Source organism: Rhinoraja longicauda, chromosome 4 (assembly GCF_053455715.1).
Source record: "Rhinoraja longicauda isolate Sanriku21f chromosome 4, sRhiLon1.1, whole genome shotgun sequence".
Classification (NCBI taxonomy): Eukaryota; Metazoa; Chordata; class Chondrichthyes; order Rajiformes; family Arhynchobatidae; genus Rhinoraja; species Rhinoraja longicauda.
In genome coordinates, this window is record NC_135956.1 from 11784582 (window position 1) to 11928760 (window position 144179).

Consider the following 144179-nt stretch of genomic DNA (forward strand, 5'->3'; position numbering starts at 1 on the left):
TCAAACAGTTCTTTATCTGGACATTTGCAATAGTGTGGCATTTAAGAAACGTTTGGATAGGCACATGGATATGTAAGGAACAGAGGGTTATGGATTATGTGCAGGCAGATAAGAGTTGGTCTTGGCATCATGTTCGGCACAGATTTAGAGTCTAAAGGGCCTGTTCCTGTGCTCTCCTGTTCAATGTTAATTACAGAATAAACATACATGCTTCAACAAGAAATGGCTGTACAGAACAGAAGGCCTACCTCGGTTTACGAATTTTCCATTATATTGAAGATTTAAATTACGTATGGCAACAGGTCTTAATTTATCCTCACCATCTTCTCCTTTGTAGAGTATGTAAATGTCATAAAAGTGATTTTTGTCAGATTTAGATAAAAGCTTGGAAACAGGAAGTGTACACTGTCCAAAGATGAAAATAGATAAACAAGAAATGGTTACAATACATAGAGATATCTTGAAGGCAAATAATTGTTACATGTGTTTCTAACACTTGCATTTCCTTAGCATCGTACAGTTTAGGACCTTGAAAAATAGTGCATAACTTAGAACACATAATCCTCAAAAATATCCGCCACCTCCCACTACTAGCCACATTTTCCCATCTCCACCCCTTTCCGCCTTCCACAGAGACCGTTCCCTCCGCAACTCCCTGGTTAACAGTATAACAGTATAACAGAACTTTATTGTCATTCGGTATAAATACCGAACGAAATTTCAGCAGTCACAAGACACAGCAAAAAAGAAAAGAACACAGGACACACGACCCCAACACAAACAGTTTAGGACCTTGAAACTCATCCCTTCCCACCCAAACCACCCCCTCCACCCTTCCCCTGCAACCGCAGAAGATGCAACACCTGTCCCTTTACCTCCTCCCTCGACTCTGTCCAGGGAGCCTGACAGTCCTTTCAGGTTAGGCAGAGGTTCACTTGCACCTCCTCCAACCTCATCTACTGTATCCGTTGTTCAAGATGTGGACTCTTATATATCAGCGAGACCAAAAGCAGACTGGGCGTTCGTTTCGTGGAACACCCTCGCTCAGCCCACCTGAACCTACCTGATCTCCCAGTTGCTGGACACTTTAATTCTCCTTCCCATTCCTACACTGACCTTTCTTTCCTTGGTCTCCTCCATTGTCAGAGTGAGGCTAAACGCAAACTGGAGGAACAGCATCTCATATTTCACTTGGGCAGCTTACAACCCAGTGAATATTGATTTCTCTCACTTCAGGTAACCCCAGCATTCTCTCTCTCTCTATCCCTCCCCCATCCAAGTCGCTCTAGCTTCTCGTTTTTACCCGACAAACAGCTAACAATGGCCAATTTCCTTTATCATCGTTACTTTTTGGCATATCTTTCATTCATTGTTCTTTATCTCTCCATATCACCGTTTATATCTCTCGTTTCCCTTATCCCTAACCAGTCTGAAGAAGGGTCTCGACTCAAAACATTCCTTCTCTTTGGAGTGCTGCCTGTCCCACTGAGTTACTTCATTTTTTTGTGTCTATCTTTAGTGCATAACTTAACATTTTTTTGTTTCAATATCTATTTCTGATTTACCCAAAGTGTTTATTCTCTTATACAATTGATCAAGTAGGTAACTTTTAAAAGGCATCACAGTTGGCATGGGCAAGATGGGCAGAAAGCGCCTGTTTCTGTGCTGTATGTTTCTATGATTCTAAGATTTAGCCTCAGTAGTGGTGAAGCAACATTGACACATTTCCAGGTCAGTTTGCCCTAAGGAGGAACACTAGGAGATGTGCCTTTTTTCCACATTTTTCAGACTTAAGGCAAGTTACAACAGTTTACTTAGTCTATCTTCCTCCTAACTCATAATGAAATGTTAGGATTATCAACCTGAAATGTTGTAACTTTTTCATGAATAATTTTTTGCTGAATAATTCAGAATTTATATGAAATATTTACATGAAATATAAAGCTGAGCTACAAAATATCCACGACTGTACAATAATTATATATAGATAATATTAATAATAATATATAAATATATCAGCCATGATCGAATGGCAGGTCAGACCCAATGAGACGAATGGCATAATTCTGCTCTTATGCCAGCCATCTGTTCTTAACACCAGCCAACTTGTGTTGTGTGATGAACAATTGAACAGTGCAAAATAAAGTGAAATAAACTTTTATTCCCACAGACCACACAGCACATTTGTCGTCAATTATCAATGAATACATATTGATCACACTCACACTTTGTTGATACGTGACTCCAAAGGTATAAGCAATATTCAGCCGAGGCAAGGTATCTGGGCACAACTGTAAAATGAATAATTAAGACATTGAGCAAATGTACTTACATGAAATAGAAGTATAATCTCATTATAAATTTTAGTTTTAGTCTATTATTACAGTGATAAGCTTTATTTTGCATGCTATCCAATCAGTTCAGGTAATATTATAGTAAATACAATCAAGTCAAATTCAAGTCCAATAGATAGAACAAAGGGGAGAATATAGAGTGCAGAACATAGTTCCCAGCATTGTAGCGCATCAATTCCATGGACAAAGTCCAATGCCCACACAGGGCAGAGATGAATCGTACAGTACCCTAGCTTATGGAAGAACCATTCAGAAAATTGATAGCAGAGGGGAAGAAACTATTCCAGAGTCTGGTGATGTGTGGTTTTAAGCTTCTGTATCTTCTGCTAGATGGGAGCAGGGAGAAGGAATGACTGGGGTGGGCGTTTTTGATTATGTTAGCTGCTTTTCCAAGGCAATGTGAAGTGCAGATGGAGTCATTGGTGGGAAGTCTGGTCTGTGTGTTGGACTGGGCTTGCATCCACAACACTATACAACTGTTTTTAATGTAGAATTCAGGAACTAGTCCAAATTTCAGAGGCCTGTACTTTGTGATGAGAAAAATGGTTGTATTATGGGTGCACACCAAAAGCTGGGATCAAATCTGACACACACTTCCGGAGTATACCATGCACTTTTAAACAGTTTGCTCTTCTGCCAATGGTGTATTGTCCTCCAATATAGTCAGTGTAAATCAGTGGAATAATGAACCACTTATGAGCTAACCACTGTGAAAACACTGAAAATATCTTGTCTTTTTGAACGACTTGCAGGCTGTGTGGGAGGAAACCGGAGCATCCGGAAAACACCCACGCAGATCACGGGGAGAATGTACAAACTCCATGCAGACAGCAGCTGTAGTCAGGATCGAACCTTGGTCTCTGGCGCTGTAAGGCAGCAACTCTACTGCTGTGCCATCGTGCTGCCAATGTGTCTTTCACCATTTCAAACAAGATGATATTGGAAATTATTTCAAACTCCTTACTTTAAAAGAAACCAAAAGCATGATTTAGGCTCAATAAATCTCATTAACTGATTCTAATATCTTCAGTCTGAAGAAGGGTCTCGACCCGAAACGTCACCCATTCCTTCTCTCCTGAGATGCTGCCTGACCTGCTGAGTTACTCCAGCATTTTGCGAAATAAATACCTTTGATTTGTACCAGCATCTGCAGTTATTTTCTTACGCTAATATCTTGACAAATCATTTTGATAGATTTTAACGGGAGATCCTTGAACAAGTAGGAACACAAGAAACTGCAGATGGTGCAATCTTGAGCAAAACACAAAGTGCTGGAGGAAATCAGTAGGTCAAGCATCATCTTAGAGGGAATGAACGGACATCGTTTTGGTTCCAGACTCTTCACACAGAATTCCTCCAGCACTGAGTTTTGATCATTAAACGTAATCAGCTTATTTTTTTGACAAATTTAGATATTTTTTGAAATTATTGATCAGAAAATTCTCAAACTATATTTTAGATAATTTTTTTAAGGAATATTACCTGCAAAGTACCTCCAGTTGCTTTTTCCCACTTAAGAAAAAAACCTTGAGCATCATATTTGGCAAGAATAAACTGTAATTCCAAATGCTGCAAACAGTAACACACAATGAAAAACAAGAAATGATATTCACAGTTTACAACATTTATTGTGTTTACGTTGAAATGTAATAAACCTTAACACTTTGCCACGAATCACGTTTCAGTGCCCGGTGCGGCTCGGCCGCGGGGCCTTCCATCCCCTTGCGGGGGCTGTGCGTGTCGGTCGCCTCGGTAGGGGTCGAGCTGCCTGTCCGTGGGCGCGGGGGGAAGAGAGTGGAGGAGAGTGGAAGTTTTGTTGCCTTCCATCACAGTGAGGGGGTGTTTGGAGTCACTGTGATGGATGTTTGTGTTGGGGCGTGTGTCCTGTGTTCTTTTCTTTTTTGCTGTGTCTTGTGACTGCTGAAATTTTGTTCGGTATTTATACCGAATGACAATAAAGTTCTGTTATGTTAAAATAAGCAGCATAGATCACTGATTAAAACAGCTTATTTATGATCACTTCTCACTATCTATCGGTTCCAATGCCGAGAGTCGTTAGATCCAGCATTGAAAGTCTCCTGTCAAGCACTGTTCAAAGGAACTTGGAAAGACTTATCTTTATTAGACTCGACACCACAGGCATGGGTGTGAGCACGAATAAAACAAGGAAGCACAGCAGTCGGGGGATGTTCAGATGCTGCTGAAACACAAAGATTTTATCCTCCATACCCTCCCCAGCATACCAACAGCAAATGATTTCAATTAGTTGAGAACAAACTTGAAGAGCTTAGAGCAAGGCTGCTGTTTAGAAGGGAGATCATGGACTGCTATTTTCTTTCTTTCATTGAAACATGGCTCTCCCTGACTCACCTGCTATACCCCGACACTTTCTTCTCCCCATTGTATAGACCGTACATAATCCTCAGGCAAGGGGAAAGGCAGTGGTGTCTGCTCTATAATCAAAGTTTCGTAGTACACTAAAGTACAACTCAATTCTGCTCCCCAGATCTGGATTATCTGTTTATAAAATGCTGTCACTTTTATCAACTAGGTAATTCACCTCTACCATTTTGTCAGCGGTCTACATAGTCTGTGGCACTGGACTAATTATACTCCAGTCATTAACTCTCTCTCTCTTGAGACAGCTAATCGCTGGTGACTTCAATCAAGCCAACAATCACTGCTGCACCACGAACAGGTACACATCACTCCATCCCTCTCCCTCATTTTGGCCAGTTTGATCATCTGTCAGTGTTGTTTCCAACAATGGGGACGGAAATGCGAGGCACCAACAAAAAGAGCAAAAAAGCAGTTGCCTGTGAAGGCTGAAGATCTAATTCAGGACCGTCTTACGTCTTCTTCTTCTTCTTTCGAATATCAACTACAACAATCAAAAGTGGCAATTGGTGCTTCAGAGTACCGTAGTTGACGCTTTGCTGCAAATTTTGCCCGTTCTGTAGAACTACCCAAGGTGGACGACGAGGACGTAGAGCAGCTCCCACCCCCGTCATAAGTTGGTGGACTGAAACATATTCAAGACCACTTCATCCAGCCAGAATGAGTATACCTTAGTCGTCACCAGTTTCATCAGGAAATGCATTGGCAACTGCGTTCTGGCAAAGATAATTAGGGTCTATCCTATTGAGAAATCATGGGTGAACAATGACATTCATTCTTTGCTTATGTCCAGATGCAAACCTTCAAGTATACGATGGCAGGGGCAGCACAGTTGTAGAGCTGCTGCCTTACAGCGTCAGAGACCCGGGATCGATCTTGATTACGGGTGCTGTCTGTACAGAGTTTGTACGTTCTCCTAGTGACATGTGATTTCTCCGGGCGCTCCCGGATTCCTCCCATACTCCAACGACGTACAGGTTGTTAGGTTAATTGGGTTTGGTAAGTTGTAAAATTGCCCCTAGTGTGTGGGATAGTGCTAGTGTATGGGGTGATCATTGGTCGGCATGGACTCGGTGGGCAGAAGGGCCTGTTTCCGCAATGTATCTCTAAAGTCTAAAGATACAAGAAGGCCAATTATGATCTCCATAAGTTTATGAGCGATGCCAAGCGAGACTTCCAAAACAAGCTGGAGGCTTGATTTATTCAAATGGGTGCCATCAACTGATTATCAATAAGGGCTGCAAACCAAAATCGGGGGGTGATCTCTAGCAACGAGGCATCTCTACTGGATGAAATTAATGTCTTTTACACCCATTTTGAGCAGGCAAAAAAGGCTCACCAAAGCAAGTCCCTCCACTGTTAATAAATTAATGTAGAGAAAGGAAAACAGATGTACTTACTTTTGAGGACTTAAAATGATAGATTGTTTGAAACGGTTCTTGATCAATAAGTCTAGATCCAAAACCATACTGAGTCTCAAAGTATAACCAGGGCAGATTTTTTCGCCTGAAAGTAAATTATCAACAAAGTTGATTTAAATAATAAGATACATAAGAATGTGAGAATAAGGAAAGAGCATGGCTCACCAGTTGAAAATGTTTTTTAATTTTAGTTTGACATCCAAAAACATGTCTATATCTAGGTTTAAACCAGCATCTGCAATTCCTTCTTACACATGTCTATGTACAGCTGAATATCTTTCTGTGGGCTTTATTGGAGCCAGTTTATCATCCATTTGCTTCAGTCTGTTCTGGAGATAAGTAATTTTATTTACAGGACAATTCTGACTTTTACAATTAATTGAGCAACTTTTGTGATTTGCTCTGTTTGCCACATTGTCTTTTAAAATGTTCTGCAACTGATGTGGATTGATAAAACAAAAATCTGTCAGCCAACTTTGATTAAAACTACTGTAAAACAAGAAATCACTGCCATCATGACAAGAATACTGATAGCAACTATTTCTATGTTGCAGCTGGTAATTCAACATTCTCCCAAAGGTGTGATGTAGGAAGGAACTGCAGATGCTGGTGTATACCAAAAATAGACACAAAGCACTGAAGTAACTCAGCTGGTCCAGGCAATATCTCAGGAGAAAAAGGACGAGTGTCGTTTTGGACCAGGACCTGATAAAGGTCTGAAGAAGGGTCCTACCCCGAAACGTCACCTATCCTTTTTCTCCAGGGATGCTGCCTGACCCGCTGAGTTACTCCCGCATTTTGTGCCATTCTTCGGTTGCACTGTGTTGTCACCTGCTTCAATATAATCAAGAAAATGCTGAGAATATCGATGGTTATTTTACAGGCTATTCCCGCAATAAGATATAAGTGAGATTTAAACAGTATATTAAGGTGTCTGCACTCAAAATGGAGGGATGTAATTTGTGATATTCCACAAGAAACTGCTTGGTCCTCAGTACTTCACTCTATTTAATGATGACATAAAGGGTAAGGGTACAGAGAAGATTTACGGGGATGTTACCAGGGCTAGAGGGTCTCAGCTATAGGGAGAGGTTGAGTATGCTGGGACTATTCCTTGGAGCGCAGGAGATGAGCGGTGACCTTATTGGGGTGTATAAAATCATGAGAGGAATAGATTGGGTAGAGTCTCTTGCCCAGAGTAGGTGAATTGAGGACATAGGTTTAAGGTGAAGAGGAAAAGATTTAATAGGAATCTGAGGGATAACTTTTTCACACAATGGGTGGTGGGTATATGGAACAAGCTGCCAGAGGAGGTAGTTGAGGCAGGGACTATCCCAACATTTAAGAAACAGTTAGACATGTACATGGATAGGACAGGTTTGGAAGGATATGGACCAAACGCGGGCAGGTGGGAATAGTGTAGCTGGGACATGTTGGCCGGTGTGGGCAAGTTGGGCCGAAGGGCCTGCTTCCACACTGTATCACTCTATGACTCTATAACTAATGCAGTAGAGAAGCAAAAATCCAAGCCGACCATTGTGAAAAAATAGCTTATGTAGCACTTTTCATAACTCCATGATGTTTCAAAGCACTGCACAGCAAATTAATTGCTTTTGACATATAGCCTCTGATGCAATGCTGGATTTCAAAAATTGCTTCAATTGACAGTATAGTATTAGTGTTGTTGGAACTACGTATTATGAAGACATTGGTAGATTAAGAAGACGACATTGTGGTAGATGGATTTCCACACAGTTACACAAACTGAATCCATTTTTGTTGCAGTTACTGAATCAAATAAATGGGTTATTATGGAACTATCAGGCAATAGATAAAAACCAGGAATAGCTGTGACCAAATAAATTTATTTATTTATTCGTGTCATCACACAGCTGTTTGCCAATAGCGAGCACATTTTAGTGCCATGTCGTTGGCCTCTGCAAGATCCTTTACACTGCATGTGTCATGCAGCATGTCACAGCTCAGGCGATTTTCCATAGACTGGAGTCCCCGTCCGCACTCGCAGTCTGCAGCATCTTCAGTGTATCCCCACTTCAGCATGTTCGATCATATGGATTGGAGTCAGATTGGAGCACTGTGACAGTCCAGTCTATCTTGGTGTGACTCTTGATCGATCTCTGACTTACAAAGCACATATCACCAAGCTTAAAGGATAAATCAGTTCCAGAAATGCTCTTCTTAGCAAGCTGAGTACCTCAAATGGGGAGCAAATTCTAAAACCATTCGATCAACAGTTCTGGCTCTCTGCTTCTCCACTGCCGAGTATGCTTTCGCAGTATGGGAGCACTCAGCTCATGCAAGGAAGATTGATCAGTGGATGCATGAAACCTACCAAGACTGACATCATCTACCTACTCTCTGGCATTGCACCTCCTGGAATCAGAAGGGCTGTAGCCAGTCAAAAGGAACACCTCAAAAGGAACGACAATTAGAGGATGAAAGACACCCCCTACAAGACCACCCATTGCTACCTCAGCATTTGAAATCACACAGAAGTTTCCTCTCTTCTGTCCATCCCCTGGACTGCAGTGCATCATCCAGAAGGCTCAAACTCTGGGAAGAGAGACTAGAGAAATCTCCAGAAGACACTCACATGGCAATCAATCCCTCTGAGAAACTCCCACCAGGTTCCGACCAAATAAATTAATGGATTCAAATTTACAGATGATTAAAATGCAGATCAAGATGAATAAAAAGATCAAACAGATGAATAGAATATTAATCTTTATAACCAAAAAGCTAGATAACAAAAAGGAATAAGCTTTGTTCGAACTATGCAAAGGACTGGTTAGACCACTGTGAGGCAATGCATTGTTTTGGAATTATATCTCTTAAGGGAAATATTGGCCTTGGCGGGCCGGTAGCACTAATTCGTCAGAATGAAATAGATCTTCATGGATTAGGCAATAAAGAAAGCTTATATAAACGCCTTATATTTCCTGAATAAAACAGACTATGGAGTGATTTTAGTGAGATGTTTAGGATTTTGAAAGGAATTCCGAGAGTGAGTCCAAAAAGTATCACAATCTTAAAGTCAACTGTAGGCTCTTTAGGAAAGAAAGGAAAGGAACAAACCAGCAGCAGAATTTCATGGCTTTTCACTTTGCTATCTGGCCCCATTAACCTGCCCCCATTCCCCGTAAGTTTAAATAATTTTCAAGCTTGGATATTCTTATTGATCCAGCTTCCAACAATGTGAGGTAGAAAGTTTAACTATTTATGATTCCTTGAGAGAAATACAACCTCATTTAAGTCTTAAATAGGCAACCCCTTAGCCTGATTCTGTACTTCCTCAATAGAGAAAATACCTTCTTAGCACATTCTACATCAAGCCATCTCACACTCTTATATATTTCTGCTTTTCTTCTTCTTATGCCTATCTACCAAGGCCATATACAGTGTCTTTTAAATTAGTATACATCTTCCTTAATAATGATTTCCACCACCTTCAATGAAAGATGTGGTGGAAATCCTCCCTTTCTTCTTTCTTGATCAGTGCTGTTACATTTTAGGCTTGCCGATGGTTGAGACCTTTCCATAATCTGTGGAATCTTGGATAATCACAATCAATCTAAACACTTTCTCTGCAGCATTTGGAACCCTGGAATGCAGCCCTTTAGATCCCTTGGACATGTCAACCTCTGGTGTCATTAGCTTTGCTTAATATTTTTCCTCATAATAGTCTTTGTTTTAAATTCCTTCCTCCATTTTGTCCCTGTCCCCTCCCCCAAATGTTTTTATCTTCTCTACTGTGACTGGGTTAGTGACACAGTGGTAGAGTTACTGCCTTACAGCACCTGACTACAGGTGCTGTCTGTATGGAGTTTGCATGTTCTCCCTGTGACCACGTGGGTTTTCTCCGGATGCTCCGATTTCCTCCCACATTCCAAACACGCGCAGGTTTGTAGATTAATTGGCTTCCGTAATTTGTTGCTGGTGTGTAAGATGGAAAACTGAGATAACATAGAACTAGTGTATAGGTGACCATTGGTGGGGCAAAGGGCCAGTTTCCAAGCTATATGATTCTATGACTCTAAATGGATCAATTTCCACAGATCTTTTTTCTCAAATGGTATACTATTTAATAGATAATTAAGAATTCATTTAAATATCTATCACTAATCATCTTTTATTATATCCTTTAATCTAGTTCCACTAGCCATTTTCATAAACTGTCTTCCTTAATTCCTTAGTAATTGACTTTATTTAAGTGTTTAATATCTAATTTGTTTCTTTCAAACCAAATGTGTAATACTATTATGATATGATTGTTGACTAAAATTTTTAAAAAGTTCCAGATGTTTGGAAATCTGAAATATAAAAAGAAAATGTTGGAAAAATACGACCAATCAGGTAGCACCTGTGGAAGGAGGAACTGGAAGCATTTTGGTTCTACGATGCTTTGTCAGAACTTGGAGAGAGAGATGCAAGTTAGTTTTATCAGTAGTGAAGATGGGGAAGGGATATGTAGAACCAAAGGGGATAGCTGTGATACATCGTCGAAATGGCTTAATGGTGGTAGTTTTCAGCTTGTTAAGCTAGTTAGTCTGTGCAGTTAATAGTAAGGCTGCAGGAACTGCCCAGCAGGCCAGACTTCTCTGAGTAGGCCAAGATAAAAGTAAGCCAACATGATATAAAAACAGAAAATCATGGCTCTTTGACTTGAAGTAATCATTCAGTTTATGCAAATACACTTCATATCATATCATCATATCATATATATACAGCCGGAAACAGGCCTTTTCGGCCCTCCAAGTCCGTGCCGCCCAGTGATCCTCGTTCATTAACACTATCCTACACCCACTAGGGACAATTTTTACATTTACCCAGCCAATTAACCTACATACCTGTACGTCTTTGGAGTGTGGGAGGAAACCGAAGACCTCGGAGAAAACCCACGCAGGTCACGGGGAGAACGTACAAACTCCTTACAGTGCAGCACCCGTAGTCAGGATCGAACCTGAGTCTCCGGCGCTGCATTCGCTGTAAAGCAGCAACTCTACCGCTGCGCTACCGTGCCGCCCTGATAGTAGGATTAACTTTATCTTATTGCTAACTGTATTGTCATAATGTGTTTACACACACCCGAATAAGTAAATTACTTGTAGACCAAGAAGTACATATTATGTTCAGCTGTGTTTCTAAAGTAAACTGTAAGTTATTTATAAATTGAGGCTTGGGTTAATGTGTCAAATTGGAATGGTTGTTGGCATTCAGAGCTGAAAGTTCACCTTTCACAATAAACTTAAAAACAGTGGAGAAACAAGGAACTGCACATGCTGGTCTACACAAAAGGGAACAAGCAGCTTCTCTGGAGAACATGGATTAGTGATGTTTCGGTAGGGACCCTTTCATTCTGACTGAGGGGGAAGAGAAAGTTGAAAGAGAGGAGAGGTAGGACAAAGCATGACAAAATAGAATACAAAATACAAAACACAGGTGAGGAGAGTTCTGATAGGGAGATGCTTGGAACAAAGGCACAGATAAAGCAGAAGATAAAAACAGTGAAGTCTGTTTTGTGAAAGACTGAAAACTGAAGGAAATATACGTCTGTTTCAAAATCTAGTTCTGGTGCACATGGTTAGGGCTAATTAATGATTGCCATGATTGAAATGTACCTGCAAGCATTTGATTCCTGCAGGTTTGGTGCAGATTAGAAGCAAAGTTTGCCAAGCAGTTTATAAGTGGGCATCACTACAGATGTGAACTGACAAACAGCAGTAGGTTTTAAGATGGGTTCAGCAGCTGAAGGAGTAGACATGCACGTTCTTAAAGATGTCACTGGTGCTCCAGCTGAGAATGTGCAAAGGAATCAAATGGTTTTGTACTTAGAAGAGGAAGGAAGTTTGGATTATAGAGGTCACATTTTTGTATTGTTTCATTAAGTAATCATTCAGTTATGTAAATACAATTCCGATAGTAGGATTAATTTTTATTGGATAACAGTAGAACCCTTACCGATTTTGACAAATGCACCACATCTTATCTGGATGCAAAACAGCTAGGTTTGGTAATTGCAAGAAATTTAAGAATTATGGACACAGTAAAGTACATCATACAAACCAGCCTCTCCCCCATTGAGATTGGATGCAAAATGCTGGCGTAACTCAGCGGGTCAGACAGCATCGCGGGAGAAAAGAAACAGGTGATGTTTCGTATCGAGACCCTTTCTTCAGACTGAGAGTAAGGGGAGAGGGAAACTAGAGGTATGAAAAGGTACAAAACAAATCAGAGCCGGCAACTGATGAAATGGTGGAACATGACGTTACAGATCGGAATCTAGTACCAGTACAAACAGAGGTAGTGGTCAGACCAAGACGTCAGAGAAGACCACCCAAGGGATATGAGGACTATGATATGTATTGACATGTGAAAATGACATGAATGCCATATCCTAAATGGTGTTGGAATGTTCAGTTTACAGTATGATGATGTGGATATCCTTTTTATTTGATAGGGGAGGGATGTCATGGCAAATGACGTCACAGTTAAGTATAGGAAAATATAGGGTATAGAGTAAAATATAGAAAATATAGAATATATAGGACAGGTTGGGTCTTTATTCTTTGGAGCGTAGAAGGTTGAGGGGGGACTTGATAGAGGTTTTTAAAATTTTGAGAGGGACGGACAGAGTTGACGTGGGTAGGCTTTTCCCTTTGAGAGTGGGGAAGATTCCAACAAGGGGACATAGCTTCAGAATTGAGGGACAAAAGTTTAGGGGTAACATGAGGGGTAACTTCTTTACTCAGAGGGTGGTGGCTGTATGGAATGGGCTTCCGGTGGAAGTTGTGGAGGCTGGCTCGATTTTATTATTTAAGAGTAAATTGGATAGGTATATGGATAGGAGGGGATTAGAGGGTTATGGTCTGAGTGCAGGTAGATGAAACTAGGTCAGGGAGAGTGGTCGGCGTGGACTGGAAGGGCCGAACGGGCCTGTTTCCGTGCTGTAGTTGTTATATGTTATATGTTATATGTTATAGGAAAAGTTAAGAAAGACCCCAGATTAACGGGACAGAAAGCTCACGAAGGGATAGGAGAGTATGACCAAGTGTAATAGGAATCGATGTCAAAGGTGAGGTGAGTAATGGATTAAAAGTATTATATATGAATGCACGAAGTATAACAAGTAAAGTGGATGAGCTTGAAGCTCAGTTAGAGATTGGTAGATATGACATTGTGGGGATTACAGAGACGTGGCTGCAGGAGGATCGGGACTGGGAACTGAATATTCAGGGTTATACGTCCTATAGAAAGATAGGCAGGTGGGCAGAGGAGATGGGGGTAGCTCTGTTGGAGATGGTTGAAATTCAGTCCCTTGTGAGGGGTGACAAAGGGACTGATGATGTAGAGTCACTGTGGATAGAATTGAGGAATCGTAAAGGTAAGAAGACACTAATGGGAGTTATCTACAGGCCCCCAAACAGTAGCCCGGATATAGGGTGTAAGTTGCAGCAGGAGTTAAAACTGGCATGTAACAAAGGGAATGCCACAGTGGTTACGGGGGATTTCAATATGCAGGTAGACTGGGAAAATCAGGTTGGTTCTGGACCCCAAAAAAGGGAGTTTGTAAAGTGCCTCCGAGATAGATTCTTAGAGCAGCTTGTACTGGAGTCTACCAGAGAGAAGGCAATTCTGGATTTAGTGTTGTCCAATGAACCAGATCTAAGAAGGGAACTCAAGGTAAAGGAACCGCTTGGAGGTAGTGACCATAATATGATTAGTTTTAATCTGCAATTTGAGAGGGAGAAGGTTAAATCAGACATGTCAGTGTTGCAGTTGAACAAAGGGGACTATGAAGGCATGATAGAGGAGCTGGCCAAGGTCGACTAGAAAAGGATCCTAGCAGGAATGACGGTGGAACAGCAATGGCAGGAATTTCTGGGCATAATCCAGAAGATGCAGGATCATTTCATTCCAAAGAGGAAGAAAAATTTTAATGGGAGTAAGAGGCAACTGTGGCTGACAAGGGAAGTTAGGGATGGAATAAAACTTAAAGAAAAGATGTACAACATAGCAAAGAGTAGTGGGAAGCCAGAGGATTGGGAAACTTTCAAAGGACAACAGAAGGCAACAAAAAAGGCCAACACGGGCTGAAAAGATGAAGTACGAGGGTAAGCTGGCCAAGAATATAAAGAAGGATAGTAAAAGCTTCTTTTACGAGAAAAAGATTAGTAAAGACAAATGTGTGTCCCTTGAAGGCAGAAACAGGTGAAATTATTATGGGTAACAAGGAAATGGCAGAAGAGTTAAACAGGTACTTTAGATCTGTCTTCACTAAGGAAGACACAAACAATCTCCCAGGTGTACGAGAGGACAGAGGATCCAGGGAGACCAGGAACTGAAAGAAATTTAGATTAGGTGAGAATTGGTATCGGGTAGACTGATGGGACTGAAGGCTGATAAATCCCCAGGGCCTGATGTTCGGCATCCCAGGGTATTCTAGGAGGTAGCTCTAGAAACCGTGGACACATTGGTGATAATTTTCCAATGTTCTATAGATTCAGGATCAGTTTCTGTGGATTGGAGGGTAGCTAATGTTATCCCACTTTTCAAGAAAGGAGCGAGAGAGAAAACGGGGTATTATAGACCCGTTAGCCTGACATCGGTGGTGAAGAAGATGTTGGAGTCAATTATTAAAGAGAAAATAACGGCGCATTTGGATAGCAATAAAAGGATTGGTCCAAAGTCAGCATGGATTTATGAAGGGGAAATCCTGCTTGACCAATCTTCTGGAAATGTTTGAGGATGTGACATGTAAAATGGGTGAAGGAGAGAGAGCCAGTGGATGTAGTGTATCTGGACGTTCAGAAAGCCTTTGATAATGTCCCACACGGGAGATTGGTGAGCAAAATTAGAACACATGGTATTGGGGGTAGGGTATTGACGGATAGAGAATCGGTTGGCAGACAGGAAGCAAAGAGTAGGAATAAATGGGTCCTTTTCAGAATGGCAGGCAGTGGAGAGTGGAGTGCCGCAAGGCTCGGTGCTGGGGCCACAACTATTTACAATATATATTAATGATTTGGATGATGGAATTAGAAGTAACACTAGCAAGTTTGCAGATGACACAAAGCAGGGTGGCAGTGTGAACTGCGAAGAGGATGTTAGGAGGTTGCAGGGTGACTTGGACAGGTTGAGTGAGTGGGCAGATGCATGACAGATATGGTATAATGCAGATAAATGTGAGGTTATCCATTTTGGTGACAAAAACAAGGAGGCAAATTATTATCTCAATGGTGTCAGATTAGGTAAAGGGGAAGTGCAACGAGACCTGGGTAACCTTGTACACCAGTCGCTGAAAGTAAGCATGCAGGTACAGCAGGCAGTGAAGAAAGCTAATGGCAAGTTGGCCTTCATAACGAGAGGATTTGAGAATAGGAGTAAAGAGGTCCTTCTGCAGATGTATAGGGCCCTGGTGAGATGGCATCTGGAATATTGTGTGCAGTTTTGGTCTCCTAATTTGAGGAAGGACATCCTTGCTATTGAGGCAGTGCAGCGTAAGTTCATGAGGTTAATCCCTGGGATGGTGGGACTGTCATATGAGAAAAGATTGGAAAGACTGGGCTTGTATCACTGGAGTTTAGAAGGATGAGAGGGGATCTTATAGAGACGTATAAAATTATAAATGGACTGGACAAGCTAAATTCAGGAAAAATGTTCCCAATGTTGGGGGAGTCCAGAACCAGGGGCCACAGTCTAAGAATAAAGGGGAGGCCATTTAAAACTGAGATGAGGAAAAACTTTTTCACCCAGAGAGTTGTGAATTTGTGGAATTCTCTGCCACAGAATTGCCACTGAAGGCCAATTCACTGAATGAATTTAATGAGAGTTAGATAGAGCTCTAGGGGCTAGTGGAATTAAGGGATATAGGGAGAAGGCAGGCACAGGTTACTGATTGTGGATGATCAGCCATGATCACAATGAATGGCGGTGCTGGCTCGAAGGGCCAAATGGCCTCTTCCTGCACCTATTTTGTATGTTTCTATGTTTTTATATGTAATGAGAAAGTAAGGTTAAAGTTAATTCTTAAAGTTAAAGACAAAGATGGAAGGTTACAGAGATATTGATTAATGATTTATTTCAACTCCACAAATGTCCATTGTGTCATGAGGATATGAAAATGCCATAGTTATTAAGGCTTGTTGAAGCAGTTTCATTCTCCTCAGACTGTTTTCCGATGTACAAGCAATAAGGCCTTTATTAAACGGACTTGTTCGATAGACTCACCACTGATCTATGAGCTGTTTTACTTTGTGTCTGTGCCGATCTGAGTAAAGTCAGATATGGGATACGGGTAAAGCACAACATTCCGTCCTACATAAACTGATAATATAAAGATAAATGATGGAGAGAAATGATTTGATATGAGATGTAAACATGCAACATGGCTCCATACCTGTGGAGATTTGTCCTACTAACTGTACTAACAATAGTAAAAATAATGGAATTTCTGACTATGAGAAAAATGCAATTTAATCAAAATATTACAACAATAACTGCTCAAAAAGGAAATTCAGATATTCTTTAAACACAACAAGTTCTTACCAAGAAGATATTGAATGGGTATTTCCTAAGCTTACTGTCTTCCTATATATTGTGTCATAAAGGGTACAAGCATCATTCGGAGTTGTTGCCACGTCTATTGAATTCATGATCATGACACACATATTCCCCACTGCCTGACAGGCGGTGAGATTTGCAGATCTCTGCAAAGAAAAATTGAACCGAAACAGTGAACCTATTCATTAAAGTGAGCATAATTAAAATATAAATTGATATTAATAATGATTGATCCTCATAAAACTGAGTAAATAGCATTTAGTTCTCTTATTATTGATTGCAGAACATTTCAAGTATTCCAAATGGCGTTTTTTTTCCTATTTCAATCATTTTTAAACTTTAAGTAAGTTGTCAAAATATCAAAATTTTCAGAATTTACTTAAAGCATATCCAGTTCAAACACTACCCTTTTAAAATAAAAGATTAATGATTTCAAATGCTAGATTAATAGGTGGCAAACAAGGAGTTTGGAATAAACAAGTCCACCTCAGAATGGCAGGAGTTGACTCGTGGGGTGCAGCAAGATTGGTGATCACAATGACCAAATGTATTATTTTCAAGTTTGCTAATGAAACAAAACTGTTAGTATGAGGAGCAAGAATACAAAGAGATTTCAAATGAATTGAGATACAGGAAACTGCAGATGCTGGAATATTAAGCAACATAAAGTGCTGGAAGAACTCAGTGGGTCAACTCTGGTCACTACAATACAGAAAGGATGTGGATGCTTGGGGAAGGGTGCAGAATTATGCTTGGATTAGGGGGTATTAGCTACAGGGAGAGGTTGGATAGACTTGTGTTCTCAGGAACGCTGGAGGTTCCTAGAGGGGACCTAAAAGTTACTGGAGGCGATACTGAGGTATAGAATCTACCAGCATTTGCAGAGGCAAGGATTGATCAAAGATAGTCAGCATGGCTTTGTGCGTGGGAAGTCATGTCTCACAAATTTGATTCTGTTTTTTTGTGGAGGTCATCAGGAGGACTGATGAGAGCAGGGCAGTGGATGTTGTCTATTTGGACTTTAGAAGGGCCTTTGACAAGATCCCACATGGTAGGTTTGTCCGGAAGGTTAGATCAAATGGATCCAGAGTGAGCGAGCCAACTGGATTTAAAATTGGGTTGGTGGAAGTAGTCAAGGTACTGGAGCTTCTGTTTTTTTGATGGCTTGCAACCAGTGATATGCCCCAAGGATTTGTGCTGGGTCCATTATTGCTTATCAGATAGCCTATATCAACAATGTGGGTGATAATGTAGTTAATGAGATTAGTAAATTTAAAAAATGGCACAAAGTGTTGGAGTAACTCAGTGGGTCAGGCAGCATCTCTGGAGAACATGGATAGGTTATGTCTCGGGTCGGGTCCCTTCCCCCTCTTTGGACATGCTAGTGTACGAGGATCGCTGGTCGGCGCAGACTCAGTGGCCGAAGGGCCTGTTTCCCCGCTGTGTCTCTAAACTAAAGTAAACCTGCTCTCTAACTATTTCCATTACAACCATTACAACCAAATCTAGGTGGATTGAGACAGAGTTGTCTTCAGAAGTGCTCAATCTTGGAGGATTTTGTATTTAAATTTCTTCTCAAAATGTTTACTGCAAACTTACCATGCATGCAATAGCTGAGGCTTTCAAATGAGTGGCAAACCAAGCCGATGAAACTTTTAAACCCTGCAAAAATGACAGAAAATAGTCTTAATAGTCTCTTGGAACATTGCCAATTCCTAAATAAATATATTTGTATAGTTTTCACCAATGCAGAAATGCTCAAGGTTATATCATATTTTTGACATTGTTCCTTATCAGATCTTACACTGATTGTGTATCCATACAGCAAAATTGTTTAAAGATTTGTAGCTATTTACTGCTACAATTGTTCACACTGAGTTTGGTTATCAGGCAACATCCTTCGTGAGTTAAAATAGAAATAAATCACAATTTTTAAACCAATTACTTCACTTATTCAGGAATGCTGTTTTTGGGATTGTCCTTTATATGAATGAATGAAATCTGCTCATTTAAAGCAGAGGTTTTTGTAGCCTCTCCTGAACCATCAATTACATTAAAAATGATAAGCAAACAAACATGAATATTCTTACAGGAGTAAAAGTGATTAGATTTAGATATTACATCGGCGAGACCAAACATAGACTGGGCGATCGTTTCGCTGAACACCTTCGCTCAGTCCGCCTGGACTGCTTGGACCCGGTTGTCAAACACTTTAATTCCCCTTCCCATTCCCGTACTCACCTTTCTGTCCAGGATAGAATTCTAGGGTCCCCCCTCATTCTTCTAAACTTTATGTGGTGACTATTGCAAGCAAAGAATTTAACTGTAACTAGTCACATGTGACAATAAAGTATTCATTCATTCATTCATTCATTTATTCTATAAATGGATAAGAATGGGTCCAGCTGGCTGAAAATAAGGAGCCATTAGAGGAGGCACATGATCCATCGGAAGGCCACCAACATAATCAAGGACTAGTCTCATCCCGATCATTCCCTCTTCTCCCCTCTCCCATCAGGCAAGAGATACGGAAGTGTGGAAATGCATCCCTCCAGAGTCAGGGACTGTTTCTTCCCAGCTGTTAGCAAGCAACTGAACCATCCCATCAGAAACTAGAGAGTGATCCTGACCTGCCATCAACCTCATTGAAGACCCTCGGACAATCTTTTATCTGACTTTACTTTGCACTTAACGTTATTCCCTTTACCTTGTATCTGCAAACTGGGGATTGTATTAATGTAAAGTCTTTTCGCTTACTGGATAGCATGCAACAAAAAAAACTTTTTACTGTACCTCAGTACAGGTGACATTAAACTAAACTATGTTAAAAAGCTCATGGGGGGGATAAAGCATAGTGGCTGCAATTGTATTGAACAGAAATTTTGTTTATATTATTATTTTTAAGAAGTTAGTCTTTGAGTCTGTAAAGATTATTCTTAGGCACCTTTAATCAAGCTTCATTGTACTCACTTGCTCATAAACAATGTCTGTGATCACCGAGGAGGTCAAGTCCTTAGGACGATGAAGAAAGCACAATCCTCCAGTCTAAAAACAAGGAAATAATCTGATACATAATTATTGTAGGTTTTCCCTCAGATTTGTTCTTCAATTACTTTATTCCAGACATTTTTATTCCCATTATAACAATATATTGCAATAGTAGCATTAATAAAATATTAATTCTTAAGAACTTTTGCGAGGCCATTGTTAATTTGATTTTGGTTTAGTTTAGAGATACAGTGTAAAAACAGGCCTGTTGGCCCACCAAGTCCACACCGACACTAGTTCTATGCTACACACCAGGGTCAATTTACAGAAGCCAATTAACCAACAAACCTGCACGTCTGTGGACTGTGGGAGGAAACCGGTGCACCCAGAGAAAACCCAGGTGTTCACAGGGAGAACGTACAAATTCCTTACAGACAGCACCTGAGGTCAGGTTGCACCCGGGTCTCTGGCGCTGTAAGGCAGCAACTCTACCGCTGTGCCACCACTGTGCCATTAATTGTGTGAGTGCACAAAACCTTTTGCTTATTATGCAGCTTTCAAATTATGTACGACATGAATATACAGATACAAAAAATAAACTGCTGGAACTGCTGGAAAATAAACTCCTGCAACCACACGAGATGTAGAATCTTCCCCTATTCCTCCTCTCACACTTTCATCCTGCGATCCCAGCAGCCCTTCCAGGTGAGACAAAGGTTCACGTGCACCTCTTCCAACCTCACCCACAGCACCTTAATCCTCCCGATGTGGCCTCCTTTAAATCAGCGAGTCCAAGCATAGACCAGGCGAACGTTTCGTTGAACACGTGCTCTGTCTGCCAAGGTCTGCTAGAGCTCCTGGTTACTAACCATTTAAAATGATTTTCCTATTCCCATTCCCAACCATTCTGTCCTTGCCCTCCTCCATTGCCAGAGGCCACACACAAACTGGAAAGAGAGCAACTCAAATGTGACTTCATATTCTATTTGAGTAGCCTACAACCCAATGGTATGAACATTAAATGTTCAAATTTCAAGCAATTCCTCCCCTACATCCACAATACTTCCCCTGTCCCACCCACGCTGGTGCATACACATTACTCCCACCACCTCCCACCACCCTGGTCACCCTGCTCCTTTCCCCTTCTTTGCTCATCTCCCATTCCCAAGGCCCAAATTTCCCTTTTATCCCCTCTTTTCCCCTCCTCCTTTTCCCCTTCCACCCGGAGCCCTTCCGCCAACTTTACATTTCACATCTAGTTTCCCATGTCTCCAAAATACAGTAGCAATTTTCTTCCATTAGTTATATTAACTCCTTAATCCACAAAATGTATGAATTAAAAATAAAAAAATGCTTGCTTACTAGAATGTTTGAATGACAATCACATGAATGTGTAGCATCAATGAATGATTCATGACATCTGATACAGCTGATGGGAAGAAAAAGTACACTCAGGTCCCCACAATCAAAATGTGGATTATAGAAATGACGGAGACCTTAAACGTGGAAAGAATCAGATTTTCCCTGTTGGACAAACAGGAATTATTCATTGGAATATGGTCTCCTTTTATTGATTACTTAAAGGGTCAGAATGGTTCAGCACAGGAACCTGACTAGCACTCGGACTAAAGAATGGATGAAATGCTATACTTTGAAATGTACGTATATATCTCGAATGAAGTTTTTGTTATTTTAATAAATTTTTCCATTCTTCTTTAACTAACTTTTTCCTTATCTTTATAATTTGTTTTTGTTTTTGTTTTTATTTTGCTTCTCTCTCTTTTCTTTCTTCACTTCATCTATTTCTTTAGTTCTATCTAGTTTTTAAAAAAAAAGGGGGCAAAAGGTATTGGAGACAATATAATAATAATTGACAATATTATCAATTTAAAAATGTATGACTGTAAAGATGTACCTATCTCCAATAAAAATTTATCTCAAAAAAAGAAAAAGTACACTCTAAATTAAATTTGTAAAATAATTTCCCACCATTCCTACATTCATCTGAACCAAATCTATTATTCATGAACCTTTCTTTTGGAGTATTGCAGAAGAACTTGGATACTAGTGAGCATGAGGTGTACTGGAAATGGAGCAGCAGAGGCTGGCAGATTGAGGACTGGCACAAAGTGCTGGAGTAACTCAGCGGGTCAGGCAGCATCTCCGGAGAAAAAGGATGGGTAATGTTTCGGTTCGGGATCCTTCTTCAGACTTCTTTTTCTGAAGAAAGGTCCCAACCCGAAACGTCACCTATCATTTTTCTCCAGAGATGCTGCCTGACCCATTGAGTTACTCCAGCACTTTGTGCCTGTCCTCAATTTGCCAGTCTCTGTTTCTCCATTTCCGTGGCAATCTGCTTTTCCGTATCTTTCTTGTTTCTCCTCTCAGGTAATTTAGTAGTGTGTGTCCTTTTCAATTCTCCAGGCAAATTGCAGGTGAACTGCAGATCAACACAACCTGTTCGCTCCCTCCGCGACCCACTACAGATTAATCTGCCATGTCTTCTGCTTCCTGTCGCTAATTCTCATCTCCACCCCAAAATAGGGCTAATTGCCGCTCCTACCCTAGCCACAGAACCAATAGGAATACTACAACCTCCTGGCTCTGGCTAAAAAGCTTCTGAATCAGGACTCAGGAAAGGAGTTACATGCTTCTTATTACAAAAATGCCTCAGTAGCTCATCCTAATGGGTACATTTGAATGTTTAGGTTATTATATCTTAATGAAAAATTAAGCTTGAACAGAAAACTATGGACGGCTGTGGAGGCCAAGTCCATGTTAAGGTGGAGATTGACAGATTCTTGATTAGGCAGAGTGTCAGGGGTTAAGGGGCAAAGGCAGGAGAATGGAGTTGATAAATCAGCCATGATTGAATGGCAGAAAATACTTGATGGGCCGAATGGCCTAATTCTGCTCCTAGAGCTTATGGAAACTCTTCTGCACTCATTTAAATATTCATTAGCATCAACCGTTGTCAGTTTACAATAGTACATAAATTAATTTTCTGTTTATAACATTCCTCACGAAGCATATTCTGATATGTCTGAAAAAGACCGCCAATATTTATAAGAAAGAAATGTTGGCAATGGATACTTACTAGTTTTCTGAAGTGTCTGGAATGGAAAAAGATGGGGCTCTAATATTGCAGGTAACGCATTTTGCTTCACGCATAGGTATTCCAGTATATGTCTTTTCCACTTTAACAAAACCAAAAACTCAAAATTAATAAATTTTCATTTCAATATACTCCTCAATGGAAATATTTTTATGTCAGATGCAAATTAATAGTTAAATCATTCACACAATACAGAATACGCAGTTCATTGATACACTACCGCTTGAATGCAACACTCAAAGATTTAAATCAATATTTTGCAGCAAATATAATGAGCCTAGAAATCCTAGAATTTATTTCAACTTTTTGCAATTGAAAATCAATTTACCCAGAGTGAACCACTACAATTATCATTTTAAAGTTGTTTCACCCTCCCTCTCTCCCCTCTCCCATCAAGCAAGAGGTACAGAAGTGTGAAAATGTATACCTCCAGATTCCAGGGCAGTTTCTTCCCAGCTGTTATCAGGCAACCATCCTATCAAGAATTAGGGTCCTCATTGTTACTATCTACCTCATTGGCGAGCCTTGGATTATCTTTAATCTAACTTTACTCAACTTTATCTCACGGTAAACCATATTCCCTTTATAGACACAAAAAGCTGGAGTAACTCAGGGGGACAGGCAGCTTCTCTGGTGAGAAGGAATGGTGACGTTTCGGGTTGAGACCTCTCTTCAGACTGGTTATGGATAAGGGAAACAAGAGATGATGTGGATAAACGATGATGTGGAGAGATAAAGAACAATGAATAAAAGATATGCAAAAAAGCAATGATGATAAAGGAAACAGGCCATTATTAGCTGTTTATAGGGTGAAAACGAAAAGCTAGTGCGACTTGGGTGGGGAGGGATAGAGAGGGAATGCCAGGACTTCGTGAAGTGAGAGAAATCAAGATTCATACCACTGGACTATAAGCTGCCCAAGCGAAATATGAGATGCTGTTCCTCCAATTTGCGTTTAGGCTCACTTGACAATGGAGGAGACCTAGGACAGAAATGTCTGTGTAAGAATGGGAAGAAAAATTAAAGTGTCCGGCAACCAGGAGATCAGGTAGGTTCAGGCGGGCTGAGTGAAGGTTTTTCCACGAAACGATCGCCCAATCTGCATTTGGTCGCGCCAATTTATAAGAGTCCACATCTTGAACAATGGATACAGTAGATGAGGTTGGAGGAGGTGCAAGTGAATCTCTGCCTAACCTGAAAGGACTGTCGGGGTCCCTGGACAGAGTCGAGGGAGAATGTATAGGGACAGGCGTTGCATCTTCTGTGGTTGCAGGGGAAGGTACCTGGGGTAGGGGTGGTTTGGGTGGGAAGGGATGAGTTAACCAGGGAGTTATCAATGCTATCATTAAGAAGGAATAATATTTTTTAGCTCATGAGAAAAGTTATCTATTAGTGATGTGAAAATGAATATAAAGATTCTTCCCCTAAAGATCTGCAAAGGTTCAAAGTTGTCTTAGTTTAGTAGAACTAAACATAAGTAAGTATATCTTCTTTGCATATTCAATGGCACGTGGTGCCTAATGTGCAACAGCAAATATTACCTATAGTGATAAATTCCTATCTATTTACTGAATGTTTTCATCATATGAATATGAAACTTGTGTTGAAGTTCAACTATTCAATAAAAAAGATACAAAGTGCTGCTCCAGTCTGCATCTCTGGACAACTTGGATGGTCAACATTTTAGGTCGAGACCCTCATTCAGAGTCTGAGTCTGAAGAAGGGTCCCGACCCGGATCGTCACCTATCCATGTTCTCCAGAGATGCAGACTGACCCTCTTTGTTTTTCCAGTACTCTAGATCTTTATTTGTAAACCAGCATATGCAGTTCCTTGTGTCGTCTATTATTCAAACTTCATTTCTGCGGCATTTTGCTAACAATTGTGGACACAGCCCAGACCATCACACAAATCAACCTCCCTTCCATTGACTCCATTTATACCTAGCTAGGCAAGGCCACCAGCTTAATCAAGGACGAGTCGCAGCCTGGCCACTCCCTCTTCTCCCTTCTCCCATCGGGCAAAAGGTATAGAAGTATGAAAACGCAAACCTCCAGGTTCAGGGACAGTTTCTTCCCAGCTGTTATCAGGCAACTGAACCATCCTACCACAACAAGAGAGCAGTCCTGAACTACTAACTACCTCATTGGAGACTTTTGGACTATCTATGATCGGACTTTATTAGCTTTATCTTGCACTAAACGCTATCCACGTTATTCCCTTTATCATGTAGCTGTACACTGTGGAAGACTCAATAGTAATCATGTATTGTCTTTCCGCTGACTGGTTAGCACACAACAAAAGCTTTTCACTGTACCTTGGTACACGTGACAATAAACTAAACTCAAACAGCTTCTTAGATAGCTTTCATTTAAAAGAGCAGCATGAATGAACATGTCCAAAACATGGATAAACATAGCATATCATACCTAGAATCTGTCCTGATGGGCACTGACATCTTCCGTTATTATCTATAATAGCACCTGAGGAACACTTAATACAGTTCCATCCATCTTGCGTAACTGCCTTGAAACAAGGAATTATAATAAAGTATGTTACACAACAATGAAAAAAACAAAAGGGTAGTTTTAAACTGGTTATGCTCTCTATCTAATTAGTTTTCTTTGCCTCTTTGAATTTCAATTTTTTTAAACTTCTTTAATATAATCATTAATCCACATGGGGTAGGTAAAACTGGACCAATAGAGCACTCACACAGAGTTTCAACTGGAATTGCAGTCAATAATTTATCTGCAAAGGGCTTGTAAATGCATTCTAATCATACAGAGCATCCAGATGATGATGTACATTGCAAGCATGTGTTACTTTGGAATTATTAATTCCACACATCAGTCTGCATCGTCTTTTAACTCGTCACACTTTAAAATTCTTTCATTCCTAGTATGTGCACATTGCTGACAGTGTATGCCTAATTGCTGTGAATCTGATGAGACAGTTAAGATCCAATCTTATTGGTTGGTCTGGAGTCACATAGAGGCCAGTCAAAGTAGCGATGGGTGGATTTTATTTTCTTGAAGGATATCAATGAACCCAGTCGGTTCATAATTTATAGGTTTAAGATGAGGAGGGAAAGATTTAATAGGAACCTGAGGGGTAACTTCTTTACACAGATGGTGGTGGGTGTATGGAATGAGTTGCTGGAGGAGTTTCATCCGAACAACATTACAAATCTCGGCGGCCGTCGATATCCGCATCGAAAGAGCGCACCGCTCGCTGACTACCAAACCGAAAGAGAGTGCGGCTCCCCCGCGAGCCATCATCGCCCGCTTCATTGACCACCAGGTGAAAGACCGCATCATACAACAAGCATGGAAACAAAAAATAACATATGAGGAACGGACCATTTACTTCAACCATGACTACACTACCGAGATACAAAAGAAGAGGAAACAAGTGCGGGATGTAATAAAAAAGTTGAAGGAGAAAAACATAAAGGCACAGTCCCCATATCCTGCAAGACTGAAGGTGTTTCTGGGAACAGAGACGAAGACATTCAATACACTGATGGAGGCTGCCCCCATGCTGAAGGACATGGGGATCCATGTGGAGGAGGACGAGTGGGAGAAACTACAGAGAGTGAGGATGGAGGGCAGCTGGACTACGGGGACAGGACAGAAGGGAAAGAGGAGACAGCCACCCATCACAGAGGCGGACATACAAGCCCTCGGTCTGTGAACTCTGAGGTTCACAGTGGTAAGGACTAAAAAAAAAAAAAAAAACAGCCTGGAACTAAGGGTAAAAAAATAATGACAATCCTGAAGTATATATAATGCGGACAATCTGAATTTATGTTTAATGTTCAAAGAATTGAAAAGGAGCTAGTTATGGGATTTAAGTAACACTTATACTGAATAATGTCAAAATTGGTTGAAGGAGCAAAGCTGGATCTCAATTTGAGCAAGGAGCAACTTAATTCTGAGAAGTTGCAGGTGCACATTGTGCTATTTCCCCAGAGAGATTGCCACACTCTCTGATGACGGGACTTTTGGGAGTCACATGTTATTTTTGTATAGTAGTTCAGAGGGAGATGTGTATTGTTTGTTTGTTTTTTCGCTGTGTATCGTTTTGCACAGTTGTTTTGATTTATAGGAGGAACCGAGTTTATGGCCTACATCTTAAAATGTCATGAATAAGTTGAACCTTGTTTCTTATAATGTGCACGGTCTAAATCACCCTATTAAGAGAAAGAAAATATTGAGTCAGTTGAAGAAACTACAATGTGCCATTGCACTAATCCAAGAAACTCACTTGAGTGAAAATGAACATAAAAAACTGAAAAGGGAATGGGTAAACCAAGTATTCCATGCTTCATATGGCAAGAAAAGGGGGGTGGCCATACTAATTAATAAATCCCTACCATTTTCTGTAGAGAAAGTGATTAAAGGTGATATGGGAAGATATATCATGGTGGTTGGCACAATAGGAGATATGAGTATTTCAATATTAAACATCTATGCCCCAAATGAAGAAAATGAAACATTCTTTAAAAACATAGCCAATATACTTACCAGTAACGGACGAGGGATGATAATTTTGGGAGGGGATTTTAATACCATACAGAATGGTAACTTAGACAGGTTGCCATCTGAGAGGGGACCAAAAACAAAAAAATCCAGAGTCCTAAATAATGTTATAAAAGAATTAGGTCTGGTTGATCCATGGAGACATAATAATCCTAAAGGAAGAGATTTTACCTTTTATTCTAACCCACATGGGAGTTATTCGAGAATAGACTTTTTTTGTGTGTCAAAACAACAGATACATACAGTCAGGGACTGCAGTATAGAATCCATAACTATAAGTGACCACGCCCCTGTCATACTATCCATTGAGCTGGGCAGGGAATCCTTCTTTAAGTACTGGAGACTTAATGTGTCAATCCTATCAGATGAAAAGGTTGTCAAAGAACTAAAACTAAACTTAAAGGAATATTTTCAAATAAATGACAATGGCGAGGTCTCACCATCGACATTATGGGAGGGAGGAAAAGCAGTCATGAGAGGGAAAATAATAGAGATAACTTCCAGATTGAAAAAAACCCGAATGGAAAGGCAAGGAAAGCTAGAAAGTAAAATCAGAGAGTTGGAGTTAGAACATAAAAGAACAAGAAACAACTCTATTCTCGTCGAATTAAAAAAAATGAGACAAGAGTTAGACGAACTTTTAACATATAAAGCAGAAGGAGCTCTTCGTTTTATAAATCAAAGATATTATGAGATGGGTAACAGAGCAAGCCGGTTACTGGCATTCCAACTGCGAAAAGCTCAAACAAATAGAATAGTTACAAAAATAAGACATCCCACTTCCAATTTTATTATGGCTAAGCCAAAAGAGATAGCAAAGGCCTTTGCAGAATATTATAAAAACTTATACAGTGACTCAGAATCTAATCTCACTGAGACCAAAACACAAGAATTTTTCAAAAAACTACATTTACCAGCATTAAAGGTAGAAGAAGCATCTGAAATGATAAAACCAATTTCGTCACAAGAAATAGCCGATACTATAAAAACCCTTAAAAGTAACAAATCCCCAGGTACAGATGGCTTCTCAGGGGAGTATTATAAATGTTTTGCAGAAGACATAACACCAGAATTATGTAAAGTTTTTAATTATGTGCTATCAACAGGAAACCGCCCAGATACTTGGTCAGAAGCCATAATTTCCGTATTACATAAGGAGGGCAAAGATCCGACTTCATGTGAGGGATATAGACCGGTCAGCTTGCTCTGTAATGATTTAAAAATATTAACAAGCATACTAGCACAGAGAATGCAACAACATATAACTAAATTAATCAAGCCAGATCAAACGGGGTTTATCCCGGGGAGACAGGGGGCTAACAATATCAGGAGAACACTAAATCTTATATCATGTGCTAAAAATAATCCCAGACCTACCATGCTGCTTAGCCTAGATGCACAAAAAGCGTTTGACCGTGTGAAATGGAACTTTTTATATCAAACATTGAAGGTTTTTGGGTTTCACTCAACGTTTATAGACTGGGTAAGAATTGTTTATAAAAATCCCAAATCACGGATCAGAATTAATGGCTGCTGCTCAGACTTCTTCTACCTCAAAAGAGGAGTCAGGCAAGGAGATTGCCTGAGCCCGCTACTGTTTGCTGCAAGTATTGAACCGTTAGCAGAGTCAATAAGACAAAATAAAAACATTAAAGGAATAAAAGATGAAGGGGGCATAGAACACAAGACGTCATTATTTGCGGACGATTTATTAACATACATAGTGGAGCCCTCCACGTCTATACCAGCTCTACTAGATAACCTAAAAGAATATGGTGAAATATCAGGATATTTGACAAATGAAGCCAAATCAATAGCAATGATGCTCTCAGGAGATTGTCCAGTGGAACTTAAAGAAAAAGTCCATTTTAAATGGACCAAAAAAGGGTTTAGATACCTTGGTATAATTATCACTTCGAATACAGCACAGCTATTTGAAGCTAATTATGGGAAACTGATATCTGAGATAAAGGATGATTTGGCTGGATGGGAGATTTTACCGTTGACTCTGGTGGGAAGAGTAGAAACAGTCAGAATGAATATATTGCCAAGACTGTTGTTTTTGTTCCAATCGTTGCCTATTATGATCTCGGGAGCTTTTCTAAAAAAACTGGATAAAATTATATCGAAATTCTTATGGCAAAGTAAAAAAGCAAGAATTAAATACAAGACGCTTCTTAGCAAAAAAGAAAAGGGAGGGTTGAACTTGCCTAATTTAAGAAATTATTATTGGGCAACGCAACTCAGAGCCTTAATCATGTGGACCACTAAAGAGAAAGATTCAATGTGGGTGGAGATGGAGCAAAACGCTTGTAAAAATTTGCCTTTAGAATCACTCCCATTTTTAAACGAGAAGGCCCTGAAGAGGCTCAGGATGGGCAACGAGTGGATTAGGGTAACAATGAAAATCTGGTCAGCAGTAAGAAAGAAGCTGAAGCTGTCAAATTCTGTAAGCAGGGCTACTAGAATAGCAAAAAACCCAGACTTTGTACCATCTACCATGGACTCAGGATTTGACAGATGGGCTGACAAAGGGCTAATATACATAGATCAAATGTTTCAGGGACAAACAATGAAAATATTCACACAACTTCAAAAAGAATTCAATTTATCTGCTCATGACTTTTACAAATTCTTACAGCTAAGAGATTACCTACAGAAACATCAGGAATGGGAGAACATCTGCAAGACTCCATCTAAATTAGAGGAAGTGTTGTGGGGGTTCTCGGAAGACAAGTCAAAAAAAGGGATTATATCAAAAATTTATGAAGCACTACAACATGAATTCAAAGAGAACAACTTACATATCAAAGAAAAATGGGAACTGGAAGCGAATATCATAATATCAGAAGAAGGGTGGGAGGAATCATTTAAAGAGGGACATAAACTAACTAAGAGCCCAACATGGAGGGAATTTGACTGGAAAGTTAAAATGCGTTACTTTTATACTCCATTCATTACATCGAAATATAGTAATACAACTGATTTATGTTGGAGGGAGTGTGGAGAAGTTGGGGACTCCACTCATATATTCTGGGATTGCCCAAAAATACAGGATTTCTGGAAGAATATTCAAAAGGAAATTAAACAGATTATGGGCATTAACTTCCCTCTGGAACCAGCACTTTACATTTTGGGTATAATTCCTGACAGTATGACAGATAAGAGTTCGAAACATTTACTGACAATCCTGCTGCTGATAGCAAAGAAGACGATAACAACTTCGTGGTTGAAACCACAGCCTCCAAGCATAATGCAATGGAGAGATAGGGTAAAAAATGTGTATATAATGGAAAAAATCACAGCAAGGTTACAGTTGACAACAGACATGTTTGATAAAAGATGGTCATTATTAATACAGGCAATGCCGGGACTCGAGTCTCTTCCGTTCTTGGGAACTTAAAGTAAGGGTATTTACATTCAATATGCATCTCCTATGTTTGTTTAGTTTGTGTTTGTATGTATGTAAAAAAAAAAAATAATAAAAATAAAGTTAAAAAAAAAAAAAACTGGTTATGCTCTCTATCTAATTATTTTTCTTTGCCTCTTTGAATTTCAATTTTTTTAAACTTCTTTAATATAATCATTAATCCACATGGGGTAGGTAAAACTGGACCAATAGAGCACTCACACAGAGTTTCAACTGGAATTGCAGTCAATAATTTATCTGCAAAGGGCTTGTAAATGCATTCTAATCATACAGAGCATCCAGATGATGATGTACATTGCAAGCATGTGTTACTTTGGAATTATTAATTCCACACATCAGTCTGCATCGTCTTTTAACTCGTCACACTTTAAAATTCTTTCATTCCTAGTACGTGCACATTGCTGACAGTGTATGCCTAATTGCTGTGAATCTGATGAGACAGTTAAGATCCAATCTTATTGGTTGGTCTGGAGTCACATAGAGGCCAGTCAAAGTAGCGATGGGTGGATTTTATTTTCTTGAAGGATATCAATGAACCCAGTCGGTTCATAATTTATAGGTTTAAGATGAGGAGGGAAAGATTTAATAGGAACCTGAGGGGTAACTTCTTTACACAGATGGTGGTGGGTGTATGGAATGAGTTGCTGGAGGAGTTAGCTCAGGTAGGTCCTATCGCAACTTTTATGAAACATTTTCTACAGGTACATGGATAGGACAGGTTTAGAGGGATACTAGACCAAGTGGATCCGTTGGGCCCAAACCTCTCCTGCGTTGGTGCAGCACCCTCTTCTCCCCTCTTCTCCCCCCCTCTCCCCCACTCCATCCCCCTTCAAACACCTTATACCCCCCCTCCCTCCCTAGGAGATAAATTTAAACTTTAAAATGTGAATAACTTTAAAAATATAACACCGATTTCAATTAAACCTTCCATTAGCACCAAACGGACGACGGTGAGTAAGGTGGGTCTAAAATTGTCGCGCTATTGTGTACAGTTTTGGCTGTGGTTCAGGACCTAACAAACGAGAGTTTTAGTATATAGATGGGCTAAACACAGGCAGGTGGGACTAGTGTAGATGGGGCATGTTAGTCGGCACGGGCCAAGGGGTCTGTTTCCACGCTGTATGACTCTATCAGTTTTGGAAGAATGAGGGGTAATCTTATTCAAACATATAAGATCATAAGGGGGCTTGACAGGGTAGATGTTGAGTTTTCACGAATGGTGGAGGCACAAGGGGACATAATTTGGAAAATTAAGAGCCAGTCATTTAAAACAGAAGTATGTTGAAATTTCCTCTCTCAGAGGGCAGTGGATTCTGGAATTCTTTGCTCTCAAAGATGATAGAAGCCAAATCATTATATATATGTGTAAGAAAAAAACTGCAGATGCTGGTGTAAATCGAAGGTAGACACAAAATGCTGGAGTATCTCAGTGGGTCAGGCAGTATCACGGGAAAGAAGGAATGGGTGATGTTTCGGGTCGAGACCCTTCTTCAGACTATATATATATATATATGGGTATTTCCTTAAATACAGCACTCAGTAATGAAACTGATCTCCAAACCTCCAGGTTATTTTCTTTTTTTTATGGAATATTCCCATTGTTTCATATCCTGTATTTTAAGTAGTATAGATCATGTATAGCAAAAATATGAAGTAAAAATAAATAAATCTGTTTTTACAAACAAAAATATCAGATATGTCCCTGTGTTTTCTTGCCTTTTTTTGTGCCATTTTTCAAGCAGGATTTCATCAAATCCTTCGGCTAATTTATACCAGAAAGATTACATTAATTTTGCAATTAAATTTATGAAGGGGAAATCCTGCTTGACTAATCTACTGGAATTTTTTGAGGATGCGACAAGTAAAATGGATGAAGGAGAGCCAGTGGATGTAGTGTATCTGGACTTTCAGAAAGCCTTTGATAAGGTCCCACACAGGAGATTGGTGAGCAAAATTAGAGCACATGGTATTGGGGGTAGGATATTGACATGGATAGAGAATTGGTTGGCAGACAGGAAACAAAGAGTAGGAATAAACGGTTCCCTGTCAGAATGGCAGGTAGTGGTGAGTGGAGTGCCGCAAGGCTCGGTGCTGGGGCTGCAACTATTTACAATATATTAATGATTTAGATGATGGAATTAAAAGTAACATTAGCAAATTTGCAGATGACACAAAGCTTGGTGGCAGTGTGAACTGCGAAGAGGATGCTAGGAGGTTGCAGGGTGACTTGGACAGGTTAAGTGAGTAGGTAGATGCATTGGTTGCAAGAACAAGGAGCAGATTATTATCTCAATGGTGGCAGATTAGGAAATAGGGAAGTGCAACGAGACCTGGGTGTCCTTGTACACCAGTCACTGAAAGTAAGCGTGCAGATACAGCAGGCAGTGAAGAAAGCTAATGGCATGTTGTCCATATCGAGAGGATTTGAGGAGTAAAAAGATCCTTCTGCAGTTGTACAGGGCCCTGGTGAAACCACATCTTAAGTATTGTGTGCAGTTTTGGTCTCCTACTTTGAGGAAGGACATCCTTGCTATTGAGGGAGTGCAGCTTAGGTTCACGAGGTTAATCCCCACGATGGCGGGTCTGTCATACGAGGAAAGATTGGAAACACTGGGCTTGTATTCACTGGAAATTAGAAGGATGAGAAGGGATCTTATAGAGACATATAAAATTATAAAAGGACTGGACAAGCTAGATGCAGGAAAAATGTTCCCAATGTTGGGGGAGTCCAGAACCAGGGGCCACGGTCTAAGAATAAAGGGGAGGCCATTTAAAACTGAGATGACGAAAAACTTTTTCACCCAGAGTTGTGAATTTGTGGAATTCTCTGCCACAGAAATATATATATATATATATATATATTCCTTTATTCGTCCCACACCGGGGAAATTTACAGTTACAGCAGCAAAGTGGATAGCAAGAGATCATTCATTATAAATAAAAGATACATAAATTGTCATCAGTTTTCTGTGTGTTCTTAGCTGTTATTGTTGACTCGTCTGCTGGGAGCAGTGTTGGTTGTGCAGTCTCACAGCAGTGGGAAGGAAGGACCTCCTATATCTCACCTTCATGCAATTGGGGTGAAGGAGTCTGTCACTGAAGGAGCTACAGTGCAGTGACAGTGTCCTGCATGGGGTGGGAGTCGTTGTCCAGCAGCGATGTTAACTTTGCCATCATCCTCCTCTCTCCCACCACCTGCACTGAGTCGACGGGGCAACCTAGGACAGAGATGGCCTTCCTGACCAGCTTGTCGAGTCTCTTCCCTTCCGCCGCTGAGATGCTGCTGCTCCAGCAGACCACTCCATAGAAAATGGCTGAAAGCAGTGGAGGCCAATTCACTGGATGAAAGAGAGTTAGATGCAGCTCTTGGTGCTAGTGGAATCAAGGGGTATAAGGAGAAGGCAGGCCCTAGACCAGCGTTTCTCAACCGGGGTTTCACCGGAACGCTAGGGTTCTGCTTGACGTCGCTAGGGGTTCCGAGAGAAATAGTGGTAAATAGGCTAATCATATGCTCTTTGGTTGGTTAATAAACTTTTGACTCGAACATTTTTCATTGCTGCATGCCTGGAAGCTGCTGGACTGCCATGTTAGAGAGCTAGATCAAATTACTGTGAGTAGCATTTCATTTTGCTCGATTGGACCACTCACTTGTAACTTCACCTAAAATTTCAATAAATCTCTCCTCAGCTCTCGCCACGGTAAATATCAACATCTGTCTGATAGTCTATCCTTCAACTTTTCATCTCTGAATAAAGTCGAAAACTTTTTCAGGCCCCAGTACAGTAGCTGCCTTGGACTTAGAACTACACTCAGCTACATTATGTTCTGGTAGGCAGTACAACTAATGATGCATTTTATTGACTTTTTGTATAACCAAGCTGTTTCTTGGCTGTATTATGAATATGCCCAATCGATATAAAATAATACGTACGTGATGTTTGGTATCCCAATGACAAAGCATAACCGTCTGTCAATATGATACATTATTCATCTATATACTAAAACACTCGTTTGTTTGTTCCTGAACTACAGCCAAAACGGTGCACGATAGCGCAACAATTTTAGGCCCACCTTACTCACCGTCGTCCCTTGGTGCTAGTGGAAGAAGTTTCATTGAAATTGGTGTTATATTTTTTTAAGTTATTCACATTTTAATGTTTAAATCTATCTCCTAGGGAGGGAGTGGAAGGGGGGAGGAGGGATAAGGTGGGTTGAGGGGGATGGAGTGGGGGGAGGGGAGGGGGGTGGAGGGGGTGTGGAGGGAGGGGGAGGGGGTATGGAGGGAGGGGGTGTGGAGGGAGGGGGAGGGGGAGATGGGAGGGCGGGGGAGAGGGGAGATGGGAGGGGGAGGAGAGGGTGCTGCACCAATGCAGGAGAGGATTGGGCCCAACGGGTCCACTTGGTCTAGTGAGTTTTATATATGGTGCCAGGCTCCATCTTGCAATCCTCCATATTTGTATTGTTTTGTGCGTTCTGTTAAAATGTTCGACAACAGCGGCAGTTCCCCCCCCCCCCCTCGGTAAATACACGTAGCAAAACATGAACGGAATAGAAATAAATATCTGACTGAGGCATTCTGATATCGTCAGGTCGGTGTAGGTTGGACGAAGCTGAAAGACCACACCATACAAATTCGAGATTTTTATTCAGTATGTTGTTCTGGCCCAGCTTCTATGACAGGGCCACCACATATATATTTGTTCTTGTAAAAAGAAAGAGATTAATAAAGATATATAATAATTTTTATGTACGGGTTCCCTGAGACATGAAAATTATTTCAAGGGTTTCGCAAAGGTAAAGAGGTTGAGAAACGCTGCCCTAGACCCTAGTCTAGGGCCGGAGGGCTTCAGAATAAAACAACATACCTTTAGAATCAAGTCAAGTCAAGTCAAATTTATTTGTCACATACACATACACGATGTGCAGTGAAATGAAAGTGGCAATGCCTGCGGGTTGTGCACAAAAAGAATTACAGTTACAGCATATAAATAAAGTTATTAAGTTACTATTAGTGTCGACAAAAATTTAGTCTCTGGGGTTATAAAAGTTGACAGTCCTGATGGCCTGTGGGAAGAAGCTCCGTCTCATCCTCTCCGTTTTCACAGCGTGACAGCGGAGGCGTTTGCCTGATCGTAGCATCTGGAACAGTCCGTTACTGGGGTGGCAGGGGTCCCTCATGATCTTGCTTGCTCTGGATCTGCACCTCCTGATGTATAGGTCCTGCAGGGGGACGAGTTTAGTTCCCATGGTGCGTTCTGCCGAATGCACTACTCTCTGCAGGGCCATCCTGTCCTGGGCAGAGCTGTTCCCAAACCAGACTGTAATGTTGCCGGACAGGATGCTCTCTACAGCCCCAGAGTAGAAGCAATGAAGGATCCTCAGAGACACTCTGAATTTCCTCAGTTGTCTAAGGTGGTAAAGGCGCTGCTTAGCCTTACCCACCAGTGCGGCAATGTGAGTTGCCCACGTCAGATCCTCTGCGATGCGGACTCCCAAGTATTTAAAATTGCTCACCCTATCCACAATAGACCCATTTATCTCCAGTGGCGTGTACGTCCTTGGATGTTTAGCCCTTCTGAAGTCCACAATCAGCTCCTTTGTTTTAGTGACATTCAAGAGGAGGCTATTGTCCTGACACCAGAGTGCCAGATCAGCCACCTCCTCCCGGTAGGCCTTCTCATCGTTGTTGGAGATCCGGCCCACCACCACAGTGTCATCAGCAAACTTGATGATGGAGTTTGAGCTGAACCTGGCCCCACAGTCATGTGTGTACAGGGAGTACAGTAGGGGGCTAAGGACGCAGCCCTGGGGGGATCCTATGTTCAGGGTGAGGGAGCTAGATGTGTGTTCCCCCATCCTGACCACTTGGGGCCTGGCAGTGAGAAAGTCCAGGACCCAGGCACACAGAGGGGTGCTAAGCCCCAGTTCCAGCAGCTTCTCAACCAGTCTGCTGGGGACTATTGTGTTGAATGCTGAACTAAAGTCAATGAACAGCATCCTCACATAGCCCCCCTGGCTGTCCAGATGAGAGAGAGCGGTGTGTAGAACCTGGGAGACCGCATCATCCGTGGACCTGTTCGGACGGTATGCGAACTGTAGTGGGTCCATGTTGCGAGGAAGGAGGGCGCAGATGTGCTTCTTGACTAGCCTCGCAAAGCATTTCATGACAACCGAGGTGAGGGCCACCGGTCGGTAGTCATTTAAACACGCTGGAGAGGCATTCTTTGGCACTGGTACAATGATGGATCTTTTGAAGCATGCAGGGACCACGGACTTTGCCAAGGAGAGGTTGAATATTGTGGTGAGCACTGGAGCAAGCTGAGTAGCACAAGACTTTAGTACTCGCCCAGATATACCATCTGGGCCTCCAGCTTTCCTCGTGTTCACACGCGTCAGAGCCCACCTCACCTCACCTCATGCTCGGACACCGAGAATGTGTGCACATCCCCGGCGGTGGATCCCCCTCCAGCCTCGCTAGCCAGCGCCCCTTCGGTGCTGGCTAGAATGGAGAAGAGGGGGAATTTATTTAGTCAGAGAATGGTGAATCTGTGGAATCATGCCACAGACAGCTGTGGAAGCCATCAATGGATATTTTTAAGACAGATTCTTGATTAGTACAGGTGTCAAAGGTTATGGGGAGAAGGCAGGAGAATGGGGGTGATTGGGAAAGATAGATCACTCGATGGGTCAAACGGCCTAATTCTGCTCCCATGACTTATGGAAGGCAGGCACGGGTTACTGATTGAGGATGATCACAATGTATAGCAGTGCTGGCTCGAAAGGCCGAATGGCCTCCTCCTGCACCTATTTTCTTACTCTATATAAGCCAAATCTGATTATGCTTATGATTTTTATCGTTTATCACCCGATTAGATGGTTTTCTGATGCCCCAAGTTTTTGCAGCACAACGTGAGTAGTTGTGTTCATTTGGTCACGTGTGAAATGTATGAATTAAAAGCAGAGTAACCGTTTTTTATATTTATTGTTTCTTTTTTTATTGTTTATATTTTGTGTTTAAGCTTTCCATTGAAATACTTAATAATGAATAGAACTTAAAATCATGAAATAAAAATCTAGTTTACTCACCTAATTTATCGATGTCTCATTCTGTAGTTTGGACTTTGAACTTTTTTCTTTTTTGTAAATGGCACCAAAATATAGCAACTTGTGCATGGGTAAGCTGTACAAAAAGAATTTCACTGTGCAGTGCATACGTGACAACAAAGAACCATTGAAGACAGCCAAAAGATGCTGGTTTCAAAGGCAAGGAAGTAAGAAAGTTTCATTAGTAAATTCCAAGCTTTGATGGGTTAAAGAATATTCACCAATGTACGGTAATCAATTATCAGGGAGTATTATTAGGCCAGAATTAAAAGAAGGCAGATATCCTTAAGGGTTCCAGGAGGTTATGAAGATAAGGAGCAAAGCGGTCGCAAATTGATTTGCAAACAAGGATAAGATTCGAAAAATAGAAGTGTTGCTTACTGGGATGCCAGTTCAGTTTAGTGAATAAACAGGAATTGTTGTGAGGAAAGTCACAAACAGAAGAGGGTTGGATCATTTTCTGTTGATGGAGGGACTGAGTAGCATTATCAAGCATTAGAAAAACAAAGACACTGATGAGTGTGTCAACAGCAGACGAGATGAGGGGGCAAAAAGATTGACATTTCGATGGAGGTAGAAATGGCCGATCTTGGTAGTGGAGCAGATGTGGTCAAATGTTCATTTCAGTCAAATTAGGGAATACAATTGCAAGCATGAATGCATATGTAAAACTAGTACAATAGATTGCAGCTCAGGTAAAATTCCAAAACAATTTACTTACTGGAAGTAATTTATGACATTTTTTACAACTGATGGAATATCTGCCTTTGTTTGGGATTAATTGGTAACCAGGTAGGCATATGCACGACATACCTAAACAAAAAGATGATAAATTATTTTTGAGCAAAACCAAAGTGCCAAGTACAAATCAAACATTCATTACAGCTGCTGGGATCCAGTTTATATCAGGTGTACTTCAATAATTCCATCCATAATTGAAGTACAGTGCACAATACAATCCAGTGTCTGTTTTAAAGTTACATATTTTCTTGATATTTTAATTTTATTATCTTGATTTTGAAGTATTGAAAGATTTAGAGGTACATGAACCAAATTGCAGGCAAATGGCAATAACCTAGAAGGGGCACCTTGGTCAGCATGGACTTGTTCGGCTGAAGGACCTGTTTTCATGCTGAAGTTCCCAGAGGGCCACCGCTTACAGAGGATAGCCACTGAGCTGGTACCCTGTGGCCGAAGGTGCAGGGGTAGCTGCCAAACTGGTCCCCCCCAGATAGGACCCGGTGGACCGTGGCCTGTAGATGGGAGCCCACCAAGCCGGCCCCTGCTCGTGGGACCCGGCAGACTGCGGCCTAGAAGGGGGAGCTCGTTGAGTCATCTCGTCCCCGAAGACTAGAAACCGGGGGGACGGATGCGACCAGTGAGGCCGGTGGGAGAGGAGAAGGAACCGGGGGGGGGGGGGGGGGGGGTCTGGTCTACTGCGCCCTCAAGGCCAGTTGCAGTAGGTGCCCCGGGGAACAAAGGTGGATGGGTGAGGAGAGGGACGTCGGTTTGCTGGTCAATCCAGGCGTCCATGGAAGGCGATGGCTGGAGGGCAGCACTCATAACTAGAGCGCAGACTGGACTTTGAGAATGGTGCCTAAACATAGCGCCCCTTGCATGCGAGGTCAATGGACTATTTCTGTACACTTGCTAATCAGGGATATGCTCGGGTATGGCAATGCTCTACTGGACTGTTTGTAAGAACTCTCTTGAGTAGTGAATTTCAAAGACTCATTACCTTTCAGGAGAAATTTCTTCTCAACTCTATCCTGAATGGCTGACTCTATATCATGAGACTATTACCCCTAGATTTTCTCAATCAAGACTGTAAGAATTATGTATGTTTCAATGCGGACACCTACACTTGTGAAAGTGCGGGTCTAATCTCTCTTCATAGGACAAACCCACCATCTCGTAAATTAACCTGCTGAACCTTCACTGCACTCTTTCTATCACATATAATTTCTAGCCTTGCCAGTGACCTTCAAAATGAACAAATTGTAATTTACCTGTTGACCTTTTCAGCCCTTTCCTTGTTATCTTCACTGGATCTAGGTTTAGCATCACCCTGATTTTTAAAAACCAAGAAAAAAAGACACAATTTGCTGGAGTAACTCAGCAGGTCAGGCAGCATCTCTGGAGAACATGGATAGGTGATGTTTCGGATCAGGACCATTCTTCATGAACCAGGGTTGTAAGCAGTAGGAAAGAACTGCAGATGCTAGTTTAAGTCGAAGTTAGACACAAAATACTGGAGTAACTCAGCGGGATAGGCAGCATTTCTGGAGAGATGGAATATGTAGTCGTTTCAGGTCGAGACCATTCTTCGGACTGATGTCAGGGGAGTGGGTGGTACAGATATAAAATGTAGTTGGAGACAGTATGGCTAGCGGGATAACTGGGAAGGGGAGGGGATGGAGAGAGAGGAAAAGCAAGGAATACTTGAAGTTAGAGAAGTCAATGTTCATAGCGCTGGGATGTAAGCTATCCAAGCAAATATGAGGTGCTGTTCCTCCAATCTGCACTGGGCCTCACTCTGACAATGGAGGAAGCCCAGGACAGAAAGGTCAGATTGGGAATGGGAGCGGGAGTTAAAGTGCTGAGCAACCGGGAGATCAGGTAGGTTTAGGCAAACTGAGCAGAGGTGTTCAGTGAAATGATCGCCGGACCTGCGCTTGGTCTTCACAATATACAGGAGTCGACACCTGGAACAACGGATACAGAGGTGTGAGTGAACCTCTTCCTCACCTGAAAAGACTGTTGGGGTCCTTGAACAGAGTCGAGGGGGGAGGTAAAGGGACAGATGTTGCATCTCCTGCGGTGGCAGGGGAAAGTACCTGGGGAGGGGGTGGTTTGGGTGGGAAGGGACGAGTTGACCAGGGAATTGTGGAGGTAACGGTCTCTACGGAAAACAGAAAGGGGTGGAGATGGGAAGATGAGGCTAGTAGTGGGATCTGGAGAACATGTACAGATGACGTTTTGGGTGAGGTCCCTTCTTCAGACTGCACGACGATTTGAAGGAAGAAATGTTGCCTATCCAGGTGTCAGAGGTCATGGGGAGGAGAAGAGGGATAGATCAGCCATGATTGTATGGCGGAGACTTGTTGGGCTGAATGGCCTAATTCTGCTCCTATCACTTATGATGTTATGCATGTTCTCCAGAGATGCTACCTGACTCACTGAGTTACTCCATCACACTGTGTATGTTAAACAGCATGTGCAATTCCTTGTCCCTGCACTTCAGTGTATATAATCATGAGAATAGATCGGGTAGACGCAGTCTCTTGCCCAGAGTAGTAATCGAGGACCAGAGGACATAGATTTAAGGTGAAGGATAAAAGATTTAATAGGAATCCGAGGGGTAACTTTTTCACACAAAGGGTGGTTTGTGTATGGAACAAGCTGCTTGAGGAGGTAGTTGAGGCAGGGACTATTAACGTTTAAGAAGCAAATAGACAGGTACATGGAAAGAACACGTTTGGAGGGATATGGGCCAAACGCAGGCATGTGGGACTTATGTACATGGGACATGTTGGTCGGTGAGGGCAAGTTGGGCTGAAGGGCCCATTTCGATGCTGTATGACTCTTCCTTCTCTCCAGAGATGCTGCCTGACCCGTTGAGTTACTCCTGCATTTTGTGTGCATCAACCTGCATCTGCAGGCTGGAGATGGGTCTCGACCAGATCGAAGCGTCACCTATTCCTTTTCTACAGAGATGCTGCCTGACCCGCTGAGTAACTCCAGCAATTTTGTGTGCCTGTCATCGGTGTAAACCAACATCTGCAGTTCCTTCTCACACTTTTCCTCCTTCTTAAACACGGGTACTTGGATAGGCCAGGTTTGGTGGGATATGGACCAAACGCGGGCAGGTGGGACTAGTGTAGCTGGGACAATGTTGGCCGGTGTGGGCAAGTTGGGCCTGTTTCCACACTATATGTATATCTCTCTCTCTCTCTCTCTCTCTCTCTGTGACCCTTTTCTGTCTCTGTTTTCTACTGCACAACCACCAACAGCTGGGCTACCTCGTGCAGGTTTTGCTCGCGTGGGTACTGGTTGCAAAAAAGGTTATTTAGATTTTTATGTGGGCAAGTTTGGTGAGATGATCCTGTTTGTCTGCAGTTTGTTCACTTCAACCCACCGTCGTCGCTGGCATGCTGGTGATGGCCGCAGGGCACGCAGATCATTTGCGAGATACTGAACCACTGCATTTTGGTGCAGTTCTCCACCGACTCGAAAGGGAGCGATAAGCCGTCTGAGGGCGAGGGCTGCTGGATCAGCGCCAGGAACAAGCAGAGGACGCGGGTCGCCGTCGCCATTCCCCTCCCCCTTCTTCTCCCTCCCTCCAACCGTCCGCAGGTCCCGGCAGCACCGCCTTCCCCGACCCCTTAGCCTCCTTTTTAAAAATCAAAAACATCATCAGTCCCATCACGTCCTCACAGCTTCTGAACCAGCGTCGACGGTAACACATGAAAAACGAGTCAAGCGATTTTTAAGTGCCGGCTGCGCTCGTTTTTTTAAAGAAAAAGACACCGTTTGCTGGAGTTGAAGCGCGGAGCTGCAGGACCTTCCCCGGGACAGAGAGGCGCCGTCGTGTCGCCAGTCGCGCTGTGAAGGCAACGAGGTACGATTTGTGCTTCATTTTCTCCCTCTTGTTTAGCTTTAACCCGTCGGATTTACTTTCCTCATGGCAGAGCCGGGTGGAATGTGAGAGTAAACGGTGGCGAGGAGGAGGGGAGGGAGGGAGGCCTCGGTAACAGCTGTTGTTGAAGGGGCCTAGGCCCTAGCGACGGCGGAGGCCGGGCCGGGCCGGTTATTTGTTGCAGCCACAATGATCGTCTCTTTGCTCGCTTGTCCGATGCCCCCAACCACTGCTTTCCACATAAACCAGTGACGGACACACCGGGCCAGGACCTTTTATTATTAAAACGTCGTCCATATGGCAGTGCGTTGTGACCAACCTCACCCACCCCCCTCCCCTTCTGATCCTTCCCCTTTACAATTGTAAGAAGCCCACTGCGTATGTCACTGTTATATGTTCCACTGTCACCTCATATCTACCTAAAAACGTATGAATTTGAGTGGAAAGATTTAAAAATAGCCCGATTGACATTTTGAGTGAAGAGGCAAATGTGAGAAGTATCAGAATCACCTGCCGCTATTTAAATAGTTGCCACGGTGGTTTCCCTTGTGGTTTGTACAACCAAATGTGAACTCTAGTTATGTTCAAAGGAAGAGAAATTAATACATTGTGTTTGGATCTTTTGCCAATTTGTTTTCTGATAACAGAAAGGAACTCAAAACAAAACTCTTGACGGGTTTTAGGGGTTATGGGGAGAAGGCAGGAGAATGGGGTTTGGAGGGAGAGATAGATCAGCCTTGATTGAATGGTGGAGTAGACTTGATGGGCCGAATAGCCTAATTCTATTCCTATCACTTATTACCTAAAAAGGGGGATGTAATCGTTTGGGAATAAATTTACTGTGCAAATTTTCAAATGTCAGTAAAGCTCTGGAAGTTCTATAAGAAAATAACTGCAGATGCTGGTACAAATCGATTTATTCACAAAATGCTGGAATAACTCAGCAAGTCAGGCAGCATCTCGGGAGAGAAGGAATGGGTGGTATTTGTTATTTGTTGCCCATTCCTTCTCTCCTGAGATGCTGCCTGACCTGAGTTACTCCAGCATTTTGTGAATCAATCAAAAAGCCCTGGAAGTTCATTCTGAGGCTTTTGGTCAATTTTGGAAGGTTTGGTATCAAATTTTTATTTTGGGAACATGAGGCTGTTTATGTCAATGGCTTCTGTATCAAAAGGTGATTGCGAAGAATTTTGTATCTGATCTCTGACATTTCCTACATTTTTATGTTGATTTTGTTTTGTTTTCAAGTGACTCAGGCACTAGTGATATTGACCAAAAAACAAACTGCTCGAGGAACTCAGCAGGTCACGTAACATCTGTGGAGGGAAATGGACTGACAACATTTCTGGTTTGGCCTGTTCTTAAGTCTGATGGAGCAGAAGGGAGATAGCTAGTTTAAAAAAGGTGAGGGAAAGGGTGGGGCAAGAGCTAGCAAGTGACACTTGGATCCAGATAAAGGGGGGGGGGGGGGGGGTTAGTTGTCATATGATTCAGATGGGCAAAGGAGGGTGGAGATGATAACTAAGGATGATAAATGCAGAAGATAAAAAGATGCAAATGGTGGAAGATGGGTAGTGAAACATGGAACCAGAGGGAGGATTGATGGGTAGAGCGTAATGAGGAGGAGGGAGCAGGTGACCCAAAGTAGGGATGGGGTGGGTGACGGGAGCAGGGAAAGGGGAACTGAAGGTGCATGTGGGGGTGGATAGGATTGGGTGGATGAGAAGGGGGTGTTTATCTGAAATTTTAGAATTTAACTAGACCAAGATAGATCGATCGATCGATAGATAGATAGATAGATAGATAGATAGAGAGATAGAGAAGATAGAGTAGATAGATATAGAAGATAGATAGATATAGAAGATAGATAGATATAGAAGATAGATAGATAGATAGATGTTCATGCTGTTAGATTGCAACCTACCCAAGCAGAATATGAGGTTTGTTCTTCCAGTTTGTATGTGGCCTGACTGGCGTGGAGGAGGCTGAGAACAGACAGGTTGGTGTGGGAAGGGGAATTAAAATGGCAACCAACTAGGAGGTCCTGATGCCCTTGGCAGACAAAGTGCAGGTGTTCAGAGAAGCAATTACCTAATCTACACTTGGTCTAATCGATGTAGAGACAGAGAGAGAGTTGTCCACGGAACACAGAGAATGGTGGGGTGGGGGGAAGGGGGAAGAAGTAATTGGTGGTGGGATCGCATTGAAGTTGACAGAAATGTCGGAGAATGATGTGTTGGATGCAGGCAGAAGCTTGTGTGGTGAAAGACGAGGGCCAGGGAAATGCTATCTGTGTTCTGGAGTATGAGGGTGGTACTGCAGGAAATGCAGGTGAGGGAGGACTCCATCCACAATTGTGAGGGGAGCCACATTTCTTGAAAAAAGGGGACATCTCAGAAATTGCGACCGAGAAATCAAGAAACAGGGAAGAGTTGTCATAAAATAGTCTGAATTTGAGGGGTGGGTGGAAGTTAATGGTGAAGTTGAAATCAAGTTCTGAACGGTGCAAGAGACAGGCCCAATATAATTGTCTAAATGTAGCGGGGAAAGTTGGGGAGGGGTTCTAGGGCACATTTGGAAGAGTGTTCAATGTAGTCAACAAAAAGACTGGCATAACTGGGGCCTATGCAAGTGCCCATGAAGGTTGCCGGTATGTGGAGACTTTCTGCGGCTGGTCCCAGAGGACAGGATCTATCTACCATCATCCAATATAATCACCCAGCCTTTTTAAATCTCTATTCTACATAAATTTATCACTCTGTGCTTGATTGTGATTGTGTTCATGTGTAATATTGGATAACACACAAACAAAAGCTTTTCAAAGCGATAATAATAAACTTAAACAAGAATGGTTGTATCTTTTGATTTGTGAGAAGAATTAAAAAAAACCTGAGAGTAAGGACAAATTATGCTAGGCAGAAGAGACTATTAATAGACAATAGACAATAATAGACAATAGGTTCAGGAGGAGGCCATTCGGCCCTTCGAGCCAGCACCGCCATTCAATGTGATCATGGCTGATCATTCTCAATCAGTACCCCGTTCCTGCCTTCTCCCCATACCCCTGACTCCGCTATCCTTAAGAGCTCTATCCAGCTCTCGAATGCATTCAGAGAATTGGCCTCCACTGTCTTCTGAGGCAGAGAATTCCACAGATTCACAACTCTCTGACTGAAAAAGTTTTTCCTCATCTCAGTTCTAAATGGCCTACCCTTTATTTTTAAACTGTGGCCCCTTGTTCTGGATTCCCCCAACATTGGGAACATGTTTCCTGCCTCTAACGTGTCCAACCCCTTAATAATCTTATACGTTTCGATAAGATCTCCTCTCATCCTTCTAAATTCCAGTGTATACAAGCCTAGTCGCTCCAGTCTTTCAACATATGATAGTCCCGCCATTCCGGGAATTAACCTAGTAAACCTACGCTGCACGCCCTCAATAGCAAGAATATTGCGGCATGGCAGCGCAGCGGTAGAGTTGCTGCTTTACAGCGAATGCAGCGCCGGAGACTCGGGTTCGATCCTGACTATGGGTGCTGTACTGTAAGGAGTTTGTACGTTCTCCCCGTGACCTGCGTGGGTTTTCTCCGAGATCTTCGGTTTCCTCCCACACTCCAAAGACGTGCAGGTATGTAGGTTAATTTGACTGGGTAAATGTAAAAATTGTCCCTAGTGTGTGTAGGATAGTGTTAATGTACGGGGATCGCTGGGCGGCGCGGACTTGGTGGGCCGAAAAGGCCTGTTTCCGCGCTGTATATATATGATATGATATGATATCCTTCCTCAAATTTGGAGACCAAAACTGCACATAGTACTCCAGGTGCGGTCTCACTAGGGCCCAGTATGGAACTGATTTGGTCTTTGCACTAGGAAGAAATGGAGGATCCCGAGGTATTCCTGATGGGGAATGGAAATGTAATGGGACTGGACGACTGTGGTAAAGGAAAAGTAGTGAAGGGCAAGGAATTAGAAATTGTTGAAGTGGTGGAAGAAGTGCGAGATGTAGATGGGAAGTGACTTGAAAGGAAGCATCAAGATGTAGTCGAGGCATGAGGAAATGAATTAAGTGGGACAAGAGCAGGCCAGGGAAGTCCTGTTTGTGGATTTTGGGTAGGAGATAGAAACAGGCAGTGCGGGATTGGAGTACTATCAGTTTTGAGGCTGAAGGGAAGAATACTGGAAGTGATAAGATATTCTGTCTGGGAGATGCTGATCTGGTGTTTGTTAGTGGGGTCATGGTAGATATGAGGAGGTGTATGAAAGCTGACATCAAGCCTGAACAAGGTCGAGGTCAGAGGGTCCAACAGATTGACATTGAAATTATTTTGCAATTCTATTTAAAAAGTTCAAAATTAAATTGGTTTTTAAAATTAATTTCAAAATTTAAATTGGTTTTGATGTTAAAATGAGAACACATGGAATTTACTTGTTTAAAAGTTGCTGATTTATGAAAGTTTTGTCAGTTCAACTGGTTGAAATTCTTAGTTTGAAAATCTCAATGTCAACTTGATTCCAGATCTGATTGTCATGGTTTGACAATGTTCAATTATTTTCTTGCAGTCTATAAAGTTGACTTTAACACGCTTGTCTGGGTTCTTCTGTTTCTCAAAGGCAACTCCTGTTTGTAGGTAAGTGTTTTGCAGGTGGGGATTGATCTTAAAATGCCATCCTAATTTCGTGAACACTTAAAAATGTGTTATTGTTACATAAACTTTATAGTGACATTTTTAATTTACATTTTGTGTTTCATCAATGCAATAAGACAATTTTGGGACAGAAGTAAAATGGAGCTCTTTTAATTCTATTCCATTTTTCCCTCTAATTCTTTAAGTAGAATTTCCTGTATATTAGAAAAATAACTAATGTTTGTCAGCAAGACTTTGAATCTATTCTTTGAATATTTGAATTCTCATTTATTACAGGTCGTTTCAATGTAATGTAGGATTCTGCTTGAAGTGCATTCTGGATTTTTATTTTTGCAATTGTGCAAGAAATTTAAATTAACCTTGAAATTGATATTAAAATTTGTGTTTAACTTTGACATCCTTTTTCTGTCATTTTGATATCTGTTTAGAAGCATATATATTCATACCACCTAATTTATTCAAACCACCTAATTCCAGTGCTACTAATGCCAGGTGGTGGGTCCATTTATTGCGGGTCAGAAAAGTACACAATTCAGAGCTTGCAAATGTCATCTTCCCATTCAAAATATTTTGGAATAAAAATAATTATTGAAAAGCATAATCTTAAAAATTCTCAACGTAAGTTCTGTAAGAGAATCGATGTGTTGTCATTTGAACTTGCCTAGGAATTACACAAAATCCATTCTATATTCACAAAACATTTCCTGTAAAAAGCCTGAGGATCATCTACACAATCTAACAAGTTATTTCTCTAGATGGATTAAAAGTTGAGTTCGGGAATATTTCATTGCCTGGAATTATTAAAGGAAGCATGAAAATGGAAACTTTTGGTTGTGGAATTTTTTTTACTGCTTCATGGTATTGTTTTGCATCAGAATTTTACTTGACTCACCAGGTGTAATCAAACTAGGCTACTGTTTTATTTGAGGAGAGTAGTATTGCTCCCACTGCTAGCACAATGTTAATTGATAAGAATGGGAGAAAAAAATATGATCCACTTGCCCAAGGAGAAGTATGGTAATTTTATTTTTGTCTGATCTTATTTTAATTTTAAATCATAGGTCCTTTTCATATTGGAGAAAGACGAATGGAGTAGACTGGATTTGGTTAGGTGTTTTCTTTGAGTATAAAAGTTATTAATGTGTTTTGACATTAATTACACTATGAATTGCATTCCATGGTGATACTCGTGAATTACAGTACCTAGCTTTTTTTAAACATTAAATCGAATTGCAGCTGTTCTTCAGGCCTGGTGGTGTACTGGAGTTATAGGGGTCATTGTCACAATTTTCAGATACAACTGTACTTTTGGTGATGGTTAATGAGTTGGAGTTCTTGAATTTTTGAAGTGATACTTCATGTTTTTATAAATATTGTGCAGAGTAAGAAGAATTTGCTTCATTCTTTGAGCATATCTGACTTATTTATATTGTTTATTGAAGTATCCAGAAACTTTTGAAGTAATTTGATGTCATGCTGTGTGCCTTTCTTGCCTGCAGGTGACTTTTTCTATTGATCAAGCTCGGCATGGCTGTGGTCATCCGCTTGCAGGGGCTCCCAGTTTCTGCAGGAACCTTGGATATTCGTCACTTCTTCTCTAGATTAACCATTCCTGATGGAGGGGTTCATATTATTGGTGGTGAACTGGGAGAGGCATTCATTGTATTTGCTACGGACGAAGATGCTCGGCTTGCTTTGATGAGGTCGGGAGAAATTCTCAAAGGGAACAGAGTAAAGCTGACGCTAAGTAGCAGAAATGAAATGCAGAATATAATTGAAATGAGCCGTAAGCGATATCCACGCAGCAATGAGATGTCCAATTCCGGACGGCTGGGATCGAACAATATTGATACAAGTGGGTTAGATAACATATCTTCTACACTAGCTGCAAACCTGGTTTCAGCTATGCAGCAAGGAATCAGCAGGGGTGCATTTCATCCCAGTGATATTGGAAATTCCAATATAGACAACTACAGCTCGCGCATGGATCCCATGATGAGTGGTAACATGTCCCCAGTGGCATTATCTCCACAGAATATTCCACTTGGAGCTGCTCATTCTATGTCTGCTTTTTTTGGAATGACGTCCAGAGCAATGGGTAATAGTTCAGATAACTTTAATGGCTCTGGTACAGTGGATCTCTCTGCTGATTCAGCTTACAATCAAATGCGAGAACCAAGAACATCTTTTAATTCTGATAATGTTTACTTGCGTCTGAATGGCATGCCCTATTCTACAACAGAGCAGCACGTAAGAGACTTCTTCCGTGGTTTACAAATTGATGACATTCGTCTCGTGAAGGATTATTGGGGTATGAATACTGGTGAGGGTTTTGTTCGATTTTCCAGTGCTTGGGATGCAGCAGAAGGATTAAAATATCACAAAAAGTACATGGGCCTAAGATTTATACGGGTTGTTCGAGCTACGGAGTTTGAATGGCTTGCTGAGATGGAAGATAGCCAGCCTGATAAAAACCAAGGTCGCTCCCCTCCTCAAGAAGAGAACTATTTCCACTCCAGAAGACGATCAAGATCACCACGCAGGCGCAGATCAAGATCGCGTTCTCCTTATGATGAAGATTATTATGTGCAGCTGAAAAATATGCCCTATGGTGTCTCAAAAAGAGATGTACAAAGTTTCTTTAATGAGCTGAACATTGCAGACGATCAGATTTATTTTATATATGATATTTCTGGTAAAAGTACGAAGGAGGGCTTTGTGAAGTTTAAAAATGCTGTTGAGCATCGTAAAGCTCTCAGGTATCATAAAGTGTGCATTAAAAACCGTGCAGTTTATGTTTATCCCATTGCCAAAAATGCCATGTTAGAGTTGATAGACAATATTAAGCAAAAAGCAAGAGATAAGTCAGAGTATAAAATTGAAAATAAATGGTACCAGGCAAGACACGAAACTCATTCCTCAATGAGGTTGTATCTTTATATCCGTAACCTTCCTTTCGATGTCTCCAAATCTGATATTCGTAAATTCTTCAAAGGTTTTGGTGTGTCTGATTATTGGATCCAATTACTTGTTGATAGTAATGGCATTGGATTAGGGGAGGCTGTGGTCAAGTTCAAGACTGAGGATGAAGTAGTAAGGGCTGAGTGCTTCGATGGTAAAAAGCTTGGTGGAAGAGAAATTTTGCTAAAGCCAATTTCATCGCGAGAGATGCTTGAACTTGGTGTCAGTTCTGTGCATGAAAAAACCAAAGGTCAGAAGGAACGTGACTATGTTGGTTGTTATAGCAGTGGTGGTGATCACTCATTGTCTATTGATATGCATGAATCAGCGGAACCTTCCAGCAGTTTGGGTTCTGTACCCTCCATGCAAAGATCAAGATACAGCCAAGAAGAAGGATCTCATGGACGGTTTGACACCGGAAATGGGAATTTTGGAGGCTACACTGGAGGAGGATACAATTCAGGCTATCAAGGAAAGATGGGAATGTCCAGTGCAAAGGCTGTTGTGAAGGCCTTTAACCTTCCTTTCAAAATCTCGGTTGATGAAATATTGGATTTCTTCTATGGCTATCGTGTTATTCCAGATTCTGTCACCGTACAGTACAATGACAAGGGTTTACCAGCTGGAGATGCTGTTATTGCGTTTGAAACAGTTGATGAAGCAATGGCTGCTGTCCGGGAACTGAATGAGAAGCCAATAGGAAAAAGGAATGTCAAACTAAGTTTGATTTGAGAACAGTGAACCTGCCTTTTGGTTTTTAATGAACAAATTCTTGCCTCTGAAATAAAACGCAGATGCTATCTGGCCACTGGTCCCACTGAATGAATAACTTAATTGAGTTGCTATCATTTGTGACTTTCAGGCAACATGATTCATGTTGAAATTGGTCTTTGTTTTAAGTGTTATCAGAAAATAGTTGGCTCTGGTTTACTACTTTGAGGTATATTATATTTTGTCTTGACTCGATTGATATAGTTTACAAGATTATATTCTAATGTTGTTTGGTTCCTTTGATTTGATGGGGTTTGAAAGTTAAATGCTGTTGTGTATAGATGGTTTGGAAGTAAACATGAGCATGCAGAAATTCTGCATAAATTTTATTTTTCACTGTAAAAGGATGATTGAGTGAAATCTTTTAAACGACTCCATCCTGAATAATATTGTGTAATTTTTGTTTTAAAACCTTTTTATTTTGTTTTAACTGCTTACCCCAATTTTATTTGAGATGGACAGTGGGCCTGAGGTGGATGTGCTGACCAAATGTTGCTTTACACATGACACACACAAGGATGTGTGATTCAATAAATGACTTGAAAGCATACAAGCAATGTGTCAATCTACAAAATCCAGCCAGGGTCAACTGGTATGAAAATCGCCCATTAGATTACAGGAAAATTAGTTCATCCAAAAGCACAAAAAAAAATTTGAAGACTCTATTCCCTCACTCCCGTCCTTATTGTGAAGGAATATATAAATGACAAAGAAATATTGAATAAGATGTGCTTATTAGTCAAATCTGTGAGTGAATACTTTATTCAATCTCTTGCCAAATGGGGGTATTCACGTAAATGAAAAACGAGTCGCTACATATTTCTATTTGTTTAAAAGCATAGGAAGTTACAAATGTTTGTTAAAGGTTCTGGAGTACGGTAGTGCAGTTCCATGCCTAAAATATTAATTAATTCTTGTTTTGGAGTTATTCCCTCTAATTGTACGGATTTGTACAGCTTAATCCTTGTCAAGAAAGACAGCGGGAATTAAATTTTTGGATTTGTAGGCCTGTAAATTTTAATTAAAAAATCTTGAATATCTTGATGGATTTGTGTTTACTCAAAAATAATCATTGTGTTGTCTCTGGTTAAGGCAGTAATTTATATGGTAAGCGTTTTGCCTCGTGATTTTAATTTTTAATTTTCAAGAATATACTTTATTTTTTGTTGTGAAAATGCCTGTTTTATCTGCCATTCGGCGCTTTTTTTCTATCAACTTCAGTTCTCACCAAATGGATCAGTTATTATGTGGTGTCAATTTTCTGGTAGGTTTGAATAAAAAGAGTTCTTTTGAATCACCTGGCTGAGATTTCCATCTATCTACTACATGTAAAGTGATTCAACAGGCATTTCCTGTTAGGCTGGAATATCAAGTTCTAAATGGTTTCTATTGGAGTTATGAAGCGCAGCATCACATTAACTCCTAACTATTGTGTTTTTCTAAACATCATCATTGTTTTAAAATCTAGTTCTAAAATTAATGACTTCATCTCTGATTATAATATTTTCACGGCCTACTGGTGATGGTGCAAATGCAGCAAGATAATGTAAAGTATAACTAAAAGTACGACGTTTTCTCAAAACATCTATATATTCGCTCTGCAGGCTAGAGTGAATAACATTCATTTGGAGAGCACGGCTGGAGACATCTGCATGGTTGAGATAAACATCCTGGTTTAACTACATATTACCCTTGGTTGGCCTGTGTTTTTATTTAAAGATGTTACCAGGTAGTTGCATTTACGATTTTCAAACTGTTCCAATTACGAATGGTTCTCAGGCACAAAACCTTGTCATAACCTAGGGCGGACCTGGTTTCTTTTGCAATTACACTTTCCGATGAGGTTGGCATTTATTTCTGATCTCAAATTGTCTTTTGAAAAGATGGAGGAGAACTATCTAGTAAATGCCTGCAATAAGATTTTCTTGCACAAATGTCAGTAGGCTCCTGATTTGGCTAGTAAATGCTTTGTGCTAAAATCAGCATGATGGAGGAGAAACTGGAGTTGTTCTCCGTTTCTAATTTGTGGAAATTGATATTGTTGGTATCTTTATCGGCTGTGTGTATTCTGTATTTTGGACTCACTGCGATGCACGTGTTGATGTTTGAGATGGCAAAGGTTTGCTGATCAGGTAGATTGGATCTTGTCCGACCTTGAGTGCTGTTGCATCTTTAACCATCTGCACAAGAGGACAGTTTACCAACACTCTTCTGACTTCTGCTTTGCTGCTAACTATTGCTGGTGACCTTTTCCTCCAGTTACAGCATTTATACGACTTCCAATTGAATTTTTGGTGACCCAAGGATGGTAGAGGAATCATCGACATTGAAGCCATTGAATGTGAACAAGGTAGTTGAGATATTGTTGGAAATAATTATGCCTGACATTTTTATGTTACTAGTATCGTCTTGGCAACCCAAGCCTGGATATTATCCACATCTTTATGCACATTGGCATAAACCACTTCATGCTCTGAGGAATTGAAAAGAACAACTTGTCCAGTTGCAAACGAACATCTTAACTTCTCATCTTTTCATGATGAGGGACAATCAGTAATAAAGCATATGCTTTTGGCTGGGGTTTTGCCTTGACCATCTCCTGCAGCATTGTCTCAATATTGTGACGTTTGTCCATGCACAACCTCTTTCCTTTATGCAAGGTATGAGGCCAGCCAATGTAGAGGATTTTTCTGATCCCGTTGCATTCACTTCAAGGCAGAACGCGTGGACTTTGGCGTCAGAAATTATATCATCAAGTGAAGTCAATCACTCCAATTTTGCTTCAGAGATTTTGTTCTTACATTTGTATTTTTGACTGAAGTCCGAACGTGGTTTCACTCTTGGTTATCTTGGCAAACTCCAAATTGTTGTTGGTGGATTGGTGTTGCCTGTTTCAATCTCTTATTAAATAGGAGTAAACCAATGTGATTTCTATGTTAAATACAGCCAGCTTTTGTGGTGAGATGTAAGGAATGTTTTTAGTCAAAGGTGGTGTTGTTGCTTTACTGGTGGTGTTGCTTTATTAAACAGATCAGCTAGGAGTTCAGCTGGCTTTGAAGTACAAGTCTTGAATACTTGAGCTGGATTGCTGTTAGGACTTTGGTTGGTGAACTAATGAAAGTCAAGAATGATCATGGTTGGCATTTGTGGTGGATAATGTTGCTGTTGGCTTCTTTGAGGTGTGACTGGATATCCACTTGAGGTATATTTCTGATGGATGTTACAAATACTTCAGTAACCTTTTTGACTGTATTATGGTCATGCATGTTAACAATACCTCGTCACTTCATTAATCTGTACATGTGTCCACTGCATCATTCCTAGATTGGCAGGAATGCAGAGCTTTGACCCAGTCTATAGAAATTGCTTGGTTGAGACTATGGCATGTTGTTTAACTTCCATGCATGTAGTCCTCCTGTAGCTTCACTTCGGTATTTTATTTTCGGGTTTGCCTGAAGTTGTTTTCGGCTATGTTCTATATTCTTGATTGAAAGGTGGTCAAACCTGGCTTGCTGGGCAGCACAATGAAATTTATCAAATCTGAGCCAATTCAGTTGGTGGTTTTCATGGGAAGAAGTCTATGTTCTTACCAAACTAAAAGCTGATTTTTTTTTTCAGGATATGGTTCTGTGTGCACAATCCAATGATTTATATTTTAATGTATTTTTCAGGCACCATCTATATTGATTATTATTTATGTTCTATAAATTTGCTAACAAATTGACTTTCCAGGAGCACAAAGGTTTTTTTAAAAGGTACATTTCATTTAGGTAAGTTTCATTTATTTTAGGTGGAAACCACGGCCGTCTGGGACTTGCCTCCACATTTTATGGTTTGTAGAAAATAATTGACATGTTGTGACCCCCTCTACTTTCCCCAACTCTTCTTCCAACACTTAGCACACATGGCATTTAAAAAAAAATGATAGCTTTAGCTTATATCAAACGTACTTAAATATCTCAATCAAATATTAAAAAGCAAAATTAAAAATGGAACTTTGAAGTATATTTTTGTATAGAATCTAAATTCAATTTAAAAAAAAAGCATCTTCAATTCATTCCGTAATGGAGATGCTAGTGTGTAAAATCTAAGCTAGAATGGTGAGACAAGGAATTGCATGCATATGCTGGAATTTTGAGTAAAACACACAACTATTGAATTCCAGTACGTTGTATTTTAAAGTGGATCAGCTTCTGAAGGTAGATTTCCTAGTGTAAGTGCTAGAGAGTTGCTCCAACTTAACATTCCGCCAGTGACTGACACGTGGCATCCGTTATATAGCTCATTTGAGGATAAGTGTGGTCGGTATGCTGGGGATTCCAAACTTAATGCCCTTTTCCTACAAACTCTGTGCCAGTGGTTTTAATGTATGTGAAGAATTTTGTACACTCGCTTTTTTTTAGAAGCAAATACATTTTCAAAAGGAATTATATTTTGGACTGTCAAGCCTCTTTCATGTATTTTAAGGTAACTGAATAATGCCCAGTGTCGGCATTTAAGAATACTTTAAATCCACGTAACATGGTCTCAACCTGAAACATCACCCATTCCTTCTTTCCAGGGATGCTGCCTGTCTCGCTGAGTTACTCCAGCATTTTGTGTGTATCTTTGGTTCAAACCAGCATGTGCAGCTTCTTCCTACACATACTTCTTAACATTATTAAGTGACTTAGTGAGATTTGTACAACATGTAAAATATTGCCCAAATTTTTGTTTTGTTAGAATTCATACTGATGAATGGGTTTCAATAAGTACGTATAAATAGGGCATGGTTTTTCTTTATCTCACTTTCTTTAGGTATGTCAGACCTAGAGCATACTTTGGAATAAAATCACCTGTGGGATACAAAAGATTAATTCAAAAGTTGGGTATAAAAGATGAAATCACCTTTTCAATAATTCATATAGTGAGAACTATAAAATAGTTGGGGAAAATCCTTTTCTTGGTAGGAATTACAGCCAACATTTAGCTTATAGAAAATCAAGTTATGTTATATTTGCATGAATTGTGGTTGTCATTTTTCATGGGCCGTGCATCCTAAAGACAAACCATCTTCTGACCCGCAAGCTGCTCTTTGTGAATCTGTTTAACATGTAATGATTTGTGCAGTACCCAATATATGATCACAAAAATAACAGACAATGCGATCACAGATTGAATTGGATGGGAGCAGGTGTGTAATTTTTTTTATTTGCGTCAATGGCCCAATCAATAAGAAAAACTAATTTACAATGGGTAATTGTTTCATATAGAGATGAGTGAACAGAATTACAGTGAAATACAAATGGTAAATGATGGATACATGGGGACAAAAAGACTGCAGATGCTAGAAACGCACCTGGCAACATATGTGGAAAGGGAAATAGTTAATGTTTCAGATCAAAGATATTTATCGTAATAGATAGGGAAATAAAGAAGTTAGTTTTAAATTGCAGAGGTTGTAGGGGTTAGACAAAATGCTGGATTAACTGCAGGTCAGGCAGCATCTCTGGAGAAAAGGAATAGGGGATGTTTTGAGTCGAGACCCTTCATCAGACTGGTTGTAGGGGATAAATTGGATAGAGAGCAAAGTGATTGTGAGAGGGCAAGGTCAGAATAGCCTTGGGGATTAGTGATATACGTTCTATTAAATGGGTTAATGGGGCTGTTGGAGGATGATGGTGCAAAGAGATGAGAGATGCTGCAAATGCTAGGGCTGTGACACATGCTCAGCAGTTCATTCTATATTAAAGAAGAATGAAAAACTGAGCCAATATCACATGGATCACCTGCAGCAGAAACGGTCAATTTGGGTCCAAATAGAGAAAGTGAGTTGTGTGAAGCAGGCAAATTTTATAGTTACCTTATGGAAGATGAGGTGCTGTTCCCCAAGCTTGCATCATGCCGTATGGTATTAGTGCATGAGGCCACATACAGAGGTCATGGTGGGAGTATGAGAGAAAATTAAAAAGGCAAGCAACCAGGAAGGTTAGCATCAACGTTGTGGTCTGAATGCAGGTGGCCCACAAAGTGTTTACCAAATTTATGTTTTGATTTCCTCAAATCTGAGACCATATGCAATATACTCGATTGGATAAAGTGCAAGTGAATTGTTACTTCACCTGGAAGAATTATTTGTGTCTCTGGATGGTGGGAATGTTTATACACAGTATTACAATTCACAAATGTAGTTGTTTTCCTTCATGTATTGTGCAGTAAGATGGATTTGACAGATATATTTCTTTTTTTTCTTTAAAGTTCACAAAGGGATAGTTATAGTTATGTGACCCAGTTCAAGTAAGTAATGTGGGTTGGTGATATGATAAAGGTCAACCGCAATCATGTCTGAACCAACTGATCACATTGCTTAAATCGTATTTTGTTTCTATTTACCATTCTATCATTTAAATGTAAAAGATAAAGGCAACCACCTAACCACCTGAATATATGTCGCTGAATCTGATGCAGGATATAACAAACTTATTTGACTAATAATTTCAATATTAAGGATACAGGATCCCAGGACTGTAGAAAGATTTGCATCAGGAAAAACGTATCCCTCCGTTCAAATATGAGGCAATTAGTTATTGCTTGGCATGTTGTCTGTCATCTGAACATTTTAGGCAGAATTTGTGTGTGGTGCTGTCCCAAGCAAGAAGTCTTTGTAATTTTGAAGTTGATTTGCAATGAGGTAGACGTTCCCAAAATAAATCTGGTTAAAGAAGATCACAAACTTTATAATATGGTTGTTGTTTGACCCAGTAAAATTTGAAGTTCTGCATTCCAGTAAGAAACCTTTGAAATTATGTTCTTGAGCCCATTATATGAAACTGAAATGGAGAATTTGCTGCATGTTTGTGTTCACAATGTGGCCATTGTTCTGTTTCAGGCATCTCTTCTGGATTTTTCTGGATGGATGGTTTACTCTTCCCAAAGGGTGGCAGGGGAATCATGAGGACAGAAGATCCAAACTGTTAATTTTGATTTATCATATTAACCCAGCAGGGTAATCTATTGTTTCACTCCTTGAGTAATATCAGCCCCTTGAAAGAGTTCACATTGTTTACTTTCGTAAAACCAGGAAGACCTTCATTGACCATATTCTTAAAAATCTACAAACTAATTCCACCACTAGAAAACATTAGGAGAGAGGCGCCTCAGATAATTCTGTGGATGGCATTGTGTAAGATAGTCCAGCAAGTAAGTTTTTTCTTGGTTGTAACTTAGTGATTGTTAAATCACTAAGTTACTCTGATTGTGAAAGTGGCAAATTTAGCAAATAGAAAACTTTAAAAGATCAGAATGGCTCACGCGGGGTAGCAGATTTGAGGAGACAATTTAATGTAGCTGGCTGTTGGGCAACACATTGATTTTCTTGTGGGGGGGGGGAAGGGTTAGGCTGTTACAGAAATGGCAGCAAAAAAACGACGAGGTATGAAGCTAAGGACATAATGATTTTTAACTCTTAAAGTGAAATTAAGTCCATTTAAAAAGCCAATTAATATCTTTTGAGTTTTATAAATGGTGCACAATGGAGCAAAGTGTGTAAATATTTCAGTAATTCATGGCTGGAGAAAGCATAGGATGGTGTTATCACTCTATGATTATTGTAGTTTCTAACTATTTCCATTTACTGAGCATAATATTGAACATTGGTTACCATAATCTTATGCATATATCCCTGTTGAATCACAGAATTAAATAAAATGGCAGTGCACTGCCATTATATTTCAGTTCTCTACAGGGAATTGGACATCAAACTGTTTATTGATTATTTGATTGACCCAGATTGACACTTTAGTTCAACTTTCTTTAGTAAATTTTTTTCTGCCTCTCATCATTGTCCTCAAGGACTTTTGATCAGAGGCTGAGAACCATCTGATACTGAAATGAATTAAGCATGCAATTTGTTATTGCTCCAAGCCTTCTGGAGCAGTCCCACACAAAATTATATTGCTTTATCTGATGGTATGCACAAAATATTTGCTGGCTTGCCTATTGTACAAAATGGTTGTCATAGTACACTCAATTCCCAAGAACATATAAATATCAATGGATATTAATAAACTGTTTCAGAAATCTCTGAAATAGGACTGACATCCATAATTTGCATTCATATTAAAGGCAAGGTAAACGTTGAGCAACAGTGAATGCAATTGGTTCCATTCTCTTTCAAGGCGGTAGTGTTTCTAAGTTTGCTGCTCTTCATACAAAAAAGACATTAAAGGTAGGTAGTCAAGTTTTGGCCTTTCTGAAGTTAATGTTTGAACTGGTGATAACACTGATCGAGAAAAGGCACCATGATTGCCACAGTTAAAATTGTGTTTGTAGAAGCCACACATTTGGTTTTACACTATTGCTCTGGAGTGCAAAAATGTTCACCCACATCAGATGAATGTTGTATTGATTAATCTCTTCTGGGATACTGCCAATGCCAGTGAAAATGAATGGAGGGAAAAGTCAGCCGGCACTCCTTAATCAGCTTGTGACCTGCATCTTTTAACTAAATTCCTAAAAATAAATGCACTATGCTTTCTTTAACTTACAAACTGGAACTCACATTCTGTTATTTATGAGAATCCCAGGAAGCAATGATTTGTCATCAAGATGAAAAAGGATTTGTGTATTAATAAACTGGGAAACTGATTAGCTGATGCCACAAATTTTACTACTTGTAATCACAAGACTTTTTAAAGTCTAGAAGGGAAGACACAAACTATTGCAGTTTAAAGTATTTTTAAATTGTGAGTTTTCCTAGCTGGATGAAATGGTTAATAAAAATGGATACTGGAAATCCTGCAATTATATACTGTAGTGTTTGTTTGAATTTATAGGTGAGAACTTTATGCATGTTCTATAGTTTAATATAGTCAAGTCAAGTCAAGTCAATTTTATTTGTATAGCACATTTAAAAACAACCCACGTTGACCAAAGTGCTGCACATCTGATTAGGAAAAAAAAAAGAAACATAGAAGCTTGATTCTGCCAAACCACTGCAAATGATTGAGTGGTGAGGGCCCATTCATGTGGAGGTTTACACCATCTGCAATATTGAATGAATCGTAAAGATGAGTGTTTAGTAACTGCATCTATTCATGAATTTTCGAGAAGGCTCTTAAGATTTTTAAGTGTAAGGGTACTTAAATATCCAATTGACCACTATTTACAAATAAGTAAAATTCAATTTTTATTGCGTAATTTAAATTTTTGTTTGCTGACATGGAATTGATTAAATACTTTTGCAACAAATCCTTTTCTGTTGTCAAAAGTGTCACCCCAAGTTCTACCAAAGAATAATTCAACAAATTCTAAAAACACGAAAAAAAAATACACCCATTCATGGGAAATGTTACATTTGCTTATTTAAATATTGTAGCACTGCAGTTTCTGGCAATCTTAAAAAAATATATACAATTCCTGCAATCTGAATCAGGAAGTATAAGTGGAGAATCACAGTTCACGTTTCATGTCAAGACTTTTCATGGGAACCGGAGGTTAGAAATTGAACACCTATTTTAAATTGCAGAAAATGACGGATGGTCAGAGAATAAGGGGATTACCTACAGAAACAAAGAACTGCAGATGGTGGTTTACACCAAAGATAGATACAGTGCTGGAATAACTCAGCAGGTCAGGCAGCATCTCTGGAGATAAGGATAGGAGACATTTGGGTTGGGACCCTTCAGACTGAAAGTAAGGGGTGGGAGGGGTGGGACAGGACAAATCAGTACTGGCAACAGATGACCACAGGCAGGGTGGTTCCCTGGTAGGCCAATTGTTGGCTAGAGAAGGTGTGATCTCAAGAAGAACACATTGTCTCACCTGTTCAGTACTGCCTTCAACCACTGAAGGTCACCTCACCTTCTGTCTCCTTTCTCTGTTCGTTTACTTATTTACTTATTTATCTATTTATTCATTTCCCTATGTTCTCTAAATCTCTGTAAAGCGTCTTTGAGTATATGAAAAGCGCTATATAAATAAAATGCATTATTATTGTTGCAAAGTGTGGAACTGGTTAAATGAGTAGGGTGGAGGGAGGGGAGTGTTATAGAAAATCCAACGATAAAACCGTTGGGGTTGTAAGCTACATCAGCAAAATATGAGGCGCAGTTCCTCCAATTTGCCCAGACCAGAAATGTCAATATGGGAAGGGGAGTTAAAATGGTTAGCAACCGGGAGACCCCGTAAGCCTCAGCAGATCGAGTGTAAGTGTTCAGCAAAACAGTCGCCGAGTCTACGTTTAATCTCGTCGATGCACAGGAGCCCACATCGGGAGCAGCAGATGCAGTAATGAGGTTGGAGGAGGTACATGTGAGCCTCTGTCCCACCTTCATCCTCAACGACTTCTTCATCACCCGTGGATTGGACTTCTTACTGCTCACAGAATCCTGGCTTAACCCTGGTGAGCTTGCTCCACTCGTGGAACTCTGTCCTGATAACTGTAACTTCTTCACCTCGCCTAGGCTCTCCGGACGCGGTGGGGGCTTAGCCACTGTGTTTAAGAAACATTTCAATTGCCGCCTCCTGAACGCTGATCATTTCTCCAGTTTCGAGGTGCAACTAATTAAAAGTAGGCCTAGCCTATCCCCTCTTAATTGTTCTTGTGTATCGCCCACCAAAAATGCATAAGGACTTCATCACCCAATTTGCTGATCTGATTTCTAGCATTCTGCCCAAATTTGACTGGATCATGATTCTTGGTGACTTTAATATTCATGTTTGCTGTCCCACTAAGCCTCTTGTGAGTGAATTTATGCACCTGGTTGAGTCCTTCAATCTGACTTCACACCACGGGACCTACTCACAAGTTAGGCCATACTCTCGACCTAGTGTTATCGTCCGGATTCCCAATCAACAACATTGAAACTACTAAAGCCTGTCTATCGGACCACAGCGCTATCATTTTTGACGCATCTCTGCCTTTATCTCCCGCAAAATCTCATCTCCCTGTTCGCTACTCCCGCGACATAAATTCATTGACTGCCAGTAAATTCTCCGAGGCTCTCACAGTTGCCCCCAACATCTGCACTATTGAGGCCTCTCCCCCCCATCTCAGCACTGAGGATCTCGCCTCTTTATTTAATATCACATGCTCTTCCATCCTGGATTCTATCGTTCCCCTTAAAATGAAAAAGCCTAAGCCCAAAGGTCGGCCGTGGCTCAATGACTCCACCAAAGCCCTAAGAAGGGAGTGCAGAAAATCAGAAAGGAGGTGGAAATGTGACAAACTTCAAATTTCCTTCGAAATTCTGAGAAACAATCTTCTCAAATACCAGGAAGCAGTAAAGTCTGCTAGAGCACAATACCTTATTTCCAAAAACTCTCATAACTCCAAGGTCCTATTTAGAACAATTACCTCTGTCATATGTCCCGCCCCCAGTACCAGCTTAGTTGGGTCCCCTGCTAAGTGCGAAGAATTCGCTAAATTTTTCACCAACAAAGTTGAGAACATTAGAATGAACATTTCCCCTCCCACCCGTGACCTAGCTGTTTCACTAGTCTGTTCATCTAAATTGGACTGCTTCCAACCCGTCACTCTATCCTCCCTTGCAAAGCTTGCCTCCGCTATGAAACCTGCAACCTGCCTCCTTGATCCTGCCCCCACTGCCCTTCTGAAGGATGTCATTGCAATAGCCGGTCCCAGCATCCTCTCTATTATCAACAGTTCTCTGGCCACTGGCACTGTTCCAACCAGTTTCAAGCACGCGGTGGTCCAGCCCCTACTGAAAAAACCTAACCTAGACCCCACCTTGCCTAGCAACTACAGACCCATTTCCAAACTGCCATTCCTGTCAAAAGTCCTTGAAAAGGCAATTCTAAACCAATTAGTGCCCTACCTGCACCAAAACACCATCCTGGAAAGTTTCCAGTCAGGTTTCAGAGCCCACCACAGCACAGAGTCTGCCTTGTTGAAGGTACACAACGACCTGCTTCTCGCCATCGACACCGGCGACTGTGCAATCCTGCTCCTTCTCGACCTCAGCGCAGCGTTCGATACAGTGGACCACACCATCCTTATTGACCGTCTCCGGTACACGGTTGGCATTGATGGCACTGCCCTGAGCTGGTTCACTTCGTACCTCAAAGATAGGAGTTTCGCCATCAACATAGGCAGTTATTCCTCTGCTCCAGCTAGCCTCTCCTGCGGAGTTCCACAAGGCTCCATCCTAGGCCCCATTCTCTTCTCTCTATACATGCTCCCCCTTGGCCAAATCATTCAAAGGCACGGCATTTCTTTCCACTGCTATGCCGATGACACTCAGCTTTACCTCCCCCTGAAACCCAACAACCAGTCAAATTTAAACAGCCTCTCACACTGCCTTGAGGACATAAAATGTTGGATGGCACAGAACTTCCTCCAATTAAATGAGAGCAAGTCTGAGGTCATCCTATTCGGCCCCCCCGACTCCATCAAATTGATAACAGGCAGTCTTGGAAGTCTATCCTGCCTAGTCAAACCGCATGTCAAAAACCTCGGCATGATATTTGACTCTGCATTAAAATTTGATAAGCAAGTCAATGCTGTGGTAAAAGCCAGCTTCTTCCAACTTCGAACCATAGCTAAAATCAAACCTTTCCTCCAATTCGACGACACAGAAAAAATCATTCACGCTTTCATTTCCTCCCGCCTAGACTACTGCAACTCCCTATACACTGGGATCAGCCAATCTTCCCTGTCCCGCCTGCAACTGGTCCAAAACGTCGCAGCGAGACTCCTGACGGGTACCCGTAAAAGGGACCACATCACCCCGATTCTGGCCTCTCCACTGGCTCCCTGTATGGTACAGAATCAACTTCAAGCTCCTCCTATTCACGTATAAAGCCCTAAATGGACACTCCCCCCCCCCCCCCCCCTACATCAAAAATCTTCTAACCCCCCTCTCTAACTCCAGGTCCCTCAGGTCGGCCGACTTGGGGCTACTCACTATCCCGCGGTCTAGGCTTAAGCTCAGGGGTGACCGCGCTTTTGCGGTTGCAGCTCCTAGACTGGAACAGTATCCCTCTCCCCATCAGAACTGCCCCCTCCATCGACTCCTTTAAGTCCAGGCTCAAAACCTATTTCTACTCCCTAGCGTTTGAGGCTCATTGAGGAGGCGCTGTGAACTGTTTGCGTGCTACTGTATGTTTCATTTTTTTTCCATTGGAACCTAATCAGATGTACAGCACTTTGGTCAACGTGGGTTGTTTTTAAATGTGCTATACAAATAAAATTGACTTGACTTGACTTGACCTGAAAAGGCTGTTGGAATCCCCTGGATGGAGTCAAGGATGGAGTTATAAGAACGCATGTTGTATCGCCTGTAGTTGCGGGGAAAATACCTAGGGATGCGGTGGTTTGGTGGGAAGGGATGAGTGAACCAAAGTTGTGGAGGGAGCGGTCTCCACGGAAGGTTGAAAGGGGTGGAGATGGGAAGATATGATTGGTGGTGGGATCATGTAGGAGGTAATGGAAATGATGTGTTGGATGCAGAGGCTGGTGGGGTGAAAGGTGTGGACCAGGGGAACTGTTGTTGCATGTGGGTGGAGGGGGAGTGAGAGCAGAACTGCAAGACACTGATCTTTGACGTTCCCTAAAGAATGAGGACATCTTGGATGTCCTGATATTGAAAGATGCACTTGGGAGCAGATGCTGCGGAGGAATTGAGAGCAGGGTGGGAAGAAGTGTCATTCATGTAACTGGGAATCGGTAGGTTTGTGACAGATGTCAGTCGATGCTCTGTCTCCACAAGTCAGACAAATCAAGAAAGACGAGGAAGGTTTTAGTTTTAGACATATAGCATGGAAACAGGCCCTTTGGCCCACCATGTCCGCGCCAACCAGTGATCCCTGCACTCTTTAACAATCCTACACACACTAGGGACAATTTACGCATACACCATGCCAATTAAACTATATCCTGGTACGTCCTGGAGTGTGGGAGGAAACCGAAGATCTCTGAAAAAACCCATACGGTCATGGGGAGAACATACAACCTCCATATAGTCAGCACCCATGGTCGGGATTGATATGAGATCTCCGGCGCTGTAAGGCAGCAACTCTACTGCTGCGCCACCATGCTGAGATAGTCCAGGTGAATTTGAGAGCAGGGTGGACGTTAATAAAGTCCATGAGTTCTGCAAAGGTGCAGATTATCTGACTCGGTCCACACCAAAGTAGACTGATGAGAGGTTGATGAAGGTTTGATAATTCCCATTAGTCTGCTGGAGTAGACGTATTAAGATATGAATGAGGGTAGAAAGTAACGATGATAAAGCTGTTTGTAGGGTGAAAATGAGAAGCTAGTGCGAATTGGGTAGGGGAGGGATAGAGTGAGAAGGAATACCGGGGCTACCTGAAGTGAGAAATCAATATTCATCCTACTGGGTTGTGATCCACATGCAAAGGCCTGTTTTCTTTATCATTGTTTCTCTTTTTTGTATATCTTTAATTCATTGTTCTTTATCTCCCCACATCGCCGTCTATATCTCTCATTTCCCTTATCCCTAACCAGTCTGAAGAAGCGGTCTCGACCCTGGAGCTTCTTTCCAGAGCTGCTGCCTGTCCCGCTGAGTTACTCCAGCTTTTTGTGTCTATCTTCGGTTTAAACCAGCATCTACAGTTCCTTCCTACACAGTTATAATAAAAGCCGGTTACTGATCTTGCAGGTGCAGCGGTAGAGGCCTCTGGGTAGTGTGGAGCAGAGGGATCTAGGAGTGCAGGTGCATGGTTCCTTGGAGGTTGAGTCGCAGATAGATAAGGTGGTCAAAAAGGCTTTTGGCACTTTGGCCTTCATCAGTCAGAGTATTGAGTATAGAAGTTGGGAGGTCATGTTGCAGTTGTATAAGATGTTGATGAGACTGCATTTAGAATATTGTGTTCAGTTCTAGGCACCATGTTATAGGAAAGATATTGTCAAGCTTGAAAGGGTTCAGAAAAGATTTACGAGGAAGTTGCCATGACCTTAGGGTGTGAGCTATAGGGAGAGGTTAAGTAGGCTGGGTCTCTATTCCATGGAGCGCAGGAGGATGAAGGCGTGATCTTATACAACATCATGAGAGGAATAAATCGGGTAGATGCACATAGTCTTTTACCCAGAGTAGGGGAATCGAGGACCAGAGGACATAGGTTCAAGGTGAAGGGGAAAAGATTTAATAGGAAGCCGAGGGGGAACTTTTTCCACACAAAGGGTGGTGGGTGTATGGAACGACCTGCCAGAGGACTTGGACTATCCCATCATTTAGGAAACAATTAGAGAGGTACATGGATAGGACAGGTTTGGAAGGATATGGACCAAGTGCAGGCAAGTGGGACTAGTGCAGCTGGGACACTGTTGAACGGTGTGGGCGAGTTGGGCCTGTTTCCACACTGTATCACTATGATTCTCGTTGGAAGGTTATGGGCTGAGAGAAGAAACAAGGGGAGTGGAATGAATAAGATTGAGAACGCTCGTTAACTATGGTGGAAAGAAAGCCATGGAATCAGCGGTGTGAAAACTCAGTCACAAAAGTAACCATGTGGAAACATCCTTCAGCTGGCAGAGTTTGTACCAACCATTGAACACTCATTTTTACTTGATTGGTTTGGCTTTGTTATTGTCACGTGCATCAAGATTCTGTGTTAAACTTTATTTTGCATGTCAAATCATGCCATCCATGAATTAAAATGACATACAAAGAGGAAAATTAACGGTACAAGATAAAGTGTTACAGTGTAAGAGTAAGGTGTTTTATTGTCATATGTCCTGAAACATCAATGAAATTATTACTTGCAACAACACAACAAATATGTGAACATCATACGCAGCAGACACCACAATAAACAACAAAAATAAGTTCAAGGTTTCAAGGTCAGTTTATTGTGCACACCCAGAAACCTGAGGTTTTTGACGCTCTACCACTGATCCGTTGATGAAGACAGGTTTGTGAATCATCGGCCTTCCACTTCTAAAATCAACAATCAATTCCTTGGTTTTACTGATGTTGAAACATAGAAAAATGAGTGCAGGAGTAGGCCATTCGGCCCTTCGAGCCAGCACCGCCATTCAATATGATCATGGCTGATCATCTAAAATCAGTATCCTGTTCCTGTTTTTTCCCCATATCTCTTTGAGAGCAAGGTTGTTGTTGGTCAGTCAGATGATCAAACTCCCTCTTCACTTATCTATTTAGAGATAAAGTGCAGATAAAAAGTGCAAAGGTTGCAACAAGGTTTTATTCTCAGTCATTGCTTGTTAGCTTATACTATTCATCAAGACATTAAGAGCAATACAGTATATAGTAATCCATTAATTTACCAGTTTGCACAATTTGAGGATATGGGAGGAAACTGCAGAACTGAGATGAAACCCTCATGGTCACAAGGAGAATGTGCAACTCCCCATGGACAGCCCCAGAGCTCATGATTGAATTTGTGTTAGGGGAGCTTAGAGACAGTAGCCATGGGCAGCACAGTAGCGCAGCGGTAGAGTTGCTGCCTTACAGCGCCAGAGACCCGGATTCGATCCTGATTACAGGTGCTGTCTACTGTATATGGATTTGTACGTTCTTCCTGTGACCTGTGTGGATTTTCTCTAGGTGGTCCAGTTTCCTCCCACACTCCAAAGATGTACAGGTTTGTAGGCAAATTGGCTTGGTATAATTGTAAATTGTCCCTAGTATGTGTAGGATAGTGTTAATGTGTGGGGATTAGGAGGTGTCCGCAGTCCTTGGGAAGAAAAAATAAACAGGCGCACAGGTAGCATAAGAGCTCAACATTATGCCAGGTTTAGAATTCATTAAGATAGGGAGAGGAAGCCTCTGGTTGTGGTATTATATGTTGGGATCAGAAGGGAAAAATGTATCAACTTCCATCTAGACAGGTTCAGCTCTCGGTATTGAACTCAACAATTTAAGCTAACCTCTCCAGTTTGTGTCAGAACAGTGACATGGTTCTGGAGCTGGTGTCTTGCAGCTCCACTGGTAAGGGTTCAGTTCTGACCATCAGGTCTGTCCGTGTGAAGTTTGCACATTCTTAGTGGGCGTTTCGCACAGATGTTGTGGTTTTAAATACAGTTGTGCTTATAGGCTAATTGGCCACTATAAATTGCCCCTAGTATGTAGGGAAGTGGTAGGATTCTAGGTGGGTATTGATGTGAAAGTGGGGGGAAAAATGGGGAAGTCTTGCACTGTGTCTTTTTGAATAAACCAGCATCTGCAGTTCCTTGCATCGCCATCTGTTGATAATCGGGACCTTACCTCTGACACTCACAACAGACCGCTATCCTCATCTCCAATAGAGTAACATTTATTTTCTCCTCAGTCTGAAGGGTCTCGACCTGAAACGTCACCTATCCATGCTCTCCAGAGATGCTGCCTGACCTGCTGAGTTACTCCAGCACTTGGTGTCTTTTAAAAAAATAAAACTAGATTAACATAGATACAATGTTTGACGTAGTGGGTTGAAGGGCCTGTTTTCATTCTGAACCACTCTGAAACTAAACGTCTTTCTCCACAGATGCTGCCTGGTTTGGTATGCATTTCCACCCATAGTAGTGTCCTTTATCACATATTTCCATGATTGTTTTATTCTCCCTTCTTTCCTTGTTCATCACTCTCTGTGTATACTTCCTTTATTCAATCATTATTAATAGGTTGCTTTCTGTCATCTTTACACTTTAGAGATACAGCGTAAAAACAGGCCCTTTGGCCCACCGAGTCAGTGCCAACCAGCGATCACCCCATACACCAATACTATCCTACACACCAGGGACAATTTTCAGTTTTTAACCGAAGCTAATTAACTTATAAACCTGGAAGTCTTTGGAATGTGGGAGAAAACCGGAGCACCCAGAAAACCCCCACAGTCACAGGGAGAGCCTACAAACGCCGTACAGACAGCATCCGTAGTCAGGATCCAACCCACATTTCTGGCACTGTATGGCAGCAGCACCATCCACTGTGCCACCGTGCCACCCCATTATTGCACGTCTTTGGCATCTGGACTCTCCTGGTTTCCACCATATCACAGACAGCTCTTTATTCTTTCCATTACACTGCACGTTTATTGTATCATCAACTTTAGTTAGTCACAACCTTTCTTTATCACATTTACCATGATGATAAAATTGTGCCTTGTTAATAATCTCAAATTTTTTCCCAATAATTTTCATAATGTGCTAGGCTGACTGGTCTATCGTTACTTGGTATATCCCTTCCTCCATTTAAGCCATGGCACCATATTAGCACTCTCCCAAGCCTTCAGTGAAAAGCTAAGATCTAAAAATTCTGGTCAGTTTTTCCAAGATTACTCCCTTTTTAAAAGCCTGCGCTGTATTTAATCTGGGTCTATCAGTTTACCCACTTAAATTTTCCCCTCTTTATACCTATCAGTTCTGAACATTTGTATTCCTCTGTTCTCATTCATCTTGCTTTGTTTAAACTCTTCCAGACTGATCAGCAATGATAAACGCCTTCTGCAGCTTCTCTCAACAATGTATTATTCAATTTCTTGATCTCCATTTCCTTCCCCCGCCACCATTGATGGCACTGCCCTGATGGCACACAAACATAACAGCACATACATTTTGTTTCCTACCTCAAAAATAGGAGTTTCTCCATCAACATAGGCAATTATTCCTCTTCCCCAGCTAGCCTCTCCTAAGGGGTTCCATAAGGTTCCATCCTAGGCCCCATTCTCTTCTCTCTATACATGCTCCCCCTCGGCCAAATCATTCAAAGACACGGCATTTCTTTCCACTGCTACGCGGATGACACACGGCTTTATCTCCCCTGAAACCGGTCAAATTTAATCAGCCTCATGCACTGCCTTGAGGACATAAAATGCTGGATGGCACAGAACTTCCTTCAACTAAACGAGAGCAAGTCTGTCATCCTATCTGCCCCCCCCCCCCCCGACTCAATCAAAACGATAACAGGCAGCCTTGGAAGCCTATCCTCCCTAGTCAAACCGCATGTCAAAAACCTTGGCGTGATATTTGACTCTGCATTAAAATTTGACAAGCAAGTCAACGCTGTGGTAAAAGCCAGCTTCTTCCAGCTTCGTACCATAGCTAAAATCAAACCATTCCTCCAATTTGACGACATTGAAAAAATCATTCACGCATTCATTTCCTCCCACCTAGACTACTGCAACTCCCTAAACACTGGGATCAGCCAATCATCCCTGTCCCGCCTGCAATTGGTCCAAAACGCCGCAGCGAGACTCCTGATGGGTACCCGTAAAAGGGACCACATCACCCCGATTCTGGCCTCTCTCCACTGGCTCCCAGTACGGTACAGAATCAACTTCAAGCTCCTCCTATTCACATACAAAGCCCTAAACTGGCTTGCCCCCCCCCCCCCCCACCATATCAAAAATCTTCTAACCCACCACTCTATCTCCAGGTCCCTCAGGTTGGCCGACTTGCAGCTACTCACTATCCCGCGGTCTAGGCTTAAGCTCAGGGGTGACTGCGCTTTTGCGGTTGCAGCTCCTAGACTGTGGAACAGCATCCCTCTCCCCATCAGAACTGCCTGCTCGATCGACTCTTTTAAGTCCAGGCTCAAAACCTATCTCTACTCCCAAGCGTTTGAGGCCCTCTAAGGGGGCGCTATGAATTGTTTATGTATGTGCTGTTATGTTTGTGTGCCTTTGTATGTTCGTTCTTAGTACCTGAACTGGTGTACAGCACTTTGGTCAACGTGGGTTGTTTTTAAATGTGCTATACAAATAAAATTGACTTGACTTGACATAATTTCAAACTATTCCTAGTTCTGAAGAAAGATTATCAATTCTTACCACTATCTCTGCAGATGGTGCCCGACCTGAACATTTCAAGCATCATCTGCTATCATTTCTAATTTTGAGTTTAATTTGCAGCTGGAATAACTTCAAAAATCAAACTAGTTCAAGAATCTCAACTAAATATGAATCCTAATTGTAAAACCTTATTCTAAACCTCCTGGAAAGTCCATATGGAAAGACTTTAATGTTGTTTACCAATAAACATGACTAAAGGGAGAGTCTTCAAAAATGCAACTGAGTTTTACTAATTAGTTATATGATGACATAAAAGAAATTATGGGAAATGAAATTTATTCTATAGAAGAATGCAGCACAGTGGTGCAAGGGCGGTGCGGTGGCGCAGCGGTAGAGTTGCTGCCTCACGGCACCAGAGACCCTGGTTCGATCCTGAATATGGTTGCTGGCAGTATGGAGTTTGTACGTTCTCCCTGAGACCAAGTGGATTGTCTCCGGATGCTCCGGTTTCCACCCACACTCCAAAGATGTACAGGTTTTTAGTACCTCTTGTAAATTGTTCCTAGAATGTAGGATAGTGCTACTGTACAAGGTGATTGCTGGTCGGCATGGACTCGGTGGGCCTAGGGGCCTATTTCTATGCTGTCTAAATGTGGAGGTAATCTTCAGCTATTGAACAAAAACTGGCAATATCAAAGGGAGATTGTTGGAGTTTATCAACGCCATACAATTGATCGCTAACTGTTGTTGCTTTACCATTCCAAACAGTTTACTGTAAATAAACATGGCTGGTACAAGTACTGGAAATCTAATTTGGTAGCAGTGAAGTGCCAGTATCACAGAAAGGCTGAACAGACAATATTGTGCATTAATATTCTTAAGTTTTAATCCAATGGCCTCATTTTGCACTCATTTTCTTTTCAATTGACCGCAATAAGAAAGAAAATGTACCAGTTTAAAGGACTGCCCATTTTCTATCACACATTTTATACTACAGACCGCGATGTCCAAGCATTTACAACGTAATCTAATGGAAGGAGAATGTGATAAAAGCAAAATCCACTAATTTCAGCTAAAATAATAGGTTAATAATTTTGAATACAGAGCTGTGCAAGTTTCTTACAATCCCAATCAATTGAAAAAACTTCAAGTTATAATACTGAACTATCACTGTCGATAATCCAGAGACAATTTTACACAGTAAATTCCAAGAATAGTATATTGTATTGTGGTAATGATAATCCCAAATCGGGGCTAACACACACCCAACACACACAAAGGCAGGTCAGTGAATACTCCAATATATTCCGACAGATCCACTATAGAAAGTAGACACAAAATGTTGGAGTAACTCAGCGGGACAGACAACATCTCTGAAGAAGGAATGGGTGACGTGTCGGGTCGAGACCCATCTTCAACCCCTTCGGGTCGAGACCCGTCTTCAACCCCTTCTTTGAAGGGTCTTGAACCAAAACGTCACCCATTCCTTCTCTCCAGTTATTCCACCTTTTTGTGTCCATCTTTGGTTTACACCAGCATCTGCAGTTCCTTCCTACATTGTAGAAAGTATCCTGACGAGTTATGTCTTGGCTTGGTACGGCAATCCCAATGCAGTGATGGTCTCAGCCCTCCCCCCTATCAAAAGCATCTACATAAGATTTAATTAAATTAATTTAAATCGTTGAAAACATTAGGGACGCAGTGGTGCTGGTATCCGATGGGCCCGGTGATGGACCACACATCTCCGTCCTCCATACAGCTGGCAAACTCCTCTTTTGTCTCTACATATGCGTCTTCCATCAACGTCTTCAGCATCATCTTGTTTGGTCGTCCCGGGTTCCTTCTTCCATGGGTGGGTTCCCACAGCACAACCTTGTTTTCTGGCATTTCTGGATGGCGGTGGCAATGACCAGTGAGCCTCATCCTTCTCGACCTGATCTTCTCGGTCGGGGGTGGAATCTCCCCTTAGAGCTGGGCGTTGGTGGTGTGATCCCTCCAACTGACAGTTTGAACCTTTCTGAGCATTCGGGTGTTGATACCATCGAGAGACTTGGACAGTGCTCGAGTGAGAGTCCATGCCTCACGCCCGTACAATATTGTCTCTACAGTTGCATAGAATCTCAGTTTGAGACCCTTAGACATCCAAGACATCCAGATTTTCCCCATGGCATTGAGGGCTTTCCATGCGAGCGCTTTCCGGACCTTGATGTCATTCTCCGAGCTCTGCATCCTCGCTCCCAGGTACTTGAAGTCCTCCACTTTCTTGAGAGATGCACCACCACTGGTCTTAAGAGGCTCATGGTCACCACCGTTGAACGCCATGTACTCCGTCTTCTTGGCATTGAGGTGGAGGCCCACTTTCTCGCACTCCATCTCGACCCTGCCGAGCAGCTCTTGTGCTTCCCCAACTTGGACTGACAGCACGACGATGTCATCAGCGAAGTCGAGGTCTGACAAGTTGACTGACTCGATTCTTCTCGAACGCCTTGGGGTGGTTGTGAAGCCGAGGTCCTCGTGTTCCTTGAGCGCCCGTCTCATTGCATAATCAAGGACAATGACAAAGAGAAAGGGTGCCAGCGTATCTCGCTGTAAGACCCCCCGCGAGGATTTAGAACACTTTGCTCTCGCCATCCGGGGTGACAACCTTGGCCATGGTGCCCGAGTGCGTGCCCTCAATGGCTCTCGGGACGAGGAGGGATACCACAAGCCTTCAAAATTCTCATCATTTTGCATCGATCAATCGAGTCAAACGCCTTCTTGAAATCAATGACCAAGGTCAGCTGGCAGGTTGTTATTCTTCACCTCCTCAATGATTCTTTGGAGGCAAAGATCTGTGCATAGGATGCTGCCTCAGAAGGCGACATGTATCGTCAAGGATTCTCATCTTCCGGGCCATGCCCTCTTCTCGCTGCTACCCTTGGGCAGGAGGTACAGAAGCCCAAAGTCTCACAGCACCAGGTTCAGGAACAGCTTCCTTCCTACAACTATCCGACCTGCACAACCCTAATCCTACTTTGGCAGCAGAAACACTGGACCACCTCTTGCACTACCATGGATTTGTTTTCTGATAATGTATTTTGTAGCGTGTCTTGTCTTTTTGTAAGGTCTTATTCTTTTCACTAATTTGTAGAATGTGTAATTCATCTATAATTTGTTTTTTTTGTGTTTTGTCTGAGTCTATGTGCATGTGATGTTCATTGTACCTGTATCTCACCATACTAGGACAATAAATTTGGGACAATAAATATAGGACAATAAATAGCCCTGGACTTGAATTCCAGAAAATACCAGCTCATGTTTTGAGAATTTGGATTTGGATTTTTACAAAAAAAAAAGTCTCAATAAATAAATTAGTAGGTGAAAGCATCTTATGTAGGGATTAGATAGTTGTAAAAACACAGACGATTATTCCACTTCTAGGAGGAAGTCTTGCCATCCTTACCAAGGCCGATATATACGCCAATAGAGACACAAAATACTGGAGTAACTCAGCGGGTCAGGCAGCATCTCTGGAGAAAAGGAATTAGGTGACATTTCAAGTTGAGAACGCTGACCTGCTGAGTTAGTCCAGCATTTTGTGTCTCTTCAGTGTAAACCAGCATCTTGTAATGTCCCGTCAGATCTGTTAGTCTTGTGTCATGTTCTGTGTTTAGATTCTCATTTCAGGTCCCTTGACTTCCTGCCATTGTAATTGTCAGCCCCGCCTTGATTGTTTCCACCTGTGTGCCCTTACCTCATGTATATATAGTCCACGCCTCCCTTTGTCCTGTGCCAGTTCGTCTTGTGATTCATGTGCTCTGATTCACGTGCTCTCGGTCGTAGTGTAGCTAGTAAGTAATGTTTGTAACTAATGTTTTTGTAGCTGAGTAAGTTTAGAGTTTTTGGTTCGAATCGCAGTGTTCTTTAATGTGAAAATTAAAGAACGCCTTTATTTTCTCCAAATTGACTCTTGTGTGTGAGTCGTGCGTTTGAGTCCAGTTCCTGTGTGCCCCAGAGTATAACAGAACGAACTGGCCATAATATGGACTCAGCCGACTCTAAGATTTGGAAATCAGCCCTTGCCAACCAGGGCACTAAGATCCAGCACCAGGAGGAGCAGCTGCGCTCAGTCAGTCACGGGGTGCGCGAGCTGAACGATAGACAAGGCGAGTTCCAGTCATCAGTGATGACCCAGATTAACCACCTCGCTGTACAACTCCATCAGGTTCTGGCTCGTCTCGACCCAACTTCGGCAGCTTCTCCACTGGCTCACGTTGAACCTTCAGCCGGCCATCCGCCTGCTGTTCCGGCCACGCCTGCAAACCCCACGCTGATTCTACGCCTGGCTTCACCAGATAAGTTCTCTGGAGAATTGTAGATCATTCCTTGTACAATGTGATCTCCACTTCAAGCATAACCCTGCACACTTCCCCTCAGACCAGGCCAGGGTAGCATTTATTGTGTCCCATTTGACGGGACGAGCCGCAGCATGGGCCACTGCGGAGTGGTCTCGGGGCTCCACAGTCTGTCAGGATCTAGACCTCTTCCAAAGAACATTTAGCAGTATTTTTGATCACATTTCCTCTGCTAAGGAAGCTTCCCGAGTCTTACTGCAGCTAAAACAGAACACTCGCCCAGTGATAGACTATGCCATTGACTTCCGAACCCTTGCAACAGACAGTGGGTGGAATATGCCTGCACAAGTGGATGCATTCATGAATGGGTTGTCGGAGGCTATAAAGGACAGACTTTCACCTTTTGAGTTACCCAGTGATCTAGAGACATTAATTACCAGGGCTAATCGTGTCGATAACAGGATAAAGGAAAAGGAAAGACACCAGGCTGCTGATCGTCCTCCCAATCGCCAGGGGCGCTCCTCTGGGTCCTTCACACCGAAGAAGTCATCGTTCCCTGTCCATCGCTGGCCGGAGAAAACAGCGTCCTCTCAGCCGTCGGAGGAACCCATGCAGCTAGGACGAACCAGGCTGACTCCGGAGCAGCGACAGCGCCGCCTGAAGGACGGAGCCTGCTTTTACTGCAGTCAACAAGGACACCGTCTGGCCGACTGCTCGGTAAAAGGGGTGGCTCACCAGTGAAAAGGAGGACACTGGTGAGCCAAGTCCCCGTTTCGGACTTACCTCCTCGACCTCTGACACAGGCCACCCTCACTCTGAATCAGCAAATTGTGACTCGGGGGGTTTTGATCGACTCCGGAGCCGACGAGAGTCTCATGGATTGGACTCTAGCTCGATCGTGTAAGGTTAAATCTGTGCCCTTGTTGCAACCTATTGTGGCGAGCGCTTTAGATGGACGTCAGTTGTTTGAGATAACTCATCGTACAGAACCTGTCAAAGTCATGTTCAATGCAAACCATGTGGAGATAATGTCTTTTCACTTGTTTGACTCAGCTCAACATCCCTTGGTCTTTGGTTTCCCTTGGCTGCAGAAACACAATCCTCAGATTGATTGGCGATCTGGTAAGATCAGATGATGGGGGGTTGAGTGCACACAATCATGTCTTGTTGAACCAGTGAACAAAGGGGTGAGTTACGGGAAGATCGGGGCGGTTTTGGGAATAAATGTTCTTAAATCTGAAGAAATAAAGATTTCTAATGATGATGATGACTATCCCGATCTGTCGAAGGTTCCACCCTGTTACCATGAACTGAAGGAGGTGTTCAACAAGTCCAGGGCCACCACCCTACCTCCTCATCGACCTTTCGACTGCGCTATCAACCTGCTGCCGGGGGCCCCTATTCCCAAGGGGCGACTGTACTCCATATCCGGCCCCGAGAGGAAGGCGATGGATGAGTACATTGAGTCCTCCCTGAGGACGGGCATTATTCGCCCGTCCTCCTCGGCAGCAGGCGCGGGGTTTTTCTTTGTGGGCAAGAAAGATGGGTCACTTCATCCCTGCATAGATTACAGCTTCCTAAACGAGATTACGATCAAGAATCGTTACCCACTTCCTTTGATGTCTTCTGCTTTTGAACTGTTGCACAAAGCCAAAGTATTCACTAAACTAGACTTAAGGAATGCATACCATCTAGTGAGAATCAGAGAGGGGGATGAGTGGAAAACTGGGTTTAACACCCCTAACGGGCACTACGAGTATTTGGTGATGCCGTTCGGGTTAACCAATGCCCCCGCAGTCTTCCAAGCTTTTATGAACGAGGTCCTCAGGGAATTTCTCAATGAGTGTGTTTTTGTCTACCTTGATGACATTCTTATCTTCTCTCCAGACATACAGTCTCATGAGCGTCATGTCAAGTGTGTGTTGCAGAAGCTGTTAGCTAACCGTCTGTATGTGAAGGCCGAGAAGTGCGACTTCCACGCAGACACAATGTCCTTTCTGGGCTACATTATATCGGCCGACCACATCCAGATGGACCCTGGTAAGGTCAGTGCGGTGGCCAATTGGCCCACCCCCACTAACAGAAAGAAGGTGCAAGTTTCTCGGATTTGCAAACTTTTACAGACGTTTTATTAGAGACTTCAGTGCTGTTGCTGCTCCTCTGCACTCTCTCACGTCTTCCAAGACCCAGTTCCAGTGGAATCCTCAGGCCGAAGCCGCCTTCCAGCGCCTCAAAACATTGTTCACCAACGCTCCTGTTCTGACCATCCCAGATCCCCAGAGACAGTTCATTGTGGAGGTGGATGCCTCCAACGAGGGGATTGGGGCGGTACTTTCCCAGAGAGCGGAGAAGGACAACCGGATTCATCCCTGCGCCTACCTGTCACGTAAGTTGACCCCAGCAGAAAAGAATTACGATGTCGGAAACAAAGAACTGCTGGCGGTCAGAGCCGCATTGGGGGAGTGGGGGCACTGGCTGGAGGGGGCCGAGCAGCCTTTTCTGGTATGGACAGATCACAAGAACCTGGAATACATCCGTAAAGCCAAGAGACTCAACTCACGTCAGGCCAGATGGACTCTGTTTTTTAGTAGGTTCAACTTTTCTCTGTCTTACAGGCCCGGTTCCCAGAACACAAAACCAGACGCCCTGTCCCGACTTTATGACCCTGAACCTGATACCAGAGAACCCGAACCCATCCTGCCACTTAACCGTGTGGTAGGAGCGGTGTCTTGGCAGATCGAAACAGATGTGAAGCAGGCTAATGATGAGACTCCAGCACCGAGTGGCTGTCCTACTATCTGTTTGTTTGTTCCTGTGACATTGCGCCCCCAGGTAATCCACTGGGCTCACACGTCCTTGCTCACATGCCATCCAGGTGCCAAGAGAACTGTTTTTGTGGTTAAACAGCGTTTTTGGTGGCCTTCACTTGAGAAGGATGTAGCTGAATATGTGGCCGCCTGCCCTGTCTGTGCAAGGAGCAAGCCCTCCAGACAAGCCCAAGCCGGCCTGTTGCACCCACTTTCAGTCCCTCAGAGGCCCTGGTCCCACATCTCTATTGACTTTGTTACTGGGTTGCCGGCCTCCAAAGGTAACACAACTGTCCTGACGGTGGTAGACCGATTTTCAAAGATGGTACATTTTATCGCTGTGGCCAAGCTCCCCTCTGCCAAAGAGACGGCAGAGGTAATGATGTCTCACGTTTTCCGTATCCATGGTTTCCCTACAGACATTGTCTCGGACCGAGGCCCTCAGTTTGTGTCCAAGTTTTGGAGTGAGTTTTGTTCCCTCATAGGTGCCACCGTCAGCCTGTCTTCTGGTTACCATCCGCAATCCAATGGCCAGACTGAGTGGATGAACCAGGAGCTCGAGACCTGCTTGCGCTGTCTGATCGCGCAGAACCAGACCACCTGGAGCGACCATCTCATCTGGGTCGAGTACGCACGCAACACGCTTCCTACGGCTGCCACGGGACTCACACCCTTCCAGTGTGCCAACGGCTATCAGCCCCCCATGTTCTCGGCTTATGAGGGTGAGGTGACGGTGCCTTCTGCCCACGCCATGATCCGACGCTGTCGCCGAATCTGGGATGGAGCTCGGAGGGTTCTACTCCGGGGTCAGTCCCGGATGAAAGCGGCAGCCGACCGCCACCGCAGATCCGCTCCGCATTATCGCCCAGGCCAGAAGGTATGGCTGTCTACAAAGGACTTGCCACTTCACGTCCACGCCAGAAAGCTGGCTCCAAGGTTCGTGGGTCCATTTCCCATTTCGAAAGTCATTAACCCTGTTTCGGTCCGTCTACAACTCCCCAGGTCATTAAGGGTTCACCCTACATTCCACGTCAGCAAAATAAAACCGGTCAAGGAAAGTGCACTCGTGCCCGCCTCCACCCCCCCGGCTCGTCGACGGTGGTCCGGTCTACACAGTTAAGGCACTTCTTGCAGTCCGCGAGAGGTCGCGGTCGCCAGTTTCTGGTCGACTGGGAAGGCTACGGTCCTGAGGAGAGGTGCTGGATTCCTGCCAGCTTCATTTTGGACAAGACTTTCATCATATCATCATATCATATATATACAGCCGGAAACAGGCCTTTTACAGCCGGAAACAGGCCTTTAATCAAGGACTTTGACAAGACTCATCCTGACCAGCCTGGACCATCAGGAGTCGGTCCTAAAGGGGGGGGGTACTGTAATGTCCCGTCAGATCTGTTAGTCTTGTGTCATGTTCTGTGTTTAGATTCTCATTTCAGTTCCCTTGACTTCCTGCCATTGTAATTGTCAGCCCCGCCTTGATTGTTTCCACCTGTGTGCCCTTACCTCATGTATATATAGTCCACGCCTCCCTTTGTCCTGTGCCAGTTCGTCTTGCGATTCATGTGCTCTGATTCATGTGCTCTCGGTCGTAGTGTAGCTAGTAAGTAATGTTTGTAACTAATGTTTTTGTAGCTGAGTAAGTTTAGAGTTTTTGGTTCGAATCGCAGTGTTCTTTAATGTGAAAATTAAAGAACGCCTTTATTTTCTCCAAATTGACTCTTGTGTGTGAGTCATGCGTTTGAGTCCAGTTCCTGTGTGCCCCAGAGCATAACACATCTGCAGTTCCTTCCTACACATATACACCAATATACCGCACTGAGGCAATTGTTAATTGCCCTCTCAAATAAATCTCTAGGTTGAACAAAATTGCTATAAAGAACACCCTTCTGGAGTCAACCGATAGGCAATGAATGCTGAGCTTTTTTCCCCATGCTGCTTATATCCAGAAAATTAATGGAAAAAGATTTGTGATGATCTTACCTCCACTAATGGCATACAAATCAAATATTGCGTTACTGTTATTATCAATGTAAACTTTAAAAAAACTCAAATATGTTGACTGCATTTTCAGTCAAATTTTGTATGGCTGATCGCCTGTACCATTGCTGCACAAGAAAAACACAAACTCCAGAATGTAAAATGTTGTACAATATAAATTTTGTTCCACAATAGGATGAACTTCAATACAGTTGTTGTATATAAAGTAATACATTCCTATAACTCTTTAATGATTTGTAACTAAACTGTTTACAAGTAATGTTTTGGCATAGAAAAATGAAAACAATATTTGGCAGTGTAACATTCGAGAGCAATTCTGAAATTGCTGGACAATCTTCCATCAATGATAATATAACAAATGCACCAGAGACAGAAATAACTCTTTGTTTAAAACAAAAAAATGCAGTATTGGCTCCTTCCTCATTTTATTTTTACTTCCTCTTCTTCTTCGTCATCGTCATCCTCCTCCTCCTCATCATCATCATCATCATCATCATCGTCTTCATCATCATCATCATCATCATCATCCTCGTCGTCATCCTCCTGTTTTTTCTTACATACCTGTGGCTATATCCAAAGCAAAACAGATCATAGTCAATGCTAACATTGGTGCCGATATTTTATAACTCAGCAGTATTATATTTTATAACTCAGCAGTATTAAGTATTCATTCTCCAAAAACAAAAACATGGTCTCATTTCACCATAGAGTCAAGAGTCCACTGAAGAGTCAAGAGTCCACTTTAGAGTCAAGAGTCACGAGTGTTTTACTGTCATATGTCCTAAATAGAACAATGAAATTCTTACTTGCAGCAGCACAACAGAATATGTAAACATAGTACTCTGTAAACAAAATACATTACACACACAGACTCTGTCTGTCTGTCTGTCTGTCTGTCTGTCTGTCTGTCTGTCTGTCTGTCTGTCTGTCTGTCTGTCTGTCTGTCTCTGTCTCTGTCTCTGTCTCTGTGGAGGAGGAGGGGGTGGGGGGTAGGAGGGGCTGGGGCAGTGGGGGTGGGGGGGGAAGGGGACAGTGGGAGGGCAGGTGAGAGTGGGGGTGGAGAGGAGGGGAGGGTGGGGGAGGAGAGAGTGGGTGTGGGGTGTGGGGGAGAGTGGGGGTGGGGAGGGTGGGGACAGAGAAGGGAGGTGTGGGGAGGGGGGAATAAGGGTGGGGAGGGGGGAATAGGGGTGGGGAGGGGGGAATAGGGGTGGGGAGGGGGGAATGGGGGTGGAGGCAGGGCTGTGGGGGCAGGGGAGAGACGTGGGGGAGGGGTAGGGGGATGGGGTGGGTCAGTGGGGGAGGAGGGGGGGATAAGGGGGATTGAGTGGGGGGGGGGGGGTTGAGGGTGCTACCAATACAGGAGAGGCTTTGGGTCCAGAGCTCACTCAGTGACACCCTCTCCCCTTCCTGTTCCGCCTCTACGAGGAATGGGCCCAACGGGTCCACTTGGTCTAGTATATATATATATATATATATACACACACACATATATATATTTATATATACACACACATATATGCACACACACCTATATACACACACACACACATATACACACACACACACACACACATATATATATATACACACAAACAACAATAGTGCAACAAGTCAGAGATGGCCATCAAACAGAAATAGAATTCCAAATGTGTCTCCATTTTAAACATTAAATGTGTTTGATACCAGGATGTTTAATTCCCACATATCTCCCTTTCTCTCGTGTTCCTTCTGTTTGTTGACACATTTCTCTCACTGTACCACTACGGGTAGGAAGTCTGGAGAAATTCTGCACCCATTACATAATGTACAGTTTCCAATATCCGTTCACCCCCAATGCATTACCTTATACAAAGATAATTGCATCTTTGTCAATATTGTTACTCTGCTCTGATTTCTCACCATTTTGGAGATTATTGCAAGGAACTGTTTGTTTTGATGTTATGGGCAGGTTTCTGCATTATTCCTACAGCTATCCCCAGAATTGAATGTGATTCTGACTTTGGTATTTGCTCCCAACCTGTCAGGATGTTTGGATGGCACTTATCACAATTACTTTGAGCTACTGAACTTTTTCATTTATTCACAAAATGCTGGAGTGACTCAGCAGGTCAGGCAGCATCTCAGGAGAGAAGGAAACGTCACCCATTCCTTCTCTCCTGAGATGCTGCCTGACCTGCTGAGTTACTCCAGCATTTTGTGAATAAATACCTTCAATTTGTACCAGCATCTGCAGTTATTTTCTTACACGAACTTTTTCATTTTATTACTTCTTAGAAATTTTCCCATTCCAGTACTATTTATGTTACCTCTACTTAATAGGACACAAAGTGTGTCAGTACCTCAGCAGATCAGACAGTATCTCTGGGGAACATGGTGAAGTTTCGGGTCGGGACCCTTCTTTTGTGTGATAACGAGTATCTGCAGTTCTTTGTTTCTACCTCTACTTACTACTTGTTTCTTTTCAATTCGTTTTGCTTTATCTTTTTATTAGTTTATTTTTGGTTCTGAAATACTGTTCAATTTTTATGCAATTAATTTACTTCTCCTGTTTTCCAGAATGTGGTTGTAACAATAAAACGTAACAATAGAAACATAGAAAATAGGTGCAGGAGTAGGCCAATCGGCCCTTCAATATGATCATGGCTGATCATCCAAAATCGGTACCCCGTTCCTGCTTTTTCCCCATATCCCTTGATTCCGTTAGCCCTAAGAGCTAAATCTAACTCTCTCTTGAAAACATTCAGTGAATTGGCCTCCACTGCCTTCTGTGGCAGACAATTCCACAGATTCACAACTCTCTGGGTGAAAAAGTTTTCCTCATCTCAGTCCTAAATGGCCTACCCCTTATTCTTAAACTGTGACCCCTGGTTCTGGACTCCCCCAACATCGGGAACATTTTTCCTGCACCTGGCCTGCGTCCCTTTAGAATTTTATATGTTTCTATAAGATCTCCTCTCATCCTTCTAAATTCCAGTGAATACAAGCCCAGTAGATCCATTCTTTCATCATATGTCAGTCCCACCATCCCGGGAATTAACCTAGTGAACCTACGCCGCACTCCCTCAATGGCAAGAATGTCCTTCCTCAAATTAGACCAAAACTGCACAGAATACTCCAGGTGTGGTCTCACCAGGGCCCTGTACAACGGCCGTAGGACCTCCTTTCTCCTGAACTCAAATCCTCTTGCAATGAAGGCCAACATGCCATTAGCTTTCTTCACTGCCTGCTGTTGCTGCATGCTTACGTTCAGTGACTAATGTTCAGAATAGTCCAACAATAGTCCAATGTAGTGAATTTTTTAACCCAATGAGTATGCAATGGCCTTTCAAATTTTAATACAGAAAATGTATAAATCTCAAACAATAAGATTTAAAAATATTGACGTTGTTAACTTTGGGCATAAATGTAAAATAACTCTCTCTTACCTTCGAAGTTCCTGACGTCATTAGTGTTGAATTTGTTCCATTTATAACGTTTGCAGAATTGGCTGACACTATGCTAAGGCGAGCTTGATTGTCTTGCAAATGAAGTGCGTTCCTGAAAATCTACCAAAACAAGACGTTAATAGTCAATAGAAAACGCGTACAGATTTTGTGTTCATTCTTGCCGTTACTTTCCAATGTTAAAATAAAATTGGCACGTCTAAAGTATATTTAAATTCACAAACTAATTTAACAAAGATTTCTATGATACTATCTCCACAATATTTTGTAATTAAATTATGTCTGCTCCTATGAAAGTGTGTATTTAAAACTCTTGAAAAAAATCTCCGTCGTGCACCAGCAGAAATTGAAAACAGTGTTACTGTTTAAAAGCAGAAGGATTTTAATCTGTAGGAAGGAACTGCAGAGTCTTTTCTAAATTGTCTTCTCCCCTCTTTCCTCTTCTCAATAGTTCAGTTTAGATATACAGCGCATGAGCAGGCCCTTCGGCCCACCATGCCGATCAGAGATCCCCATACACTGGCACTATCCAACACACTAGTGGCAATTTACCAAAGTCAATTAACCTACAAATCTGCAAGTCTTTTGAGTGTGGGAGGAAACCGGAGCACCCGGAGAAAACCCACACGATCACAGGGAGAACGTACAAACTCCGTACAGACAGCACCCGTGGTCAGAATCGAACCCAGGTCTCTGGCGCTGCAAGACAGCAACTCTACCGCTGCACCACCGTGCAGTCCCAATAACTAGAAAATAATGTGCAGGACATTGTTTCTATTGAATTTCATTTTTATAATTGATATTTAAATGAATGGTTAATGTTATTGGTTGGAGGTGAAGAATTGACAGTTAAACTTTTACATAACAAGATGCGTTTTCACCACCCAAAGTTTAATGAATTGGATGTTTAACAATGCATTGGATTTTAGGACCCAAGATTACCTCAGGTGGATGAGAACTTTCATTACTGGCCAGCCTGCTTAATGCAAGATGGAAGATGGAAGCAATGTGATTATTTTTGTTAAGCATACTTAATTATAAATAAAGACTTTTATCTATGATTTCATTCAAAGCTAAGAAAATGTTTGAAGTATCGTTCTACATAACCGTAATAAATTGTAGGTCTAGTAAGTCACTCTAGAATTTGCGGACAATTTTACAATTGGCTTGTCATATTTAGTTTCTAAAATGGAAATTATCTTTGAGTTTAGTTTATTGTCACGTGTAGTGAGGTACAGTGAAAAGCTTTTGTTGTGTGTTAACTAGTCATCAGAAAGACAATACCGGAACAGTTTAATTTATAGTCATGTGTACTGCGGTACAGTGAAAAGCTTTTGTTGCATGCTAACCAGCCAGCGGAAAGACAATATGTGATTACAATCGACCCATTGGCAGTGTACAGATAGATACATGATAAGGGAATAATGTTTAGTACAAGGTAAATCCAGTAAAGTTCGATTAAAGATAGTCCGAGGGTCCCCGATGAGGTAGATAGTAAGTAGTTCAGGACTGTGCTCTGGTTGTGGTAGGATCGTTCAGTTGCCTGATACATGATTACAATTGAACCATCCAGTGTACAGATACAAGATAAAGGGAATAACGTGAATAATGTTTAGTGCAAGATAAAGTCCAGTAAAGTCTGATCAAAGATAGTCCGAGGGTTTCCAATGAGTCAGAGGATCTCCGATGAGTCCGAGGGTCTCCAATGAGTCCGAGGGATTATGTAGAGGGTGCTGACCACAGTACAGTTCCTGTCTACAGGATAGCTCAATCGAAACCTCAAAATACTGTACCTCCATATCTGCCTCCTCATCAATATTCTGCACATGCTGATAGAGATTGCTGTAAACCTCCAGAGCTTTTGCATGGAATGACATTTCAATTGTAATAAAATCACCAAAAATCTTCTGTTTGAAGTAAAACAAAAAAAAAGTTTAGTTTGAATGTATGAGAACAAATCTCATTACCTTTGCAATGCACGTTTACACACAATTCTTAAAATCTGGGCAAATCTCACACATGTAAGATAAATGGCTGACAGCAGAGTTATGTTATAATCAATTTCAGGGATGTTTATAATATCATTTCATATGACCTGTCAAACTTTGAAGAAAATATGCTGATTGTTATCTTGCATCTGTCAATCCCATTATCATAAGGTTGTAAGTGATAGGAGCAGAATTAGGCCATTCGGCCCATCAAGTCTACTCCACCATTCAATCATGGCTGATCTATCTCTCCCATTCTCCTGCCTTGTCTCCATAACCCCTGACACCTGTACTTATCAAGAATATTAAAGAATATTAAAGAAAGCAGGGAGACTAACGGAATGATATTCCATGTATTGGCACTGGTTTATTATTGTGTATTGAGATACAGTGAACAGCTTATTTTTGTGTGCTATCCAATTAAATCAGATAATATTATACCTGAATACAATCAAGCCATACAGAAGTATAACAGGTAGAGGGAATGCTCTAATATATTATAAAGAAAGTGGTACAGGGCACTTAGAAAATAATAACAGGATTAGTCAGTCAGATTAAACTATGAAAGGAAAATCACAGGTGACAAATCTGTTGGTCTTTGAAATTGTAAATGGTAAAATAAAATAAGGGCCATACAGTTAATAAGATCATAAGGTCATAAGTAATAGGAGCAGAATTAGGCCATTCGGCCCATCAAGTCTACTCCGCTACTCAATCATGGCTGAACTATCTCTCCCTCCGAACCCCATTCTCCTGCCTTCTCCCCATAAACCCTTTCTCCTAATGTGATGTATTTGGAGTTTAAAATGGTGGTACATGAGATTATGGAACTAAATTAGAGCACGCAGGACCGAAATGTTATTCCAGCATGGAATGAGGACTGCAAATGGATAGTAGGATTAAATTGGCCATTTCAAGTTGGGAGACTTTGGGAGTAGGAGTGGTGTTCCACAGAGGGCTTGGGCTGCATATAATTCTTGTCAATGAATTGGATGAGGAGAACAAATACAATACATCCAAGGCTGCTGCTGATACAAAGCTAGTTGGCAATGGAATATGATTGAAATAAAGATGGGTTATAGACAGGTTAGGTTAATGTTAGAAGACATGGCAAATTGAATATAAGGCGGAAAAAGTATCCTCTTGTGCTCCGGTTTCCTTCCACACTCCAAAGACATACAGGTTTGTACGTTAATTGTTAATTATCCCTAATGTGTAGGGTAGTGCTAGTATACGGGGTGATTGCTAGTCGGCATGGACCCAGTGGGCCGAAGGGCCTGTTTCCGCGCTGTACCTTTGTATTTGTATCTGTAAACCCCATTACTGAGAAATTCTTGGGTGGTGTCGCCAGACTGGCTAGTTCCTGGGCTATTAAATATCATACCTAGTAATGCATTACTTTTTTTAATCACTTTTTTCAAATGTTACACATCTAAATTTTGCAGTGAACCCAGTAAGTTTGAAGGAAGCATGGGATATAGAAGCAGGGAGTGTGAGAAAATAAACTGACCTGGTTCTAATGTGGTAGAGATACAAGGCCCTGTATGAAAAGGAGTGTGGGAATCAGCACTCGATGTGCCAAACCATTGGAATTTCTAAATAGCTGGATAAGGATCATCCAGAAGATAGACACAAAATGCTGGATTAACTTGGCGGGTCAGCCAGCATCTCTGAAGAAAAGGCAAGTAATGCAAGAAAACCAATTCTATTTGAATTGTTCCACAAATATTCCAAAAATAGCAGTTGAATTTGCAGATATGTATTGCCATTGCAGAAGACTAACTTTAGTTACCGAACACAACATTTCAATGTAATTTCTGTTAAAAGTTCTGTGCACCATTTCTACATAATTTAGTTTCCTTTTCTCCTGAGATGCTGCCTGGCCCACTGAGTTACTCCAGCATTTTGTCTATCTTCAGTATAAACCAGCATCTTCAGTTCCTTCCTACACACAAGGGTCATCCAGGTTGTCCTCCACTTGCTAAGGAATACCGACCGGCCTAGAGAAGGATCTTGTGTGACTGAAGAGATGATGGCCGGTTATCAATCAAGACATAATTTTCTCAGACAATGCCCCAAGATTTTCCTGATGATATAAGATTATTTTTTGTGCAAGATGAACAAATGAAGAAGAACCACTTTTACATTCTACCTTAAGATCCTTAATTTTGTCTTCTTGAAAATCATCTATAGTTTCTTCCAGCTGTCGTGAAACCCGAGTTGCATCCATTGTGACTCTGTGCAATTCATTCTCTGCCTGGCATAGAAAAGCAATTCATTACTTTGGTAAATCAAAGACCAGTTTAGCACAAAACATTTAATTTGATTACATTGCGGAATCGACTTTACTAATCATTGGTTGTAACACTAAAGGCAAGTCATGCTATTTGAGTAAACAGTTCTTTGGGAAAGGACAAGAAGATGTTTCTAAACAAACACTCAAGGCAGTGCAGGAAACCAATCCTATTTAATATAATATATTATTTTATTCATCCCACACCAGGGAAATTTACATATTTGAATAGTTTTTCAATTGTTCCAAAATAGCAGTTGAATTTGCAGATATATATTGCCATTGCATAAAACTAACCTTAGATACTGGGCAAGCCAAGTTCATCTATAAATGCTGCACTTTAGGATTTCACCATAATTTCTGTAAATAGCACTCTACCATTTCTACAGCGTATAGTCCAGTCAATAAGGGTGCCTGACTCTATTCTTTTCTTACTGCCAATAAAACAGTTAAAAAGTGTGAAACAAACTCACTAATTGAACTTTAATGCTTGATCAGTACACATCTTACTATTTTACAGTTTGTAAACTAGCAAGAGAATGAAATGTGTAAGAAGGAACTGCAGATGCTGGTTTACGCCAAAGATAGGCACAAACTGCTGGAGAAGGGTCTCGACCCGAAACATCAACCATTCCTTCTCTCCAGAAATGCTGCTAGTCCCGCTGAGTTACTCCAGCATTTTGTGTCTATCTTAAGAGAATGAAATAGCAATACTGAGAAAAATATATATATTTTTACTGTTATACCCAAATTGGGTGCATTGTTTTGCACAGCTAAAGCCTTTCCAATCAAGTTAACACCAAGGAACACCAACTGTGGGTCACGTGTAGGCGGAAGGGATTAGAAACATAGAAAATAGGTGCAGGAGTAGGCCATTCGGCCCTCCGAGCCAGCACCGCTATTCAATATGATCATGGCTGATCATCCAGAATCAGTACCCCGTTCTTGCTTTCTCCCCATATCTCTTGATTCCGTTAGCCCTAAGAGCTATATCTAACTCTCTCTTGAATACATCAGTTTAATCTGGTTAATCAATGTTCTGCATAGACATCATGGACCAATGGGTCTGTGCTGTTCTTGTGGTATGGTTTATCATCAACCTATACCAATGTACAGGTTCCTGGACAGAGGCTCTGGAAACATGTGCTGTGAAGTAATGGATTGTGCCCAGTCAGTCACAGGCCAATGCTTTAATGGCAGTCAGGCTGCCTGAAATTGCTGGTGTCCCATCTTTGGGCTCTGCTGTTTCTTCTTACATGGTTCTGGGTTCAATCTGCCATAAGGAGGTTGGCTCCTTGCAAATCCCAAGATGCTGTGCAGTGTAACCATTAAGTGGCTGACTCTGCCAATGAGTAGTTTAAACAGCTGGTGAGAGCTTAAACCTCTGGTCGCTAAATTCCTTCTGGTCTGAATCTCTGTGTGTAATATAGTATTATACACACATCGACATTAGTATTATAAATTTAAATCATCATTGAGAGCAGAATTAAGAAACTATGTAGATTAAATTGGCCATTAAGTGAATACTCTATTGTGAATCCTCTGTTCTTTTTGGAATGAGTCAACAATTGCTGCCATTTTATTACGAACATTCAATAAATATCTGAACTAATGGAAGGTTGCCAGCATGTGGAAATACTCCTTAGGCTCCTGGATCCATTCAAATTAATCCTGGGAATATATACAAGCCACATATTTTAAGATTTATGCCATAAATTTGTAACATCTCCAGTACCACCCAAAACGAACTTTCTTGCTATTATTGAATGAGTGATCATATTGTTTTACAACTGCCCGAGGCAGGAAGGAAAACAAGTGCTGGATCAACTCCGCGGGTCAGGCAGCATCTCTGGAGAAAAAGGATGGGTGACCCGCCGAGAGGGAGATCAGGCATGGGTAAACCGCTGAGAACTAAGGGGGACCACAAATGGAATGTGCTAAAAATGGATTGTGTAAAATTGAATACTTTGCAACTTTGTCAGTGCCCTTTATGTGGCGACTCTTTGCATACCTTGGGTATGCAAGACAAAGAATATCACTGTGACTTGTCACACGTGACACTAAAGTATCATTCATTCAATCATTCGGGTGACCTTTCAGGTTCTTCCCGACCCGAAACATCACCCATTCTTTTTCTCCAGCGATGCTGCCTGACCTGCTGAGTTAGTCCAGCACTTTGTGTCTATCTTTGGTATAAACCAGCATCTGCAGTTCCTTGTGTCTACAGGGAAAACATCTCAGTTGCACGTGTGCTTTGCGACAGGCATCAGTTTAAGAATCTGAAAACAATATAATTTAAGTGTGAAGGACCATGAATGTTTATAGCACAGAATATTTTATTTTAATATACATTCCCTACACCTGCTTTTATTTTGTAAAAGGATGCGCTTTCCACTGCCCTTGCAAATTAAACTCGAATTAGAACTGCCTGAATCGCTTCATGTGCTAATTCTAGGTCCAAAGTACAACTCCTCCCCCTTCTGTCATGGGGTAGACTAGACTGACTCCCACCCTCCCCAATCTTTACACATCCCCAATCCTTTCCAGTCGTCACTTTAATTTCATGTTTCATGTATTTTGTGTTTTTATGACTGTTGGCAGATCAATTTTCCTCCTGGGACAAATAAAGTTCTATCATATCGTCTCAAAGGATACTATTGTGATGCTGAGCTTTGTGCAGAGGTTAACATCATAGCATGGGCCTGCTAGATAAATGGAAGGCAGATCAAAAACAGCCAAATGAGCTCTTAAAGCTTTCTTCAAATAATAAAATTGCAAGTTGTTCCACGAATATGCTTGCCGACAGGCCATTAGAAGACCTAACCTCATATGTTTCATCAGAAGATACACCTTGTGGCTATAATACAGCCTAGAATAAAACCTTGGACCTGCAAGATGACGGACAATGTTCTATTTCCATTCTGTTCACTTCTTCCTTGCTTTATAAAGTGGATTTCTTCCTTCAAATAAGGATTCATCTTAAGATTTGCTGCTGTTTACATTACATTTGCATTAATTTTTAAGATGGTTACAATGTCTCTGCATAGCAAATGGAAATCCACAGGTAATGCAGTTAAAATTCAATCACAAACCTGTGTCTGTTTGATTGTCAAGGATCAAAACTTCTCAATAATTGGTTTTTAAACACAATACATGTTTTCTTCCATAAAGCAGACCTTCACTTAAGTGGCACTTATTCCCTCAGCACATCTGCAATCCCAACCCTTAAAGCTAGGTCCATTTTTGTTGTTGTTGTGTTGCCAGTGGGATTCCTGCTAACAAGAGTTAGCAATAATTATTTCCATAATTCCAACAATAAAATGTATGAAAACATTCTGACTGGAAGTCACTGCAAAATCAAATGAAGCAGCAGGAGACCTTTAAGGGATAAAGATTGCAACAGGACTCCGACCACAGACATTGACCAAAACCTTCTAAAGTTATACTAGAGGGAGAAAAGGCCTTATAATACCGCCATTTAATCTACAGTGCCTTCCATAATGTTTGGGACAAAGACCCATCATTTATTTATTTGCCTCTGTACTCCACAATTTGTGGAGATTTGTGAAAGAAAAAAAATCACATGTGGTTAAAGTGCACATTGTCAGATTTTAATAAAGGCTATTTTTATACATTTTGGCTTCACCATGCAGTGAAACAGCAGTGTTTATACAAAGTCCCCCCCCCCATTTCAGGGCACCATAATGTTTGGCACACAGCAATGTCATATAAATGAAAGTAGTCACGTTTAGTATTTTGTTGCATATCCTTTGCATGCAATGACTGCTTGAAGTCTGTGATTCATGGACATCACCAGTTGCTGGGTGTCTTCTCTGGTGATGCCATGCCAGGGCTGTATTGCAGCCATCTTTAGCTTATGCTTGTTTTGGGGGCTAGTCCCCCTTCAGTTTTCTCTTCAGCATATAAAAGTCATGCTCAATTGGGTTAGATCGGGTGATTGCCTTGGCCATTATTTAGCTTTGAAAAAATCCTTTGTTGCTTTTGCAGTATGTTTGGGATCATTGTCTTGCTGTAGAATGAACCGCCAGCCAATGAGCTTTGAGGCATTTGTTTGAACTTGAGCAGATAGGATGTATCTATACATTTCAAATTCATTATGCTACTACCATCAGCAGTTGTATCATCAATGACGATAGGTGAGCCAGTACCTTCAGCAGCCATACATGCCCAGGTCATAACCCCCCCGCCACCGTGTTTCACAGATGAGGTGGTATGCTTTGGATCTTGGGCAGTTCCTTTTCTCCTCCATACTTTGCTCTTGCCATCACTCTGATATAAGTTAATCTTCTTCTCATCTGTCCAAAAGACCGTTTTCCAGAACTGTGCTTGCTCTTTTAAGTACTTCTTGGCAAACTGTAACCTGGCCATACTATTTTTGCGGCTAACCAGTGGTTTGCGGCTAACCAGTGGTACAGTGTAGCCTCTGTATTTCTGTTCATGAAGTCTTCTGCGGACAGTGGTCATTGACAAATCCACACCTGACTCCTTAAGAGTGTTTCTGATCTGTTGGACAGGTGTTTGGGGATCTTTCTTTATTATAGAGAGAATTCTTCTGTCATCAGCTGTGGAGGTCTTCCTTGGCCGGCCAGTCCCTTTGCGATTCATAAGTTCACCAGTGCTCTCTTTCCTCTTAATGATGTTCCAAACAGTGATTTTGGTAAGCCTAAGGTTTGGCTGATGTCTCTAACAGTTTTATTCGTGTTTCTCAGTCACATAATGGCTTATTTGACTTTCATTGGCACAACTTTGGACCTCATTTTGAAAAACAGCAATAAAAGTTTCCAACGGTGATGGAAAGACTGGAGGAAAGACTAGGTGCTGAGAGCTCTTATACCTGCATTAAGGAGGCATTTAAAAACACCTGAGTAATTACAAACACCTGTGAAGCCATGTGTCCCAAACATTATGGTGCCCTGAAATGGGGGAACTATGTATAAACACAGCTGTAATTTCTACATGGTGAAACCAAAATGTATAAAAGTACCCTTTGATAAAATCTGACAATATGCACTTTAACCACGTGATTTTTTTCTATTACAAATCTCAAATTGTGGAATACAGAGGCAAATAAATAAATGATGGGTCTTTGTCCCAAACATTATGGAGGGCACTGTATCTGTAATATTATCTGATCTGATTGGATAGCATATAAAATAAAGGTTTTCACTCTAACTCACTGCACGTGACAATAATAAACACAAACCTAATTAACAAAAGCACCAATTGCAGTTTCCCTTCTGAATTACACATTATTCTGATTTGAAAATGTATCACTGTTCCTTTCGCATCACTGTGCCTAAATTCTAGAATTTGGTCTAACACTATTAGGGCGGCCTGGTGGCGCAGCGGTAGAGTTGCGGCCTTACAGCGCTTGCAGCGCCAGTGATCCAGGTAGTCAGTCGATCCTGACTACGGGTGTTGTTTGTATGGAGTTTGTACGTTCTCCCCGTGACCAGGTGGGTTTCTCTGAGATTTTCGGTTTCCTCCCACACTCCAAAGACATGCAGGTATGTAGGTAAATTGGCTTGGTAAATGTAAAAATTGTTCCTCTTGTGTGTAGAATAGTGTTAATATGCAGGGATTGCTGGTTGGCCTGTTTCCGTGCTGTGTCTCTAAATTAAACTAAACTAAACTATTAGAGTGCCTCTAGGCGAGGACTTTATTCCTTGGGAGTGCAGGAGGATGAGGGGTGATCTAAAAGAGGTGTACAAAATCACGAGAGGAATAGATAGGGTAAGTGCACAGTCGTTTGCCCAGAGTAGGGGAACTGAGAACCAGAGGACATAGGGTTTTACACAAAGGGTGGTGGATGTATGGAACGAACTGCCAGAGGTGGTAGTAGAGGCAGGTGCAATTGCGACGTCAGGTACATGGATAAGATAGATTCAGAGAGATACGGGCCAAACGCAGGCAGGTAGGATTGGTGTAATGGGGCATCATGATCGCTGTGGACAAGTTGGGCCGAAGGGCCTGTTTCCATTCTGTATGACTCTATGACTACTTTTTATCATAAGGACTGCATCAGTTCAACATCACTTTCTCAGGGATAATTAGGGGTAGGCATGAGAATGCCAGTCTTGCCAGAGACACCGTCATTGTGGCATCCATCCATCTGCGAGAGATGATGGCGTGGTCCTGCTTGGAGAGGGTTTTTTTTCATCTGTGGTTACATCTCACTGTGCCCAGCAAGGATGATGTGTCCTCTCCATTTGATTTGGCCGCTGAGCCTGGGCAGGTAAATGGGAATACAAACTTGCCCAGCATCTGCATTCCCCTCTCGACCTAATAGGCCGATTCCAGAGGAACGGCGTGGCTGCTACGTCTGTAAATAAATAAATAAGACCACGATATATTAAGGATACAACAATCTGTCGATCAGAAGGATTCCTCAGACGCAGCTTCTCAACATGGACCAGTTGCTTTGTTTCACGTTTTATGGCATCTGTAGCAACCTTGAGGTCTTCCTGCAAGAGAAATTGAAAAATATTAAACACCGACAATTTTGATCACACTTGAAATACAAGTAACATTTGGTACAGAATCACTTGCTTTATTTCAAATATCAGATTTCAAATTAGTGTACATTTGTTGGTTAGATTCGTGTATTGTCACGTGTAGCAAGGCATGTTTGTTGTATGATATCCAGTCAGCAAAAAGACTATACATGATTACAATCAACAAAATTTTCAGTTGCTAACAAAAACTAGATTATAAACAACAGCCAAGACTTAACAGCTATCTCTACAAGCAATATAAAGTTAGTTTGTATTTATGCAATACGCAGAAAAGTGACAGTCACAAAAGTAGCACGATCGTTTGAATGTAATCAGAAACTGCAGGAGGCATTCGAAGGCTTATCACAGCAATCCTGGCTCAACCCAATGGGTGTTCTTCCTTTTATCTTATTCTCCACCCTCTATGCAACTTAAAACTTTACTCTCTCTCCCAGTTTGGTACAGTTCTGACTAAGTCTTTGACTTATTTACTCAGTACTTCTTCCTACAGATGCTGGACAACTTTCCATAGAGGCTGGCTGACCTGTTGAATCATTCCAATCATTTTATTTCAGAGTAGACCAAGTGGACCCGTTGGGCCCATAACTCATCGGGTTGCCATTGTGGTGTGGGGAAAAAAACTTTTTTTCTTGAAAATAAATGGCTTAAAAAAATAAATGAATAAAGCTAATTGAAAATCGCGATTTTTCTTTGAAATGGTGTTTTTGTCTGCATTGGTCTAGCACCCTCCCCTCACTCCATCCCCTCAACTCCTCTTCTTCCCCACCCACTCCCCCTTCCCCTCCCTCACTCCATCCCCTCAACTCCTCTTGCAAATTGATCTTGAGAACACAATTCCATGAATTCAGTTAAAGTTGTTCTCGTGATATCCTCATTTCTCACCAGCCGACCAGCATCGACTCTGATGACGACTTGTTGTTCTTGTGGTAGATGCGCCTAGAGTCGAATGACAGCGGGGCGTCTCTCATGAGTTGGAAATCCAAGGATTTTAATCCCACTGCTTCCAACGGACCAATGTACCTGCCAGTACAGTACTGTGTCATCCCTGTTAACTCCAAAAACTGCTTGCTCACTCCCCTTCAAGGTGTACTTGAACACGTATTTGACCGACTTTACAGAGGAGCATATCTCAACGTTGATGTGACATTTGAAAAACTTCAAGAATTGAGCATTACAGGGCACCACCCATTCAGAAGTAATAGGTTGATCCCGGCGTCCTTCTTGATGCCCCTGAAATCCTCCCATATCTGGAGATTGTCTCCTGTACAGAGGATGTGACTCATCTCCACACCTTGTGCTTTCGATAAACTGCTTCGGGAATCTGCATCTTCCATTCTTCCAACATGGAGAGGTGTGGTCGCAGTATGGTTCATGAACACACCTCCCAACATTTGGTTTTACAAATTCATCATTTTGATGTCCAAAATGCAGAATTTTACATCAAATTCATAATATGGCACGTAATGCAACTTTTCAGCAAAAAAAGGTATGCATGCCAAATGCGCATACGTGCTGTGCTACATTCATGTGTGAAAAAGACTGTTATTTCCAACAGTCTGTAGTTCTTGGACTACGTCTACAATGTCAGGTCTATCATGAGTATATTCTGGTATTTATAGAAAGGATATTGAACAGAAATACGTTTTACAGCAAAGAAAAAATTGTTTTAGTTTGGTTTTTCCGTACACATCCCAATTCTCTTGATATTGAATAAAAGAACAATGATCATAAAATGTATGACTAAGTTATGAAGAGAGTTTCATTTAAAACTGCACATACCTAATTTTATTGAAGACATACTTGCTCCAGTGGTCTTCAACAGCAAATCACAACGGCCCGGCAGGCGGCGAGGCGATGTCCGGCGGGCCATGAGGCGAGGTGAGGCCCGGGGAGCGGCGAGGCGAAGCCCGGGGAGCGGCGAGGTGAAGCCCGGGGAGCAGAGAGGCGAGGCCCGGGGAGCGGCTAGGTGAGGCCCGGGGAGCAGTGAGGCGAGGCCTGGGGAGCAAAGAGGCTGCATCTTCCATTCTTCCAACATGGAGAGGTGTGGTCGCAGTATGGTTCATGAACACACCTCCCAACAGCGGTGAGGCGAGGACCGGGGAGCAGAGAGGGGAGGCCCGGGGGGCCGTGAGGCGAGGCCCGGGGAGCAGAGAGGCGAGGCCCGGGGGGCGGTGAGGCGTGGCCTGGGGGTCGATGAGGCGAGGCCCGGGGGGGCGGTGAGGCGAGGCCCGGGGAGCAGAGAGGTGAGGCCCGGGGAGCAGAGAGGTGAGGCCCGGGGGTCGGTGAGGCGAGGCCCGGGGAGCAGAGAGGGGAGGCCCGGGGGGCCGTGAGGCGAGGCCCGGGGAGCAGAGAGGCGAGGCCCGGGGGGCGGTGAGGCGAGGCCTGGGGGTCGGTGAGGCGAGGCCCGGGGGGCGGTGAGGCGAGGCCCGGGGGGGCGGTGAGGCGAGGCCCAGGGAGCGGCGAGGTGAAGCCCGGGGAGCGGCCAGGTGAAGCCCGGGGAGCGGCTAGGCGAGGCCCGGGGAGCGGCTGGGCGAGGCCCGGGGAGCGGCTAGGCGAGGCCCGGGGAGCAGAGAGGCGAGGCTCGAGGAGCGGCGAGGCGAAGCCCGGGGAGCGGCTAGGCGAGGCCCGGGGAGCGGTGAGGCGAGGCCCGGGGAGCGGTGAGGTGAGGCCGGGGGAGCAGAGAGGCGTGGTACGCGGAGGGGTGAGGCATGGCCCGGCGAGGCAAGGTGAGGCGAAGCCCGGGGAGCGGTGAGGCGTGGTCCAGGGAACTGCGAGGCGAGGGCCGGGGAGCGGTGAGGCGTGGTCCGCGGAACGGTGAGGCGAGGCCCGGGGAACGGCGAGGCGTGGTCCGTGGAACGGCGAGGCGAGGCCCGGGGAGCGGCAAGGCGAGGCCCGGGAAGAGGCTAGGCGAGGCGAGGCCCGGGGAGCAGAGAGGTGAGGCGAGGCCCGCGGAACGGCGAGGCGAAGCCCGGGGAGAGGCTAGGCGAATCCCGGGGAATGGCGAGGCGAAGCCCGGGGAGAGGATAGGCGAAGCCCGGGGAGCGGCGAGGCGAAGCCCGGGGAGAGGCTAGGCGAAGCCCGGGGAGCGGCGAGGCGAAGCCCGGGGAGAGGCTAGGCGAGGCGCGGGGAGCAGAGAGGCGAGGCGAGGCTCGCGGAGCGGCGAGGCGAAGCCCGGGGAGCGGCGAGGCGAAGCCCGGGGAGCAGGGAGGCAAGGCGAAGCCCGGGGAGAGGCTAGGCGAAGCCCGGGGAGCGGCTAGGCGAGGCCCGGGGAGCGGCTAGGCGAGGGGAAGTCCGGGGAGCGGCGAGGCGAGGCGAGGCGAGCCCCGGGAGGCGGCGAGGCGAGGCCGGGAGAGCGGCTAGGCGAGGCCCGGTGAGGTAGGTGAAGTAGTCGCTCGTGGCTGGGAGCGGCGGTGGCGACGCTCAGCGGAGCTGGAGGCTGACCGGCGATGTCAGCGATGGAGACGCCCGGGGTTTAGAGCGGGAAGAAGATGCAGCGGCGGCTTTGGCCATGATGAAGACGCCCGAGGTTGGGAGCGGGCGCCGGGGGCTCCAGACGGGGCGGCGTTAGCGGTGACGGAGATGCCCGGGGTTTGCAGCGGCGGCAGCGGTGATGGTGGGGGCTCCGAAGCCCAGCGGCGGCGGCCATGATGGAGATGCCCAGGGTTTGGAATGGCGGCGGTGACGCTCCCCCCACTTGGGCCGCGGAACCAAACGGGCGTCTGGCGGGAAGGGGGAGCTGAACGAAAATGACGACCCTCCCCTCAACTGCGCACACGCAGTCACCCGGCAGCCATCTTACGTAAGTGTAGGTGCTGGTCTGGCGGCCATCTTACGTAAAGACCGGCCCCAACTGCGCATGGCGCTGGTTTTTAAAATTTTTTAAATGTGAATAACTTAAAAAATTTAACACCAATTTCAATAAAACGACCATTTTTACCATTAAAGCGGCGACGGTGAATAAGGTGGGCCTAAAAATGTTGTGCTGTCTTGTACAGTTTTGGCTGAAGTTCAGTCACAAACAAACAAACAAACAAGAGTTTTAGTGTATAGATTTCAACCAGATGAGTTTATAGGTAGTTGAAAAGTTAAAATAGAAAAACCTTGGAATTAGCAAAGAACTTCAAATCTATAAGAGGGCGGCACGGTGGCATAGTGGTAGAGCTACTGCCTTACAGCGCCAGAGACCTGGGTACGATCCTGACTACGGGTGCTGTCTGTACGAAGTTATTACGTGCTCCCTGCATGGGTTTTCTCCGAGATCTTCGGTTTCCTCCCACACTCCAAAGACGTACAGATTTGTAGATTAATTGGCTTGGTATAAATGTTAAATTGTCCCTAGTGTGTGTAGGGTAATGCGGGGATCGCTGGTCAGCGCGGACTTAGTGGGCCTAAGGGACTGTTTCCGCGCTGTATCTCCAAACCAAATTAAAGATATACAACCAAAGAAAAGCAGGCTCCTAATGATCTGACAAAGGGAAATACAACGAAGTGAGGAATGGAGTATATAAGTAATAGGTAGCAAAGACATATTCTGAATATTCTGGTAGTCCGCATCTGTCTAATCTACAAAATATTTGAAAAAGCACAATCATAGAAATAGTTACAGGTGTGCATAAATAAGGACATGAACTGTACACCCTTTTCAATCAAAGTTTGTGACCGTCAGGAGGCTTTGTAATACTTTTCGCATATACTGATCATTGACCACTAATATATGCAGGTTTACGTGACATAACAGTGACATAACAGTGACATAAAAACGTGCTGAATGTCCAGCAGTTCATCAACCCAACAGGTTGAACTCATTTCTCTCGCCACAATTGCTGTCAGAGTAGCTGAATATTTCCTGCATTTTCTGCTTTGTTTCAGATCTATTTTACACGCAATACTTTTCCTTTAAACGGCTGACGGATCTAATAATGGGCTGGATGACATTCTTGAATTTTACCAGATTTTACCTGGGCTGTTTTAACCCTCAGATCACAAAATAAGATGTAATTTTCTCTGACCTATCACGCTGTAGCCAAGTAGGAACAGTCAATATTAAGTAATGGTGGGGGGCCATCTAGTGTCGGGGTCAAGTAATGCAGAAATAATTTCTATAAATCAACCAACTTTCTGGGAGACAATGCAACACATTTTAACTGTAATGTGTAGGGAAGAACAACAGATGCTGGTTTAAACTGAAGACAGACACAAAGCTGGAGTAACTCAGCGGGTCAGGCAGTATCTCTCAAGATGTTGCCTGACCTGCTGAGTTCCTCCAGTTTTCTGTGTCTGTTATAATCAAGTTAATGCTTAGGAAAGAACTGCAGAATCTGGTTTAAATCAGAGACACACAATGCTGGAGTAACTGGGCAGGCCAGGCAGCATCTCTGGAGAGAAGGAATGGGTGACGTTTCGGGTCGAGACCCTTCTTCAGTCTGAAGAAGGGTCTCTACCTGAAACGTCACCCATTCCTTCTCTCAAGTTAATGCTGATCTTAATCAAATTGATCTTAATCAGATTTATAAAATATTGTCATTCAAAAGCTCATATGCAAAAAGTTCAAATAATAATACTACTGCAGAATCTGACAAGCTATAAAATCAAACGCTGCCCTTTCAGAGAAGAGCAATCCTGGCAACATTTTGTAATTGTAATTGAAATTAATTTATTAGCCAAGTATGTAAAAACATACAAGGAATTTGATTTGCCATATAGTCATACCAAAAAAGCAACAAGATACACAACTACCTAAAAATTAACATAAACATCCACCACACCGCACTGTTGATGGAAGGCTTTAATGTTTTATCTTCTTCCCTCCTTTTCTCCCATGGTCGGAGCAGTTGAACTATCCGCAGTCGGGGCGGTCGAAGCTCCAGCGTCGGGGCGATTGAAGCTCCAGCGTCGGGGCGATTGAAGCTCCAGCGTCGGGGCGGTCGAAGCTCCAGCGTCGGGGCGGTCGAAGCTCCAGCGTAGGGGCGATTGAAGCTCTCGCGTCGGGGGTGATTGAAGCTCCAGCGTAGGGGCGATTGAAGCTCCCGCGTCGGGGGTGATTGAAGCTCCAGCGATCGGACGGTCAAAGCTCCAGCGTCGGGGCGGTCGAAGCTCCAGCGTAGGGGCGATTGAAGCTCCAGCGTCGGCTGTGATTGAAGCTCCAGCGTCGGGGCGGTCGAAGCTCCAGCGTCGGGGCGATTGAAGCTCCAGCGATCGGGCGGTCGAAGCTCCAGCGTCGGGGTGATTGAAGCTCCTGCGATCGGGGCGGTGAAGCTCCAGCGTCGGGGCGGTGAAGTTCCAGTGTCGGGGCGATTGAAGCTCCAGCGTCGGGATGATTGAAGCTCCAGGGTCGGGGCGGTCGAAGCTCCAGCGTCGGGGCGGTCGAAGCTCCAGCGTCGGGGCGATTGAAGCTCCAGCGTTGGGGCGGTGAAGCTCCAGGGTCGGGGCGGTCGAAGCTCCAGCGTCGGGGCGGTCGAAGCTCCAGCGTCGGGGCGGTGAAGCTCCAGGGTCGGGGCAATTGAAGCTCCAGCGTCGGGGCGGTCGAAGCTCCAGCGTAGGGGCGATTGAAGCTCCCGCGTCGGGGGTGATTGAAGCTCCAGCGTAGGGGCGATTGAAGCTCCCGCATCGGGGGTGATTGAAGCTCCAGCGATCGGGCGGTCAAAGCTCCAGCGTCGGGGGTGATTGAAGCTCCAGCGTCGGGGTGGTCGAAGCTCCAGCGTCGGGGCGATTGAAGCTCCAGCGTCGGGGCGATTGAAGCTCCAACGAACGGGCGGTCGAAGCTCCAGCGTCGGGGGTGATTGAAGCTCCAGTGTCGGGGTGGTCGAAGCTCCAGCGTCGGGGCGATTGAAGCTCCAGCGTCGGGGTGATTGAAGCTCCAGCGTCGGGGCGATTGAAGCTCCAGCGTCGGGGCGATTGAAGCTCCAGCGATCGGGCGGTCGAAGCTCCAGCGTCGGGGTGATTGAAGCTCCTGCGATCGGGGCGGTGAAGCTCCAGCGTCGGGGCGGTGAAGTTCCAGCGTCGGGGCGATTGAAGCTCCAGTGTCGGGATGATTGAAGCTCCAGGGTCGGGGCGGTCGAAGCTCCAGCGTCGGGGCGGTCGAAGCTCCAGGGTCGGGGCGATTGAAGCTCCAGGGTCGGGGCGGTCGAAGCTCCAACGTCGGGGCGGTCGAAGCTCCAGCGTCGGGGCGGTGAAGCTCCAGGGTCGGGGCGGTGAAGCTCCAGCATCGGGATGATTGAAGCTCCAGCGTCGGGGCGGTCGAAGCTCCAGCGTCGGGGCGGTGAAGCTCCAGCGTCGGGGCGATTGAAGCTCCATCGTCGGGATGATTGAAGCTCCAGCGTCGGGGCGGTCGAAGCTCCAGCGTCGGGGCGGTGAAGCTCCAGCGTCGGGGCGATTGAAGCTCCAGCGTTTGGAGCTCCGTCGGTCCCTAACCAACCGAGCTCCATGATGTTAAGTCCGTGGTTGGAGCTCCCGAAGTCGATCCCCAGCAAAGGGATCGCCAGCTCCATGATGTTAGGCTGCAGTGTGGACGGAGATACGATACGGAAAAAGTCGCATCTCTGTCGAGGAAAGAGATTTAAAAATATTTCCTCCACCCCCCCACATAATACAAAACTAAAGATACACTAAAACATACATTTAACAACAGAGTAAAACCAACAAAAGAAGAAAAGGATGATATAGACTGTTGGCAAGGCTGCCATCGTACGGCGCCACAGTTATCAACATTTTGAATGAATTAAAAAATCTTTAGCACGCTAACATATCCAAAAGTACTTGGCTGGAGAAAGAAACATTAAACACCAGGGTAGAAAGGGTAGAGGTCAGAACGGGCAGCACGGTGGCGCAGCAGTAGAGCTGCTGCCTTATAGTGTCAGAAATCCTGATTACGGGCGCTGTCTGTACGGTTTTGTACGTTCTCCCTGTGACCTGCGTGGGTTTTCTCCGAGATCTTCAGTTTCCTCCCACACTCCAAAAACGTACAGGTTTGTAGGTTAATTGGCTTGGGATAAATGTAATATTGTCCCTAGTGTGTAGGATAGTATTAATGTGCGGGGATCACTGGTCGGCGCGGACTCAGTGGGCCAAAGGGCCTGTTTCTGCACTGTATCTCTAAACTAAACCTAAACCTTTTTCCCAGAGTGTAATGGAAATGTCAGAGATTAGGGGTCATAGGTTTAAGATGAGTGAGGACAAAGTTTAAAGGAGATGTGCGAGGCAAGTTTATTTTTAAACAGAGGGTGGTGGATATCTGGAACAAGCTGCCAGGAGTCGTGGTGGAGGCAGATACGTTAGTGGCATTTATGAGACTTCTAGATAGGCACATGGATAAGCAGGCAGTGGAGTCTCAGTCATGTAGCACAGAAACAGGGCTTCAACTCAACTCAACTCGTCCAAGCCAACCTAGCTAGTCCCATTTGGGCCGCATGTTTGGCCCATATCCCTCTAAACCTGTCCTATCCACGTACCTGTCTAAATGTTTTTTAAAATGTTGCGATAGTACCTGCTATATAAAAAGTAGACTATTTTAAGATTTATTTTTAGAAAAAAAGTAACTGATTGTTCTTACTTTCATGATTACTTTTACTTTACAAGCAAAACTTACCCTTTTCAACTTGGTAATGGATCCATATTTCTTCAAAGGTTCTACAACTTTAGCTTCTAGTCTTTCAACCTATGGGGGCAAACAATGAATTGTTAAAAGTGGTAAGTAAAATGTCTTAATAGAAGAAAACTTTTGAGGCAATTTCACAGATAGAGATCAGACCAAACCAAATCATAGAATGTTGTTAATTTAACAAGGTTGTAATGCGTTAAAAAATTGCCAACATATATTTTTTAGTTCTAAAAAAAACATTACTTTGGATGAGGTACTTCACAAAATCATCTGAGACAATTTTTGCTTTACTTCCCACAGATTCTTTCATTAGGTTAACTATGTTCACTGTTTAACCAAGTTAAGCCCACTTAAACTAAATTTTAAAACAATTAACAGTGTTACGAGTAACTTGATTAAACATAATGCAGTTCACAGTATACAAACATAATAATTTTCTAGCTGGCACGTGAAGAGGAAAACATGACTGCTTGCTTACTAACTTAATTATAATTAAAATTATGTATAAATACAAACATTGTACATTAAATTATTAAATCACACAGTCAAGAATGTACGTGTGGATATGCAATCAGTCCCTTTGGCTTTGTCATCCCCAGAGGGGACAGGAATCATCAATTGCTGAATTTAGAATTCCTTGAGTATTATGTGTGTAGCTGGTGCCAGCACATATAAATAGACATAGCTCGAGCTAGCAGTGGAAAGCTACTTTTTTTAAAGTCTACTTGATCTCCAAGATGCTCCTAAATATATCAAGCTGATCTAATATGTTAGCAAAGCTTACATCAAATTGCAAAATGTGTAGGAATTGAACTGCAGATGCTGGTATATACCGAAGATAGACACAAAGTGCATCTCTGGTGAAAAAGGGTCGCGGGAAGGGTCCCGACCTGAAACGTCACCCCTCCTTTTTCTCCACAGATGCTGCCTGACCCGCCGAGTTTGTGTCTATCTTCAAATTGCAAAATATCCTTTATGATGATTCCCAACAGGTTGAAGTTTACAGGTTGGTTTGGCCTCTCACCCAAATGTTCATGGAGGGATGATCATGGGCAATAGGATAGAGAAGTGGTGGTAGGGGGTCGGTATCTTTGTGGGATGAAGAACAAGGTAATGAGCCTTATCTTACTGAGGTTCCAGTCATGATTAGACCCATGAAAATATTGCTACCATAGAACCACTTGATGACATGTAATCATGGCATATTTTGGAGTAACTTTCCCAGAAAAACTCCAATGGGTTATTTCACATCTGGCACAAGGAAAGTCAATTGTCGGCTTTCTGGAGTGATATGAAATAATCTAGACATTGCTGTTTTCACAAATTACTCTTACAAAAGTCTGTTGTTTGGCACATAATCTTAGGTACATGTTAGCTTTGGACTTTTGAGAAACAAGCCCTTCGTTCCACCGGGTCTGCGCGGACCAACGATCACCCCGTAGACAAGTACTATCCTACACACTAGGGACAATTTACAGAAGCCAATTAACCTACCAACCTGCAGGTCTTGGGAGTGTGGGAGGAAACTGGAGTACCCGGAGAAAATCCCATGTGGTCACAGGGAAAACGGACAATCTTCGTACAGACAGTACCCGTAGTCAGGATGGAACTCGGGTCTCTGAAGCTGTAAGGCAGCAACTCTACCGCTGCGCCACTGCGCCGCCCCTTAATCACTCTGACAAAAGTCTGTTGTTAGGCGCATAAATTAATATTATCTGATCAGCAACTTAATTGGTGTATGGGAGGACAAGGAGAAGACTTAAGTCAAACATCAGCAATGTGGGCAATGGGTGGTATTGGGGTGGAGGGTCTGAAGGATAACAATGCTGGATGTTCCCCCTGACTGAGTTGTCTAGAACAAGATGTCAGTCTCAGATAAGGATTTAGTACTGAGATGAGGAGGAATTTCCTCACTCAGAGAACACGTTGAATCTGTGGCTTGGTAGTTGAGCAGACCTCCCAACATATGATTTTTTAAATTCATAATTTTGATCTCCAAAATTCAGAATTTTACATTAAATTCATAATAAGGCGCGTAATGCAACTTTTCAGCAAAAAAAAGTATGCACGCCAAATGCGCTTACGCGTTGCGCCACATTCACGTGTGAAAAACGATTATTATTTCCAACAGTCTGCAGTTCTTGGACTACATGTACAATGTCAGGCCTATCATGAGTATATTCTACTATTATAGAAAGGTTATTGAACAGAAATACTTTTTACAACAAAGAAAAAATTGTTTTGTTTTTTCTATTTTGCTTTTTCCTTACACATCCCAATTCTCTTGGTATTGAATAAAAGAACAATGGTCATAAAATGTATGACTAAGTTATGAAGAGTTTCCTTTTAAAAACTGCACATACCTAATTTAATTGAAGATATACTTGCTCCAGTGGTCTTCAACAGCAAATCACAACGGTCCATGTCCCCCCCACCCCCTTCCCCCCACCGCTCTACTCCCCCCCACCCCCACTACTCCCCCCCACCCCTCCCCTCCTCCCTATCCCCCCCACCCCTCCCCTCCTCCCTATCCCCCCCCACCCCTCCCCTCCTCCCTATCCCCCCCAAATCCACTCCCCCACCCGTCCTCCCCCACTCCCCTCCCACCCCCACTCTCCCCCTCCCTTCCTCCACCCCTCCCTCGTCCCACTCCACTCCACTGCCCCCCATCCCCTCTCAACATCAACAGGCCTCACGCTCCGCAGCGAGGCTAGGTCAGCGGCGAGGCGTGCGGCAAGGCTGGGCGAGCGGCGATGCGAGGCCGGGCCAGCGGCGAGGTGAGGCCGGGCCAGTGACAAGGCGAGGCCGGGCAGCGGTGAGGCGAGACCAGCGGCGAGGCGAAGTGAGTACAGCGGCGAGGCATGTGTTTTGCGGGAAAATGTGAGGCAAAATCAGAATGGCAGAAATGAAATAAGAAAGCGGAAACTTTCCGCCAAATTTGGAAGGGTTGGGAGGTCTGGTTGAGGCAGGTACTATCATAACATTTGTGACATTTGAACAGGTACATGGACAGGACGGGTTTAGAGGGAAAGGGGGCACGTACGGGCAGGTGGGACTAGTGTAGATGGGGCATGTTGGTCAGCGTGTGCAAGTTGGGCCAAAGAGCCTGTTTCCCCGCTGTATGACTCTATGACACAGAAAACAATAGAAGCCAAGTTGCTGAAGGGGCTAAATTTCCAGTCACAAAATATATCATGGTATGCAAGGAGAGAGGAAGATAATGGCATTGATGGTCAATCAGCCTTGAACGATTGTATGGAATACAGAGCAGGATCCAAGGCCTACTCCTGCTCCTATTTGATGTGTTTCTATTTCCCTGACAAAGTATATTGGACAGGGAATGGTACCATTTGTAACTTCATTCATGCCAAAGTGGAATAAACACGACTGTGCGACCAAATTTCTAGGCCAAACAGTTGTCTGCTATAGAATTACACCACTTGATTCAAAAAACTGCAAACAGAAAATGAGGCTTTCATTCTCTATAGTGGACATTATTCTAATCCAAATTTCAGAAGTTCAATGATGGTGTTCTGACATATTGAAATGCTAAACGTATTTAGAATGCATTTGGGAATGTGGTGATGCAGTGGTTCAAAATGTAGCACTGCCCCCTCCTAACTCGAGTGGCCTGGATTTGATTCCAACCTCTGGTGCTATCCATAGATTAATTGGCTACTGTTAATTGCTCCTTCTGAAGATAGGTGGTAGGAGAATCAGGGGTGGGTCTGTTATGCATGTAAAAGAGAGAAAGATTACAAGGAAATAAGTGGGGGAGTAGGATTGTTTCGAGAGCTAGCGACGACTTGATGGACTGAATAGCCATGTCCTATGTTTAGTTAAGTTTTTTGTATTAACTTTAGAAATACAGTGCAGAACCAGGCCCTTCGGCCCACCAAGTCCAGGCTGACCACCATCCCCGTACATTAGCACTATCCTACACACCAGAGACAATTTACAATCGTCACCGAAGCTAATTAACCTACAAACCTGTACGCCTTAGAGAGTGGGAGGAAACCGGCGCACCAGGGGAAATCCCACATGGTCACATGGAAAAACGTACAAACTCCATACACATAGCACTGTAGTCAGGATGGAACCCGGGTCTCTGGTGCTGTAAGGCAACAATTCTACCGCTGCGCCACCGCGCTTGTCTGTGCACCGCAACATCTATGTCTTAATCAGAAAAGAGAAATAATGGTTTTATATGCTCACCTCTGCATGTCGATAATCCTGAATTAAAGCAAAGTGATCTGCAAAGCTACTGAGACCATATTTGAGATGAGGAGTTTCAGTTTCAGCATACTCTCGGACTGCTTTAACTAGGAGGTCAGATTTATCACGTAGTCTTGCAGTTTTTCGTGTACAAGCTGCAAACAAGCTGCACAAGTCACCAAAGTGTTTTTCCACATTTGCAACAGTGCTGTGAATATACTTGGTTTGACTGTCCCTGGAATAAAAAATAGTGGTTTTACTTTGATTTTTTTTTAAAATGATGAAGTATTCAGATATTTAATTAGAACTAGACCAAGTGGACCCGTTGGGCCCAAACCTCTCCTGCATTGGTGCAGCACCCTCTCCTACCCTCTCCTCCCCCCTCCCCCTCCCTCCACCATCCCCCCAACCCCCATTATCCTCCCTCCTCCCCCTCCCTCCACCCCCTCTCTCCCTCCCACCCCCCTCCCCCCTCCCTCCCTAGGAGATAGATTTTAACTTTAAAATGTGAATCACTTAAAAAATATAACACCAATTTCAGTGAAACTTCTTCCTTTAGTACCAAAGGGATGACGGTGAGTAAGGTGGGCCTAAAATTGTCGCGTTATTGTGTACCGTTTTGGCTGTAGTTTAGGAACAAACAAACAAACAAACAAGAGTTTTAGTATATAGATAGATGGTCTTGAAGGATCTTTGTGTGACTAACAAACAGTGTGTTGGTTGCTGTAAAATTCATCTGATGGCAATCCATAAATCAGGGTTGATCTTTGAAGATTCCGCTGCAATCAATAACTGTTGGAGAAATCCAAGTAATTGTAAAATCTTATAAATTGGTGGTGGGAACCAGGATAGAAAGTAAACCAGAACAAGAAAGTAAATCTAGAGGAGTCCGTGATTGATTCCCCCCCCTCTTTTTCCAAATTCCTTCCAAAGTCAGACTGTGGGGATCAAATTTTCTGTATTAATTGTTTCTTTGAACTTTTGCAATCTCTCAGAACAATAGTTCTACCAAGAAATCAGGTTTGTTTTCTTTGTGCATTAAATGCATTGACGATGGGAACATGATTAAACACACCAAAGATAAATCGAGTCCATTTATTCTTAAACAACTTTGGAGATAATACAGCTCCTCCTGCCTAATTCTATTCAACAGGTTTGGGTATAACACCAACTCTAGCACCCTAGAATGCTTCTCATGTCTTTATGCAGTTCTGATAATCTTTTTATAAATTTCAAAAATAAACATTATTCAGAATAAAAAATATATACAAAACAAAAATTGCGCCAAAAAACTCCATAAATTTTCAGTACATTCAACAGTGTTAACACTTATCTTTAAACAAATACCCTTGCCACTCACATGCTCCCCTGTGGTGATATCTCTTGTTTGAGGGATGTCCCCCCCCCCCCGCACTTGCCCCTCAATGTCTCTAGACTGTGGTCCTCACCAAAAGCGCCTTCACATTAGCTGCATCAAGCTTTAGCAAGTCTGTCAGCATGTACTCCTGCAGCCTGGAGTAGGATTTTCGGCAATATTTCCTGATGGACATCTCGCTGTGATAGGTGACCAACAGGTTTCAGGCAGACCAAGGAGCTTCTTTCACCGAGTTTGACAGTCATCCGGCAGCATTTGATGTGCGTCTCCAAGTGTATCCCGGGGAACAGCCCGTAGATCAGAGTCTTCTGTTCCGGAGCTGTTCTGGATGAACCGTGACAAGGACCCTTCCATCCTTCTCCAGACCCCTTCGCAAATCCACACTCTGGGCAGAGGTGGCTGCTGGAAGACCATCAACTCGGTGATAGACGCCTCTTTGGTCTGGTGGTTCTGTTGGAATTGATCAAAGCACAATTTGGGGCTGGGGAGACGAATATGTGTATTTTTACAATACTGGAGAGATTTTGAGGAACAAGATTATTATTCAGGTTTTTAACAAACATCTACCCATCATGTGAAACCTTATAAATAACAGATATAAATTATATAACTTCAAGACCGAAAGTCAATTTTTTTTTTCATGACAGACAAATTCTCATCGTTTTACCACCATTTTGGACACCCCTAAAATGTGACATAAAAACTCTGCCACATTTAGTCATGAATATTTAATTCATAAATAAACTTCATCTGGCCCCTCATACATATATGTTTTGATAATGATCTAGAGAAATATCTTCATCAATATCAGGAGAAAAATACAGTGACATGTCTGGTATTCCGCCTGGCAAAGATCTGGTAACGGTTGTTGGGCTTGATGTCCATTGTCACAACGACCGTTATCGATGTCGGTACCTCCGTAAGTTAAACCGCGGAGGCTCCAAACCTCTACTGCTTTTCACAAACCCCAACGAGGTATCCTACGGTAGTAGTGATTTTGGGGTGAGTTAATTATTTTTTCTTATATTTAAATTTAATATATCAAAAACATTGTGGTGTCAAAAACACAACGACCGTTTATGATATATTTTCCGACTTTTTTAAATCAATAAAAACGTTTTTGGCGGCATAAATTGGTCATCAAAACTAAGAAACTGAGCCAATCTTCAATTTGGCAACCCACTGGCTCTTGTTTACCTTTCGTACAGACCAAGTCGCTAACTTCATTCCTTCGTGTCAACTTCCGGAAGCTCCACAACTACTGTGACAGAGACATTTTACTTACTAAAAAAATCATCCCAAGTCAAACTTTCTGACGAACCCTCGGGCATCGATATAGCTATTAGCATCGATATTACCATAAGCATCGATATTACCATAAGGTAATGTACCGTTTTTTCTAACTATGGATATGGATATATTTCACTGTGAAATGTTTGATTTTCCTCTCAAACTATGATATTGAGATGGATGACCGTATTTGTGTTTGCGATTGTGTTCGAATCGACCGCAACGTCTGTTACGTAGAAAAACATTTCTTTACTTCGTCTGATAAATTGTAGACCATTTAACTTTTTTGTTACGGTTAATATCAGCAAGGAGGTATCAGTGAATACGTCCGCAATTATTTAGTTTTGTGTTAGATCACATTAGTGAAAATGTTTGGTTTTCTCTAAAAATGTTACCTTTGTTTTCTGGGACACCAAAACCTTGTCCACTGCAACAAGGGTTGTGTGGACAACAAGGGTTGAGGGTCCACTGCAACGTACGTTTGTGAGAATGATCATGACAATTGATTTTCATTTTATTAATTCCTTAGCTATGTTATAATTTTCTGGACAAAAAGTGAGCGAGTTTCTCTCTAAATTATTCTTGGGATGTTGTAGTTTTAAGCTCACTGTGTTTTATTTTTCGATAAATTTGATGTGTAAACCGCTCTTAGCTTGGACCCGATGATATTTGCGTCCTCAGAACGACCGTTGCATGTTCCAGTCGGGCATAAGAATAGGCCCGACTAGAGACCAAAGGACCCATTTTCTATATTTCATAGTCTTAATTTCTTTTGTTTTTTTATTATATGTATGTATCAAATATGACTTGGTAATTTATTTATGTGATCACTGGACTTATCACGAATATCACATGAAAAGCTACAGGTGGGACTATCTGTAGTTCCATGTACTTATTTTTGTGTTAGAAATCTTATTTTTATTTTTTTGCGGGGGGGTGGGGGCAGAGGTCTAGGCCTACCCCATTTCAAATACCCTAATTTATTTTCCTAGATCTTCTTAATTCTGCAATTTTTAAAGGTGGGGAGGGGATTTTTTTTAAGGGAGAATTTTTGACTCTTTCATTTTCTTGTGCTGTGAACTATTTATGTATGTGCTGTTATGCTTGTGTGCCTTTGTATGTTCGTTTCTTAGTACCTGAACTGATGTACAGCACTTTGGTTATCGTGGGTTGTTTTTAAATGTGCTATACAAATAAAATTGACTTGACTTGACTTCTTGCCATTTTTAAAGACTTTCTTGTCATATTCTTTTTTTTGAGCAATGGCTGATTATACAAATTGAAACCCTCTCCATGATAAATTTATACTACCTGAGGAATAAATAATAGAAACGCATAGACTCCAATTCCAGGGCTTTTTTTTTGTTTTATTATACAGAATGGATCTTCGTAAGCATAGAACGGTGATCACCAAACCCCCGGATATGCCAGCTACTCCAGGACCTTCTGAGCAGAACAAAAAAAACACAGATGCCAACAGCTGAAAGGCAGAGAGCATATCGGCAAAGAGTGAAAGAAAATCCAGAAAAATACAAGCAGCAGAAAGAAGGAGACTGGTTATGTTGTAAGCTATGGAGCATGAACAGAAGTGAAGAACAAGAACAGAGAGACAGAGACTTATGTAAGCAACGATCAGTTGCGTTCAGACCAAGACAGAAAGCCTCTGGTACCAAGCCTGCTCCAAAACGAACAAGGAAAGCAACACTTGCACAGGTTGAAAAGTGGAGAGAATACAAGAGGAAAGAAAGAGCAGCAAGGCCAGCACAAAAAGGACGAGTGAACGAAAGACATTGAGCACTGTAGGCCCAGAAGAAGGAAGCGGAGAAGGCGAAGGAGGAGAAAGCGTCTCGAAACTTGGAAAAAACACCCTCGCCTTTCACAAGTGAAAATGCAAGATGGAAAGCTATGTCTAGGTCATTGCGAATTCTTCCATGATCACCTGATAAATTTGCTGCGGTACTGTCTTCTGTCGTTGGAAAGAGCACACCAAGGAGAAAGTCAGCACTGAAAAAGACTGAAGAAGGGTCTCGACCCGAAACGTCACCCATTCCTTCTCTCCCGAGATGCTGCCTGACCTGCTGAGTTACTCCAGCATTTTGTGAATAAATCGATTTGTACCAGCATCTGCAGTTATTTTCTTAGACTCCATCATCACAATTAATTTGCCTTTACTTACAAATGAAGCCAAAGATACAATGTATTGTAACGTATGTTTTTCTTACGTAACGTGAGTTGCGGTGTCCACTCAGATGGATGCAGTGTTCTACTACATGATCAGGTGAATGAAGTGGAAATGGTATTTGCAATTTTATTGTTCCATGTGGTATTCATAAACATAGAAAGGAATAAGAAATACGTGCACTTACTGTGCCAACCAAAGGTATTTATTCACAAAATGCTGGAGTAACTCAGCAGGTCAGGCAGCATCTCAGGAGAGAAGGAATGGGTGACGTTTCAGGTCTACTGTGCCAACCAGGTCACTGGTGGACACCAGGCAACAACCCTGACACAAAATGCATTTGTGTATTCTGATGCCATTTTCGGAAACTTGCCATCAATATGCTATCTTTTCTTATTTTTTGTTGTTGATACTATGTTAGTCATGAACCCAATAAAGTGCTTGTCAACTTTTTTTAAGGAATTTGATATTTGACCCCCTTTGTCACATTATTGTGTGGCCAGTATTGTAAAAATACACATATCATAACTATAACCAGAACTATATGACAATGACTGCACAGAACCCCCTTTCAGGGAGGATTGATCTCTGCAAATCAATAAATATTTTTCAGGTGGAGATTGACAGATTGTTGATTAGTACGAGTGTCAGGGATTATAGGGGGAAGGCAGGAGAATAGGGATGAGAGGGAAAGATAGATCAGCCATGATTGAATGACAGAGTACACTTAATGGGCCGGATGGCCTAATTCTGATGCTATAACTTACGAACATGAACATAACCACCTTCTGCAAGAGGGGTGGCCAGAGAGATTTGCAGGACATTGCTTACATTTTCTGGCCGTTAAATGGCTCAATGGTACTTTATTGTCACATGTACCATTGTCATATCGGTATTAAAGAAAGCAAACTCATTTATTTCAAGAGGGCTCATATACAAAAATGTGAGGGATGTAATGTTGAGGCTCTATAAGGCGCTGGTAAGACCGCATTTGGAATATTGTGAGCAATTTTGGGCACCATATCCGAGGAAGGATGTGCTGGCTCTAGAGGGTCCAGAGGAGGTTTACAAGAATGATCCCAAGATTGAGTAGGTTAACCTGAGCGTTTGTCGGCACTGGGCCTGTACTCGCAGGAGCTTAGAAGAATGAGGGGGGGGGGGGCTCATTGAAAAATACAGAATAGTGAAAGGCTTAGATAGGGTGGATGTGAAGAGGATGTTTCCACTAGTGAGAGAGTCTAGGACTAGAAGTCATAGCCTCAGAATTAAAGGACGTTCTTTTAGGAAGGAGCTGAGGACACATTTCTTTAGTCAGAGGGTGGTGAATCTGTGGAATTCTTTGTCACAGAAGGCTGTGGAGGCCAAGTCAGTGGATAAAGGCAGAGATAGATTCTTGATTAGTACAGGTGTCAGAGTTTATGGAGAGAAGGCACGAGAATGGGGTTAGGAGGGAAAGATAGATCAGCCATGATTGAATGGCGGAGTAGACTTGATGGGCCGAATGGCCTAATTCTACTCGTATTCCTTATGACCTCATGTACCGAGGTACAGTGCAATTCATTTTTTGTATACAGTTCACTAAAGTATACAAGTATCACTAAACATACACACTTAGATACCTCTTGGTAAAACGAACATTATATGGGCTACATTTCAGAATTTATTTGAATTGCAATGGTAGAAATTTCAAATATATATCACTGCACTCCCGAGATATTGGAGAAGAAAATCCAATTTATTTTATTTTAGTTTAGAAATACAGCACGGAAACAGGCCCTTCGGCCCACTGAGTCTGCACCGAGCAGTGATCCCCGCACATTAACACTATCCTACACATACTGGCGACAATTTACATTTTTACCAAGCCAATTAACCTGCAAACCTGTATGTCTCTGGAAACCAAAGATCTCGGAGAAAACCCACGTGGTTATGGGGAGAACGTAAAACTCCGTGCAGACAGCACCCGTAGTCGGGATCAAACCCAGGTCCCTGGCGCTGTAAGCGCTGTAAGGCATCAACTCTACCGCTGCACCACCCGTTACTCCACAGCATTTATTTATTTGCATTTGCAGTTCCAGTTTACCGATAGACACAAAATTCTGGAGTAATTCAGCAGGATAGGCAGCATCTCTGGAGCGAAGGAATGGGTGACGTTTTGGCCAGAAACACCTACTCCTATACCTCCTCCACTGTCCGAGTGAGGCCCAATGCAAATTGGAGGAACAGCACGTCATATTTTGCTTTGGCAGCTTTCAACCAAGCGATACGAGAATTGATTTCTCTAACATCAAGTAACCCTTGCTTTCCCTCCCCCTCCATCCCTCCCCCACCCCAGTTCTCTGACTCTTTTCACTGCCCTCCTGATTAATTTTACCGATTGTAAGCCTCATAATCACCTTCACCTCAGCCAACAATGAACCATACAACATTTCCTTGATCATCATCTGTTTTGATCTGAAGATAGTCACAAAATGCTGGAGCAACTCAGCGGGACAGGCAACTTCTCTGGATAGAAGGAATGGATGACGTTTCAGGTCAGGACTCCTCTTCAGACCCTTCTTCAGTCTGCTTTGATCTGTTATTTTCACACCTTACCCTTCCATATCTCTATGTCTCCCTCTCCCCTGACTCTCAGTCTGATGAAGCATCACCCATTCCTTCTCTCCAGAGATGAGTTACTCCAGCATTTTGGGTCTATCATCAATGTAAACCAGCATCTCCAGTTCCTTCATGCACTATACCTAAGCACTTAAGATACCTCTTGATAAAATTAACATTATATGGGCTGCATTTCAGAATTTATTTGAAATGCAAAGGAAGATATATCACTGCACTCCCTAGATGTTGGGGAAGAAAATCCCGTTCCTCCACAGCATTAATGTATTTGCAAACAGCGTTTACTGTTGTGGAGGAAGGAATTGCAGATGCTGCTTTACACCGAGGAGACACAAAATGCTGAAGTAACACATCTCTTTGGATCTGTCGTTTTCACACCTTATCCTTCCACATCTCTGTCTCCCTCTCCCCTGACTTTCAGTCTGAAGAAGGGTCTCGACATCTTTCTCTCCAGAGATGCTGCATTTTGTGTCTATCCTCCCCAGCGTTTATTAATTTGCAAACAGCGTTGGCAGTTGTGTGGGAAGGAACGGCAGACGCTGGTTTACACCAAGATGCCCATGTCCCGCTGAGTTACTCCAGTATTTTGTGTGTCTGACTCTCAGCGTTTACTGACCCGCAGCGAGAGGAGGCCGTCGACGAGGCCTCGGATTTTCCTGCGGACTCCCCCCGCTCGATGGTTGCTTGTCCCGGGGTGGAGATATGGGGGTCTTACCTGGCTCGCGTTTCCTGGTCCCGGGCCTGGAACATGTCGAATCCCCTCTGCCCGCCCTACATCCAGCCTGGAGGAGCGGAGAGAGAAGGAGAGGGAGAGAGAGAGAGGAGAAGCAGCCTCGGCCTAGGCCCTAGACCCCGCCGTTGCCATGGCAGCCGGCGGGCGCGCCCCCGACGGCGCGGCGCGGCCCCTGACAACAGGCCCACAGGCGGTGGAAAACTAGCAAGAACAGCAGCAGCAGCAGCAACAACAACAACAGCAGCAACAACAACAACAGTAGCAACAACAACAACAACAGCAACAACAACAACAGTAGCAACAACAACAACAGCAGCAACAACAGCAACAACAACAGCAGCAGCAAAAACAACAAAAGCAGCAACAACAACAGCAGCAACAACAGCAGCAACAACAGCAGCAACAACAGCAACAACAGCAACAACAACAACAGCAGCAACAACAGCAACAACAACAGCAGCAACAACAGCAACAACAGCAACAACAACAACAGCAGCAACAACAGCAACAACAACAGCAGCAACAACAGCAACAACAACAGCAGCAACAACAGCAACAACAACAGCAGCAACAACAGCAACAACAACAGCAGCAACAACAGCAACAACAACAGCAGCAGCAAAAACAACAAAAGCAGCAACAACAACAGCAGCAACAACAGCAGCAACAACAGCAGCAACAACAGCAACAACAGCAACAACAACAACAGCAGCAACAACAGCAACAACAACAGCAGCAACAACAGCAACAACAGCAACAACAACAGCAGCAACAACAGCAACAACAACAGCAGCAACAACAGCAACAACAACAGCAGCAACAACAGCAACAACAACAGCAGCAACAAAAACAGCAGCAGCAACAACAGCAACAACAACAGCAGAAGCAACAACAACAGCAACAACAGCAGCAGCAACAACAACAACAGCAACAGCAGCAACTCTGGACGCAGGTCTGAGTACAAAACTATTCGGCTTTATGATCATCATAAGGAACTGCAGGGAGTCATAGAGTTTAGAAGAATGAGGAGGAGAAGGAGGTGGGGGACCTCATTGAAACTTACCGAATAGTGAAAGGCCTCCCTGGACAGAGACAGTGGATGTGGGGAGGATGTTTCCATTTGTGGGGGAGTGTAGGACAGTGCTTCTTTAACTGGTGAATGGTTCACCCAAGGGCGAATGAAATTATAGTGAATGGTCAATTTTATTTGTCACATACACATAAATGTGCAGTGAAATGAAAGATTACCCACAGTCCCAACAATTAGAGCAATAAAAATAAGCAATAACACACACAATCATAAACCAAGTCAAGTCAAGTTTATTTGTCACATACACATACACGATGTGCAGTGAAATGAAAGTGGTAATGCCTGCGGATTGTGCACAAAAAAGAATTACAGTTACAGCATATAAATAAAGTTAATAAAGTTACTATAGTGTAGACAAAATTTAGTCTGGAGGTATAAAAGTTGACAGTCCTGATGGCCTGTGGGAAGAAACTCCGTCTCATCCTCTCTGTTTTCACAGCGTGACAGCGGAGGCGTTTGCCTGACCGTAGCATCTGGAACAGTCCGTTGCTGGGGTGGCAGGGGTCCCTCATAATCTTACTTGCTCTGGATCTGCACCTCCTGATGTATAGGTCCTGCAGGGGGACGAGTGTAGTTCCCATGGTGCGTTCTGCCGAACGCACTACTCTCTGCAGGGCCATCCTGTCCTGGGCAGAGCTGTTCCCAAACCAGACTAATGTTGCCGTACAGGATGCTCTCTACAGCCCCAGAGTAGAAGCAATGAACGATCCTCAGAGACACTCTGAATTTCCTCAGCTGTCTAAGGTGGTAAAGGTGCTGCTTTGCCTTACCCACCAGTGCGGCAATGTGCGTTGCCCATGTCAGATCCTCTGTGATGTGGACTCCCAAGTATTTAAAACTGCTCACCCTATCCACAGTAGACCCATTTATCTCCAGTGGCGTGTTCGTCCTTGGATGTTTAGCCCTTCTAAAGTCCACAATCAGCTCTTTAGTTTTAGTGACATTCAAGAGGAGGCTATTTCCTGACACCAGAGTACCAAATCAGCCATCTCCTCCCCGTAGGCCTTCTCATCGTTGTCGGAGAACCGGCCCACCACCACAGTGTCATCAGCAAACTTGATGATGGAGTTTGAGCTGAACCTGGCCCCACAGTCATGTGTGTACAGGGAGTACAGTAGGGGGCTAAGGACGCAACCCTGGGGGGATCCTATGTTCAGGGTAAGGGAGCTAGATGTGTGTTCCCCCATCCTGACCTCTTGGGGCCTGGCGGTGAGAAAGTCCAGGACCCAGGCACACAGAGGGGTGCTAAGCCCCAGTTCCAGCAGCTTCTCAGCCAGTCTGCTGGGGACTATTGTGTTGAATGCTGAACTAAAGTCAATGAACAGCATCCTCACATAGCCCCCCTGGCTGTCCAGATGAGAGAGAGCGGTGTGCAGAACCTGGGAGACCGCATCATCCGTGGACCTGTTTGGACGGTATGCGAACTGTAGTGGGTCCATGTTGCGAGGAAGGAGAGCACAGGTGTGCTTCTTGATTAGCCTCTCGAAGCATTTCATGACAACCGAGGTGAGGGCCACCAGTCGGTAGTCATTTAAACATGCTGGAGAGGCATTCTTTGGCACCGGTACAATGATGGATCTTTTGAAGCATGCAGGGACCACGGACTTTGCCAAGGAGAGGTTGAATATTGTGGTGAGCACTGGAGCAAGCTGAGTAGCACACGACTTTAGTACTCGCCCAGATATACCATCTGGGCCTCCAGCTTTCCTCGTGTTCACACGCGTCAGAGCCCTCCTCACGTCGTGCTCGGACAACGAGAATGTGTGCACATCCCCGGCGGTGGATCCCTCTCCAGCCTCGCTAGCCAGCGCGCTGTCGGTGTTGTTTTTAGACAGCGAGCTGGGGGTGTTACCCGTCTCAAACCGTGCATAAAAAGAGACCAAACAAAAAGAAACATCCATCACAGTGAGTCTCCTCCAGTCACCTCCTCACTGTGATGGAAGGCCACAATGTCTTTTCTCTTCCCCTGCCATCTTAATAACAAAAAACTAGAGGGGTGAATGACTTAATTTATTCAGATATTTATATATATTTTTCTATGCTTAATAAAGGCATTGCCTTTAAAGTGGTTAGTAAGCTCTTATTGGTTTTAATGGCAGTGCAGTTTTTTCTCACCACCTATGCTTTTCTCATTTCAAAGTAGCAGGATATTTCACAAATTTATTGTAATATAACCTTTTAGTGAAGACCAGACGAGCTAGTGGGATCATAAATTTATAAATGGCAACACTGGAGGATCGCCGTAGGCAACTGTTGAACTGTAACTTTACTTTGTGTTGTCAATTTAGCTACTTTTCTGCTCGAACTAGAATTCTATATATATTTACTGTAGTTCAGTCTACCAGCACTGATTTGCATCAAGCAACATGAATTCTAGCTATATTAAGGAGATTTGAGCCCCGTTTTCAGACAATCGAGTTAGATTGTGCCATTTTCTTGCAGTGATATTCTGCATTTTCTATTCCAGCGACTTCAGTATTTTGTGAGTTTGAGTTGGTAACCCTGGTTACACCACCACTGCTGCAGACACAGCCAGGATAGCATGGGAACAGCACGTGGGTCATTGTGTTCAAACATTATCAGCATATCCGGTATATCAGTTGTGGCTACAAAATCTGCATTCATTATTTTAAAAAATTACAATATTTGCTCTTTGGTGCAGTTGTTAACTAATTGGTGGCATTTTCAGTTTTAAATCTTGATTTCTAACTACTTCAAGGTGACGCTATTAGAAGTACTTCGATATAGCCTAATTTCGGGGTGGATGATGCATTAAAATAAACTGCATGTATTGTTTTTCATTATTACCAATGCATTTGCCTGTTCGCAACATGCATACAAGCTGTCCTTATATTTTTTGAAGATTTGTTTAACAGCACTACATAGACTCGAATTTGCTGATTTTTTTAAATTTGCTTGCAGATTAAGAAGACACAATGTCTTTGTTGAAGTACCTAAAGAAGCCAGCTCTGGAGGAAGAGTGTGCAGAAGGAAGTAGTTCATTTCTGAAAGAAAGTGAAACGAACAGGACTCAAGAGGAGGTATGTTCAGGAGACAAGTGACTTGTGAAGGGTGACAAGGAAACTGAGGATAACAAACTTAAAAATGCAGTTACGTATGTTACAGATGATGACTCTGTTAATGATACGGGCAAGGAAAAACATAATCTCAAGAGGAAATACCAGGACCAAAGTACCCTCTCCTCAAAACTCAAGAAAAAAAAGTGGAATGAAGAATATATCAAGTATGGCTTTTTCCTTCCCCAAGATGAACTAACAAGCCGACTCCCTCAGCTCTGTATTTGTGGAAGCAGCAGAATTTCTCTGTCGATGGTAAAGAATGACACTGCGACTAAAAAAACCTCTTCTTCTTGCCTCTCTTCAAACAGCACATGTGCTCATGAAAGGAAAAAAGCCATACACAGAGACTGAGAAAGTTGTCAAACCGTGTTTGAAAATCGTTGCCAATCTAGTACATGGTGGAAAGCAAGCAGTGGATAAAGTAGTGCAAATTCCTTTGCCAATGACACAATGAAACTTCGATCTATGATTGCTGAAGATCTGAAGCATCAGCTGATGGCGAAACTGTTGGAAGCACCATTTTTCGCTCTGCAGTTTGATGAAACTACGGACATTAAAAACGATGCGCAACTCATTGTGTATTGTCGTTTCCCGGAACAAAAGTTGGGAAAAGTTGTTGAGCATTATCTCTTTTGCTTGCCAGTCGTAGAGCAAACTACAGGTGAATTTATTTTCTCCAAGCTTGACAAATTCATGGAAAATGAAAATTTATCTTGGAGCAAATGTGTTGCTGTGACTGCAGAGCAAATGTGTTGCTGTGACTGCAGCCATGATGGGGGAAGCAAAGGACCCACTGCCCGCATCAAAGAAAAATCCCAGAATTGCATTTTGCTTTTTACATTGTTGTTTACATCGGGAAGCACTGGCTGCCAAGAAACTGAACACATTGCAATGACCAGAAAAATGAGCTGGAAGAATTGTTGCAAGATGTGCTGAAAATTGTCAATGCTATTCGCCAGCAAGCATAAAAATGTCGGCTGTTTTCAGAACTATGCAAGGATATGTCTGCAGATCACATGATTCTCCTCCTGCATTCTGAGGTTCGATGGTTGTCACGTGGAAGAGTCCTTGAAAGAGTACTGTCCCTGAAGTATGAACTGTCTATTTTTTACTGAGCAAGGTGACATGAAAACAATGCATGTCAACAATGATTTTTGGCTGGCCAAATTGTGTGACATGACTTCTATTTTTAAACATTTGAATCGGCTCAACTTGTCATTTCAAGGTAAAGGAGGTAACATCATTGATGTCCTTGGGAAAATAGAAGCCATGAAAATGAAGATCACCATGTGGCATAGAAACATTCGTAAAGGCAATTTCCCCAATTTCCCCAATTTCCCACATTTGGGAACCTTCCTCAAAGAGTGTGAGTGGGAAGAAAAGCAACCTGATCTGGAGAAAACACTGAAGAACATCATTTCCGACCATCTGCAGTTGCTGTCTAAAAATTTTGAAACTTATTTTCTTCAGAAGCATCTGCAGGACTTGGAAAATCAGATGTGGATAATTAATCCTTTTATTACCAGCCACATCAAGCGAGCAGATTTGGGGGAAATGTCAGAAGTGTTGATGGAGATTCATTATGACCACTCAAAAATCATCTTTTGAGATCTACTATGAACACTATTGGGTTGGATTACTTGCTTTCCCTGAATACAAATCAATTGCCTTGACGGTCCTTCAATCACTAGTAATGATGACAACAACTTTTGTGTCTGAACAAGGATTTTCGACCTTGGTAGAATTGAAAACCGAAAAAAAGGAATTCACTTCAGCATGTTGATTCAGTAATGCGGGTTGCTTTGGAGAAGGAAATTGAACCTCGGTTTGAGAAGCAGGAGTACAGGAACATCCTAGTCATTGATGATAAAAACAATGTAAGTGTAGAAGTATTATGCTTGTCATTTATTTGTGGTAAACATACACAATAAGAAAACATTGTTTCTAAGAATCTAATTCTAAGTTCTAAGACAGTTGTTTACTAACTTTACTTGATGTAAACAAGAAAAATTCTAATCTTTTTCTGTTCTTAATTTTTTTGTCACTCCTAGTTGTGAGGGTGAGCAACTAGAACTGAGCAACAGACAATGTTGTGGTGATGTTTTGAGCATGCATGTGACATATAAATGTCAGTACACATGCACAACTTTAAAAATATATCTGGATTTGGAAGAGCCAGCTTCTGGAGAGAAGTATACCAAATATGGCAAGTTGTATTTGGTGGTATTGTGAGCTTTTGTCAGGGAGAGGTATAGAAAGTTATATTAGTTGGATACTAATATATTAAATCACATACTCCATGTTTTTTGTAGCTAGTTTTCCAAGAAAAAAACTGCAATAATCAAAGCCCAAAAAGGTAGGATGGGGCTGAAGCCCAGTGTTTAGACGTTGGAATGGTTTTTTATCATTCTAATAGAATGATTTTCCAACTCCAGTGGTAATTAAACTTCTTTTTTTCACTCCTAGTTTTCTTTACATATTTTTAGGATGTTCAAAAAGTTGAATAAAATAAACACTTAAGAAATTAGTTAATTTATGTTTTTTGCTCATGTGACAAAATAAATTAGATATAAAATGATACACAAGGGAGAATAAGACGAAAATTACCAAAAAACATAAAATCATTTAGTCAAGGGTGAATGAAATTTTGTGATAAAAACTCAAGGATGAATGACACTGAAATAGTTTAAGAAGCACTGGTCTAGGACAAGAGGTCATAGCCTCTGAAATTTTATTTTGGAAGGAGATGAGGAGGAATTTCTTTAGTCAGAGGGTAGTGCATCTGTGGTTCTTTACCCCAGAAGGCTGTGGAGGCCAAGTCTGGATATTTTTAAGGCAGAGAGAGATAGATAGATTCTTGATTAGTACGGGTGGCGGAGGTTATGGGGAGAAGGCAGGAGAATGGGGTTAGGAGGGAGAGATAGATCAGCCATGATTGAATGGCAGAGTAGACTTGATGGGCTGAGTGGCCTAATACTATCTTATTGGTATAGGTTGATAAACCATATCACATTGAACAGTACAGCACAGGCCCATCAGTCCACGGTGTCTATGTGGAACATGATGCCAAATTAAAATAATTCCTTCCGCCTGCACGTGAGCCACACTTGGTGCTCCTAGGTGTTAACTAGATTGGAACAGGCTTAAGCTGTGCAAAACAATGCACCCAATTTGGTGCATACAGTAAAAAGTTTATTTTTCTCAGTACTGGCATTTCATTCTCTTCAAATAGACACAAAATGCTGGAGTAACTCAGCAGGACAGGCAGCATCTATGGAGAGAAGGAATGGGTGACGTTTTGGGTCGAGACCCTTCTCCAGCAGTTTGTGTCTGTCTTTGGTGTAAACCAGCATCTGCAGTTCCTTCCTACACATTTCATTCTCAAAACTGTAAAAAAGCAAAGTGTGTACTGATCAAGCATTAAACTTCAATCAGCGAGTTTGTTTCACACATTTTAACTTTTATTAGCAGTAAGAAGAGAATAGAGTCAGGCATCTTATTGACTGGACAATATGATGTAGAAATGGTACAGAGTACTATTTACAGAAATTATGGTGGAATCCTAAAGTGCAGCATTTATAGATGAATTTGGCTTGTCCAGAATCAGAGGATGGTGAATCTGTGAAAATCTTTGACTCAGAGGGCTACAGAGGCCAAGCCAGTTGATATTTCTAAGGCAGAGATAGATAGATTCTTGATTAGTGCAGGTCTCAGAGGTTATGGGGACAAGGCAGGAGAATGGGGTTAGGTGGGAGAGATAGATCAGCCATGCAGGAAAAGCAGGAACTGGGTACTGATTTTAGATGATCAGCCATGATCATATTAAATGGTGGTGATGGCTCACAGGACCGATTGGCCTATTCCTGCACGTATTTTTCTGTTTCTATGATTGAATGGTGGAGTAGACTTGATGGGCCGAATGGCCGAATTCTACTATTCCTTATGACCTTATAGAAACATAGAAAATAGATGCAGGAGTAGGCCATTCGGTCCTTGTGGCCATATAATCATAGCTGATCTTCCAGAATCAGTACCCTGTTCCTGCACTCTCCACATATCCCTTGATTCCGTTAGCCCCAAGAGCTATATCCAACTCTCTCTTGAATACATCCCAGTGAATTGGCCTCCACTGGCTCCACTGCCATCCGTGGCAGAGAATTCCACAGATTCACAACTCTCTGGGTAAAAAGGTTTTTCCTCATCTCAGTTCTAAAAGGCCAACCCCTTATTCTTAAACTGTGACCCCTGGTTCTGGGCGCCCTCAACATTGGGATCATTTTTCCGGCATCTAGCCTGTTCAATCCCTTCATAGATTTATATATTTCCATAAGATCTCCTCTCATCCTTCTACATTACAGTGAGGATAAGCCCAGTCGATCCATTCTTTCATCATATGTCATAGATACATAGACAATAGGAGTAGGCCATTCGGCCTTTTGAGCCAGCACCGCCATTCAATATAATCATGGCTGATCATCCACAATCAGTCCCCATTTCTGCCTTCTCACCATATTCCTTGATTCCTCTAACCCTAATAGCTCTATCTAACTCTCTTTTGAAAGCATCCAGTGAATCGGCCTCCACTGCCTTGTGATTCCCCTAGTCTGTGCAAGGGATTCTCTGCATCTACCCGATCTATTCCTCTCATGATTTTATACACCTCCATAAGATCACCCCTCATCCTGCGCTCCAAGAAATAGAGACCCAGTCTACTCAATCTCTCCTTAGAGCTCAAATCCTCTAGTCCTGGCAATATTCTCGGAAATCTCTGAACCCTTTCAAGCTTGACAACATCTTTCTTATAACGTGGTGCCCAGAACTGAACACAATATTCTAAATGCGGTCTTACCAATGTCTTATACAACTGCAACATGACCTCCCAACTTCTATACTCAATACACTGACTGATGAAGGCCAATGTGCCAAAAGCCCTTTTGACCACCTTATTTACCTGCGACTTGTCCTTCAAGGAACCATGCACCTGCACTCCTAGATTCCTCTGCTCTACAACACTCCCCAGAGACCCACCATTCACTGTGTGATATCCCAAAATGCAACACTTCACATTTCTCTGCATTAAATTCCATCAACCATTCCTCAGCCCACCTGGCCAATCGATCAAGATCCTGCTGCAATCTTTCACAACCATCTTCATTATCTGCAAAACCACCCACTTTTGTGTCATCAGCAAACTTGCTCATCTTGCCCTGTATGTTCTCATCCAAATCATTGTTGTAGATGACAAACAGTAACGGGCCCAGCACCGAATCCTGAGGCACACCACTAGTCACAGGCCTCCAATCCGAGAAGTAACCTCCCACCGTCACCCTCTGCTTCCTTCCATGACCAGTTTGCTATCCATTCAACTATCCCTCCTTGGATCCCATGCGATGTAACCTTCCAGAGCAGCCTACCATGCGAAACCTTGTTGAATGCGTTGTTGTGCAGCTGCACCACTGTGAGGAATGTGAGGGGGTCTACATAACCTTCTGCTGTGGTTTGTCCCATCAAGATAATTCCACACAGACAGTAACCATAGTTAGGATGTGCATATGGATGGGTTTTACATTTACATTTTAGGTGAATCCAATATTGGTAGGTGTTTGACGTGTGTGTGTGTGTGGTGCATTAAATGTTGCTTAGTTTAGCTTAATTCAAGACTTCAAGGTCTGTTTATTGTCACATGTACCAATTAAGGTACAGTGAAACTCGATTACCATACTGCCTTACTAAAAACAGCAACAAGACCCACAATTACATAAAAGTTAACATAAACATCCACCACAACGGATTCCTCATGTTCCTCATTGTGATGGAAGGCAATAAAGTCTAATCTTCTTCCCTCTTTATTCTCCCGCGGTCGGGGGATTCAAACCATCCGCAGTCGGGGCGATCGAAGCTCCCGCAGCCAGCGATCGAAGCTCCCGTGTCGGGGCGATCGAAGCTCCCGCGTTGGGGCGGTCGAAGCTCCTGCGGTTTGGAGCTCCCGAAGTCAGTCCCTAACCAGGGACTGTAAGCTTCGCGATGTTAAGTCCGCAGGCCCCCGCGGTTGGAGCTTCCGAGGTCGATCCCTTGCAAAGGGATCGCCAGCTCCACGATGTTAAGTCCACAGGCTCCTGCGGTTGGAGCTCCCCGAAGTCGGTCTCCAGCAGAGGCCGCCAGCTCCACGATGTTAGGCTGCAGTGCGGACGGAGATACAATACGGAAATAGTTGCATCTGTCGAGGTAAGAGATTAAAAAAAGTTTCCCCCAACCCCACCCCCCACATAACACAAGCTAAAGAACACTAAAACATACATTTAACGCAAAGAACAACAAAGAAGGAAAAGGACGAGCAGACTGTTGGCGAAGCAGCACCCAGTGTTATGTAATTTAGATATACAGTGTGGAAACAGGGCCTTTGGCCCACCGAGTCCGCGCAGAACAACGATCACCCGTACATTAGTTCTATCCTCTACCCTCGGGACGTTTTACAGAAGTCAATTAACCTACAAAAAACCTGCATATTTTTGGAATGTGGGAGGAAACCGGAGCACCTGTAGAAAACCCACGCAGTCACAATCACACAAACTCCGTACAGACAGTACCCGTAGTCAGGATTGAACTCGGGTCTTTGGCGCTGTAGGGCAGCAACTTTACCGCTGTGCCACCGTGCATTGACGCTAATGGCATTTGAAGATGCATTCAATAACCTTGGCCACTTGCATTAGATCAATAAAAGTTTTTCTGCCTTTGACTTCAGCAGCATATTTCTAGCTATTACATTTGAACAAAAACCTGCGTGGCCTCTTGCCTACCTTCAGCCTCGAGAATACAAAGCATCTCTTTTCCATTCCGCCTTTTAAACCAAGACTGGAGTTTCTGAAATAGTTTTAGTACCTGCTGTCTCTCATTATCAGCCATTGTTCCCTCTTTCCCAGATGATATTCATTCGTGTAATGACTACAATGATTATTCTGCCACAAAGCATCTTTTTATAAGGTGCAGACTAGCTCTATATATTGCTGTCCATTCACAATGTCAAGCACCCTGCTGATGTGAATAGAGAGATTCTGAAATCACTATAGTTCTGAAATAATTTTTCCACATTGTTTGGTAGAAGCCATTTTTGCAACTACATTGGAGCAATTGGGTTAGAGGAGCAGGAAGGAACTGCAGTTACATAGATACGTAGACAATAGGAGCAGGTGGAGGCCATTCGGCTTTTGGAGCCAGCACCGCCATTCAATGTGATCATGGCTGATCATCCACAATCAGTACCCCGTTCCTGCTTTCTCCCCATATCCCTTCATTCCGCTAGCTCTAAGAGCTTTATCTAACTCTCTTTTGAATGCATCCATTGAATCGGCCTCCACTGCCTTCTGAGGCAGAGAATTCCACCAATTCACAATTCTCTGGGTGAAAAGGTTTTTCCTCATCTCAGTTCTAAATGGCCTACCCCTTATTCTTAAACTGTGGCCTCTGGTTTTGGACTCCCCCAACATCGGGAACGTTTCCTGCATCTAGTGTGCCCAATCCCTTAATAATGTTATATATTTCTGTAAGATCCCCTCTCATCCTTCTAAATTCCAGTGAATACAAGCCCAGTCGCTCTATTCTTTCATCATATGACAGTCCCACCATCCCGGGAATTAATCTCATGAACCTACATTGCACTCCGTCAATAGCAAGAATGTCCTTCCTCAAATTAGGACACCAAAACTGCACACAATACTCGAGGTATGGTCTCACCAGGGGTGGAGTAACTGAGCAGGTCAGGCAACATTTCTGGAGAAGGAGAACAGGTGATATTTTGGGTCCTTCCTCATTGTGGATTTCAGTCTGAGGAAGGGTTCCGACCCGAAACATCACCTATTCTTTTTCTCCAAAGATGCTGCCCGACCTGCTGAGTTACTCCAGCGTTTAGTGTCTCGTGGGTCAGAGGTGCAGTTGGAGCTGGAGTGCAGATAGAACATAGAACAGTGCAGAAGCTCCTCAGCCCACAAGGACCATGTAGAACATAATGCCAATTTAAACGAATCTCCATTGCCTGCACGTGATCCATATCCTTCCATTCCCTGCATATCAATGTGCCTATCTAAATGGCTCTTAAATGTCACTATCCTATCTGCTTCCACCACCATCCCTGGCAGCATGTCCCAGGCACCCACCACCCACTGTGTATAAAAACGTGCTCTGCACATCTCCTTTAAACCTACCCCCTCTCACCTTAAAGCTATGCCCTCTTGTCTTTGACGTTTCTACCCTGGGAAAAAGGGTTGCCTGATCCCATAGTGTTTGCTGTAATGGTGGTTCCAGACATTTCTTGATGCTATACAGCAGGGGTGTCAAACTACCGGCCTGCGGGCCGCATCCGACCCGCGAAGGGGTCCAATCCCGCCCGCGGGATGATTTGTGGAAAAGCCAGCGCTGTTAGATTATCCACAGAAAGTGAGCTACATGACCGCTTAAACTCGCAGGAAATATGAACTTTGCGCAGAAGGAAAATGCAAGTGCGATCTGCAGCTGTCACCTCCCCACTCCCCAGCTCCCGAGGGTGAGTGGAAACTACGCCCATATCTGGCCATGCGGGAAGGGGCCGGCGCTGGGGAAGGTGGGGAGTCTCAGCGTTGTTGTGGACACCGGGAAGTGCCTGGGCTGCCGCCACAGAGACCGCCACCATGTACCTGAGGTAGACACGAAATGCTGGAGTAACTCAGCAGGTCAGGCAGCATCTCTGGAGAGAAGGAATGGGTGACGTTTCGGAGCGAGACCCTTCTTCAGATTGATTTAGACCAGCAAAATGCAGTTTTTTTTCCTACCATGCACCTGAGGCCCAGGTGAGTGCGTGGATAGAGGCTGGTGGGAAGTCGGCGCACTATGAATGGGGCCGCAGCCAGCGATCCAAAATCTGAGCTGCTCTCCAGGGTGAGGGCTCTGGGTTTAGGTTAAGGTTAGGTGGGATGTGTAGTTATGCGGGAAGAGGGAAGAGAAGGGAGGAGGTGGTGTTGAAGGAAGGGGAGGGAGAGCAGATGAGGGAAGGGAGGGTTTTTAGGGATGAGGAAGGGAAGAGAGGGTGTCAAGGGAGGGGAGTGGGAGAGCAGATGGTAAAGAAAGGAAGTAGGGAGGGAGGGGGAGGAAGGGAGCAGATGAGAGAAGGAATGGTGTTTAGGGATGAGGGAAGGGAGGGGATTTAGGGACGAGGTAAGGAAAGAGAGGATGAAGTAAGGGAGGGGAGTGGGGATGAGAGAGGGGATAGGCTGAGGAAAGGGAGAGGGCAGGCGAGGGAGAAGGTGAGGGTAGAGAAGGACATGAGAGGTGAGGGGAGAGGATGTGAGGGGAAGGAAGAAAGACAAGGAGAAGGATGGGGAGCGGGGCCTTCAGGTGAGATGATGGACCGACCATCTTTCACCATGCCAGGTATCTGCTGTTTGGCTGTTCACCACCCAGCCAGCCCATTGTGGGCAAAACATAAACAGTAGGAAGACTATAAGACAGGGGAACAGAATTAGGCCATTTAGCCCATCAAGTCTACTTTGCCATTCAACCATGGCTGATCTATTTTCTCTCTCAACCACATTCTATTGTCCTTTCTCTCCCTGTAACCTACACAGGACCTATCAATCTCTGCCTCAAAAAATACCCAACGTCTTGGCCTCCACCGCTGTCTGTAGCAATGAATTCCACAGATTCACCACCCATTCCTCCTCATCTCCATTTTGAATGTATGACCTTTTATTCTGATGCTGTGACCTCTGGTCCTAGACTCTCCTATTACTGGAAACATTATTTCCACATCCACCCTATATAGGGCCTGGATACCAATCATAAAAGTAATGCTTGCTAGGCAATCTTCTTCATAAGAAATTAAATTCGTAAAATTAAACACTTTGTAGTTACAGCAGAGACTGAGACACATGAAAGCAGGTTGAAAGAAAGCCGTGGGAGCACGTGGGCATGCGTTTGCGCGTGCACAACGGCTCCGGCCCGCATGAAGTTGCATTTTGCCCATTCCGGCCCATGACCTAAATGAGTTTGACACCCCTGCTGTACAGAGTGAATGGTCTGTTATTTCCTCATATTGAATTTTCAATTTGAAGTTTAATTGTCCAGTTGAGATTTGCACAGTGTCAAAATTATAATTGCCCTCTCATTTCTTTCTGAGCAGGCCTTGGTTTATCAGTTTAGTTTAATTTAGAGATACAACGTGTAAACAGGCCCTTCGGCCCACAGAGTCCGCGCTGACAAATAACCTACAAACCTGCACGATTTTGGAATGTGGGAAGGAAACTGGAGCATCCGGAAAAACACCACATGGTCACGAGGAGAACTTGCAAACTCTGTGCAAACAGCACCCGTAGTCAGGATCGAACCCAGGTCTCTGATGATGTAAGGCAGCAACTCTACCATTGTGCCACTGTACCTTTAGCTGTTGAGGATTTGCTTGGGTTCACAGTTTGCAAGCTACGTATAATGTTCACAGTTTTGAAGTGGATTAGTTTGAGCATTGTGGTTATCAGTCAAGCAGGAGCTAGGATGTCTTTCTTTGATCTTGGGTCACAGTACCACTCTATCCTCTTAATCCAAAGTTAATATAGATCTGGATTGGTATGGGTGTCAGGGGTTATGGGGAGAAGGCAGGAGAATGGGATTAAGAGGCAAAGATAGATCAGCCATGATTGAATGACGGAGTAGACTTGATGGGCTGAATGGCCTAATTCTGCTCCTATCACCTATGAACAATATGATCGAGCCTCTCTTTGGATACAGGCATACTGTAATGATTTAGAGTGCAATATTGTTAAGTGTAAGAAGAAACTGCAGACGCTGGTTTAAACTGAACATAGACACAAAAGGCTGGAGTAACAGCTGCAGCATCTCTGGAGAGAAGGAATGGGTGACGTTTCGGGTCGAGACCTTTGTTCAGTATTGTTACAACTTTAGGCTGTGCACGCCATACGCAAGAAGAAGAAGTATTGTTATGGTGGTTGCTTTTATGAAAGACATAGACTTGAACTTTGTGGACACCAGTGAAGCAATAACATTCACTGTTGACCTTCCTGCCATTGCCAACAAACATTGCATGTTGCTAGATGCGTTGGAAATGGCGTCCCAGTGCATTTCAAGTAAGCACTGGAGCCAGAGCTCAGGGTGAGTTTAAAGGAAGCGCTGGAAACATCACTTGGTGAGCTAGATGTTCAACCATCGCGATCTCTGATTAATAGGGTTGTAGGTTATCAGAGTTTTACTGTAGTTTATAAATACCTGAAAATCACCTTAAATCGGGCACCACTATCATGGCAAGAAAAGCTGAACATTCAGTCCATTTGAGATACAGCACGGAAACAGGCCCTTCGGCCCACAGTCTGCTAACACTAACCCTACACTAACACTATCATACACACTAATCAAAGCCAATTAGCCTGTACGGTTTTGGAGTGTGGGAGGAAATCCACAGGGAGAAAACCCACGCGGTCGCAGGGAGTACATACGTATTCCGTACAGACAGCACTCGTAGTCAAGATCGAACCCGGGTCGTTGGTATTGGAAGGCAGCAACTCTACTGCTGCGCCACTGTGCCACTCTTTTAAATCTGTGTTTAGTTTAGTTTAGAGGTACAGCGTGGAATCAGTCCCTTCGGCCCACCGAGCCCGTGCCGACCAGCGATCCCCGCACACTAACATTATCGTACACGCACTAGGCACAATTTACACATACACCAAGCCAATTAACCTACAAACCTGCAAGTCTTTGGAGTGTGGGAGGAAACCGAAGATCTCAGAGAAAACTCATGCGGTCACGGGGAGAACGTGCAAACTCCGTACAGACAGCACCCATGGTCGGGATCGAACACCGGTCTCCGGCGCTGCAAGCGCTGTAAGGCAGCAACTCTACCGCTGGGCCACCGTGTTGTTACTGCTCATAATGATCTGTGTGCTAAATTTCAGCTGTTTTAAGCAACATAATGTTCACTAGACTTTATAGTAATTTTATAGTAATAACTTTATAGTAATTGCTCTATAGAAATTTTCTTTCATAAAGCACAACAATTGAAATGAACAAGATGACCAGGAGATGGTGCTATTGCATTTTCGAACGTGCGGTCTGAGAAAGCATCCTTTGTTAAAATATGCACTGGATTTTGTGAAGATCTGTCAGCAGTTCTTTTGTGCGATTTCCAATTTTTCCCTTTGGGTTTCTACATGACTGCAGAAATACAGAGGTTGTGTCCAACTGATTGTAGATGTTTTCTCAGTGACACCCTGATGCTTCCAGTGTGGTCAATATTTCCCCTTAATCTGTGCAGCATCGAAGAAACGAGGCAGAATGGATCTAATACAGGGATGCCTCCTTGTCCATTTGTTTCAGTAGTGGGGAATGGCTGTCAGGGAAAAAGATAAACACAAAGCGCTCAGACTGAAGAAGCGTCCCGACCCGAAACGTCAACCATCCTTTCTCTCCAGAGATGCTACTTGACCCGCTCAGTTACTCCAGCACTTTGTGTCTATCTTTGTTACATACCAGCATCTGCAGTTCCTTTCTACACAGGGAAAAAGATAAGTATTAACTAATAGGAATTTCATTAAATTATTTTATTTAAGTTAATGTTTTAACACGTTTTTAACCAGTAGCACAATAAACTGCAGATGCTAGAATCGTGAGCAAAAAAATCCAAAGTGCTGGAGGAACTCAGCAGGTCAGGCCGCATCTGTAGAGGGAATGGACAGGCAACCCTTATGCACACTCTTATTGTTCTAGTTTTTGTAATGTAAGTAAAATAAACTACATTCTTAAACCCCTTCAGGGTTTGAAAACTTTAAATAACCTACACAAGTTATTTAACAGATTGTGTCTGAACAGTTATACAGTCACACAGCACAGAAACAGGCCCTTCAGCCCAATTCATCCAAGTTGCCAAATCTACTTCAGTTACATTTGCCCACTTTTGGTCCCTATCCCTCTAAAACTTTCCTATCCATGTACCTGGCCAAGTGTCTTTTAAATGCTGTTTTAGTATCTGCCTCAACTACCTCCTCTGGCAGCTCGTTCCATATCCCCACCACCCTTTGTAAGAAACAGTCACAGTGTCTGGAGACACAAGGAACTGCAGACGAAGGAATCTTGAGCAAAACACACAGTGCTGGAGTAACTCAGCAAATCAGACAGCATCTGTGGAAAGAATGGACAGATGACTTTTTGGATCAGGACCCTTCCTGAGACCCTCACTGGTCTGGCATTTGTAAGTTTAAGAAAAAGAAACTTAAAGCATTTCACTGTTTGAAACGTTTTGATAACTTTTGAATGAGTTTGAACATAAGAAACAGTTACATGTGTATGGAGGACACAAGGAACTGCAGATGCTGGAATCTTGAGCAAACCTGGAGAAAACCCACACAATCACGAGGAGAACATACGAACTCCTTACAGACAGCACCCGCAGTCAGGATCGAACCCGGTGCTCTGGCGCCGTAAGGCAGCAACTCTACTGCTGTGCCACCGTCCCGCCCTTGCTGAGAGAAGTAACATGAGGCAAGACCAAATTCTTTCAGAAGTCAATGGCAGGCATTGGAGGCTCATAGCTGATTACAGCGAACTGTACATCGACATGATTTTCTTCTTTGTGAGCCAATTATTTTACAGCATTTTTGTTGTATTTTATTAGAGTACTTCAATTCTCTTACTTTCTTTTGGTGATTAATGGTCTGTTTATTACATCTTGTAAAGACTTGCGTAAATCTTCTCTCAGCCTGAGATTTTCCCCAAGCACATTGCTGCCAATGAAGTTCCATTGAAGTGTATCATGGATTGTGATAATGATCAAATAAGCTGTGACTGTGATGTTGGTTGAAGTATAAATGAAGGGAGGAAGTGGCGGCGCTGTGCAGCAGCTGCGGCTCACCTGCAGTCCGTTTGTCTTTTGTGCTTTTTTGTTGTTTTTTGTCTTGATTGTAGTGTTTAGATGTGATGTAGTGTTTTTTGTGGTTGTGTACTATGTGTGGAGGGGGGAACTGAAAAATTGTCTCTTCCGAACGTAGACCAGACCTTTGTTTTCTGGGTCGTGTCTCCGTTCCCACTGCGGCCTACCGTCGGCTAAACACCTGGAGCTGGCGGCCTCCAGCTGGGACCACCTGGGGCTCTGGTTCGCAGACTCACCATCTGTGGAGCTGGCTGCCTTCGGAGGCTGTGGTGGCGCTGCGAGAGCGGCTGCGACTCGCCTTCGGAGGCTTCGGCCGCGGGCCGCGTGGACGTCAGAAGCTCGCAGGCCCTGCCCTGGGTGGGGGCTGCCATCGGGAGCTCCGGCAGCGGAAGTTTCTTCACCCGCCCCGAATCGCGGGGCTTGGGTCAGCCCGCCGCGGACCTTTCACCGCCCGGCGCGGCCTGCAACAGGCCGCGGGATTTTCTCCGCCCGGCGGGGGCTTCAATGCGGGGGGCCCCGACCGCACCGAAGTGGCAAGTTCCACAGCCTGACTGCGGTAGAAGACGGCAGGGGAAGAGAAAAGGCATTCTGGCCTTCCATCACAGTGAGGAGGTGACTGGAGGAGACTCACTGTGATGGATGATTCTTTTTTTTTGTTTGTGTTGGTTTGTGATTGTGTGTGTTATTGCTTATTTTTATTGCTCTTATTGTTGGACTATGGGTAACAGAATTTCGTCCAAAAGACTTGTTTTTTTGGATGACAATAAAGGTTATTCTGATTCTGATTCTGATGTTGGCCAAGACACCAAGGATAACTCACTTAATTTTCAGTATAACATTATTTATAGGAACTTCTACAGAGATTTAAAAAAATATTCACCTAAGATGCAAATCTCAGTTTGGCACTAATCTTCCAGAATGCCCCCACCCCCCCCCCCCCCTCCTTTATTTTTGCACTCAAGTCTCAGAAATTTACTGAAGGAAAAGGATGGGTCGGGACCCTTCTTCAGACTGGAGAGGTCTGAAGTCTGAATGGACCGAGAACAGTCTGAAGAAGGGTCCTGACCCGAAAAGTCACCTATCTTTTTTCTCTAGAGATGCTGCCCGACCCGCTGAGTTACCCCAGCACTTTGCATCTATCTTTGGTGTATGCCAGCATCTGCAGTACTTTTTTCCTCAGTAATTTACTTACTATGTTAGGAACAAGAATGTTTCTCTTCAAACCTTTGCTGACAATACATCAAGCATAATCTCCAATCCTACTACAAAATTAAACATCTAAAACCTTTAGCTGGTAAAACAGGGTGAAGGGAAGGCAGTCTGAAGAAGGGTCCTGACCCGAAATGTCATTTGTATATTTCCCTCCATAGATGCTGCCTGACCCGCTGAGAACCTCCAACAGTTTGTTTTTTACTCCAGGTTTTGGCATCTGCAGTCTCTTGTGCCTTCGACCAATAACCTTTGGTTGGGTAATTAGCACTAATATATTGCAGCATTGTTTCCTTTCAACATTACCATTCAAGATTAATTTTACATTGGAAGGAAAGGAACTTTGAAATAGTTGTTATATGTTTAGGTTTAGGTTAATTATTTTCACGTGTACCAGGGTAAAGTGAAAAGCTTTGTTTTGCATGCGATCTAATCAGATCAGATAACACTGTACATAATTACACTCAAGTCAAAGGGTGCAGAATAGAGTTCTCAACATTGTAGTACATCAGTTTACAAGAATGATCCAGGAATGGGCGTTTTGACAGCACTGGGCCTGTACTCGCTGGAGTTTAGAAGGTTAAGGGGGGACATCATTGAAACTTGCAGAATAATGAAAGGCATAGATAGAGTGGATGTGGAAAGGATGTTTCCACTGGTGGGAGAGTCTAGGACCAGAGGTCATAGCCTCAGAATTAAAGGAAGCTTTAGAAAGGAGGTGAAGAGGAACTTCTTCAGTCAGAGAGTAGTTAATTTGAGGAATTTATTGCCACAGAGGACTGTGGAGGCCAAGTCAGTGGATATTTTTAAGGCAGAGATAGACAAGTTCTTGATTAGAACGGGTGTCAAGGGTTATGGGGAGAAGGCAGGAAAATGGGATTAGGAGGCAGAGATCAGCCATGATTGAATGGCAGAGTACACTCGATGGGCCGAATGGCCTAATTCAACCCCGATAACGTGTGTGAACTTGTGTGAAGTACCATAGGCAAAGTCCAATCCACAATGGGGTAGTGGTGAATCGAACAATATCCTGGCTTTGTATCCTTGCTGTGTTGTTGTGCCTTCTTGGCTGTCACATGAATATGGTTGGTCCATGACAGATCGTTGGTAATATTAACGCCAAGGAATCTCAAGCTCTCAACTATTTCCACCTGGGCACCATTGATGCTGACTGGGGCATGTACTCCACCATGCTTCCTGAGGTCGATATGAAGTTCCTTCATTTTATTATCATTTTGTGCTTGCTTGAATTTTATTTGCTGCTTCATTTCCTTTTGCAATTTCATGGATTTTCTGGATCATTCATTGTGTTTGAGATTTTTCTTGGCACCAAACACTTCAATCACATTTGGTTCATTTGCACTTTATGTTCATATGTTGTAAGTAAGAATGTCATTGTTCCATCTGGGACATATGACAATAACTCTCTGCCTCAGAGGGCAGTGGAGGCCAATTCTCTGAATGCATTCAAGAGAGAGCTAGATAGAGCTCTTAAGGATAGCGGAGTCAGGGGGTATGGGGAGAAGGCAGGAACGGGGTACTGATTGAGAATGATCAGCCATGCTCACATTGAATGGCGGTGCTGGCTCGAAGGGCCGAATGGCCTCCTCCTGCACCTATTGCCTATTGTCTAATAAAACACTCTTGACTATATACCAAAGTACAGTGAAATTATTTTTCTTGCATACAGTTCAGTGACAATCCTGCTATACATTTGACACAATCGTATGAAGTATAAGAGTATAAGACAGTAGACCACATTGTACACAAGAGTCGTCACGTTTTTGGCGCCATTTTGTAGCCTTCAAGACTGAAATCCTCCAAAAATGTTACAGTCTTAGCTCTAAAGAAGTACACTTCCAGGCTAGAAGAAGTCTAAACAAAATTAATGACCCAAAATGTCACCTATCCATGTTGTCCAGAGATGCTACCTGTCCTGCTGAGTTACTCCAGCACTTTGTGCCTTTGCTTGTCTAAGAATGTAAGGATGATTTATTTGGCTGAATCATACTTCCAGGTTGATGGTTCAGATGAGAACCACAGGCAAGCAGGTCCTCATAGGTTCTTGAAGTCTACACCTGTATATTGCAGAATGCAAGTTAGGAACATGCTGGAGGTTTGATAATGATGCATCTGATCTCCCATTTCTCTGCTGGATTCAGTACTGGTAGGAACTCAGGAGCACGATACGATACGATGCGATAGAACTTTATTTATCCCAGGAGGGAAATTGATCTGCCAACTGTCATAAAAACACAAAATACATGAAACATGAAATTAAATTGACGAGCGGAAAGGATTGTGGATGTGCAAAGATTGGGAGGGGGGGGGGGGGGGGGGGAGTCAGTCTCAGTCTCAGTCTCAGTCTACCCCACGACAGAAGGGGGAGGAGTTGCACAGTTGCACAGTTTGATAGCTACAGGGAAGAAGGATCTCCTGTGGCATTCTGTCCTGCCTCCTAGCTGAGGAGTTTGATGCACTTTGTAACTGGACCCTATGGCTTTATGATGGCAAATGTAGGAACGCCACATGCATTTGATTGTGGTCACTGACATGAACGGTAAAGGTGATTTTTGTTGTGGTTTATTTTAATTAATTATGAATGTTTTAATTAATGTATACCAATTCAATATGTTTGTAAATACATTTATTTTTTAAACTTTTAAAATAATTCTTCATTTTTACTATCATTCAAACCTATTTCAAATCCTTTTAACTTATGATTATCAGTAGGCCATCAGTGCAATGTAGCATCACCACCTGAAGTCTTGTCACCATTCCTGTTCCACGAAAGCACTGATCAAATTCCCTTTTGAAAATTATTGTTAAATATGTGCATAATAATACGATGCGCTGTTGAATATGTAATCAAGTAATGCATTTCAGATCACACCAAGTCTTTAAATAATTCTAATTCCAATGTCATCTCTGGTTCTATTGCCAATCACTCCAAGTGTCGAGTCATAGCATCATACTGCACGGAAACAGGCCCTTCGGCCCAACTCATCCATGTTGACCAAGATGCCTAATCTAAGCTGGTCCCATTTACCTGCATTTGGCTCATATCCCTTTAAATCTTTCCTATTCATGTACCTGTCCAAGTGTCTTTCAAATGTTGTTATTGTACCTACCTCAACTTCCTCCTCTGGCAGCTGGTTCCATATACCCACCATCCTCTGAGTAAAAAGGTTTGCCCTTCAGGTTCCCATTAAATCTTTTCCTTTTCACCTTAAACCTATATCCTCCGGTTCTTGATTTCCCTATGCTGGGTAAAAGGCTCTTTGAATTCAACCCATCAATCCCCTCATGATTTTATACACCTCTATAAGATCATCCCTCATCCTCCTGTGCCCCAAGGAATAAAATCGTAGTTTGCCCATTCTCTCCCTGGACCTCAGGTCCTCGTCCTCACGACATACCATAAATCTTCTCTGCACTCTTTCCAGCTTAATGACCTCTTTACGATAGCAGGGTGGCCAAAACTGAACACAATACTCCAAATGCGGCCTCATCAACGCCTTGTACAACTATAACATAGCTTCTATACCCTGACTGATGAAGGCCAATGTACCAAAAGCCTCTTGACCAACTTACTTACCTATGATACAGCTGCATGATGTGGGAGCTGGTGGACCCCTTGGTCAATCCTGGCGACCACATCTGCAGCAAATGCTGGTTGATTGAAGAACTAAGACGGAAAGTGGAAGACCTGGAGTCTGAACGTCAAGCGCTGAGGCACATCAGAGACGGGGAGGATTACCTGGACGCTGTGTATCTGGAGGCAGTTGCGCCTGCTAGAGCAACTGCTTCCAACGTGGTCCATGGTCACATAGATGATGTGACTGCTTGTGAGGCAGGCAGGGGAACAGAGGTGAGGACTGATGTTTGAAAAATATGTTGAATTCTATGAGGATGTAAGAGGGAGAGTTGATAGAGGCAAACCTGGAGATGTGGTCTATTTAGATGTCCAAATAGCATTTGACAAGGTGCCACATAGGAGGCTGGTGCATAACTTTTAACCCATGGTTTTGGAGAGCCATGTTAGAATGCATTGAAAACTGTGTGCCTCTTTGAAGGCAGAGTACTGGCATAAATGGATCCTTTTCAGATTGGAAGGAGGTAACTAGTGGCCTGCAATTGTGCGTTGTTCGCATTGACGACCTGCAGGAAGGAACAGTAGTTTAGTTTTAGTTTAGAGATACAGCTCAGAAACAGGCCCTTCTCTCAACTGGTGAGTGGTGGGAGCTGGACCATGAGAAGTATTTAAAATGGAGGTGGAGAAACACGCGATAGACCGAAGAGGAGAGACCGAGGAAAATTTACAGTACATAAAGATAAGTGCAATGGTGAAGCTGCTGGCCAGGGCATGGGAAGGAGGGTTTGCATCAATAATAGGTGATATCAAGGAATATCAATAGGTGGCATCAAGGGTTCAAATAGGTGATATCACGGGTGTCAGGGGTTATGGGGAGATGGCAGGGGAATGGGGTTAGGAGGGAGAGATCAGCCATGATTGAATCGCAGAGTAGACTAGATGGGCTGAATGGCCTAATTCTATTCCTATCACATGACTTTATGATCAACAAAGGATATACAAGCACACCTCGACTTACATAATATGTGACTTACATAAACCCACACTTATGTAAGCAATTCTTTAAGCCCACTGATGTCCACATGATCTCAGTGTCAGAGTTCCCCCGTGATTTCTGTGTCGGAGCTCCACATGGTCTCTTCATCGGAGCTTCCACTTGGTCTCCACGGTGGAGCTCCCACGTGGCCTCCATGTTGGTGCTCCCACATGGTCTCCACAGTGGAGCTCTCACGTGGTCTCCATGTTTGAGCTCCCCCATTGTCTCCGTGTCGGAGCTCCCCCGTGGTCTCTGCCTTGAAGCTCCCACCTGGTCTCCCCATCAAATAGTAAATTTACGCGAGCACAGCAGCGCTTCCATTTCCGACGTACGGAACATCTGACTTACGCAAGGGTCCGTGGGACGTAACCCTTATGTAAGTCAGAGTGTGCCTGTGCCTTGAATGGTGAAAGCAGGTTATACACGGTATTCGTCATGGATGTACAGTGCTGACAATTGGGTGGTTGCCAATAAGAGAGGATGCAAGTCTATTTCTCCCCGGGCTGATCAGTGAGGAAAGGGAAAGGATTACTTCACAAGGGCAGCCAGGTGCTAAGCAGAAAGTGGTGATTGAAGAAGTACTTGCAGAAGTTACTCTCGGATCATGTTGTATTGTTTTTGATTACTTTAGTAAATCCATACCACTGTTGCATCCTCATCAGATCTTCAAAGCTTTAGACTAGAGATACAGGCCCAGCGGCCCACCGTGTCCTCTCCGACCACCCTATACACTAACACGATCCTATACATTGTTCATGTTCATACGTGATAGGAGTGGAATTAGGCCATTCAGCCCACCGTCTAATCTGCCATTCAATCATGGCTGATCTATCTCTCCCTCCTAACCCCATTCTCCTGCCTTCTCCCCATAACCACTGACACCCGTGATATCACCTATTTGACCCCTTGATGCCACCTATTGATATCCCTTGATATCACCTATAATCGATGCAAACCCACCTTACCATGTTGATCTTAAGATCATGTGATAGGAGCAGAATTAGGCCATTTGGCCCATCTAGTCTACTTTGCCATTCAATCATGGCAGATCTATCTTCTCTCAACCCCATTTTTCTGCCTTCTCCCTATAACCCCTGACACTTGTCGGATGCTGGAATCTTGAGCAAAAAACACAAAGGGGAACTCAACAGGTCAGGCAGCATCTATGGAGGGAATGAACAGGCACTGGTTTGGGTCGGGACCCTTCTTCAGTAGTGGGAAGAAAGTTGGGAAAGAGAGGTGGAGGTGGGGCAAAGCCTGGCAAGTGAGAGTTGGAGTGTGTAGAAAGGAACTGCAGATGCTGGTTCACACCGCAGATAGACACACAAATGCTGGAGTAACCCAGCGGGTCAGGCAGCATCTCTGGTGACGTTTCAGGTCGGGACCCATCTTCAGACTGAGTGATAGGTGGATCCAGGTGAAGGGAGTGGTTGGCAGACGAGTGGAGATAGTGACGAAGGCTAGTGGTGTAAAGGAGACAAAAAGATGATAAGGCAATTCAACCCACCACAGGGCTTCTTTGATTGGGTTATAATGTGGTATCAGTGGGCCCTCCTAGTCTGTCTCGCACTGTGCTGCTCTCTCTACAGCTCACAGAACGCGCTTCTCTATTCTACCGACTAATTAAAATAATTTAATCCCGGCACTGGTCTCTGGCTCCCCGATTGTATTACTGCTCAGTGTTGATAGAGCATGGGACCTTCAGTGTGCATTATAATCAAATTTTCTGCTCTCTGGGGAGTCGCGGTGATTTATGGGATGACTTCTCGGGAACGGGAAATCTGACTTTAATGTGCAGTGACTGTTGTCACGCACTAGTGCCCCTGTGTGAGGCAAAATCAAAGAGCAGGGAAGGAACAGACTGAAAATTGTTAATATTCCAGACGCACGGAGTCTCTTGCCCAGAGTAGGTGAATCGAGAAGCAGAGGACATAGGTTTAAGGTGTGCGGGAAGGGAAGATTTAATAGCAACCTGAGAGGTAACTTTTTCACACAAAGGGTGGTGGGTGTATGGAACGAGCTGCCGGAGGATGTAGTTGAGGCAGGGGCTATCGCAACGTTTAAGAAACATTTGGACAGGTACATGGATAGGATATTCATCAGAGGGTACACACAGGTTGACTGAAGAAGGGTCTCGACACGAAACTTCACCCATTCCTCCTCTCCAGAGATGCTACCTGACCCACTGAGTTACTCCAGCATTTTGTGTCTACCTTCAACTTAAACCAGCATCTGCAGTTCCTTCCTACACATATTCATGAGAGGGATGTGGGCCAAATGCAGGCAGGCGGGACTAGTGTAAATGGCACATGTTGGCCGGTGAGGGAAAGTTGGGCCGAGGGGCCTGTTTCCACGCTGGAAGACTCTATTTAGAATCATAATTAGAACCTATATTTTTAGCACAATGGCTTGCACTGTGGAGCTGTGGAGTATAGCTAAAGAGCATGCGTAACATATTCTAACATTGAGTAACCACTCATTCTGGCCACATGCCTCTACAACAAGTACAAACTGACTTTTTGTGCAACCCATTTTGTTCACTCGCAGGTAAATGTCAGTCTAATAAAAGTGGAGAGGGGAGCACGGTGGCACAGCGGTAGAGCTACTGCCCTACAGCGTCAGAGACCTTGGTTCGATCATGACTACGGGTGCTGTCTGTACAGAGTTTGTATGTTCTCCCCTTGACCTGCGTGGGTTTTCTCCGAGATCTTCGGTTTCCTCCCACACTCCAAAGACGTACAGGTTTGTAGGTTAATTGGCTTGGTATAAATGTCAATGTAAAATTATCCCTAGTGTGTGTCGGGTAGTGTTAATGCACGGGGATCGCTGGTTGCAGCGGACTCGGTGGGCCAAAGGGCCTGTTTCCGCGCTGTCTCTAAACTAAACTAAACTAAACTAAAGAGTGTCTGCACAGGAGCTGGGACTTTTTTTTAGATTTAGAGATACAGCGCGGAAACAGGCCCTTCGGCCCACCGAGTCCACGCCGCCCAGCGATTCCCACACATTAACACTATCCTACACCCACTAGGGACATTTTTTACATTTACCCAGTCAATTAACCTACAAACCTGTACGTCTTTGGAGTGTGGGAGGAAACCGAAGATCTCGGAGAAAACCCACGCAGGTCACGGGGAGAACGTACAAACTCCATACAGACGGCGCCCGTAGTCAGGATCGAACCTGAGTCTCCCGCGCTGCATTCGCTGTAAGGCAGCAACTCTACCGCTGCGCCACCGTGCCGCCCTTACAGTCATACAGCATGGAAACCGGCCCTTCAGCCCAACTCACCCACGCTGACCAAGATGCCCGATCTACACTAGTCCCACCTGCCAATGTTTTGGCCTGTATCCCTCTATACAGAGCCTTCAGACCAAGTGGTCTGTCCTAATGGTGATGTCATTACAGACTCCTATATATGAATTGCCTATTTTAAGTGAGTATTTAATTAAGTAATTAAAGTGAGAATTAACATCTATGTTTGAAGCTTCTATGTTTTGTAACTGTTAATGTAAATAGACTTTATCAAGGATATATTACAATTCCCATGCCAACTGCACTTTAATTAACCAATTATTTTCATTTAGTTTAGTGGAGAGATGCAGCATGGCATGTCTCCATGTTGTCTATTCCGACCATCGATCACACACGTTCACGCTAGTTCGATGTTATCCCACTTTCTCATCCACTCCCTACGCACGAGGGGCAATTCACAGAGGGCCAATTAACCTACAAACTCACATGTCTTTGGGATGTGGGAGGAAACCGGAGCACCCGGAGGAAACCTGCATGTATCATAGGGAGAACGAGCAAACTCCACACAGACAGCACCTGAGGACGGGATTGAACCCAGGACTCCGGCGCTGTGAAGCAGTGGCTCTACCAGCTTCCCCACTGTGTCGCCCTTCCTTAAATAGCAACACGCCTTTCCTGAGGGTTTACCCACATGTAACCTGTAACACGAGAGTGAAATCCTGAACTTGTTCCGGTTTAGCCCGGTTTTCTAACGTCATAGTCTTGCACTCCACCCAAATGCTTTTGCACTTGTTTGATTTTAGTGCATGAAATTAAGGAATACTTCCAAAACTATAGATCTTGTGTAATGTTGTGTTTGGAACTTAAGTGGTGTATGCTTCCAAATGTAGGTTAAAAGATTTAAAAGACTAATCAGGGGTTATGGGGCGAAGACAGAACGGGATTGAGAGGGAAAGAGAGATCAGCCATGATTGAATGGCGGAGTAGACGATGGGCCGAATGGCCTAATTCTGCTCCTAGAACTTATGAACATGACTTCTGTCCAAAGACATTTGGACAGATTCATGGATAGGACAGGTTTAGAAGGACATGGGCCATATGCAGACAGGTGGGACTAGTGTAGATGGGACATGTTGGTCGGCGTGGGCAAGTTGGACCAGAGGGCCTGTTTTCACACTCTATGACTCTATGAAGGTTACACATTGGTTTACTGACATGATACTGTGATGAAGACAGTATTGCAGCAAGTACAAAATTGTACTTAAAGCTGAAACAACAATGCTGTGCACAGCTTTGATCCAAATTTATTTATAGCAAGAGCTTCCTGCTTTGATCTCCAAAAAAAATCTCAATTAATATGTGAGAAGCATGTTAATTATCTCTCCTCTGTCTGTGGGCTTTACTCGTGTTCTCTTTTGGTGTTGAAAGGGAATGAATGAGATGATTTACTAACAATCGCGCCCAAAGTGAAATTGAGATATTTTTTCTTCCTATGCTGGTTGATTATTTTAAGCTAGTTTCTCATTATTCAAAGTTTTATTAAACAGGGGATAACACTATAAACTGTAAATGTTATAAATTGTTTGGTTTTACTTACTAATATCAAGCAAAACTTTCATGGTTTGATCCTGGGGATGATCGGGTTAATGCTTCAGGAGCATTTGAAGGCTCCAAGCCCGTTTAGAAGGATGAGTGGGAATTTCATTGAAACCTACAGAATAATGAAAGGTTTAGATGGAGTGGATGTGGAGAAGGTGTTTCCAATAGTAGGAGAGTCTCGGACCAGGGGGCACAGCCTCAGAATAAAAGGACATACCTTTATAATGGAAATGAGGAGGAATTTCTTTAGCCAGAGAGTGGTGAATCTGGAATTCATTGCCACAGACGGCTGTGGAGACCAAGTCATTGGGTATTTCAAAAACGGAGATCGATACGATCCGATACGATAGAACTTTATTTATCCCAGGAGGGAA

At 43.1% G+C, this 144179-nt stretch overlaps 4 protein-coding genes across 10 annotated transcripts in view; 2 read left to right on the plus strand and 2 right to left on the minus strand.

Annotated features, from left to right (window-relative positions):
* The window catches only part of tmem67 (transmembrane protein 67), an 86465-nt gene extending 61152 nt beyond the window's left edge, over window positions 1–25313 (minus strand). The window contains exons 1-9 of the mRNA XM_078398411.1: window positions 25285–25313; window positions 22839–22854; window positions 19724–19798; window positions 18353–18415; window positions 16739–16899; window positions 6152–6257; window positions 3837–3923; window positions 2226–2291; window positions 249–405 (exon numbers count right to left, since the gene is read on the minus strand). Coding sequence (XP_078254537.1) covers window positions 249–405; window positions 2226–2291; window positions 3837–3923; window positions 6152–6257; window positions 16739–16899; window positions 18353–18415; window positions 19724–19798; window positions 22839–22854; window positions 25285–25313 — 760 coding nt within the window. The remainder of the gene's footprint in view (window positions 1–248; window positions 406–2225; window positions 2292–3836; window positions 3924–6151; window positions 6258–16738; window positions 16900–18352; window positions 18416–19723; window positions 19799–22838; window positions 22855–25284) is intronic.
* Window positions 25314–42162: 16849 nt separating this feature from the next.
* On the plus strand, window positions 42163–59841 carry rbm12bb (RNA binding motif protein 12Bb). Of its 6 annotated transcripts, XR_013547154.1 has the most exons (5): window positions 42163–42554; window positions 43821–43976; window positions 47132–47199; window positions 54740–54781; window positions 57818–59841. XR_013547154.1 is itself a non-coding variant. In XM_078397186.1 (4 exons), the coding sequence occupies exon 4, from the start codon at window positions 48745–48747 to the stop codon at window positions 50908–50910; it is 2166 nt and encodes a 721-aa protein (XP_078253312.1). In that variant the 5' UTR covers window positions 42184–42554; window positions 43821–43976; window positions 47132–47199; window positions 48717–48744; the 3' UTR covers window positions 50911–53623. The 6 variants fall into 6 exon arrangements, 3 of the variants coding, with proteins under 3 accessions (XP_078253312.1, XP_078253313.1, XP_078253314.1); XR_013547153.1 differs by lacking the exon at window positions 54740–54781 and having other exon boundaries at window positions 42175–42554; XR_013547152.1 differs by lacking the exons at window positions 54740–54781; window positions 57818–59841 and adding an exon at window positions 47494–48708 and having other exon boundaries at window positions 42175–42554.
* A 20111-nt stretch (window positions 59842–79952) lies between these two features.
* cibar1 (CBY1 interacting BAR domain containing 1) lies at window positions 79953–115579 on the minus strand. 2 transcript variants are annotated; one of them, XM_078397192.1, is made up of 9 exons: window positions 115030–115219; window positions 106855–107089; window positions 102628–102696; window positions 93891–93992; window positions 90600–90605; window positions 87367–87471; window positions 85020–85133; window positions 83209–83328; window positions 79953–80350 (listed from the first exon to the last, which is right to left on the minus strand). In XM_078397192.1, exons 1-9 carry the CDS (start codon window positions 115062–115064, stop codon window positions 80204–80206), a joined length of 933 nt encoding a protein of 310 aa, XP_078253318.1. In that variant the 5' UTR covers window positions 115065–115219; the 3' UTR covers window positions 79953–80203. The 2 variants fall into 2 exon arrangements, with proteins under 2 accessions (XP_078253318.1, XP_078253319.1); XM_078397193.1 differs by lacking the exon at window positions 85020–85133 and having other exon boundaries at window positions 115030–115579.
* On the plus strand, window positions 115178–121182 carry LOC144592997 (uncharacterized). The gene is made up of 3 exons (XM_078398412.1): window positions 115178–115240; window positions 115346–115999; window positions 119060–121182. The coding sequence occupies exons 1-3, from the start codon at window positions 115178–115180 to the stop codon at window positions 119084–119086; spliced, it is 744 nt and encodes a 247-aa protein (XP_078254538.1). The 3' UTR covers window positions 119087–121182.
* The last annotated feature ends 22997 nt before the right edge of the window (window positions 121183–144179 follow it).

What these genes read in the sequence shown, in the direction of transcription:
- LOC144592997 (XM_078398412.1), top strand. Translation starts at nt 115,178, where the DNA reads ATGGCAGCCGGCGGGCGCGCCCCCGACGGCGCGGCGCGGCCCCTGACA. An exon ending in TGACAACAGGCCCACAGGCG is followed by an intron (nt 115,241 to 115,345) that starts GTGGAAAACTAG and finishes CAACAACAGTAG; the next exon opens with CAACAACAACAACAGCAGCA. An exon ending in AGCAGCAACTCTGGACGCAG is followed by an intron (nt 116,000 to 119,059) that starts GTCTGAGTACAA and finishes ATTTGCTTGCAG; the next exon opens with ATTAAGAAGACACAATGTCT.
- cibar1 (XM_078397192.1), bottom strand. Translation starts at nt 115,064, where the DNA reads ATGTTCCAGGCCCGGGACCAGGAAACGCGAGCCAG. An exon ending in ACAAAATTAAGGATCTTAAG is followed by an intron (nt 85,134 to 87,366) that starts GTAGAATGTAAA and finishes TACTTCAAACAG; the next exon opens with AAGATTTTTGGTGATTTTAT. An exon ending in ATGAGGAGGCAGATATGGAG is followed by an intron (nt 83,329 to 85,019) that starts GTACAGTATTTT and finishes TTGTTTTGGTAG; the next exon opens with ATTTTCAGGAACGCACTTCA.
- rbm12bb (XM_078397186.1), top strand. Translation starts at nt 48,745, where the DNA reads ATGGCTGTGGTCATCCGCTTGCAGGGGCTCCCAGTTTCTGCAGGAACC.